This window comes from Trichosurus vulpecula, chromosome 5 (genome assembly GCF_011100635.1).
Source record: "Trichosurus vulpecula isolate mTriVul1 chromosome 5, mTriVul1.pri, whole genome shotgun sequence".
In the NCBI taxonomy this organism is placed as follows: domain Eukaryota; kingdom Metazoa; phylum Chordata; class Mammalia; order Diprotodontia; family Phalangeridae; genus Trichosurus; species Trichosurus vulpecula.
The window spans coordinates 70,232,092-70,376,270 of record NC_050577.1 but is presented as its reverse complement, the minus strand read 5'-3'; the positions used below and the strand labels follow the sequence as shown (position 1 = coordinate 70,376,270).

Sequence of the window (144,179 nt, the reverse complement as noted above, 5' to 3'; positions counted from 1 at the left end):
GTAGTATAATGTAAAAATATTTTTCCTTACCTCTATGAAGAAAAATGCTAGTTTCCAGAGCAACCTTTATATTTATTGTATTTGTGTCAAGCACAGTAACATTAGAGATTATGCTAATACAGTGTACTTTTGACTTTGTTTTTCATATGAGGTTTTAAAAGTATGACTGCACTGACTGTCATGTGTTTTTTATCTATAGGTCTGATGATTACACGGCATAATACTTCCTGAGCATTCTTTATATGTGACCCAGGCAGCTTCAAGGATTTTTATATGTAGTTAAAAAGGTAATGTGTCATTTATAGAAATACTTTCATGCTTTAAACATTCAGGTGAAGGCAGTGTTACTTTTATGTTCCTATTTTTCTGGGAGGATTTAATGTCATGTCATGGATATGTCAGAATTAGTCTATTAGTCTCATATTGTTGAGCTAAAAATTTGAGATTTGTTTTTGTTGGGCATGCTCCTTGAAACTATACATATGGCTAGTCTGTATACTATGTATATCTTAGCATCACCTGAAGTAGTTTAATTGATTATAACATGCATGGAGTCAGTTCCACAATGTAAGAGTTATGAGTATATGAGTATTTCATGGGTGAGACTTTAACAAAATCTGTTTTATCTTTCTGTAGTTAAATTTCTATCCTCAGAATATTGGAGTATGTTTTTCAGAATGAAACAAAGAGATACTAGTTTATGAAGTATTTACTGAAGAAATGTAGATGAGAGATATTTTCAAGTTACGTCCTAGAAATAATAGGTTGTTTTTTGATTTTCTGAATTTGCTGTTGAAATAAATTCTGGGGAGGTGCCATACTTATAATAACTATGCCTGACCCTAGAGAAGATTTGGGAAAATCTTCCACTCTCCTTTCTTTGAAGAAGTGGGGGACTATGGTTGTAATACCATAAGCTGTCAGACTTGGTTGTTTTGTTAGATAGTTTCATTGAGCTGCTTTTTTCCCACTCTTGTAATCCTTGTTAAAAGAGAGAAGTGACTGTGGATTGTGGAGGAGGGGAGTAATATGTTCAGAAACAAGAGTGTTATGAAAAGAACAAATACACACATTTTTCAAAACAAATTCAGAGGGCAGTTTTTAAGCACTTTAGCAGGCCATAATAGATAAATTGAGATTTGAATAATTTTCTACATAGGATGAAATTTTAAGTTTAACAGCACAACCTGTATTTGTGTATGAGATCACCTTATGACAGTTTTTCTAAGAGTTAAGAAGTTGGTATGTATCCTTAACCCACATTTCCTTCCTTAATAAGTACCTTTTTTTTGACACCTTTTGTCTTTTATGTGGGTGTTACCCAGTGGTGAAGCTATATTTATGTATCCTCTAAAGCACTTTTAGGTGATAAGTAGCCTTTACAGGAATATGAATATTTTTACTGTATTTTGTTACAGGCCCAAATGTCTTTCTTACTGTCATAAAGAATTTCAAAAAGCTAATTTATTAAGTATGAGTAATTTTTTATTCTTAAAATGTGTATATATTTATACTGTTGGTGCTAAGCAGAGATAGGAATTTTCCATAGAAAAGCGTGATTCTCTGGTGCCAGAGTCATTGGCATGTAGATTATATTATAGATAGGGTCATTGATTAGAGCTGGAAGGTACTTCAGAGGTTATCCAGACCAACTTCCTCATTTTACGGATGAGGACAGGTTAAGTAGCTTGCTCAGTCACAAAAGTAAGTCAGTCGAAGAGAGTTTTCCACCGTGTCCTCATTCCAGATGGAACACCCCTCCATGACTGAGCCTCCATTGCTACCTAGTGCCTTGCTTCTCTGTGTTCCACTGACTGCAACCCATTTCTTAGGTCAGAAGAAAACTTCATCCTTTCATGGACTCAAAACCCACCTTTCAATGGATTTTAGTGTCTTAGTCATACATGTGATCCTGAAAATCAAAGAAGTCCAAGAGCCTCTCAGTGAGGCTACTTACTCCACAATTACAGATTTAAACCATTTCCTACCCTCTCATCCTGTGCAGTTCTTGTCTGACTTTCCTTAATTGTACTGTCATGATCAAAGAACTAAGTACAGATTCAATTTTGAATCAACAAATACTTAAATACATTTTGCTAGCCTCTGGGGATAAAAAGACAAAATGAAATCTCTCTCTGCCTTCAAGTAGCTTGTGATACATTGTATCCACAGGAAAGGAAATACAAGGTCATTTCAGGAGGAAAAGAGCACTAATGCCCAGGAGTATTGTATTAGCAAAGGCTGCTCCTGGAACCCGACTCCTGCTCTGAGTCTCAAAAGACACTGAGAATGTTAAAAGTCCTGAAATAATTAGACTGAGCCATGGAGTTGGAGGACTGTCACTTCCCTTTATTATTGTGCTGAACTTTTATTAGTGCCAAGTAAATTTTACTGACTCAGATTATAGACCCCATCCTCCTTCCTTGGTGTTTGATACTACCCGTCACCATCTTAGAACTCTTCTGGGTAGGAGCCCCAGTCAGTGGTATTTCTTTGCTGTATGGCTGACTAACTCTAGGATGTCCAAAGAGATGATGAGGTTGAAGCAAGCATTGCCAGAGCTAGCTCAGCATGTGGGAGGCTCTGAAAGGAAGTGTGGGAGAGAAGAGTAGGCTGCCCACCATACTGAAGGTCTACAGAGCCGTGGTGCTGACCTCATTGTCTATGACTGTGAAACCTGGACAGTTTACCAGCACCATTCCAGAAAACTGAACCACTTCCATTTGAATTATCTTCGGAAGAGTCTGAAGACCTGGCAAGATAAGGTACCAAACAATTGATATCTCTCTTAAGCTATAACTACCAAGCATTCAGACTCTGCTGCAGAGAGTGCAACTCCAATGGGCTGGCCATATAGCCTGGATGCTAAACATACATTTAACTGAAAGACTAATTTTACAAAGAACCCACACAAGGATACTCTCCAGATCTCCCTGAAGAACTTTAGTGTTGATTGTGAGACGCGGGTGATGCTGGCATAGGACCGTCCAGCCTGGTGTGCCCACGTCAAAGAAGGTGCTGTACTCGGCAGCATGAAGAAGGCGTGAGATGCTCCAGTCTAGAGACATCTCCATCCCAAATGTTCAGACAGACTATTTGTGCCTGACCTGTGGTAGAGCCTTCTGAGCTTGTATTGGGCTGCTCAGCCACAGTTGGACATACTCTACCTTGACCTCAACATTGTGACACCATTGGTCTTCTTGGAGTACAAAGGACAGCAGCTTCTCTCCCTAATCCCTGTGATTGAGTCACCAAGTGCCTAGTCAGAGAACTCCTTCTGTTACTTCCTAATTACATTTCTGTCCACTTTCACATCTCCCTCCTGTCAAGGCCTCTTTGTGCTCCACCTTCCATTTCCATTATGCCTTTTGATACATAGTAGACAAATTGAGGTTTATAAAATTTTCTGCATAGGATGAAATGTTAACTGTAAAACTGTAAAACCTGATGCTGTACTTGTATATGAAATCAGCTTATGATTACAAGAACAAGACAGCCTACATTTCCACGTTTCTTGTTAACTGCCTTTAGTTTAGACCTCTTCCTCTCATCCTGCTGTCTTCTTCTTATGGAAATATGGTTCCTTCTTCACCCCATAGATAGTTGTTCTTGACTAGATTCTCATTACTGGATAAAACTTCTCTTATGCCCCCAAAAGCACTAGTCCAGGAAAAGTGATAGTCATACTCCTCATCACCATTTCCAGACCCTCCCACTTCTATTACTGGTCATCAATCTTTCTTTCTTTGAGGTTCTCTCTATTCATCTGTATCACCTGAGCCACCTTTTTTGTGTTTGTATACTGGCTCCTAGGTCATTCTCTCCTTTCTCAAGAATCTAGTACCTGGATTATCCTTATCACTCTCTCCCCCAATTCCCTTATATTAAGGGACTGCAGCATACGTGGTGATATCCCCTTAAGCACCCTGGCTTCTCATTTTATCACTCTCAAATCCCATCTTCTTTACTTTGACTACCTCAGGCACATACTGGAATGGTCATCAGTTGCCCTTGCCATCACCTATTAGTCTGTGATCCAAAACTCTGAAATTATTTTTTATTATAATCGTTTCTCCTTCTCTCTCCCCCTTTGCTTTATTCTTTCAAAGCCTATATTTTTTTAACTTCGCTATGGACTCCAGTCACGACAGAGCTTCTCATTTCCCAGGTCAACAGACTAGCTGCTCTGTCCTCATGTTCCTTCATTTACAATCTTGACACTAGACTTAACCAGTTGATTATATGTTGCCCTCTACCCTTAAATATTTTGCCACATTATCCACTCCTGGCCAAACTCCGTTTGCCTTTTCTGTTTCTACTGGTGAATCCTGATGGAAGAAGACACATAATCATGCTGACTGGGTACATTGCAGATTTGTTACCTAATCACAACTAGGCTCTCACTGATTCACACTACTTCTTTTTATTCTTTCCTAATCGATAATGGTATTTCCTAAAGTGACTATTCCAAACCCTTTCCTTATCATGATTGAAATAAGGGTAAATTGAGACACAGCATTCAAAGAATCATCACCTTATTAATAAAGCATGAATTTATTAATAAAAAGGGTGAATGATGACCTGAGACGTTGAATGAGGGCTGACTAGGTCTTTTACAACAATTAGCAAGATGACAGCAAAATCTCAGATTGGCTATTGATGACATGGTTGGAATTGAGATTACATCATTTGGTCTTCTCCTTGTGAAACTCCCTTAACCATTGCCAAGACATGATTGTCAGGTCACAGGACAAAGATCTTCAGGGGATGGGAGTTGCTACAATAGTTTCTCTGGAAAGTAGGTGATGCGTGGGGTTACAAAGGTAAAGGTAATTATAAGACAAAAGCTTGACCTTAGGCAATGTAGGTGATGGGTGGTGGGTGAACTTTACAAGGGGAAGGAACTATGAAAGAGAATATTAAATCTAGCTTAACCATTAAAATAACATTAAAATAAATTTTAAATTTTACACCCTCTTTCTTCAAACCTTCCTTATACTCCTCCCTTTTGGCAGGGGACCTTGGGACTCTTATTGTGCTGGAAAAATTGAGGTCATATGTCCTGAATTTGATCTTCTCCCTAATTTTGTGCTTCAAAACTTGTCTGCATGATGCTTTCATTTTCCCCTCTCAGTTTCTGATGAAGAGTTAGGCACTTGCTTAGGCCAGTCTCTCTTGTGTCCTTGATCCCATCTCATGAGCTTAGCTATTTGATTGTTTACCCTTCCCCATCTTCAGTTTTTCCTTATTTACTAGCTTCTTTCATGCTGCTTGCACACGTGCCTTTTCTTCCCCTTTGTCTCTGCAGTCTCCTCAAGTTAACATCCTGTTCCAATCCATCATTGTAGAAAGGATCCTTGTTTAGGTATTGGCTAAACTAGATAGCTTCTCAGGTCACTTCCAACTTTGATTCTATAATTCACCTCCCTTGTATGCCCAACTCCTGGAAAGAAGCCATCTGTATTCATTGCCTTTACTTCCTTAGGTACTATTCATTTCTCAACCCCTTCCAGTCTGAGTCTTCCCAATTCTGGAGCTCCTTCAAGGCTTTGTCTTGGAAGGAGGTGGTCTTCTAACTTTCTCCCTCGTTTCTTGTTCATTTATTAATTCCTGTGGTTTCATTTATGTCCAGCTCTAATCTTTTTCCTTGTTCCAGGTCCCAACCTCCTTCACATATCAATTTAGGTATTTCCTCAGCATCTCATATTCAGCATGTCCAAAACACAGAACTTGTCTCTCCTAACCTGGCCCCCTCCTAAATTTTGATACTTCTGTTGAAAGCATCACCAGCCTTCCAAGTGTGTAAGCTTAGAGTTATCCCTGACAATATCCTTTCCCTCACTCTCACATCCAATTAGTTGCCAAGTCCTGTTGATTCTATCTCCACAATATTTCTCACATCTTTCCCCTTTTTTGATAACTGACTTCAAATATTATATCTATACATAATATGCATGTATACATATATACACATATTTTATATGTATGTGTGTATCATTATATAGAGCAGTGGCTAGAGCACTGGGCTTGGAGTCAGGAAGATGGAGTTCAAATCTGGCCTCAAACACTCAATAGTCGTATGACTGCTGAAGTTACTTAAACTCTGTTTCTTAATTTCCTCAACTGTAAAATGGGAGTAATTATAGCACCTGCCTTTCAGGATTGTCGTGGGGATCAAATGAGATAACATTTGTAGGGCACTTAGCACAATGTCTGCCGCATAGTAAGTGTTGTAGAAATGCTTATTTATCCTCTTCGCCCACCCCCGTTTATTGTAGGACAAGCTCCTTATCCCATCTCTTGCACACAAATGTTTATTGAATTTAATTGTTGATTTTACAGAGGACATTTCAGCTCAAAACCAGCACTGACATATAACTTAGAAGACCCAGGCCTTTTATGTAGAGCTACTTTTATTGGGGTATGGGGTCCAAGGCCATCTCCAACAGTTTTGGAAACCAAAGTAAATCATATTCTGCTCTTCCTTGGCTGCCATTTTATACAGGTGAATCAAGTTAAAGTGATTGTCATAGGTATTTGACTACATAGCTATTACTGAGAATTAGTAGGATGAGAGACTCATGACTAGAATATTATTTCAAAAGGGTATAGTTGACTTAAAAGAAATAGTAGTGGTGGTGGAATGGAGAGTAGATTTTATGTTGAGAAGATATACTCAATATGAGGGAATCTAGGCAGTAGAAGAAGTACAGCAGAAAGCATTTGGATGAAGATTGGCTGCTGAAATAGAAGCACTTGTGTTGTTGGAGTATACTGTAGACCACCTGGAGAGAAAGAGGAAATAGATGAGTTTGCAAATAGCTTGGCCAAGACACAAGATACAGTAATGATAGAAATGACTTCAATTATGCAGACATCGTATTTCAGTGCCAAAGCACTAGCTTCTAGAGAAATTTCCCTCCTTTACAGTGTTAAACAAATGGTAGGGCTTTTCATGAGTATGCTTTTAGTCCATGTCTTGTTGCATGTTTGATATTTAAAAAAAAATTCTTGGTATTTCATAATCAGTTTATCTTTTGATGATATCATATGTTTCAGTTAAAATCAATGAACAAACCTATTTCCTACACTCAGAGGTTCTTGCTGTATCTTGTTCCTTATTCCATAGGTCTCAGAACTGGAGTTGCCCCAGAGCCTCTCTAGTATAGTCTCCTTACTTCACAACTGAGAAAACACAGGCCTAGAGAGGTGATGTCACATGCCCAAGTAAGATTATCTTTGAAGAAAAGGTGGTCAAGTAATCCTTGTTTGTAGGGATCCATTCCTTACGAAGGACCTGGACAAGGCCTCTGTTTCTGGAACTCTGCAGGGTAGTAGTCCTAATCTAGAAACACCTGTAGATGGACTGATTTAGCTTCACTTTCTCTTTATGTAAATGTAGAGACACTTTCCCTTATGCAAATGTAGAAAGTTGTCAGGTAGGTTATTGAGACCTCAGAGTATCTACACTACCTCCTTTTTGGGGGCCAAGGCTAAGGGAATTAGACTGCATTTTCCCATAGAAACATTATAAATGGTGTTTAGGTATGGAGGCAGCTTGGTACAGTGGAAAGAACACTGACTTGGGGGGTCAGAGAACCTGGTTCAACTTCTTTCTCAAGTGCTTACTGCCTCTGTGACTTTGGGCAAGTCACTTAACCCTTGTGGCCCTTGGCTTTCTCAGCTCTAAGGTAAGTTAGGTTGGACTCAGTGGTCTCTGAGCTCTAAATCTTATCCTCTGCTTTGAACTAGCAGCATTAATACTGTAGTTGAAGTACATTATGAGTTAAATAGACTTTTGATATGGGAATTCATTTTTTATAATATTATTTTTTTGGAAAAACATTTTAAGTCCTAAACATTGACTTAAAGAAACAGCCTCTTTGTAAGTTAGGGAATAAGCATAGTATTAATGTTTATTCTTATCCGTGCTAAAGTCATTCTTTTGTGATTGCTTTTAAGGTCCTCATTGTTGATCTTTTTCTTGTATCTTTTAAAAATTTATGGTAATAAACATTTTAAATGAATTGTTTTTATTTTCAAAGTGCTTTCTTTTCAAATGTAAGCATTTCTTCTGTAAACCATAGCTCAGTGCAGTGTAATAAATTATGAGACTTCAAAATGGTTGTAAATAGAAAGTGAGAGATTGTGTTAATTTCACTGCTTAAATCAAAATGGAATGCAAAAGGTAAATAGCAAAAGGAATTAGAATCCTAGCTTCAAATAGTTTTGATAATATGGTCATTAGTAATTTTAACAATCATAAAGCTGTAGAATTTTTAGAACTGGGAAGAACCTTAGAGATCTAATCTAACTTACTCATTTTACACTTTGAAAACCTGCATTTATATAAGCACAATAAATTACTTTTGTCTGCCTTTACAGTTTTTTTGTACTTTTATTATCTGTAATCCCTCCAAACCTTTAGTAAATCTGATTAGATCAAATGATATAGTGTATGTAAAACATCTTACAAACTTTAAAGCACTAAATAAATGTTAGCTATTATTTTTTTCTTTCCTTAAGAAAATGATATATTAAGTCATGGAATTGGGCTGGAACCTTAATAGCTTAAATGTGATATACATCTGACTATAATGAAGGAGAAAAAGAAGGGGGATAAGAGACTCCTGAGTCCATTTTTTGCTTTACCTGCCACCAAATGAGTATGCCATAGTTTCTAATGGAGTTAGAATTTTAAGAATGAATTTAGATAGATGGCTTTTTAGAAGTAGTGGTGTAGAAGACAGTAGAAGTCCCTTTAGTGGCAGCTAAATTAGGTTAACATGAATTTTCCTATACTGTTTAGAAAATGTGGAAATATATCATCCACATTATGGTCTTTTAATGAGAGATCTCTTTGTTTTGTGAGAGATATTTTGGACTCCAGACTTTTCTGATAAATCACTAAGGGTAGTTATTCACAGGTATTCACCTCAATCGTGTGATTCTTTCTCCTGCCAATAGTACTTTTAAGTCCTTTAATTTAGACAGGTTAGTGTTATAAAGTCATCTTTTCTGAGATGGTTAATTGTAGGTTCAACATTTTAGGCATTAACTTGCTTTTTTGAGTAACTGCCCCTCCAACAAAAATATTTATGGTCCTGTTGTTCAGACTAAAGGCACATGAGTTGGCAATCAGCATATAATCACAAATTCCTGGCCTTTTTGTTATGTATTTAAATAGGTCCTTATTTTGAGTTTGAAGTTCTAATTTTTAAAACTACATTCATTTTATTAATCCCCTCCTTTTTTCCTTCCTATTTTGTTAATGTATGTCCTCAGGAATGTAGTTTTTCCTCTGAGGACTTCTTTAGCTGAGTCCCATAAATTTTGGTAAGCTGTTTTATTGTCATTCTCTTTCATATAATTACTGTTTGTTTCTTTATCTTTTGATTCACTCATTATTCAAGATGTCATTATTGTTAAGTCTCCATGTAGATTTATCTTTTGCTTTTGCTGCCTTATTAATTGCTCTTTTTATTACATTATCAGTTGTAAGGAATGTGTTTACTATTTTTGCTGTAGAACCTTTTTTGGGAGTGGAAGGGAGAGGAAAGGTACTATATGGTGCTGAGGCATATGTACATTTTTTAATGTTCTATTCATAATTCTTTCAGCTCTAATTTTCTAATAGTGCATTTCAATATTTCCTTTTTGTTCAGCTTTTGGTTAGTCTTGTCTTGTTCTGAGAGAAAAAAGACTCTCCTTCTTAATTATTTCTCCATTATCTACATGTGCTTCCACCTTCCATATATTTTTATAAAAATCTAAGTTGATAAAGCCCAGAATTCAAAAAATAGCTTGGGTGCTGCTTCCTATATGAGGCCTTTCATGATCCATCTAGACACTAGCACTCTGCCTTTCTTGAAGTTACTTTGAATTTACTTCTGTACTTGTTATAATTGTTCTTCTCCACCCTCAAATGATTATGATATCATGATAGAAATCTGCAATAAAGAGAAACTGAGGTAAAAAGAGTTCTGAGCACATTCAATTTATGAGCAAAGCTAGCAGTTGCCAATAAATTGGATCAATGCTCCTTAATAGCTAAAGACATCATGGCAGAATACAGAACATTCTTGTAGTCTAAAAAGAAGAACTAATCAAAACAAATATTCATAAGATTGATACATATTTTTGATATTAATGCATATTTGTAGGATTTACAGGAATAGGAAAATATAATAGGAATAGGGAAGTAAGTTGATTTGTAACATTAGGATTGTAGGTGTTCCCAACTCCATGTAACTTACATTAGATCAAAGCTTGGCTTTCTTATTGACTTAAGTGTCTATGATTAATGAAGCAACTCATTAACATACTATGAGAACATCATGGAATTTTTTCTAACTTTTCAAAAGCTAGTCTGGTTACAGAATAGGAAACTTAGTCTATTATGAATTTATAAGCAAAGATCAGTTTGTCTACAAAATAGGAAGCCAGGGTGGATTAGGAAGATTTGCCTTGGGGCATGTACATAGTGACAAAAGTAGGGCTTGACCCAAAAGGGAGTTTAAGCAGGACTCTATCTCATGCACAGTAAATCAGTTACAACCTAAATCTTATCAAAACTAACTAGATGAATTAAGCCTTATCATACAATAAATGTATGGATAATGAAATTATAGTTGATAATAAGTTCCTGGAAGAGCTGTGTCCCCAGCCCCTCTGCACATAGTGCCTTGTACTTAGTGCATGTTTACCATATATCTAAAAAATTGAATTCATGTATTTCCAAGCTGAAAATTTGTATGAAGGTGGAAAGAGCTTAGTTGTAATCATCTGTGTGTTGTCTAAGAAACAGCCTGGCCAAGTTCCAGGGAGACTCGCCACCTAGTTGGCTGCAGAGTGATGACAATTCTCAAAGATAAGTCAAAGATATGTTGTACTTTATGTGGGTCGAGGGAGTACTCTTCTCAATAAAATGTATAAGCCCTCCAAGTGTTGGAGTAAAATTAAATTAACTGTTAAACACCAAACTTTAAGTGTCATTCCCACTTCAGCATGGCATTTAAGGCCTCCTGTGATCTGTTTTCAGTCTACCTTTCCAACATTACCCATGTTACTTCTCTACACACGCTCTTCATTCCAGCTAAACCACATTAGTGATTCTTCCCCAGTGTTGTCTCGGTGCTGCCTTCTGCCTGTGTTCCTTTGTGTAGCCCTAGCTTCTAGCCTGAAACACACTCTTTTCTCTGACTGTGGAAATCCTTCTTTTCTAGTGTCAGCTCTGTTATCATCTCTTCTGTTCAGTTCACAAGCATTTATTAAGCACTTTGGGTATATGGGGAACTATGCTCCTCACTGAGGATAAAAAGATAAAAGTAACACAGTTCCTGCCTTTAGTCACTCAGCAAGCAGTTATTAAGTGCTCTTGGCTCAAAGAGAAGAGCAAGATGGTTTCTACATAGACCTCAAGGAACTTCTGTCTTATTGGGACTATATAGATAAGCATGGTAGACTGTAGATAAGGCTAATGAAAATTGGGTAAAGTGCCTGAGCAGTGTTTAGGAAATCTGGAAGAGCTTCATGGAGGAAGCATGTGTGATCTTTGCAGAACTTTTTTTTTTATTTTTAAGGTATATATATTTTTTTATTATTTTTTATTTTTTTATTTAAATTTATTTATTTAACATATTTGGTTTTCAGCATTGATTTTCACAACAGTTTGAATTACAAATTTTCTCCCCATTTCTACCCTCCCCCCACTCCAAGATGGCTTATATTCTGGTTGCCCTGTTCCCCAGTCAGCCCTCCCCTCTATCACCCCTCTCCCCTCTCATCCCCTTTTCCCTTCCTTTCTTGTAGGGCAAGATAAATTTCTACGCCCCATTGCCTGTGTATCTTATTTTTTAGTTGCATACAAAAACTTTTTTTGTTTTTGAACATATGATTTTAAAACTTTGAGTTCCAAATTCTCTTCCCTCTTCCCTTCCCACCCACCCTCCCTAAGAAGCCAAGCAATTCAACCTAGGCCACACATGTATTATTATGTATAACCCTTCCACAATACTCATGTTGTGAAAGGCTAACTACATTTTGCTCCTTCCCAACCCATTCCGCTTTATTGAATTTTCTCCCTTGACCCTGTCCCCTTTCCAAAGTGTTTGTTTTGATTACCTCCACCCCCATCTGCCCTCCCCTCCATCATCCCCCGGCCTTTTATTTTTTTTTTTATCTTCCTCCCTCTTCTTTCCTGTGGGGTAAGATACCCACCTGAGTATGTATGGTATTCCCCCTCAGGCCAAATCTGATGAGAGCAAGGTTCACTCATTCCCCCCTCACCTGCCCTCTCCCCTCCTCCCATAGAACTGCTTCCTCTTGCCACCTTTATGAGAGATAATCCACCCCATTCTATCTCTCCCTATCTCCCTCTCTCAGTATGTTACTCTCTCATCCCTTAATTTCATTTTATTTCTTTTAGATATCTTCCCTTCATCTTCAACTCACCCTGTGTCTGCTCTCTCTCTTTTACATATATATATATAAAAACACACATATATATATACACATACATACACATACATACATATACACATAGATATATACATACATACACATTCACTTATATATATACATAAACATATATATATATATATATATATATATATATATGCATATTCCCTTCTGCTACCCTAATACTGAGGTCTCATGAATCATACACATCATCTTTCCATCTAGGAATGTAAACAAAACAGTTCAACTTTAGTAAGTCCCTTGCAATTTCCGTTTCTTGATTACCTTTTCATGCTTCTCTTGATTCTTGTGTTTGAAAGTCAAATTTTCTATTCAGTTCTGGTCTTTTCACTGAGAAAGCTTGAAAGTCCTCTATTTTATTGAAAATCCATATTTTGCCTTGGAACATGATACTCAGTTTTGCTGGGTAGGTGATTCTAGGTTTTAATCCTAGCTCCATTGACCTCCGGAATATCGCATTCCAAGCCCTTCGATCTCTTAATGTAGAAGCTGCCAGATCTTGGGTTATTCTGATTGGGTTTCCACAATACTCAAATTGTTTCTTTCTGGCTGCTTGCAGTATTTTCTCCTTGATCTGGGAGCTCTAGAATTTGGCAACAATATTCCTAGGAGATTTCTTTTTGGGATCTATTTGAGGAGGTGATCGTTGGATTCTTTCAATTTCTATTTTGCCTTGTGGCTCTAGAATATCAGGGCAGTTCTCCTTGATAATTTCTTGAAAGATGGTATCTAGGCTCTTTTTTGATCATGGCTTTCAGGTAGTCCAATAATTTTTAAATTATCTCTCCTGGATCTATTTTCCAGGTCAGTGGTTTTTCCAAGGAGATATTTCACATTGTCTTCCATTTTTTCATTCCTTTGGTTCTGTTTTATAATATCCTGATTTCTCATAAAGTCACTAGCTTCCACTTGCTCCAATCTAATTTTTAAAGTAGTATTTTCTTCAGTGGTCTTTTGGACCTCCTTTTGCATTTGGCTAATTCTGCCTTTCAAGGCATTCTTCTCCTCATTGGCTTTTTGGAGCTCTTTTGCCATTTGAGTTAGTCTGTTTTTTAAGGTGTTGTTTTCTTCAGTGTATTTTTCAGTATTTTTTTGGTTCTCCTTTAGCAAGTCATTGACTTGTTTTTCATGGTTTTCTCGCATCCTTCTCATTTCTCTTCCCAATTTTTCCTCTGCTTCTCTAACTTGCTTTTCCAAATCCTTTTTGAGTTCTATGGCCTGGGACCAGTTCATGTTTTTCTTGGAGGCTTTTGTTGTAGGCTCTATGACTTTGTTGTCTTCTTTAGGCTGTATGTTTTGGTCTTCTTTGCCACCAAAGAAAGAATCCAAAGTCTGAGACTGAATCTGGGCACGTTTTCGCTGCCTGGCCATATTCCCAACCAACTAACTTGACCCTTGAGTTTTTCAGTGGGGTATGACTGCTTGTAGACTACGAGTTCTATGTTCCACGTTTGGGGGGGAGGTGCCAGCTCTGTCAGACCCGCACTACTCCTTCCCCAAGAACCCCCAGTCCAGACTGGGCTTAGATCTTCAGCAGGCTGTTGCACTCCTGCTCTGATCCGCCACTTAATTCCTCCCACCAGGTGGGCCTGGAGCCGGAAGTAACAACAGCTGTAGCTGCCTCACCTCCGCTGCCCCCAGGGCTGGAAGCCGAACTGCGAACTCCTTCCACTCCTGCAGCTTTTCCCACTAACCTTCTCCGCAGTCTTGGTGTTTGTGGGTCGAGGGGTCTGGTAACTGCCGCAGCTCACATATTCAGGGCGCTAGGGCCCCCTCCGCCCGGCTTCTGGTCTGGATGGTCCACGCTGCTCAGGCTGGGCTCTGCTCTACTCCGTTCCCAGCTCCCAGCTCCGTGTGGAATAAACTTCACCCAGAGACCATCCAGGCTGTCCTGGGCTGGAGCCCTGCTTCCCTCTGCTGTTCTGTGGATTCTGCCATTCTAGAATTGGTTCAGAGCCATTTTTATAAGTTTTTGGAGGGACTCGGGTAGGGAGCTCACTCTAGTCCGTGCTTACCAGCTGCCATCTTGGCTCCGCCCCGTCTTTGCAGAACTTTGAAGAAGATTGTGGTTCAGGATTAGGATGTGCTCCTTCCCCTCCGTGCCTCACCCTCCCGCCCCAGCTTATTGTAATGTTTGATGCATTATAAGTTGAGTTGATTGTTTCTTTTGTAATGATTTTAGAAATAGTCATATTTTACTTCATATTTTAAGTTTTCATAAGGGATTAATAAATTGTTATATTTTACTCATCTAACATAATTTAAATGGACACTAGCAAGAAACGTGAGTTAAAATCAGTGCCTTGCAATAGCATATTTGATGCTTTTTATCCACTTTAGTAATTTCATTGAAAAAATTGCAGTAATCTATAGTTTGTAGTCATTTGTACTCTTTCATCCCTCTTTTTCTTGAATGTGAGTTGCACTAGCTTGAAAATTTTTCTGTCAGTGAATTCTTTTAAAAGGCAAAATTTTTTGATTTGGAAACTAATGGTGAATTTTCTTAGCATGTAATTTAAAGCATTTACACAGCAGGGCTGTAGGGTTATACTCTGAAGCTTAAAATATTTGATCTATTTAACATTGCATGGGGAAGGTTTGATAATGACAGATAACTTAATAAAATAGAAATGTTCCAGTGTAGATGCAAAATATACCAGTTAAGGTTTGAATTTATTCACTTATTTCTGCCGGAACCAATGAGCAAGAATTATTCGACTGATTGTAGTTAGCCTTGTGACATTAGTCTTTATGGTATACTTATTTTGTTGCATAGTATTTACTATATCTTCAATTTTTAAGTAATCATGAATTTGAAAAATCATAACTTTAAAGATAACATTGTTTACTATGTGCTTAGGAGAAAAAGAATTCTGTCTGCTGCCTACTGCCTTATTCTCATTTTTGTAGACTACTTTGCTTACTCATTTACCCTTCTAGGTTCCTTTTATTCAATATTTGTAAAATAATGGTAATAGACTAGGCTGAATGCCAAGTTCTCTTCTAATTCCAAAATTCTGTGCTTCTGTGATTATGGTGCCATGTCATCTCAAATGCTGTTTTCAGAGCCAGGTGTGGTACATGTCTCTAATCCTTGATATTGAGGAGTCTAAGGCTGTTAGCACTGGGTATGATGACATCTTTCTTTCCCTATTCATATGTATAATTTTATTCTGTTCACCTAAAATTTTTTTTTGTATGTTTAGAATTTATCCAACACCAAAAAAAGAACATTTCCATATGCAAAGTAGAACAAAAAGGAGGATTATATGTGAAATCATATAACTATTACTTGTGGCTTCTTTTAAAAAATTATATAACATGCAACTTTCAAAACTATTCTTCTTATTTGTGTTTTTTCTAAGCCTTCTGTTCTTTTCTGTGAATTTTTAAAATAAGCTTCAATGACCCTCTTGTGTTTCTTTTCATTTGGGATGGGGGTAACTTTATGTAGTATTTAGCTTTATGTAGTGATTAAAGATCTTCCCTGCCCATTCAATAGGGCCTTTACTTACACCCTTTACTTACTAGGTGTGAGGCCCCAAGCCCACACCCTTTTGCTATTTAGATCTGGAGAGTTGTGAAACCCTCAGGACCCTAAGGAGAGGTGCTAAGACCAGAGCCAGTTCTTTGTGCACTGAGTTCTAGCCCATCAGATGTCCATGAATTCAGCCAATCAGAGACTGAATTCTAGCCAGTCAGATGTGGCTAGGACTGTATATAGAGAGAGCCCAGATCTGAGAGCAGTAGAATTGAGACACAGACTTCAAGAAGACGAAAGAGACTGCAGAGTGGAGACTGCAGACAAGAGAGTTGCGGAGATCAAAGAGCTGAGAATCTACAGCATCAAGACGCTGGAGAACTGAGAATCCAGGAGACTGCAAGGACTCTGAGAACTGTGACGGCTTTCAGAACTTTGGAGAGGAGCAGGCAAGTAGACAGGATTCGTGAGTGATTGATTACAGGAAGGCACTAGCAGGGGGGAAGGTTATAGGTTGACTTGGTTCCTTGCTATAACACTGTTTTATAATTTCCTTGTTGCTATTGGGCTTACTGGTTTTGGAATATAATTACTGCTATATCAAATTGGGGTTATTGGTCTTGGGACTGGATCCTAAAGAAGTGTTATACTTCCTTTGCCTCTACCTAGAGAGTTTTTCATACTTTGTGATTCTGAACCATACAGGCATGTTCTTGGTCATCCTTGAAGTCATGAATCTTGCCTTAGTGATACACTTTATTGCTTGCTTTGCCTTTCAAAACTCCTTCCCCAAATTAAAAAAAAAAAAGAAAAGCACTATTCTCGTAACAAGCATAGTCAAGCAAAACTGATCCGCATACTTTCCATGTACAGGAATGTTTGTCTCGTTCTGCAGGTCTTTCTTCGTCATTGGTCTTCCAAATTGCTGGTTGGTCATTGCATCTGTCAGAGTTCTTAAGTCATTCCATGTTGATTTTTTTCTTTGTAGTGTTGTTAGAATTTAAATTGTTCTCCTGGTTCTGCTCACTACATCAGTTTTTACAAGTTGTTTCCTTGACTTGTAGCCCATAGCCTACATTTTGTTGATGCAACTGTGGGTTTTGATGATGTTCTTTTGAAATAAGCAAGGAGTATTATTTGGCAGAACTGCAGAAATGGAGACTAGTAAGGCAGAGCCTTAGGAATAGATCTCATATTTGGGGACAGGAGGGAAAAGAAGAGAAAACAAAAGAACCTGAATACTAAAAGGGTACCTGAGGAATCAAGTGAGCAGGACTGCAGTTGGCATCCAGGAGGATAGAATGAGATGATGAATCAAGAGTTAACATACCCAGGTTCTAGTAGCAATTTATGCTGCAAGTTAACCTTGCACAGGTTAGGTGATGTCTCGATTTCAGTTTTCGTATTTGGAAAATGAGGAGTTTGACCTAGAATGTCATGATTCTGAGAGAGTGATTACTATAAGCCTTAGAAAAAGCAGACTTGTAGTTGACTTTGATTTGAGTGAGGGAGGGCCATACAAGGTCAGCAGCCTTACTTTCTCCTCCAGAGAACATCTGGGTGTGGTCTGATATTCACCAAGAGGACTGGAGATGGCCCAGGATGCCTTGGAAGACCCTGGCCCTTTCAGGCTAAGGTCTTTTCAGGTACTCACTTTGAGTGAGGTAATGCCCATTCAGTGAATAGGCCTCTTTAAGAATTTAATCCAGGGATGGCCCCTTTAATCAAAATTTAGAGGAAAAAAAAATCAAACTGGGAGGGGAAGACCCTGAGTGTTCCTGGCCTAAAGAGAAACAGTTACTATTTAGCATTTACATTCACTCTGTGCCAGGAGGGCAGGGACCTATCCTCCAATCTATGAGCTCCAGAGTGAATTAGGTTTAAGGATTGGTTTTGAGAAAGAAATCTAGCCAGTAAACCCGGAAGTTAAGGAGGCAGCCTTTACCCATCAAAATGTACGTTCCTTTGGGCAGAGCACTGAGAGGGAGAGGGGAGAGGGAGAGGGAGAGTCCTCTTTCAGAATGAAGGACAAACACAACCTGTGAGTAGCCTTCCCTTTCCCCCTCACTTGAATCAAAGTCAACTATAAGTCATGTCATCATTTCCCTGATATCATGGTCCTCTTTGAGAATGAAAGGCAAACACAACAGAAGAAAAAGCAGAAGAAAACAAGGATTCTCAGTAAGTGATGGCTCTAGATCTATTATAGACCAAGGATAGCAAGGCTAATGGAATTTAACAGACCAGAGGCTCCCCCAAGGAAGAAATTTAATGAAGAAGAGTTATTACCTAAGGTTCCCTACTAGACTATAACATGAGGTCAGGAACCATGTCTGAGCTGATCTTTGGATCTCTCTTAAGTCCTAATAAGTCTGGTTCCTTTAGGACTGGAGCTCTGCCTTGTTCTCCACAATATTTCTAGGAATAAAGCCCTGCTCTTCACCACAGTCCCTACAATAGGATCTGTCATATCTGCTCCTAGAGCTCCAGGCTTGCTTGGAGGTCGGCCTACTGCCCACCACTAGGCACCCTTAAGTTCTTGTGCTTCTCCTACCTACTTGGATGCCTCCATGCTGCTTTTGTGGAAACTTTTTGGACCGAAGTCCTATCCTTAGTGGGTCCATCTAGTCTCTGGGTCCAGGCTATCTTCAGCCTGGACTGTCACTTGAACTCTGATACCAACAAAGTCAGGATCCCTTAACTGGCATATATAAATTTGGGTGGGAAATAGGATATTGGTATTTACATTCATAACTTTTATCAAGGGTGAATTAGCACTATGTCACATCAGCAACTGTGTCAGGAATGAAAAAGTGGAAGACAATGTGAAATATCTCATTGGAAAAACCACTGGCCTGGAAAATAGATCCAGGGGAGATAATTTAAAAATTATTGGACTACCTGAAAGCCATGTTCAAAAAAAGAGCCTAGATATCATCTTTCAAGAAATTATCAAGTAGAACTGGCCTGATATTCTAGAGCCAGAGGGTAAAATAGAAATTGAAAGAATCCACTGATCGCCTCCTGAAAAAGATCCCAAAAAGAAAACTCCTAGGAATATTGTTGCCAAATTCCAGAGCTCTCAGGTCAAGGAGAAAATACTGTAAGCAGCCAGAAAGAAACAACTTGAGTATTGTGGAAACACAATTAGGATAACACAAGATCTAGCAGCTTCTACATTAAGGGATTGAAGGGCTTGGAATATGATATTCTGGAGGTCAATGGAGCTAGGATTAAAACCAAGAATCACCTACTCAGCGAAACTAAATATCATGCTCCAAGGACTTTCAAACTTTCTCAGTGAAAAGACCAGAGCTGAATAGAAAATTTGACTTTCAAACACAAGAATCAAGAGAAGCATTAAAAGATAAACAAGAAAGAGAAATCATAAGGGACTTACTAAAGTTGAACTGTTTTGTTTACATTCCTACTTGGAAAGATGATGTGTATAATTCATGAGACCTCAGTATTAGTGTAGCTGAAGGGAATATACATATATATGTATATATGTGTGTGTGTATATATATATATATACATATATACACACACATATATAGTGTGTGTGTATACACACACACACACACACACACATATATATATAGAGCGAGAGCGAGAGAGAGAGAGAGAGGGCACAGGGTGAGTTGAATATGAAGGGATGATATCTAAAAAAATAAAATCAAATTAAGGGATGAGAAGAATATATTGAGAGAGGGAGAAAGGGAGAGATAGAATGGGGTAAATTATCTTGCATAAAAGTGGCAAGAAAAAGCAGTTCTGTAGGAAGGGAAGAGGGGGGAGGTGAGGGGGAATGAGTGAATCTTGCTCTCATCAGATTTGACCTGAGGAGGGAATAACATACATACTTAACTGGATATCTTACCCCACAGGAAAGTAGGGCGAAGGGGATAAAAAAAGGGGATGATAGAAGGGAGGGCAGGTAGTAGGAGGAGGTAATCAAAAGCAAACACTTTTGAAAAGGGACAGGGTCAAGGGAGAAAATCGAATAAAGGGAGATAGGATAGGAAGGAGCAAAATATAGTTAGTCTTTCACAACATGAGTGTTGTGGAAGGGTTTTACATAATGATACACATGTGGCCTATGTTGAATTGCTTGCCTTCTTAGGGAGGGTGAGTGGGGGGAGAATTTGGAACTCAATGTTTTAAAAGCAGATGTTCAAAAAAAAAGTTTTTGCATGCAACTAGGAAATAAGATATACAGGCAATGGGGCATAGAAATCTATCTTGCCTTACAAGAAAGTAAGGGAAAAGGGGATGGGGGGGAGTGGGGTGACAGAAGGGAGGGCCGACTGGGGAATGGGGCAATCAGAAATATATACCATCTTGGAGTGGGGGGGATGGTAAAAATGGGGAGAAAATTTGTAATTCAAACTCTTGTGAAAATCAATGCTGAAAACTAAAAATATTAAAGAAATAAATAAAGAGTGAAAAAAAATAAAAAAGTTTGGTCCTTAGTTTCCTTCAGCTAGGCTAAAAGATATGGCTAGAAATCATGGTTCCACAGAAAAATTCAGGAATATCGCTTTTTGAGTAAATGAAAAAAAAAAACATTTATTAAGCTCTTGATATGTACCAGGCACTGTGCTAAATGCTGAGGATTCAAATACAAAAGAGGATCAGTTTCTACTCACTAGGAAATAGGCATGAGATAACCTAGTGGAGCGATGCCTAGGGAAAGGTGTTTTATCTTGCAGTTAATTGTTCTTTAAAGGTTTGGTAGAGTTCATTTGTGAATTCATTTGGGCCTGGGAAATTTTTCCTTGGAGAATTCAATGATGGCTTGTTCGATTTCTTTTTCTAAGATAAGGTTATTCAAGAATTCTCTATTCTGTTAATCTGGGCAGTTTACATTTTTGTAAATATTTTTTATTTCACTTAGGTGGTTAGATTTATTGTCATACAGTTGGGCAAAATAGCTCCTAATAATTGCTTTAATTTCCTCTTCATTGGTGGTGAGTTCACACTTTTCATTTTTGATACTAGTAATTGGCTTTTTTCTTAATTTTTTAAAATCAGATTAACCAGTGGTTTATTTTATTGGTTTTTGAAAATAAAATCAGCTCCTAGTTTTATTTATTAGTTCATTGGCTTTCTTCCTTCCAATTTTATTAATGTCTCCTTTGATTTTCAGAATTTCCAATTTGGTGTTTAATTAGCGATTTTTAATTTGTTCTTTTTCTAGTTTTTTTTTTGTTTTGTTTTGTTTTTAGTGGCATGCCCAGTTCATTGATCTGCTTTTTCTTTTATTGATGTCAGCATTTAGAGATATAAATTTTCCTCTAAGTACTGCTTTGGCTGCATCCCATAAATTTTGGTTTCTATGATTTGTTCTTTGACCCACTCATTCTTTAGTATTAGATCATTTAGTTTCCAATTAATTTTTAATCTATGTTTCCATGGCCTTTTATTGAACATAATTTTTATTGCATTATGATCTGAAAAGGAGGCATTTAATATTGCTGCTTTTCTACATGTGGTTGTGAGGTTTTTTCCCCTCTAATACATGGTCAGTTTTTGTGCAGTTGCCATATACCACTGAGAAAAATATGTATTTCTTTTTATTCCCATTCTGTTTTCTCCCAAAGTTTGTCATATCTAACTTTCCTCAAATTCTAATTCTATTCTTATCTTTAACTTCCTTCTTGTTTATTTTTTGGTTAGATTTATCTAGTTCTGTAAGGGGAAAGTTGAGTTACCTCACTAGTGTGGTTTTACTGTCTATTTCCTCCTATAGCTCATTTAACTTTTCCTTTAAGAATTTGGATGCTATACCATTTGGTGCATGTATGTTACTTCACTGTCTGGTACCTTTTAGCAAAATGTAGTTTCCCTGCTTATCTCTCTTAATTAGATCTAGTTTTGCTTTTGCTTTGTCCAAAGTCATAATTGCTACTCCTGCTCTTTTTACTTCAGCTGAAGCTTAATAGATTCTTCTTCAGCTTTTTTACCTTTACTCTATGTGTGTGTGTGTGTGTGTGTGTATGTGTGTGTTTGTCTGTCTGTCTGTCTGTCTCTCTCTGCTTCAAGTGTGTTTGTTGTAAACAACATACTTTAGGATTATACTCAGTTTTGCTGGGTAGGTAATCCTAGTTCCTTTGCCATCTATAATATCTTATTCTAAGCCCTCCGATCCTTTCATGTAGAAGCTGCTACATTTTGGGTTATCCTGACTGTGGCTCCATGATATTTGAATTGTTTCTTTGTGGCTGCTTGCAATATTTGCTGACCTGGTAAGTCTGGAATTTGATTATCATATTCCTAGGAGTTTTCATTTTGGGATTCCTTTCATTGTAGTCTTTCAGTTTGTATTTTAGCCTTTGGTTCTAGGATATCAGGAATATCGAGTTTTCCTTGATAATTTCTTGAACTATGATGTTTGGACTTCTTTTTTGATCATGGTTTTCAGGTAGTTCCATAATTCTTAAATTATCTCTCCTTGATCTGTTTTCTGAGTCAGTTGTTTTTCCAGTGAAATATTTCATATATTCTTTCATTCTTTTGATTTGGTTTTTATTGTTTCTTGGTGTCTCATGGAATCATTAGCTTTTGCTTGCTTGTACTTCCTTTTCCATATGACCAATTCTACTTGTAGAGGAGTTCTCTTCTGTGAATTTTTGTGCCACTTTTAACATTTGGCCTATTCTTTTTTTTTAAGGTGTTATTTTCTTCAGTATTTTTTTGTGCCTCCCTTACCAAGCTGTGACTCTTTGTTGCATCATTTTCATTTCTTTTCTCCATTTTTCCTTTGCCTCTCATTTGATTTTTAAAATCTTTTTTTGAGCTCTTCCAGGGCCTGAGACCAATTCACATTTTTCTTTGAAGAGTTGCATGTAGCTGCTTTGATCTCAGTGTCTTCTTCTGAGTTTATGTTTTGATCTTTCCTGTCACAATGGTAACTTTCTACAGTCAAGTTCTTTTTTTTTTTTATGCTTGCTCACTTCCCCATCCTTTTTCTTTACTTTTAACTTTGTGTTAAAGTTGGGCTCTGCTCCTGGGGATGGGGGTGTACATAGTCCCAAGCTAGCTCTGAGGTTCTTCAAGTTTCAATTCCTCCAAAGTGGTATGATACAAGGAGAGGTGTGGTTAATGTTCTCCTGACCTGTGCCCTGGTCAGTGAGTGACCATAGGCACTCTTTCTCACCTTGAAACTGTGACCAGCATCTCTACTCCCACTAGTCCTCCTCCTTGCCCTGGGACTACAGCGCAGAACCATGCAACTGCAGTGTTATAGAGTCCTGCCTCCAGTGTTAACAAAGGGTCCCCTGCAATCTCCTCTTACCAGTTTTCTGATCCCCTTAGTGCGTGTGGCCCTAGAGCACCAGAAATCTCTGCTGCTGCTGCTGCTGCTGATAATTCCACTGTTGATTCAGTGGCTTCCAAGGTCTGCTGCTGGTTTGCTGGGGCAGGGCCTGTTTTGGCAAAGCCTTCACTGGACTGTGCTCTACTCTCACCTAGTGAGACAGACCTTTCCTTCTGACCTTCTAAGTCATTTTGGGCTGGAAAATTGTTTCATCTTGTCTTTTTTTTTTTTTTTTTGGCTCAGCCACTCTGGAATTCCTTCTGTGGCATTGTTTTAATGTTTAGAGGGGAATTTGGGAGAGCTCAGGTGAATCACTGTGATTACTCTGCCATCTTGGCTCCACCCTCCATGAATTGGTTTTAAAAAAAAATGAGAACTGTATTCCATTATAATTGGCATACTTGTAATCTTATATATTTTATCTTATACGTTTAAAAAACAATATTCCAAGGAGGAGTCTGTAGGTTTCTTCACTGGGCTGTTGAAGGAGGGTGAGGGGTCTGCTATACAAAAAAAGGGAAGAACCAAACAAACTTCTATCCAAAATAGGTAAAATTAGGGGCAGCTAGGTGGCGCAGTCAGTAGAGCACCGGCCCTGAAGTCAGGAGGACCTGAGCTCAAATCCGGCCTCAGACACTTGACACAGGTACTAGCTGTGTGACCTTGGGCAAGTCACTTAACCCCAATTGCCCTGCCCCCCCCCAAAAAAAGCAAAAACAAAATGGGTAAAATTAAAAAAAAAACAAACAACAACTTAACTGTCACCTAATGGATGAAGGTTCAGTTATATTGAAAATTCATGTATGTGGAATACTTCCTCATATATTGCCAGTATACCAAATAGTATTTTGTCTTTAAGAAATATCCTTTTGCTTCCTAAATAGTAGATATATTGTAATTTTTAAGATGAAAATTGCATATTTTACTTTGCTTTTATCAGCTAGAGAGCATGGCTTAGCAATCTTAGGGTCAAATTATATTTTGGAGCTGCTGAAAATTTCCAGCCTTTGAAGACAGTTAAATTGATATATGGGTTTTGGCCATAAGTGAGAATCAAAAATCAGGCAATACTGAGAAAAGAAGTTTAGCCTACCATATGATCTGTTTCTTTTCTTGAAACTAGGAAGTTTTGATCAAGTAAAAATCCACCTTATTTTATACCATCAAACCAATGTTTCCAGGTGCCTGTATGCCCTATATGGCTTGTTTACTAGCCTGTTGAATTTATGTCAAAAATACAAGTTGATGATAACCTCAGTTGACAGATTGTTAGTGAGGTTTAAGATCTTCCTAACATGAAAATGAATGAGTGTTGCATTTTATATTATTTATTTTAATGGGTGTCTTATTCCTCCTTTTTCTTTCCAGGTTAGCATTACCCTAGTGCCTAGATTTGAAATCTGAGCTCAGATAAAACAGCGTTGTACTTTCCTTGTAAATCCCTAGACCACTCCTTGTACTTGTCTCACATTGGATCATTGTGAAGATGCCTAAACCTGTCTGGGATCGATTTGACAAAAGGGGTTGAACTTGGAGTTCAGATGGGATAAGATGCCTCTTCTGTCTTCTATGAGGCACATCCTGATCTCTCCCTCCTGTGGAATCTTAAAGAATTTATTTTATATGTCACTAACTTGATCCTTAACATAATCCTACATTTTTTTCATACATTTTTCATGCATTTGATTTTTGTTTTTCCCTTTGGTATCTTCTAAGCTGGTCTCCTCATTTTAGTGTATAGACTGTTCTCCATTTCTCAATATCACCCTCTGTGCCAAGTGGCCCTCAGTAAATACTTTGATTCTCAAAGAAAGACTCCCTCTAGGCTAGGCCTAGAGATTAAGTAGTTTAATTAAGAAGAATAGTGACCTCAGGTAGAAGGAACTGCAAAGGGAAAAAGAGAATGGTAACAGGAAGTATCTGAGAGAGACTTTAATAGTTTTAAACTAGTGGAATTTTAAGTGGTACTCATAAGTTACTTTAGTTAAGTGACACTAGACACTCTAGTCAAGGTTAGACTGAGTTGAACTGGTTGCCTGATCAGGACAGCAGGAGACCAAGATAATTAATCAGTAAACATTTATTAAGCATCTACTATTTTCCAGGCACTGTGCTAAGTGCTGGGGCTTCAAAAAGAGGCAAAAGACAGTCCTGCCCTCAAGGAGCTTGTGGTCTATCGAGGGAGACAAGAATTAAACAAATATGTACAAAGCAATCCATATGTAAGATATGTAGGATAAATAGGAAATAACCCACAGAAGGAAGGCACCAGAATTAAAGATAAGAGACATACCACTAAAAAAGAAGGGAAAGTAGATAAAGGTTATGGACCGAAGGGCAGTAATTGCAGGATAAATTTATTCCCTTCTGATCTTTTGTGGTGACTGTGGAAAGTTAACCATGACGGAGGATCTAGCTAACTGAGCATGTATTCCATTTAGAGTATGCCAAATCAAACTGATTAATTATATATAACATATATATTATATATATAATATATACATATATGTGTATATATGTATAAAATATATATACATATACATATGTGTGTGTGTGTGTGTGTGTGTGTATAATTATATATAACATTCAACCCAGTTGTCTCCAAGAACTGGAGAATGAACTATTTTAATCCCTCTTTTGTTTACATAGTTGATCAAAATGGTGGTATTATATGGGCCTATCCACATATATGGACTTTGTATAGATGTCAGTAATCTATTTGTAAGTATGTAGAGTGGACCTCTGGGATCATGTTTAAATACTTCAGTGGAGCTGTGATCTCATCCATTCATTCCTTCATTTCAGATCATAACCCCTCCACCCATCCTCCTGTGTACTCACTGTTTGTTCTTCCATAGAGTCTTCACGGAGGATGTATCTAAAATTGAACATCTGAACTGCCAGTGTCTTATTCCTTGCTCTCATTTAAATCCTTGATAATATTTCCTAAGCCATTTTCGTGTATGGATCATTATAGGAAATATCCTATAGCTTACTTGTGTTCATATATCTTTCCATTGCCCTTCTGATCATCTGCAGCTTTGATCATTCAGAGACAGTGATGTTCCAAAATATGTAACCATAAAGGGTGCCAAGAGAACCTTTGTATTAAAAAGATGGATTTTATGCTAGTGAGAGGCTTGAGGTCACTAAATACACATTGTGTATTTTCCAAAATGAAATCTCAAATGCCTTCTCAGTGAAAGCCATGATTACTTAAGAGATTGGTCTAAAAAATCCATCCAGGAAAAAAAAAAGTAATGAATGAAAAATGCCTATTCATTTGGATGGCTAGTCTGTTGAATTAGCACATTACTACATATATCTGAGATGCACATTGCAGGTAGGCAGTGAGTTGGGCTCATAATTGAACAGAGTAGGCTGTGTTATATGTTTCAAATTGTTGATTACAAAATATTGAGAATGTCTGAAGATTTTTTTTTTGGTCTTTATATGGCTGATTTTAAAGTTACTTTCATTCAGTAGTGTGCCATTTTATCTGGCAATATCCCCTTTACTAGTTAAGCTCATTAAGTTACTTCTAAGGGAATGAAGAATTGCAAATAACTCTGTTGACCAGTAGAGCTAAGTCATCTCATGTCAGTGCCCTACAAATAACTCTTAGGATTAAAAATTGGAGATGCCCCAAGGACCCTTGTGTACATTAGGCTGTCAGATTGATGTACATACACATTTACCTCAGATGCATGAAAACCTCATATGGGAAATATCTGATTTACTAACTAAGCAAGGGACATTTACTAGCTGTGTGACCCTGGTCAAGTCACTTAACCCTGTTTGCCTCAGTTTGCTCATTTATAAAATGAGCTGGAGAAGGAAACGGCGAACCACTCCAGGGTCTTTGCCAAGAAAACTCCAAATGGGGTCATGAAGAGTCGGACATGACTGAAACAACTGAACAATAACAATAAAGGATGAAGATATAGATCACAAAAGTTATATGAAACAATTCACTGACAATGCTAAGATTTCTGTAAATAGCAAGTTTCCTTGGTGCATAAAAGGCATCATTCGGCAGTTCAAAGAAACCTGTATCTGAAGTCAGATCTTGGATGGGAATCCTGGCTTGGCCCACCCAAAGTGCTTTAGGCATTTACTGCACTCCCTTTAAATATGAACAGTGTGTGTATATATAAACATATCTATCCATCCATCCACCTACCTATCTATCTATCTATCTATCTATACATATATGTATATATATCTATATATCTATATTTATATATATGTATCTGGAAAGGAAAAGGAACTAGGTCCCTGCCCTTGACCTTACCTTTGTCAGGGAAGATAAGACATATATATAAAAAAGAATAATCCTAACTTGATATACAAGCAATTCAGTAGTTCAATTTTCTAAACATTTGTTAAGAGCCTGCTGTATACCAGACACTCTGCTAAGCACTGTGGATACAAATAAAGACATTTCTTACTCAAGCAGTTTACAATCTTTTGGGAAAGACAACACAAAAGGAAGTGGGAAAGCAAGAGGCATGGGAGAACACCAGGGGATACCTAATGTGAAGGCACCATCTCTGGAGTTCAAAAGAAGTAGAACTGTGAATAGAAAATGGACAGTTAGTTGGAAACTCCAGCTTTCCAGCACTCTATAAAGAGAAACTTTGGGGGGAATTTTAGCCCTCCAATCAGGAGAGAGAATCCTAAGGGAAGTGGGAAGCTGTTGATGAGATTTCAGGTGATCAGTTTCTCTTAGATGGGGAATCAAACCAAGCAGAACTACAGATGGAAAGTGGAGAGTTGAGCATCTGTGTTAGTGTGGTACAGACTTTAAAAAGATGTTTTCTTCTTTTACTTATGTGCTGATGGATTATAAATTTAAAACCAGAAGGGACCTGACAAACTGTCTTGATCTCGTATGATAGGTGAAGAAACCGAGGATTGGCAGGACAAGGTCATGTGACCAAGGTCACCTAGACAGTAAATTGCAGAGCCAAAATTCAAACTTGGTCCCTCTGCCTCCAAACCAGTACTCTTTTCCAGTGTAACACACTTCCTAACTCAATAGGCTGCCCATCCAATCTCATGTCCTAGAAGAGTTGATAGATGTTCTCCTTCCACTTGGTTTTTCTTACGTACATTTTTAGGCCTATCTCTTTTGGGTCTTGTTGAAGAGAGATTCTGGGGCTTGATGAAATCAGCACCATGTCATCTACAAACAGGAACATCTGGAGGACTTTACCTTTCCTTGGGAACCTTTCTTTCATTTGAACTCTCCACAGAATGACATCTGTGACAATGGCAGGTGCTTCTGACAAGCACATATTTATGCTTCTTTTCGTCTTGAGAGTCAGAAAAGCACAGAACAAAGTTGTATCTGTGGCTGCTTTTATCAAGGAGCCTTATATGATTTTGCCATATGCACAGAAGAAACCTTGTTGAAGAGCTTGATTCTTTTTTCATATTGAATCTAATATTTTTTTTAATAATCTGTGATTTATATCACAGAATTCAGTGGGATTTTGTATTCATTAAAAACCTTTTGGTCACTTGTTTGATCGTAAATGAAGATCAGATCTACTGTGGAAAATTATTTGTTAAAACCTGTTTTTCCATCCTTTTTTATATATTTTTTTAAATTAAGATTTTTATTTTTAGTTTACAACACTCAGTTCCCCATGATTTTGAGTTCCAGATTTTCTTCCCCGCTGCCCCTCCTCCCTAAGACAGCATGGCATCCGATATATCTTCTACATATAACTTCACATTAAATTTATTTACACAGTAGTCAAGTTGTAAAGAAGAATTATGACCAATGGAATGAATCATGGGAAAGAAGAAACAAAACCAAAAAAACAAAAACATAAGAGAAAAAAAAACAAAAGAGAAAAAAGGAGAGCAAATAGTTTGCCTCAATCTGCATTCAGACTCCATAGTTCTCTCTGTAGATAGCTCTCTCCATCATGAGTCCTTTGGAGTTGTCTTTGAACCTTGTATTGCTGAGAAGAGCCAAGTATATCAAGGCTAGTCCTCACAGAATCAATATATCTGTGGTTGTGTATAAGGTTCTCCTGGTTCTGCTCCACTCACTCAGCATTATATCATGTAGGTTTTTCCAGGTTATTATGAAGTCTGTATCTTCCCCATTTCTTATAGCACAATAGTATTCCTTTACATTCATATACCACAACTTGTTCAGCCATTCCCCAGTTGATGGGCATCCCCTTGATTTCCAGTTCTTTGCTACTATAAAAAGAGCCACTATAAATATTTTTGTACATACAAGTCCCTTTCCACCTGGTGTGATCTTTTGGGGATACAGCTGTAGAAGTGGTATTGCTGGGTCAAAGGGTATGGACATTTTTATACCCTTTGGGCATAGTTCCAAATTGCTCTCCAGAATGGCTGGATCAGTTCACAACTCCACCAGCAATGTAACAGTGTTCCAATTTTTCCACGTCCTCTCCAGCATTTATCATTTTCCTGTTTTGTCATGAGTTACCCGATCTGACAGGAGGGATGTAGTACCTAAGAGTTGTTTTGATTTGCATTTCTCTAATCAATAGTGATTTAGAGCATTTTGTCATATGCCTATAGGTATCTTTAATTTCTTCCTCTGAAAACTGCCTGTTCATATCCTTTGACCATTTCTCAATTGAGGAATGACTTGTATTCCTATAAATTTGGCTCAGTTCCCTGTATATTTTAGATGTGAGGCCTTTGTCAGAGACACTGGTTGTAAAGATTTTCTCCCAATTTTCTGCTTCCCTCCTAATCTTTGTTGCATTGGCTTTGTTTATACAAAAACTTTTCAATTTAACATAATCAAAATTATCCATGTTGCATTTTATAATGCTCTTTATCTCTTGTTGTGTCATGAATTCTTTCCTTTCCCATAAATGTGATAGGTAAACTATTCCTTGCTCTCCCAAACTGCTTATAGTATCAGCCTTTATTCCTAAATCATGAGCCCATTTTGACTTTATTTTGGTATATGGTGTAAGATATTGGTCTATGCCCAGTTTCTGCCCTACCATTTTTCAATTTTCCCAGCAGTTTTTTGTGAAATGGTGAATTCTTTGCCCAGAAGTTGGATTCTTTGGGTTGATCAAAGAGTAGATTTTTGGAGTCATTGACTACTACGTCATGTGTACCTATCCTATTCCACTGATCCACCACACTGTTTCTTAGCCAGTACCAAGTAGCTTTGATGACTGCTGTTTTATAGTACAGTTTAATATCTGGTATGGCTAGGCCACCTTCCATAGCATTTCTTTCCATTAATTTCCTGGATATTCTAGACCTCTTGTTCTTCCAAATGAATTTTGTTATTATTTTATCTAGCTCTGTAAAATAATTTTTGGTAGTTCGATTAGTATGGCGCTAAGTAAGTAAATTAATTTAGGTAAAATTGTCATTTTTATTATATTAGCTCAGCCTAACCATGAGCAACTGATGTTTTCCCATTTATTTATACCTGACTTTATTTGTGTGAAAAGTGTTTCATAATTATGTTCATATAGGCCCTGGATTTGTCTTGGCAGGTAGACTCCCAAATATTTCATAGTGTCTACAGTAACTTTAAATGGAATTTCTCTTTCTATCTCTTGCTGTTGGGCTTTGTTAGTAATGTATAGGAATTCTGAGGATTTATGTGGGTTTATTTTATATCCTGCAACTTTGCTAAAGTTGTTTATTATGTCAAGTAGTTTTTTACTCGATACTCTAGGACTCTAAGTGAATCATCATATCATCTGCAAAAAGTGATAATTTCATTTCTTCTTTGCCTATTCTAATTCCTTCAATTTCTTTTTCTTCTCTTATTGCTACAGCTAACACTTTTAGTACCAAATTGAATAATAGGGGTGATAATGGACATCCTTGTTTCACCTCTGATCTTATTGGGAATGCATCTAGTTTATTCCCATTACGAATAATGCTTGTTGATGGTTTTAGGTAGATGCTATTTATAATTTTAAGGAAGGCTCCATTTATTCCTATGCTTTCTCGTGTTTTTAATAGGAATGGGTGTTGTATTTTGTCAAAGGCTTTTTCTGCATCTATTGAGATAATCATATGGTTTCTGCTAGTTTTGTTGTTGATATGATGAATTATGCTGATAATTTTCCTAATATTGAACCAGCCTTGCATTTCTGGAATAAATCCTACTTGGTCATTGTGTATTATTCTTGTGATAAATTGCTGCAATCATTTTGCTAATATTTTATTTAAATTTTTTGCGTCAATATTCATTAGAGAAATTTGTCTATAATTTTCTTTCTCTGCTTTGACTCTTCCTGGTTTAGGTATAAATACCATATTTGTGTCATAAAAATAATGTGGTAGGACTCCTTCACCTATTTTCCCAAATAGTCTATAAAGTATAGCAATTAATTGTTCTTTAAGTGTTTGATAGAATTCACATGTAAAACCATCTGGCCCTGGAGATTTTTTCCTAGGGAGTTCATTTATGGCTTGCTCAATGTCTTTTTCTGAGAAGGGGTTATTTAGGTATTTTACTTCCTTTTCTTTTAACCTGGGCAATTTATATTTTTGTAAATGTTCATCCATTTCCCTAAGGTTGTCAGATTTATGGACATACAATTGGGCAAAATAATTCCTAATTATTGTTTTAATTTCATCTTCATTGGAGATGAATTCATCCTTTTCATTTTTGATACTGTTAATTTGCTTTTCTTTTTTTATATCATATTGACCAAAGGTTTATCAATTTTATTGGATTTTTCATAAAACCAGCTCTTAATTTTATTTATTAATTTAATAATTTTCTTGATTTCAATTTTATTAATCTCTCCTTTGATTTTCAGCATTTCTAATTTGGTATTTAATTGGAGATTTTCAATTTGTTCTTTTTCTAGCTTTTTCAGTTGCATGCCTAATTCATTGATCTCCTTTTTCTCTATTTTATTCATGTAAGCATTTAGAGATATAAAACTTCCCTTAAGAACTGCTTTTGCTGTGTCCCATAAGTTTTGGTATGTTGTCTCATTATTGTCATTCTCTTGAATGAAATTATTTGTTTCTCTGATTTGTTCTTTGGCCCACTCATTCTTCAGAATTAGATCATTTAGTTTCCAATTAATTTTTAGTTTATTTTTCCATGGTTCTTTATTACAAATAAGTTTTATTGCACCATGATCTGAAAAAGATGCTTTGACTACTTCTGTGAGATTTTTATGACCTAGTACATGGTCAGTTTTTGAGTATGTGCCATGTACCGCTGAGAAAAGTATATTCCTTTTTATCCCCATTCAGTTTTCTCCAGAGGTCTATCATATCTGCCTTTTCTAAAATTCTGTTCACTTCCTTAACTTCTTTCTTGTTTATTTTGAGGTTAGATTTATCATGTTCAGAGAGGGGGAGGTCGAGGTCCCCTACTATAGTTTTGCTGTCTATTTCTTCCTGTAACTCCCTTAACTTCTCCTCTATGACTTTGCATGCTTTACTACTTGGTGCATATATGTTAAATAATGATATTCCTTCATTGTTTATGGTGCCCTTTAGCAGGATATAGTGTCCTTCCTTATCTTTTTTACTTAGATCTATCCTTGCTTTTGCTTTGTCTGAGATTAGGATTGCTAATCCTGCTTTTTTTTTTTACTTTGGCTGAAGCACAATATGTTGTCCTCCAGCCTTTTACCTTTACCCTGTGTGTATCCCCCTGTTTCAGATGTGTTTCTTATAAATAGCATATTATAGGATTATGTTTTTAATCCAGTCTGCTGTCCGCGTTTTATGGGAGAGTTCATCCCATTCACAATCACGGTTATGATTACTACCTGTGTCTTTTTCTCCATCCTATTCTTGCCCCCCCGTTTATGCTTTTATTTCTCCCTTCTACTCCTCAACAGAGTTTTGCTTTTGACCGCTGCCTCCCTCAGTTTACCCTCCCTCTAGATTCCCCTCCCTTATCTTACCTTTTTCCCCTTGCTACTTCTTCCCTCCCTTCTGTCCACCCCCCTCCCTTTTCTTTCCCCTTTCCCCTCCTACTGCCTGTAGGACAAGTTTGATTTCTATACTTATCAGGGTATCTTGAACCAAATCCAATGGGAGTAAAGCTCAAATACTGCTTTTCTCCCTCCCTTCTTTCCTTCTCCTATAATATGTTTTTGTGCCTCATCATGTGATGTAATTTACCCTTTTCTACTACCTCCTTACCTCTTCTTCCAGAACCATCCCTTTATATCTCTTAATTATATTTTTTATCATTATATCAGTTATTTTATAGTGACACCCACAGTGTATGTATATCCCTTTCAACTGTCATAATAACTGTGCTATTCTCAAGATTGACATATGTATATGTATACATATATATGTATGTGTGTGTGTGTGTGTATATATATGTGTGTATATATATCTATCCATCTATCTATCTATATCTATCTATATCTATATATCTATATCTATATATATATATATATAAAACAAAATAATCCTGTATAAGGATGTAACTAATTTGCCTTATTGATTAAGAAGGCTTTTTTTTTCTGTTTACCTTTTTATGTCTCTCTTTCCAAGCAGATATTTCATGTTTTCTTCTATTTTTTCATTCTTTAGATTTTGTTTGACTGATTCTTGATGTCTCATAGAGTCATTAGCTTCTACTTGCCCAATTGTAATTTTTAATGTATTGTTTTCTTCCTTTAGCTTCTCCATCTCCTTTTCCATTTGGTTGATTTTACTTTTCAATGAGACATTTTCTCCATTTATATTCTGATTCTCCTTAACCACTTCGCTGATTTTACTTTTTAAAGATTTGTTTTCATCAGTGAATTTTTTTTCCATTTTTTCTTTTACTTCCCCAATTTGGTTTTTAAAATCCTTCTTGAGTTCTTCCAGGAATGCTTTTTGGTCTGGAGACCAGTTTACTTTACATTTTGAGGTTTTAGATGTAGGTATAGTGTCCATGCTCTGTCCTCTTCTGAATTGGTATTTTGATCTTCCCTGTCTCCATATCCTTCTTATATGTTCTGGGAGGATACAAGTTGATATTTATTGATGTCCACCTTGATCAGTTTTTTTTAAAGAAGTAATACTCTTCACTTTTTCAGTTTTATTCCCTCTTCTCAGATTTTTTTTACACTGCCAATGATTATGAAAATAAATTACTATAGAAACACTGGCAGATGTGTTCCAGTTTTTATTTATTTGTTCTTCTCCTTCCAGTTTCATCTATAAGTGTTTTTTGGATGATCTGTCTTAGTGAAGTGTCATGTCAAGCTTTTAGTTGTCATTTTCTCTTCCACTAAGTAAAATTTCATTTCTATGAAACTCTTGACTGAGCAGTTTTTTTTGGAATCTTGTAAGAGATTAGATCAAGATATTTTCTGATAGGAGATGAAAAATGTTTAGACTTATTAGAGATACTTACATTATATACTGCCTGGTTATCCTTTCTATAGATTATACATACATACCTTCCTGTTTTTCTTTCTTCTGCCCAGTTCCAGGCCATTTTCTTGTCCACAGCAGAAAAGAATATGGGGGGAAAATAAGTAGGTAAATTTCTTTTTTATTTTCAAAATTTTTTTTTCAGAAATTGCATGTAAAGACAATTTTTAGCATTCATTTTTTAAAATTGAGTTCCAAATTTTCTTCCTCCCTTGCTCACCTCCCCCCTTCCTGAGGTGGTAAGCATTTTGATATAGGTTATACATGTGCAATCATGGAAAACATATTTCCGTATTAGTCATGTGAAAGAAGACACGGACGAAAAGAAAAAAACACACCAAAAAGTGACAAATAATGTGCTTCTATCTGCATTCAGACTCTATCAGTTCTTTCTCAGGCTGTGAATAGCATTTTTCATCATGTGTCCTTTGGAATTGTCTTGGATCATTGTTTTGCTGAGAATAGCTAAGCCATTCACAGTTGATCAGTTACTGTGTTACAATGTTCTCTTGGTTCTGCTCACTTTACTTCCCATCAATTTGTGTTAGTCTTCCCAGGTTTTTCTGAAATCATCCTGCTTGTCATTTCTTATGGCACAGTAGTATTCCATTACAGTTATATACTGTAACTTGTTCAGCCATTTTCCAGTGGGTAGGCATCCCTTCAATTTCCAATTTTTTGTACTACAAAAAGCTGCTATGAATATTTTTCTAGAAATAGGTCCTCCCCCCATCTTTTTAAAAATCTTTGGAATACAGACCTAGTATTGGTATGGCTGGATCAAGCCCTTTGGTCATAGTTCCAAATTGCTCTCCAGAATGGTTGGATCACAGCTCTACCAATAGTGCATTAATGTCTCAATTTTTTCACATCCCCTCCAGCATTTATCATTAATCCTTTTTTGATAGGTGTGAGGTGGTACTTCAGAGTCATTTTAATGTGCTTTTTCTCTAATCAATATTTAGAGCATTTTTTCATGTGACTATAGATAGCTTTGATTTCTTCATCAGATAACTGGCCTGTTGATATCCTTTGACCATTTATCAATTGGGAAATGACTTGTATTCTTATAAATTTGGCTCAGTTCTCTATAAATTTGAGAAATGAGGCCTTTATCAGAGGCACTTACTATAAAGATTGTTTCCCAGGTTTCTGCTTTCCTCCTAATCTTGGTTGCATTGGTTTTGCTTGTGCAAAACTTTTTAAATTTAATATAATCAAAATTATCCATTTTGCATTTCATAATGTTCTCTATCTCTTGTTTGGTATAAACTCTTCCCTTCCAAAGTTCTGACAGGTAAACTATTTCTTGCTCTCTTATTTTGCTTGTGGTATTACCCTCTATGTAAATCATGTACCCATTTTGACCTTATCACTTGGTATATTGTTTAAAATGTTGGTCATATCTATTTTTTGATTAGTTGTGGATTTGTTTTTTCACCTTGAATAAAAGTTGTCTTGTTTCTTTTAGACCAAAAGAGAAAAATCATAGTTTGTAGGATATGAAATTGTAAAGATCTCTTTTGTCAAATGTGAGCTTTGCTTTAATACCTGAGGATTTTTAAGCTTGTGAATCAACAAAAAAGTTACTGAACTACTAGTTTTTGTATAAAGTTGGGTTATAGTCTGCATTGCATATAGTCTGCATATAGTTTATGCATTACAAACACTGAAATTTTACAATGGAATATTTGAAATAATGTCACTTGATTTTATAATGCTGATCATAGTGGACTATCCTAAAACATGATCTTTCATCTGGTCTACTTATTTATTGCGACTAATTTCTATGTTGTACCACAATTCCATTCTAAACACATGAACAATTATTATCTTTTAATTTGGCAATGGCACAATGTAGAAGGACACCTGAATTCTCAGGCAAATGAAATACCCAGTTACTTTTATTTAATTACTTATAAAAGTTACTTACTTTTCTAGCAAGCCACATGAAGTAGTTTAAAAAGTACTGGTGTTGAAAAAGAACTAAAGTACTAAGTACTTCAGTTCTAAGTACTTTAGTACTAAGTACTTTAGTTCTAAGTACTTTGGTACTTAGGAGTACTAGTACTTTAGTAATTAGTACTAAGTAATTTAGTACTAAGTTCTTGAAAAAGAACTAAGTACTACTAGATGTGACATCGTAGATAGTTACAACCTCAGTGAGCTTTAATTTCTTTATCTGTGAAATGGAGATAATAATATTTGTACTAGCTACTTTGCAGAGTGTGAGGAAAGAGCTTTTTATTAAAGCACTTAAAAATGAGAGATGTAATTATTACTTACAAAATTCTTTTTTTCTAAGGTATCTTTGACAGCTGCTATAGCTGCTTAAAATCCTTAGAAGGTCTTTACATGGGTTGTGGGAAGTCTCTGGGCACCTGGTCTTCTGGGTGGGGTGTGTGTGTCACTACCACTCCTTCCCTCCCTCCCCTATTATCAGTGAATACAGGGGTGCCTGAGACCTGAGGCACCCTCCTGCACACTTGTGATAGGTAAGACTTTCTCAGGTATATACATAAATACAGTGGAAACAGACACAGGGGGAAAGCTTCTCAGGTAACTTGATTTTCTAGAATTGTACAGCTTTCAAGCTCTGACCTGGCTCTCTTGCTCTCCCTCATGTCAATTTAGTTCTGTAGCTGTGGTACAAAGGCAAGTTTAGGAATACCAGTCCAGAAGCTTGGGCTCTCCATGCTTTTTATGCTTCCTACAGGCACCATTACTTTGGGAGAGGGATTGATGCCTTCCTTCTCACTAATGACTGCTGTCTTCTTGCTCCCACAGCTCAACTTTCTTGAGTCTTGTATTATGCTCTTTGAAAGGAAGAAGATTGACGTAAGGATTGTGAACTAGGAAGAATGGCCAAGCCTGGCTTAGAGTAAGTGTGACCTACTTTCTGTAAAGTCCACATAATTTAGACTTTATGTGCATGAAATTCCATTCCAATCATTTTCCTTCTTTTACATTAAATATCAATGCCAGCAACTCATTACTGAGATTTGATATAACAAACCATCATGCCTGGGTGAGGGCAAGGAAAGATTGGTAAGAATATCACTGTCGGTTTCATACCTCTATGGAGTTATAACCACCAATAGATTAAGGAAGAATGCTGTTGTCTAGCCCAGAGGCTCTGTGGTCACTGCTTTGCTGTGTTCCGGTGGTCAGGCTTCTGATCACCAGGCCAGGTGGATGACAATATGGTGTCGTTGCTTAGCTATTAGGAACAAAAGGGTATATTGGCCATTAAGAAGCTCTAAAACTTTGGGGGGTAAAGTTTTGATGTGTGGTAATAAGGGTAATGGACAGTTCAGGAGTTCTTATAGTCCCCCCAGATCTGTTAACTTTTAGGCTCTGTAGGACAGCTGTAGGAGCATCCTGGAGGGACTCTGGGTAAGGGGAAAACTGTTTGAAAGATATCATCCACTGGCACTTTTAATCTTTTTGGCATGTGGAAATCCCGGGAAGAGACTGTACCAGATGACCTTTCTGGATTTTATTGTTGGAGTGGGATGTGGAGCTGTCTTGTCAGGCGAGCCCAGGAGAGCAACATGGTGCTTATTAGCAGACACTCATTTTTGAATTTAGAAAAAAGTACTGTTTCTTTTTTATGTGACAAAATGATATACCTATTTTTGGCTTCAAGGTCCTTTACTGGTTATTACCAGTTGCTTACTCTTCAGTTACTTGTATCTATACTTTGTTATTTGTTGATATTTTCTTAAATTTTGAGTTTCATATTTTTCTTTGCTATTTTAAGTAATCTTTTCCCTCTCCTTCCCCCCCACCTGTATCAGGAGGGCCGAGTTTATAATCTCAAAGAGGATCATAAACATGTCTGAAAGGTTCGGAATCGCCGGATAGAAGAAACTCTCAAAGTAGAAGGCAGAAGAATCAAAACATTTATTTAGGCTCAACAGTAACCAACCCATGAACCAGAAGCCCCATTTTGATATGTTGGTCATAATCTTCCAGGCCCAATAGGTACGCCTTGAAAGAGTAACCAGGAGGCTACAGAGAAACATGATTGCGTAAAGCAAAATCATGTTTCCCCCTTGATGGTAATAAGATTACCCACTGGACTGAAGTCTTTGTTCAGCTTCCTCCCGTAGATCAGCTCTGCTGCTGGCAGCTCCTGCCTCAGCTGTGTCTGTTTCTGAAACTGACGTAACTGTCGTAACTGCCTCTGTAACTGCCTCTGGCTCCAACTGTCGCTGTAACTGTCGCTGTAATGGCCTGAAGTCTTTGTTCAGCTTTCTCCCGTAGGTTAGCTCTGCTACTGGCAGCTCCTGCTTCAGCTGTGTCTGTCGCTGTGGCTGTAACTGACGTAACTGTCGTAACTGCCTCTGTAACTGTCGTTGTAACTGTCGCTGGCTCCAACCGGAAAAGGAAGAGAGGAAGAATCTTCAAGCTGTCCTCTCCCCTCTTATAGGGTTTCTGACATCATCAAGCTCCGCCCAAATGACCAGGGCCGATTGGTTCCTGAGTTGGCTCCTCCCCCTAGGGTAGACCAGGTTCTGGAGCTAACACCTCCCCTCAGCCAGCCCCATGACTCCCCACACAGGAAGCCGTCTGCCTCCCGGCATGCTCCCCGGGCCTCCTGCCCCGGAAGAGCAAGCCACAGTGTCCAGAGACTCAATGAGGCAAGCTGAGCCATTCAAAGAAAACAAAAGCCATTATGGCTACATTCCACCCCTTGTTATAGGATACATAATCTAATCAGCCATGTATCCTAGAACATACATTGTGATTCAATTACAAAGGAAACTAAAACATATCATTCATTATAAAGCAAAACATATCATTTGGTGACATTCCTAAACATTGGTTTAACGATTCAAATGCGATCCACCCCTAGGTCCCAGCAAAATAATCTCTTCAATCAATCATCCCCAAAATAATTATTAATAATTCAAATGTCCACCCCTAAATCCTTGTATCCATTACATAGGATCAATAATATCATAACAATAAAACAACACAGCAAGGATAACACAAAATAAGTAAACAGAACACTATCATCATTTCCACCCCCCTTGAACGATTGGGGCTCAAAATCTTGGGGTGAGGGGTGAAGGTCTCATTTTCCATAGCTTCTTCATGCTGAAATTGGATGTAGAGATGGCCCTGCCCCCAAAAAGTCCCATTCCAGAGGTCATTTCTTTAACAAGCTGGCAGGAATTCCAAGAATGCTACATGCTTAGGCAGTCACCGGAAAGTGCAGGGTGCTTAAGCCTGAAGGAAACAAAACTAGCAACAAGGTTAGCCAAAACAAAGGACAAAAAGAATAGACAAGTATGGACTATAATTCTTCAAATAAAATCATCTCAAGTTTGGTTGAGATTTCAGTTATGCAAAGATCCAACATCAGAGCCAAACTCAGGTGGGAAATGTTTCTTTTCAAAAGGAACATAATGAGGAAGCCAAGAGGATCCCACCCTAGATATAGACTAAGATTGTCCTCCCAGCCTTTCCCCAAATGTACAAGTTTTCATCCGTTGATCACACAAGGTCACCTTCACTCTGAGTGGCTTGTGGGCTTGCAGGAGCAGTTCTTATTTCCCTATTTCTCGTGTTATCAAGTCCTCTATACATTCTGTATAATTCATTGGTTGGAATTCCATCTATCATTTCAAAACCTACCCCTGCTCTCAATAAAGTAGTAAACATTTCTTTCCTTGTTACTCTCCTTTGGCGCCAAGTTTGCTGGTTATACACTCTTCTCTCTCGAGGAGATCTATCCCTTCCCCAGTCACCTAAGTCATATAACTGTAAAATCTTATTTATCACTGTTGTAAGACGGCTCCCTACTTCTCCAAGTAATAAATTCAAAATTAGTTGTTTATAAGCAGGGGGAGCTGTCCTAATTATTAAATTCCTATGAGACAGTCCCATTGGATCATTGTAATATTTGTCTGCAGTTCCTGTCATAATGGCAGTCTTCATTACCTCCTCCTTTAGTCTCATGATACAATCTCTAAGTGAATACCAGGGTCTGTGCTCAGTGGGCCACATAGAATCAGTATCATATCTCTTATTGCATCCCACAGCGGCTAATGCCAACAGAGTAGTCCTGCTATCACCATCTCCTTGCTGATGATGTTCCCTAAAAGCTTGTTGAACTAGAGGATCATGGCTGATACCTATGAATCTCATGCAGTCTGTCCCATCTACTGATATTCCACCGGCCCCTTGATCACTGAGTCTTACCATCCAAGATATCAATGGTTCTCCTATTCTTTGGCTGAATCTACTCAAAATATCTGTGACCTCTTGCGGTGAGAAATCTTCCTGAATTTCCCTTGTAACTGAATCTTCACCTCGGGTTTCTGTCTTCCTCCTTTGTATGGGTCGAGCCCTTGTCTGATCATTTAACCATCTCCTATTCTCTGTGTGAGGCACATCCTGAACCCCAGTAGTGTTTTGTGCCTCAGCCGGCTCTTTCTGGGCTGGGTTGAAATGCACTCTGGGCTTTTTTGGTCTCCTGTTGCTCTTAGCCACATTAATAGAAAAGTTCTCATTTGAGTCAGTTTGGTCTTCTGCTATCTGAGATTTCCCTTCTTCCTGTGGGGTAGGAGTGCCCCCATGTCTTTCACTTAATCTCAATCTTTCGTATACTAGCCGGTAGGCTGATAACACTATCCAGCTTTGCCTAGATAGTGATGCCCCTGACTGAATCCCAACTTCTCGTAAACACTTTTCTAAATCCCTAGGATCTCCTCTCCGTAGCCTTGGTTCCCAGTTTTCACAGGGTCCAGCTTTTTTAGCCAATTCTTTTGCTAGGGAGGAATAAAATGGATCCTCCCATCCTGGGATATTCATTTCCTCCTCTGGAATTGTTCTGCTTCTAAATAGAGATCTTATACCTAGCGATCCTGTTCGTGACGCCAAATGTATCAGGAGGGCCGAGTTTATAATCTCAAAGAGGATCATAAACATGTCTGAAAGGTTCGGAATCGCCGGATAGAAGAAACTCTCAAAGTAGAAGGCAGAAGAATCAAAACATTTATTTAGGCTCAACAGTAACCAACCCATGAACCAGAAGCCCCATTTTGATATGTTGGTCATAATCTTCCAGGCCCAATAGGTACGCCTTGAAAGAGTAACCAGGAGGCTACAGAGAAACATGATTGCGTAAAGCAAAATCATGTTTCCCCCTTGATGGTAATAAGATTACCCACTGGACTGAAGTCTTTGTTCAGCTTCCTCCCGTAGATCAGCTCTGCTGCTGGCAGCTCCTGCCTCAGCTGTGTCTGTTTCTGAAACTGACGTAACTGTCGTAACTGCCTCTGTAACTGCCTCTGGCTCCAACTGTCGCTGTAACTGTCGCTGTAATGGCCTGAAGTCTTTGTTCAGCTTTCTCCCGTAGGTTAGCTCTGCTACTGGCAGCTCCTGCTTCAGCTGTGTCTGTCGCTGTGGCTGTAACTGACGTAACTGTCGTAACTGCCTCTGTAACTGTCGTTGTAACTGTCGCTGGCTCCAACCGGAAAAGGAAGAGAGGAAGAATCTTCAAGCTGTCCTCTCCCCTCTTATAGGGTTTCTGACATCATCAAGCTCCGCCCAAATGACCAGGGCCGATTGGTTCCTGAGTTGGCTCCTCCCCCTAGGGTAGACCAGGTTCTGGAGCTAACACCTCCCCTCAGCCAGCCCCATGACTCCCCACACAGGAAGCCGTCTGCCTCCCGGCATGCTCCCCGGGCCTCCTGCCCCGGAAGAGCAAGCCACAGTGTCCAGAGACTCAATGAGGCAAGCTGAGCCATTCAAAGAAAACAAAAGCCATTATGGCTACACCACCCCAACTTGATGTGTATTACCTTACAGATTTTAAATTCTCTCAGTTGCTTTATTCACTAGAAGATGGTTATATCAAAATTCTTAGGTTCTATAATACTGGGCCCAAATTTTTCTGCCATCCATTTTAAAAATCAACATCTGTTTTTATCTTTTACCCCATTAGTTCCAGAAATGATTCTGGTACTCTGTAGTTATGTTCTAGGTTTTTGCCATCTTTAGAAATACATTGATACTAGTACATTTAGTCTACCATAGAACTCCTATCAGAATTAACATCTTTAAATGATTTTTTATCATTTAGGATTTGTTTGAAATGTTGCTAATTATTAATGGATTAATGGCAGCTTGTAAGGAGGACTTTAGTGGAGTTTACCCCTGGGCTGTTTAACTTTTTGCCAGTAACTTGATGCCAAACTTTTAGATGACAGTAAGCTAAAGAGAGACTGCTAACACACATTGGATAACAGAGTCAAACTTAAAAAAAAAAATCTCACTGGGTTTGAATGATGGAACAAACCAGATGAGATGCAGTTTAATTGGGGGAAAAATGTGAGGTTATACTCTCAGTTTCAAAAACCCAGCTTCACAAGTATAGGGTGTAGATGATGTGGCCAGATGACCAAAGATCTGGAGGTTTTAATGGCCTGCAAACTCCACTTGAGTCATGTGTGATAGAGCAGGTAATTTCCCTCCCACCCTCTTCCCACCTCCACTATTGATAGGATAATGTCCAGAACAAAGGAGGATGGACCCTGTAATTGTTCCCTTATACTTCATTAGGAGCACTGTGTTCAGTTCTGGGCACCACTTTTAAGAAGGACATGGATAAGCTGGAGCATGTACAGAAGAGTAGTAAAAGGACTTGGAGACCATGCCACCTGGCTATCATTGGAAAGAACTGGGAATGTTTGACCTGAACCACAGAAGGCTCAGGGCTGATATGATAGCTCTTTTCAAGTATTTGAAGGGCCTTACTGTAGAAGAGGGATTCTTGGGCGTCTTCTGCTTCGCTTCAGACAATAGAACTAGGAGGAATGTAGGGAAGTTGCAGGTAGGTAATGTTAGCGTATGTATATCATGCTACGGAGAAACTGCCAGCATTAGAGATGTCCAGAGGTGGAATGGACTCGTTGGGGAGCATTGAGTTTTCCTGCTCTCAGAAGTCCTTAAGCAAAAGGCTGCAAGACCAGTTGTAGAAGAAGTACAAGAGATTCTTAGTCAAGTTCCAGTTGGACTCTATTGCCTTGGACAAACCTTTCCAGCTCTTGGCATCTGTGTTTCTGATATACCAGCTCCAAGTATCCTTACTTTCCTTTCTTGATCTGATCTTTTTTTTTTTTGGTCAAGGTAAGGGCAGTCTGTATTTTGAAATTTATCCTTGGTAGCTACTAATTATTTTGTCTGAGGTTAATCAGTTTTTAAAGTGACATAACGAGTTCTCAATGCTTTCTGAAAACTGGTGGGTTTTTTTAAAATCACTTTTATCTTCATTTCTCAGCCCTTCCTACCTCTGCCTTCTTGTGTATGTGTATGTATGTGAAATTAATTTCTTATACAATTGTCTTTTGATAGATGCTGAGAAATTTTCTCTTTTCCCTAATGACAGGTCTCATAGTAGCAGCTTGCTTGATGGAAATCCCTCCCAGGGGTCCATGAGGAAGAATACGATCTGTACTCCACTTCTTCCTCCAAATTGACACTTAGAAGCCTTGTAACTTGATCCCGCTGCACTTAGGCTGCTCAAATTCCCTTTAGCTTCTGAGGATTGATTTTTTTTTTCCCACAAGAACAGAAAGCAGCTGAACTTATTATTTTTTTTTAACAAAGTTCAGCTTTTTGATTCCTAATATAGAAGGTGATTTTATATGGAGTAGATAAAGGGAGGAGTGTACATTTCTAGTTAGATAACATAGAATTTATTGTGGAAGGAATGTTTTCCCTAAAGACTGAATAGGAACAAGATGTTTGACCACCATCTAGGGTGGAGATTTATTTATTTGGTCAGTTTCAGATGAACCATGTTCTGTACCTCTGATGAGTATGCCAGCATCTGTTCTTTGTCCCTTGTGTGTAATTGGACAATTCTCTCCAGATTTCATGTGTTCTTGGCTCTTGGGGTAATTCAGTTATACAGGGTCTACATGGCAACAAGAGAGACCAAAGGCTCTTTTCTTGAAGCATGACTTTAACACATCATTATGAATTTATAGGCTTTTAATATATATACACACCCCACTTTTTTCCATTCCCTCTTTTCTTGCAGTTGATTTGCGTAGTCACATAGTTTGGCAGCAGCAGGGCTCCATTTTTCATAGGATTTTTTGGCCTGAAAGGGTTACTGTTCACATTTCCTGTGTAATTCCCTCTGATCTTGCTGGCTGTAATTACTTTCTTGATGTTAAACATTCCCAGGCTCCTATAACCTTCTAGCCTGCTTGCAGTGGCCAAGTTTGTCCCAGGTGATCATGTGGGCGAACCTCCTGTTTTTAAGGATAGAAATCTCTCCCTCTTCCTGTGTAAGATAGACTAAAAGCTGATTCCTATGCATTGCAGCCCCAGAAGAAATCTCTTAAAGGGAAAAAATACATAAGTTAACAGGTTTCTAAAGTCAGATTTAGCAGCCACACTGTTGTTAAATCAGCTCCACAGATTTTAGAATTGCTGAATCCCAGTTGAATGAATTCCTGGTTGAATGAATCCCAGTGATAAATTAAAGATTATCTTTTTTCCTTTTATAAATATGTTTGAACAAATGGAGTATGAATCTAAAATGTCTTTCGACTGTAGGATATCAATTGCAATTGGCAAATCATTTTAAGCTGCTTTATGAAATTGTTTATCTAAAATTCCAAGTTTTCTAATTCATTTATATTCTCTGCAGAAGGAAGATTTTTTTAAAAAAAAATTTCTGCGTTTTTCTCTTGGGGAAAGTACAATGTAATTTCATTTCACTAATTAAACATTTTGCTAAATATTTTAAGAAGCAAAACCAAATTAGAAATAAACATATTCTTTTTCTTAGATTTTTGAAGTCAATTTCATGCTATTGAGATGAACAAGAATTGTTAAGTTGTCAGGATGGAAGATTTTTTTTTTTGAATGAATGAAAAAGCATTTAAGTGCTTACTATTTACCAAGCACCATGCTAAGTGCTGGGGATACAAATATGAAAAACAAAGCTAATGCCTGGTCTCAAGGAGTTTATATTCTTTTTTTTAATCTCCCCCAAATTATTTATTTTTAGCATTCTTTTTAAATTTTGAGTTCCAAATTCTCTTCCCCCCTCTCACCCCTCCCCTACCCACTGGGAAGGTAGGCAATATGGTATCAGTTATACATGTGAAATCATGCAAAACATATTTCCATATTAGCCATATTGAAAAAAAAGCAAGAAAAATAAAGTGAGAAAGTTGCATGCCAGTTTGCAGTCAGTTCATCAGTTCTCTCTCTGGAGGTAGATAGCATTTTTTTCATCATGAAACCTTTGAAATTGTCTCGGATTGTTGTCTTGATCAGAGTAGTCACATTACTTTGCACGGTGATTTCCCGGTTCATCCCACTTCACTTTGAATCAGTTCATATAGGTCTTGCCATGTTTTTTTCTGAAAGCACCGATGTCATTTCCCACAGCACAGGTAGTACTCCCTCACAATCATATGCCCCAACTCATTCGGCCTTTCCCCGATTGAAGAGCATCCTGTTGATTTCCAGCTGTTTGCTACTGCGACAAAAATAGCTGCTATAAATATTTTTGTCCAAACAGGTCCTCTTCCTTTTTTTTTAAACTTTCTTTGGGATACGGACCTAGTAATGGTATTGCTGAGTCAGAAAATATGCACAATTTTATAGCCCTTTGGGCCTTGTTCCAAATTGTTTTCCAGAATGGGTGGACCAGTTCACTACTCTACCAGCAGTTCATTTTTTTATCTATTTTTTCCCTTATGCCCTCCAGCATTTGTCATTTCTGAAAGCTGTGAGGTGGTACTTCAGAGTTGTTTTAATTTGCATTTCTCTGATTAATAGTGATTTAGAGCATTGTTTCATATGATAGCTTTGATTTCTTCTTTGGAAAACTGCCTGTTTTTATCCTTTGACCGTTTATCAATTGGGGAATGGCTCTTATTTTTATAAATTTGACTCAGTTCTTTAATTAGTATGTATTTGAGAAATGAGACCTTTTTCATAGAAAATTGGTATGAGGTTTTTTTTCATTGTCTATGGTACTGTTTAGCAAAATTTGGTTTTCCCTGATTATCCCTTTTAATTAGATATATTTGGTTTTTGCTTTGTCTGAGATCACGATTGCTACCTCTTATTTATTTCAGCTGAAGCATAATAGATTCTGCTCCAGCCTTTTGTTTTCGCTCTGTGTGTGTCTTTCTGTTTCAGGTGTGTCTCTTGTAAACAATATGTTGTTAGGTTCTGGTTTCTAATCCATTCTGCTACCTGCTTCCATTTTATGGGTTAGCTCATTCCATTCACATCCACTGTTTTCCCTCCATCCAATTTTCTCTGTTTCTTCTTTCTTTCTAACCACTGCCTCCCTTAATCTGTTCTCCCTTTTACATTCCCACTCCCCCCTTTTTTCTTCCCCTCCTACTTTCCTGTTGGGTGAGTTACATTTCTACACACAATAAGTTTTTTGAATAAATTTCAGTGAGACTGAGGTTCAAGCATTGCCCCCTATCCCCTACCCCTTCCTTATATGCCTCTTTTATGTGAAAAAAAAAATTTCCCCTTCTTACCTGTCCCTTCCCTCTTCTCCTAGTACATTCTTCTTTCTTCCCCCTTTATTTTTGGAGATCATTCCAACATAATTGACTCACATTCATGCCCTGTGTCTATGTAAATTCCTTTCAACTTCCATAATAATTATAAAGTTCTTAGGAGTTACATATATCATCTTCCCATATAGAATGCAAACAGTTTAACTTTATTGAGACCCTTATGATTGATTGCTCTTTCATGTTTACTTTTTTATGCTTCTCTTGAATCTTCTGTTTGAATATCATATTTTCTATTCAGCTCTGGTCTTTTCATCAGGAATTCTAGCTTCTTTGCCCTCCAGGATATTGTATGCCAAGCCCCTGATCCTTTGATGTTCAATGAAGTGTTCAGTGGATTCCTTCAATTTCTATTTTACCTTCTAGATCTATAATATCAATGCAGTTTTCCTTGATAATTTCTTGAAATATAATGTATAGGCTCTTTCTTTGATCATGACTTTTAAGAAGACTAATAATTCTTAAATTATCTTTCCTGGATCTGTTTTTCAGGTCACTTGTTTTTCCAAATGACATATATCACATTTCCTTCTATTTTTTTTCCTTCTTTTGACTTTGTTTTCTTGATTTCTCATGGAGTCATTAGCTTCCACTTACTAATTTTAGAGGAATTATTTTCTTCAATGAGGTTTTAAACCTTTCCATTTAGCCAATTCTGCTTTTTTAAGAAGTTACTTTCTTCAGTATTTTTTTGTGCCTCTTTTACCAAGCTGTTAATTCTCTCTCTTTTTTTCCTTGCATCACTCTCATTTCTTTCCCCAATTTTCCCCTACCACTCATCTCTTTTTTTAACTTCTCTAAGAATTATTGTTGGGTTTGGGTCCAATTAGCATTTTTTCTTTGAAGTTTTGTTTGTAGCTGTTTTCACACTGTTGTGGTTTGAATTTTATGTCTTGGTCTTCCCTGTCATCATAGTAGCTTTTTATGGTTAAGTTCTTTTTTTATTGTTTGCTAATGTTTTCCAACCTATTTCTTGACTTGGAATTTCATGTTAAAATTGGGCTCTGTTCATCTTGGGGAGGCACTGTCCTAAATTTCAGGGTTTTTTTTTTTGTGCTGCTGTTTTTAGAGCTAGTTCTGCAGGTGTGCAAGTTTTTGGTGCTTCCAAGGTGGTGTGATCCGGGGACAGGTATGGTCACCGCTCTCCTGGTCTGAGTTCTGGTCTTTACCCAGGAAGTGCCCCTACTTCTGCAGTGGCAATCACTAGTGTTTGTCTTGGCCTTGGAACTGTGACCAGGGCCCTCTGCTCCCTCGTGACCAACTCCTCATGCTCCTCTCTTTCCTGGAACTGTGACTCAGAACTGTGTATGGGCCATAGAGTTGGCAATTAGTGCCAGCTTTCTGAGTAGTTGTCCAATCCCCTCACCTGCTGTTGCTGCTTTGGCCATTCTTCCTGCCACCATGTTGTAGGCTCTGGACAGGCCTCTATCCCAGTGACATAGACTTCTGCTGATCTCCTAAGTTTTCTTAGGCTGGAAAGATGTCTTACTCAGATCTTTTGTTGCCTCTGCCACTCCTAAATGATTTGAGGGACTATTTTAAAATTGTTTGGAGGGAAATGGTGAGAGAGTTTAGGTGGTTTGCCTCTACTTGGCCATTTTGGCTCAGCCCCGATGTGGAAGAGTCTTTAGAGCATCCAGTCTCACCCTAATGCAAGAAGAGATTTCATCTTCAGCTGTCCCAAGCAAGTGGTCATTGAGTATCTGCTAATAGACCTCTGATGTCATGAGACCCACCTCTCCCAAAGATAGCCCATTTTGTTTGACTACAGTATTAATTTTTACATTGTTCTTACTTAATGAAGTGAAAATCTGCTTCCTTACAACTTTTACCTGCTGCTACTAGTTCTGTCCTCTGGAGCTAGGCAGAATAAACTCAATTCCTCTTCCATATGATGGTTCCTCAAATTATTTGAAGATATTGATTATATTCCTTTTATGCCTTCTCATTTTCAAACTAATATTTTTTTTAATGTAGGACTGTTTCATTTTTGTCTTTGCATCTCTAGATCCTAGCATATACCTTGCACATAATAGATGCTTAATAAGTATTTATTGACTTCATTGAATTGTTCATCAACATGATTTGGACCTATACAATCACTCATCATACATTAAGGAAATCACTGAAGGTACTAAACAGTATGTTTTTGTTTAGTCCCAGGTCTGTTACCTAAAAATGTTACATTTATTAAAAGATAGTTTTAATGATAGTATAATTTTACATATGCTTGGGAGGAAAGAGATAGCTGAATTTCCAGATTCATTTTATTTTAATTTCCTGTAGACAAGTAGCATAGTACCTAGTTTGATTGAAAGTAGAAAATACTACCAAATTATTTTTGTAGGCCATTGGTTTGGGGCGGTGTGTGTAGATAGGTACATTGAAAAGTCTTACAGTGAGCTGTGTTGAGTCTTGGGCAGGTCTTTTGATTGGAGGTGGCCTGGTCGCAGGGTTCTGCCATGTGCACGCACAAACAGATATTTAGTCACTTTTGGTTCCTTGAATGAAAACCAGTAACCTAAACATCTTCCAAAAGGAACAAAAATTTGTATGTCAAAAGAATATCCAGTATGGTCTGTCAGCTTTCCCTTTTGAGGCACCAAGGCTTAAAGTCAAATCAGACAATCAGCAAGCATTTAGGAAACACCTGCCATGTGCCGGGCACTGTGCTAGCTGTAGGGATGCAAAGGCAAAAGGGAAAGAGGCCTGCCTCAAGGAACTGGCATTCTATCAAGAGAGACAACATGTACATGTCTGCGTGTAGAGAAAATAGATTCACAGGTTTTCTTTTTTTGTGGGAGGGGGGTATTAGCAACTGAGGTAGTATATTTGACGTTTGTTAACATCAAACAGATAGCTCATTTGGTTGAGTGCATGTTAGGTATGAATTAATATGAAGTGGTAGATCATGAACTTTTTTTTTTCAGGGAGAAAGGGGATAAGCTATATATCTGAGAGAATTTAAACAATAGCATAAGGCAATATGTGCCTAAGTGCATCAGAAGAAGTAGGGGCAATTTAGCACCTCAGAGGAGAGGAGAGATTTTGGGGCTTAGGGGTAAGAGTAGTGAGAGAAAGTTTCACGGACAAGGGTCTAAAAATAATTAGAATTTTGGACAAACAATACTGAAGAGGGTAGGTTAATATAATACTTGGATTGTTGTAGGTTCTCATTTATTTCCTGTTCCTTACAGTGCTGATGGAATGTTCCAGTGAAGGGCTTCCAGGTGGGTACTTTGCTTCACTGAGGCCTTTTTCTTTCCTTCAGCAGAACATTACAAATCAATTCCCCCTTTGATACAGAGTGTCTTTTTTACTACCAAAAGGATTATTTTGATAAAATTGATGAGATTTTTTGCCTGAGAGGAATTTGACAAAGGCTAGACAAAGTTAGTGGTATGACTTCAACTTGCTAGTGCCAAGCCAGTCCAATCTCAGAAGCAGAAACTACTTTTCAAAGGTCATTGCTGAGCCTTAGCCAGCAATGTGAAGTAATGTGTTTCAGAAGCATGCTTTATGCTTTGCCAGGATATAAGTGGCTTTAATCACTATAGAGAAAGTGACTAACTTCCTAACTGATTGGATAATAGGTTTTCTTAAAGTTCACATATATGACATTATCATTACCACATGCAAATCTTTTATTCATGCCTTTCTTTTATACATATAAATAAAAAAAGAACAAGGGGTGCATCAAATGGAGATGATACATCTGTTAGCCTTTGTTGTAAAAAAACCAAATACTGTCTATTTTATCATTACTTTTTAGTCCCAGTTCTTTTGCCTCTTAAGTTTTTTTGAGGGGTGAGGGGGTGGGGAAGGTGAAAGGGCTTCCAAAAACCCAACTATGCAGTGAACACTAAAAGTAGTGATGCTGGAACTTTCTCCCATTGCCGTGGTGAATCAAGAGTAGGCTATATATTCAAGCTCAGGCACCCTATGAAGAAGGGATGTATTTATTAACCCCATTCAATTCTGGTGGAGGACATGGCTTTAAAAAAGATTTTAAACACAAGTAGTAAATAGCATGTGTGTATGTCAACACATTAAAAATGTGCTCAATAGTAAAATGCGCTGAAAGCATATTCTTCATAGTGGTCATATAGGATATAAAGCATCTCTCAGAAGCAACTACATGTAGCACAATGTGCCTTATTTAAAGGGATCAGTTTTAAAATGAGCTGTTCAATACAATTGACCTTCAATTTGAATCTTGAGTGTCCACTTCTAAGACAAGGAAAGCAGTTATTTCAACTTGAATCTCTAGATTTCCTTCAAAGGATCCTGATTTTCTTATTTATGATCCTGTCCTTAATTCAACATGAGAAGAGGGAATAAGGTCTCAAGTACCTTTTTAAAAAGAAGCACTTGACAACATCTGAATGATCATTCTGATGATGAATATTCTCTGCTTTTAAAAGCCCTTCATAATCTGGTCCCAGTCTACCTTTCCACCCTCATTAGATATTACTCCTTCTCCCACCAAACTGGCCTTCTCTTTGTTCTTTACACATAACATCTCCCTTCTTTGTACCTTTGCTCAGTGCCTGGAATGCAGTCATTCAATAAACATTTATTAAGCACCTACTATGTGTCAAGCACTGTGCTGAGCGCTGGGGATACAAAGAGACAAAAAAGACAGTTCCTGCCCTTAAGGAGCTTATCTAACAGGAAAGAAAACATGCAAACAAATATATACAATGTAAACTATGTACAGGTTAAATAAGAAATAAAAGAAGGAAAGCCCTGAGATGAAGAGGGGTTTGAGAAGTCTTCCTGTAGAAGATAGATTTTAATTGGTACTTAAAGGAAGCCAGGGAGGTCAGTAGTCGGAATGGAGGAAGGAGAATATTCCAGGCATGGGACACAGCCAGAGAGAATGCCTGGAACTAAGACATGGAGTGTCTTGTTCATGGAACAGTCAGAAGGCCAGTGTTACTGAATCAAAGAGTATTTGGTGGGGAGTAAGGTAGAAGAAGACTGGAAAAGGAGGAGAGGCCTTGGTTATGAAGGGATTTGAATGCCAAACAGAACATTTTGTATTTACTCCTAGAGGTAATAGGAGCCATTGGAATTTTGAGTAGGGTGGTGACTTGACCGGACCTAAGCTTTAGGAAAATCACTTTAGTGGTTGAATGAGGCTGGATTAGAATGGGGAGACTTGAAGCAGGTAGATCCACCAACGGGCTAATTGCTGTAAGCCAGCTGTGAGCTCAGGGTGATCAGGGCCTGCACCAGAAGGGTGGCAGTGTTAGAGGAGAGAAAGGGGCACATTTGAGAGATATTGCAAAGATGAAATTGACAGACCTTGGCAAGAGCTTGGACATGGTGGCTGAGATATAGTGAGGAATCCAGGATGATTCCTAACTTGTGAGCCTGAGGGACTGGGAGGATGGTGTTGTCCTCTGTGGTAATAGGGAAGGTAGGGAGAGGGGAGGTTTTTGGGGGGAAGATAATGAGTTCTGCTTTGGATATATTGAGTTTAAGATGTCTACTGAAAATCCATTTCAATATGTCTGAAATGCAGTTGGAAATGGGAGATTGGAGGTCAGTAGAGGGATTGATGCAGGAAAGGTAGATTTGAGGATCATTAGAATAATGATGGTAATTAAATCCATGGAAGCTGAGATCACCAAGTGAAGTTAAGTATAGTGGGAGAAGAGAAGAGGGCATAGGACAGAACCCTGAATGATACCTATGATTAGAGAGAGTGATCTGGGAGAAGATCCAACAAAGGAGACAGAGAAAGAGCAGTCAGATAGGTAGGAGGAAAACCAGGAGAGAGTGGTGTCTCAAAAAACCTAGAGAGACTAGGGTATTGATCAGAGAATGGTCAGCAATGTCTAAGGGTAGAGAGGTAAAGGAGAATGAGGACTGAGAAAAGGTCATTGTGTTTGGCAACCAAGATCGTTGGTAACTGGAGAGAGTAGTTTTGCTTCTTAGAGTCCCTCTCTTCAGCTGCAATTCAAACATTACTTTCATGAAGTCTTTCTTGATAACTCCCTCCCAAACTACCTTGTATATATTTGTATTTATTCACTTTATATTTATTCTGCATATATATGTACTTATTTCCCCCATTAAAGTATAAACTCCTTATGTGTGTTTCATTTTTTGTGCCAAGCACTGTGTTAGGTGCCGGGAATATAAGTACATTGTAGGTGCTTAATGAATACTTGTCAATTCATGGATCTGTATAATTTGGCTTGGTAGTATAACATTTCACATTATAAAGGAAATTATGGAAATAAATTTTTAATTTATATTACATCTAAAAACAATATGCTTAATGGGAAAAATGGCTTAATTACAATAATTTAACACAAAGTTCTTGTGTTTGGATAATTTTGTATTATGGTTTTCTCATAATTTAACAGGGAAGTAGATTAATGTGCCTGTTCTCTTACAAAGGTCCAGATTCTTTTTACAAATGGACATACAGATTTATACAACAAAATTAGCCTAAATGTACCCAAAATAATAAGAGCAGTGATTTACTAAGACCAGAGTATATTACTCAATTTTCAAAGACCAAGAAAAGGCAGATTTCTTAAGCTTATTCTTCTAAATATATGCTTCAATCTACAGGCAGATATAGTAGTCTCACCTGAAGCTTTCAGTGAGGCCTTACACCTAGTTGCTGTTAGGGAGCTCTTGGCAGGTATTTCTTTTGAAAGCCCTTTTCGGGGTAGTGCAGGCTTTCTTGAGGTGAGCTGGCATGATCAAAGATCGATCAGCATCCACCTATGACTCATTACTCTTGTTGGTGATGGATTCTTTTCCACCATGACTCAAAATGGGAACATTTTAATCACTTGGAAAACAAGCAGCTTTCTTTAAGGGTTTTAGGTTGCCTGAGTTTAGAGAACAGTTTGACTTTCAGCTACTTTGAGCCTGGTGAAACAATTGCAAAGTTGTGGAGAATTAGTGCCATCAACAATGTTTAGCTCAGTGCTAAACATTTTTGCTCATGCTAATGGATTTCTACTCCTCTGTAAATATTTGAAATGTTGATAGGTTGGGAAGGTTAGCTTAGCCAAACATATATTCTTTTTTCTCTTTGCATCCCAGAAACATAGGCTTATTAAAAATACCCATAACTTTTTTTCAGATATTCCCAATTTGATTGGGAATATTTTCATTTTTCTTACAATGGATTCTGTGCATCTGTTTACAAGTGGTTTTCAGAAAATTGACATATCATCTTTGATTAAACTTTGAAATTTTTATTGCATAATTAGTGGTCTACATGGGGAGTCCTGTGCAAAGATTCCTCTAGTGTTATTCCAGTAGCAAATCTGTTCTGTGGACTACTCTGCATTGTCCTGTGGACTAGAATGTAAGGAAAGGTCTGTCCCAGTTTTTAGTAATCTGGTGTAACTCTGAATATGGCTTGAGTCAATTTCCTTGCTCCTTGGAAACCAGCATAGCCACATTGTTATCTTAACCTTGCCAATGGGTTAGAACAATTTACCTTGAGAACCTAGGAAGACCAGAGAATTCTACAATTACTACATCTCCAAACCTACTGAGCCAGGAAATAACTGACATTTATATAGAATTTTAAAGTTTGCAAAGCTCTTTATGTTCTTGTCTCATTTTTTCATCATTTTACAGTTAAGGAGGTTCTATGACTTTCTCATGGTAACCTAATACAAAGTATTGGTCTAAATCTAATTTTTGTCAGATAGTTTTCAATCTTTCACAGTTGTTTTACTCAAATAGGATGTTTTTTCCTAAGTAAGTTGTATTTTCTGCTTTATTGAACACTGGATAATTGATTCAATTTCAATTCAGTAAACATTTATTAAGCACCTACTATGTGCCAGGCATTGTGCCAAGCATTGGGGGATACAAATAAGAAAAAGAAAGATAGCCCTTGCCCTCGAGGAGCTTACAATCCATTGGGGGTAATTCAACACACAAAAGAAAGCTGGGGAGGGGAGGGTGTCATGTGGCAAAAAGGAAAGATAGGGGTGGTATGTAACTGGCTTGGGGATATCTTGTTCTGGGGAGTAAAAACCAGGCAGTGCTCCAGATGCAAAGAGGAGTGAGCTGGCAAGTTCAGGTTCTGCCCTCTATAAAGGAAGGCTTTGGTGGTGTTGAGTGTTTCATCCTTCAATCAGAGGGGAAAGGGGGCTGAGGGAAGTGGGAAAGAGTTTGAGTATCTAAGACTGAGTTAAGCAGCTTGGGGCTGGAGTGGTCAGCTTATCCTGGGGCAGGTACTTTGCTCTGTGGAGCTAAACCCTACACCCTTTACTTACTAGGTGCTAAGCCCCAGGCCTACACTCTTTACTTACTAAGTACTAAGTCCCAGGCCTACACCCTTTTGCTCTTGGGAGTGAAGGTTTTGGGGCCCTAAAAAGACTATATATACCCAGAAGGTAGCCATTAAGGTTAGAATGCAGAATTCGGAATTCAGCCCAAGGAGAGGGAGCAAGGACTGCAAGTGGACAGAGCAGCAGAGAGAATGCAAGGTGGAAAGTGGAAACCAGAAAGCTTCACAGACCAGAGAACTGAGCGGGGAAGAGAACTCAGGCAAGCAGACAGTTGGGATTCATGAGTGTTTGTTACTGTTGTACAGAAATGCTCTTGATTTTTGAAATTCCAGGGGCAGATCTAGCTTTGTAAGGAAACATTTACAAATAATTTGAACTATCCACATGTACAGTGGGCTCCCTGAGCAATTATTGGTTGACCCTCTCGGTCTTCAAACAAAGTCTTTACTGGTTCTCAGGCATTACTGTAAAAGGGATTCTTATTCAGATATAAGTTAGACTAAATGGCCTCTGAGGCTTCTTTTAACCATGAGAGTCTGGTTCTAGGCAAAGTACCTTTTTAAAAATATTACTTTTGACTCTAGTACCCAGTGAATTTATGTGTTAGGCTGTAATAAATTTTAGCTCTTAAAAATAATTCCATGAAAACTGTAAAGTCCTTTAAAGTAGAAACTGTACAATGTATATATTTACTTGGCTTTGTGTAGTGTCTGACTCATTTTTAGATAATCATTAAATATTATATAATGGAGGCAGCATGTTGTAGTGGAAAGATCATTGGACCTGGGGAGAGGAGAGACCTTTGTGAAGATGGATAAGCCTCAGTTTCCTTATCTGCAAAGTGGGGCTAAGAATACCAATGAAACCTACCTCACGGGGTGATTGTGAAGACCAAATGAGAAAATGTGTATATTTTGTAAACCTTAAGGCACTATATGCATGACAGATGCTGTTATTCTTATTAAAATTAAAGGGTTGGACTAGGTGATTACTAAGTCTCTTTTCAGCTATAAAATTCCACAATTTTCCAAATATAAAAACACGTACCAACTCACTTGGGTCAGATATAAGGGAAGTAAGTACTGCAAGGTTGATTAATGCTGAAGAGTACCACTCAGCTGCTCGGTTAGAAACACTGCATCACCCACTGATTCCTTCCATTAGTTCCTCATTCTTTCTATCATTTGAGACTATGCAATTTAAGTAATTTTTGCTCTTTGAGAATTGTTGGAAGTGTAACGACCCCAGACTGTTTACCTAAGTATTCTGTAATGATCCATGTTGTTGTTGCTGTTAGTCCTTCATTCTCAAAGAGGACCATTGACATGATGATGTTGGGGTCAGGATACAGTATGTTTGACTGTGGCTGATCAGTTCAGTATGAGCTCAGAAGGCTCTACCACAGGTTGGGCACAAGTAGTGTGTTTGAACTCTGAGATGGAGATGTCTCTAGATTTGTGCTTCTCGTGTTTCCTTTGTGCTTCCACAGTTCTGCTTTGATCATGGAGCATAGTGCCTTCTTTGAGGTTCTATGCCAGTGTCTCCCATGTCTCACAATCAATCCTAAAGTTCTTCAGAGAAACCTTGAGAGTATCCTTATGCTGCTTCTTCTGACCTTTGTGTGAATGCTTGCCTTATGCAAGTTCTCTGTACGATAGTCTTTTAGATAAATGTGTATTTGGCATTCCGGCTACATAGCCAGCCCATCAGAGTTGCACTCTGCAGTAGAATTTGAATGCTTAGCAATTCAACTAGAGAAAAGGACTACAGAGTCTGGTATCTTATCTTGCCAGGTGATCTTCAGAATCTTCCAAAGACAATTCAAATGACCACAGTTCAGTTTTCTGGCATGGTGCCTAGTGTACTGCCTAGGTTTCATAGGCAGATAACAGTGAGTTCAGCACCATGGCTCTTTAGGCCTTCAGTTCATTAGGCACTCCCAACTTTGTCCTCTGTGTAGACATCCCTGGGGATGCACTCTCACAGCAGCACTAGCATTTAATAGACTATGTCATTTTAAGGAGAAGAGACAGGAAGGATGTGAGAGTGGTGAAGGTGATGTTTGGCTCAGAGTGCTGGGCTGATCATAGACTTATCCTTTCCAAGCTAAACATTTGTATTCAACAAAAGCTGAGGCCCAAGTTAAGACTGTCAGGAGACTCAGTGTGAACAGATTAGAGAGCTTCTCCTTGTGTGAACAGTTTATTGCCAACCTCGAGGGAAAGCTGAATCAGTATACAGTAATAGTGGAGCAGAAAAGAAGTGGGCATCTTTCAGAGACTTGATGAATAACATGTATATTTGCTCATCAGGGCCAGGACACTTGCAAACATCAAGATTGGTCTGATGAAAATGATGGGGAAATTTAGAAGCTGCTAAACAAAAAAAAAACAAAATGAGAACTCCACAGAGTTTGCCAGCAGGATAGTTCATCTGTCTCTAAAAAGACAGCATTTAACTGTCAAAAGTAAAGCATAAGTGAAACTTAGAGAGATGCAGGATTCCTGGCTCAATAAGAAGGCAGATGACATTGAGTTTTATGCTGATAAGAACAATCCAAAGCACTTCTAAAATGCCCTCAAGACTATATTTATGGTGCATCTCAACCACTGAGTGCTGATGGAGTCACATTGATTAGCGATAAGGCCAGGATCCTGGAGGGATGGGCTGAACACTTCCATAGTGTTCCCAACAGACCATTATTGACCAATTTTGAAGCCATTGACCCTATCTCCAATTGAAGTAATAATACATATAAACGACATAAATTACTACTAATTTATCTTGTGTATATGAAGATGAAGTTATTGACTTCCTATCCCTTTGAGTTTTTCCAGTAGTGGTTATGGAGTCAAACTGATTCTCTAAATGATCAAATTAGAAAGGGAAGACTTCCTATTTAAACATCTCTGGATAGAATGTTGTACTTGGAGTCAGGAAGATCTAAATTTGAATCCTTCCTTAGACACTTACTAGCTATGTGACCCTGGATAAGTCAGTTAACCTCTCTGAATCTTGTTCTCATCTGTGAAACAGAGATAGTGACAGCACCAAGCTCACAAGGTTGTTGGGACATTCAAATGTGATGCTGTGTGAAAGCATTTTGTAAACCTTATGCTACTAAATAGATGTTCATTATTACTATTATTTTTTTCAGGTAAGGGTGCTCCAAGGAATCCGGCCCATGAGGTGTTGAGTGCACTGGATTTAGGAATCTGGAGGCTTGGGTACGAGCTGCAGCACAGCCACCAGCCCACTCATTGACACAGGTAAGTTGATTTACCTCTCGGAACCTTACCTGCATGCCTCATTTGTCAACTTACTCGCAGGATTGTTGTGAGATAAATGAGATGATTTATATGTCACTTAAAAATATGCAGAATCAAGCTCTTTTATTCAATGCACATTTGTTAAATATTTGCTATATTAAGTTTTATGTTTGAGTGACTATATGAATGTCAAGGATCTGTGATTTTTGAGGCTAGGATCATGGGAACTCCTACTCAAACAAATGCCATTTGGTCTCTAACTTTGTGGGTAAAACTTAGGACATTTTAAAATCAGAGCTTAAGTAGTTTGCCATGTAGATCACATGGTTAATAAGTATCAGAGACAGTATTTCAACTGAGGCTTCTTGTCTTTACTGGTCACTGTTGCACTGAGGTTAATATTTTTGGGGAAAATTAAATCTATTTTCCTTTAGTGGTGTATATAGTAAGGTAGGAATTCATGGTGTCCTGGATTAAGTACTAGAAGAGATCTTAGAGACCTTCTAGGAGAGCCTCTCATTTCACAGCTAAGGAAGCTGAGGGCCAGAGATGTTAAATGACCTAGTTCTAAAAATTCTGGTTTCTGAAATCTGGTTTGGACTTAGTTGCTGTCCTAAGATTTTTGTAACCAAAAGGAATTTTTTTGAAACTTTACCATTACTGAAGTGAGAAAAGAACGAGTACATATTGAATTAGAAACAAGTGTGTCTTTGAATTTAGTAATTTATTGCAATGCTTTTTTTTCAGTGGTCTTTTCGCTTCTATTTCTGGTCAGAGTAAGAGCCAATACCATTGGGTCCTTTAAACTGGTTAGTTAGGATTTTTGGCTTATATGAATTTTGGTAAATTGCTATATCATTATTACAAGTGTGTCTATGTGAAAAAAAAAATTCTCTTCAGAAGAGCCCTGAAAACATACAATATTAGGACTATTCTTCCGGATGGTAGAATGTCTTGGTAAACACCAAAATTCTTTATGTAAAAATTGAGCTTTCTTATTCCATAGAAATAGACCATTTTTGACAAGCAGAAAGTCCTAACCTTGACATGATTTTTTTTTAACATTGGGCTGTCATATTTTGGAATTAATTTAAGGGAACTTCGCATTAGAACTAGAAAGCTGTTCAGTCAGTTTAGCTCTTATGATACAGTCTTATGGATGTAGGCACCAGGAAACCTGGTTATTTCTCACCTGGAAATTGTTTAGTTCTACAGCATGGGTAGAAGAACATTCTACATTAGCCAGAAACTGGGTAAAAAACATATAATTATAGGAAGGATTCTCATTTCTGTATCACTTTAAAGGTAACACTGATAGAATAATCCCTGATTTCTAAAGGAGCCCACCGGTTTAGAGAAATGAAATGATTTCCCCAAGGCTCCACAGCCAGTGTCACAGATGGGATTTGAACACAGGTTTCCAGCACTTCTTCAGCTGCGTTCTGCTCCCTCTCCTGAAGCTAGCAGGAGGGGCCTTGGCTCCAGTCCAGGGGCTGAAGGTGCTGGGACTGTTTTAGTTGCAACCTGGTGTGTAGGGATCCTGAAAATGGTCATTAATGCCATCTCTTACTAAAACACAAAGAGGTTTGAGTAGATAAATTAATCCTTATGGGCCCTTGAGCTACAAACAAATAAATATCTTTAGGATTCCTGCTCCGTAAGGGCAGCTGGCAAAAGAAAGCTGTAGGAGACGGGAGGCAATTCAACAATGGGATTGAAATAAATGGTGAACAGCTGTAGCCAGGCAGGAGACACGGAGCCTGGAGATTAAAATGCGGAATGTGGGAGTCCATGTCTTCCAGTGAACTTGAGGCTCTGCAGAATGAATTATTAAGGATGAGAAGAAGGTGGGAAATAAGGACGTTCGTGGAGATTTCCCCAGGGATTAGATGTTTGCTAAACGGATGGCTGTCAACCCAGGAAAATCACCTCAGTGATTGAGCAGGTTCCAAATGCATACCTGGCCAAGGAATTGTTTCAAAGAAAGCAACTAAATGCTTGGGGGGAGGTCACTTGCTATCACATGGGACAAACGTTAATAAGGCATGATATAATCATTGCCATGCAAAAATAAAGCCCAGTCTAAAGACAGTGAAAGCACTAATAGGAAGTGAAAGAACTGGGTGAACAAAGGCAAATTGTGAATATAAGAAAGAGAATTTTAGGGGTGAAGGAACATAGTACACTCAGCAGCTTCCCCAAAGCTGGTTCATCTTTTAGCATATTTGGAGTAATTGTCTGTTACTGTTAAAATAATCATCTAAATCTATGGTTTGTTTTTGGTCTAAATGTATGATTTCATTGACATAAAGAATCAGATGAGGAAACTCCCTCTTCCAGTGCAGATCAGCAAGTGCCTGCACTTCAGTCTTGAGGACTGGGGTACTAAGAAGTGAAGAGACATGCCCAGGGTCACACAGCCACCAGGTGTCAGAAGCTTGAACTTAGGCCCTCTGAACTTCCAGGCTGACTTTTTGTCTGTCTGCTGTGTCATAGTCCTTTCTGTGTAGTTATGCTTCTGCTGAGCTGGAGGCCAGACCTGTGACAACCTCAGCTGCCTGGAATGTAGCTGCAAAGCTACAAGTTTGGAGGGAAGGATTTTGAGGGATGAGGAAAATTGCTGTTACAAACTCCATGCATTTATTCCCTAGTGACATGAAGCCACTCTCAGGTGAGAGTCCAGTGGCTTAAAATTTTATGTAAAATTAGGCTGATGATGGGCCCTTAGTATAGGGGCAGACAGCTTTCCACATCTCAATAGTCCCTGAAGTCATCACTTTATTACAGCATAGTAAAATTGTTACTATTCATGGTGATGCCCCTGGATCATCAAGACAAAGTTAAATTATGTTCAGTGTACTCTGTTTAATAAGGCATGGCCTAATGCAGTACATTTTAGAGAGAACTCCCTCAAGAAAGTCTAAAATAAAATGGTATGTCAGTTAATCTGGAAATAGCACTTCTTTGTAATATGTTGTACTTGATAAGACCTGGCAAATGAAACATTTCTACAGTTATATTGGGTGTAAGAACATACAAATCATCTCCCTGTGGGTTTTTTTTTTTTCTTCTAACCATCAGTCAATTTGTTTCCCTCAAATCCCTGCCTTTCCTAGCTTCTCAGTTATTGTTGGTGATGGTGGTGGAGATTAGCCATCTCACTCTCTTGAAGTAAAGTTTAACTCCTGTGTCCCTTATTCACTCTCTCTGTTCCATTGCCCCTCTTTCTTTTGTATTCCTTTGACCATAGCTTCCAGGTTGATAACCCTTGCATTCAGCTTTCTCCCAGCTCCAGTGTAGCTTAACCACAATGCTAAAAATAAATCCTAGAGAAGGAAGGGGAGGCAAGAACTTAGAATTTCTTGATATCGAAGTGCCAGTTGAAAGTCAAACAAAGAAGTGAGAGGGATGTGTGTGTGTGTGTGTGTGTGTGTGTGTATGTATGTATGTATTTGGTGGTTGTGGCCATGGTGAACATGAACTACACTTTTAATTGGGCTTAACAAGGGAAGTATAAGAAAGATTATAGTAATAGAAAGTAATCAGGGAGTGAGGCTAGAGCTTGGAAGGGGAGGATCTGAATCCAAAAGTGAATTAGGTTAGTAAGGAATTGTTTCAAAGAAAGCAACTAAATGAAACTGATCACAAAAATTTAAGGGAAAAAAAAGGATGGAGGGAAGATTTGGGTCCATGCTGGAAGGGGATATGTTGGAGGAAGGGAGGACAATGGATTCAGATTCTTATATTTAAAATAAGCTGCATTTATCCGCTGCCCACTTATTTTCTTTAAAAAAAATGCAAACTATCCTATAAAAATATTATCTGATTTGATAGAATGGGAAAGAACCTCTTAAGTTATAACTTTGAATGCTAATTAACTAAATTTGGAGTAGAATTTGTTGTGCATCAACTGATTATAAAAAAGCTGGAGTGCTCATGATTTCAGAAAATGTAACAGTGAAAGACTGACAGGGAAGCTACATTTTGCTTAAAAGCATCATAGACAGTGTTATGTTGTATTGAAAGTTTGGAAGACATATTGTAGGTAAACGAAGTGATCATGCTCTAATGTTTGCTTTCTCTACCATTTAGTAGCAAATGCTTGCTATATGGGCACTTTTGTGGTAAGTCAGTATAACCACACCAGAAAAATGAGACAGCCTGTGTGCAACACTTACATATCACAAGCCAAGTTTATTGGAAAGATATTTTGGGGTATAATTTGACATCAGATACTTATGAGCTGTGTGACCCTGGGCAAGTCACTTAACCCCATTGCCTCTAAAACAAACAAACAAAAAAAGAGTGATATCCATAATTTAGAAGGATTTTTCCATTGATCATGGTTGTATGTGTAATTTTTTTTTTTTAGGGAAAAATGGGTAAAAAGAGACTTCTTGTGATACTTATTCATTTACTATCTCCAGTACTTTTCATGACCTTATTTAACAGTCCATTTCCTAAAAGTTAAGCAAAATGAGGGTTTAAGACTAGTCTAAACTGAAATGCAAAGGTGAGGGCTTATATTAGGAGGCATGGATTGAGCTGGTACTTGTGCAAGATTGTTAAGTGAGGAAGGTGGAAAGAGATTTTATCTGTATCCTTCCAAATTAGATAAGTGCCTGGTCTTTGTGACTTTGGATATATGCTTCCTGAGGCCTCTGTGCTTTCCAGCAACATTCCAAACTTCAAGCCATATTAAATAATCAATTAACATTTCAGGTCTTTATTCAATATTGAAACAGCTATTTCTGGTATTGGTGTGCTCACCTCTTTGAGGTAGATCAACAAGCAGATAAAAGGACCAGTTGACTAGAAATATTAAGTATATATACATGTAATGATAGTAACATGTAAGTACTAAAAAAGAAAAACTTACTGAACTACGAAAATTTAGAAAGTGAGAATAAGAGAATAGTTGTGATTTCAGTGTGCTTCTTTTAGACTTGGATAAATCTAACAAAGATTAGCAAGAAATAAATTATGGATCCAAACAAAATGTTAGAAAAGTGAATAATGAAAAACCTTTAAATGAATGATCATTGAATGGAAATCTTATATATTTACTTTTCAGAATCATAGACCTTTAAAAAAAAACCGGATCCCTTGTTAGGGTGTAATGAATTAATAAATAAATGCAAAAAGCAAGAACTATTACAGACTATAACACAGTAAAAAAATAATATATATATATGTGTGTATATATATATATATATATATATATATATGTATGTATATATGTATAACCAGTAAGTAAAATAAAAACAGAAGTTGTGTATCCTGGTCACTAAAGTAAAATACATTTTCAGGGTTTCATTTAAATTGACCTAAGGTTCATATATATTAATTTGGGATAACCCGTTTTTGATGATACCTTGTATTGTGGTTTATGAGAAATCAGCTGTATTAAAATTTCTGTTGGGCATTATTTCTTCTGTTGCTCTAAAATAAAAACACTTTAGAAGATTTGCCTTCTCTAAGAAAGTTTCCCAGACTAGCTCTACCCAACTTCAGACATTATATTCACCCCTGAATATCTCAGTAAAGCTATAATTAATTATGTCTCCAGCTTGAGGTTTAGCAGTCATAAGATGAGAGACATAAATTAGGGTTTTACTAAGAATCATAAAATAATTCTTCAGTCATTTCTTGTGTTGATACTTCAGAGATCTGTGATGGAAACACCTTTGACTGGTACAGATCACAGTCCTTCCTTTTTATTCTCTTGCTGTGTCATTTTTGACTATGTCCCACCTTCTGTGTATTACAGAATCTACCAACACCCTGGAGGCCTTCCTGTTATCCTTCATCCTTTAAAAGAAAAAAGTTCATCTCTCCCTTTTGATTTTTACGCTGCAATCATTTTTTCAATATTCCACTCACTCCACAGAAACTTCATAGTGACATAGAAAAACAAACAAAACCAAGCAAACACATGCCCACACCTCTTGGTGTATGTAACGTGCCAACAGCCATATTCAGGAACCAGTACTGGTCATTGAATTGGATTTGAGCTCAAGCTGCCTTTTAGTGTCTTTCTCATTTGGATTATTGAAGTCATTGTACATATTGTTGTTCTCCTTTGTTCCCTCTGTATCCATTCATATATGTCTTCTCAGGTTTCTCTGAATTCCTTATGTTTATAGCATTCTTCTTAATATTTTATTACATTCTTGTACCACAGTTTGTTTAGCCATTTTCCAATCAATAGGCATCCATTCATTTTCCAGTTTTTTTGCTATGGCAAAAAGTGCTGTGATGACTATTTTGGTTATATAAGGGACCTGTTTTTCTGACTTTGATTTCCTTGAAGTAAATTCCCTCTACTGACATTACCACCTCCTTTACTACTAATCCATTTCACTTCCATGTCCTTGATAATAGCTTTTATGTTACTCCTTATGTGTAAGCTATTACTAGTAATATGCTGTATCTTATACCTGTAATGCATTACTCAGTTCCCCTTTGTGCCATTCACAATCTGATAATCCAAGTACTATTGATGTTTTTAAAAAGTCTCCTTCCTACATTTAAAATCTAACTCAGCATACAAGAATTCCACTTGTATGCAACTTCTCAGTAAGATATCCGTTATTATAAAGTGAGACATACCATTATGTTTTATACAATCTCGTGGTTTGTTTTTCTTCCTGTGAGGTTGGATATGGTCACTTATTGCTACTTAACATCCTATTGTCATAGAGATAGACCAGGAAGAGTCCTTAGGAGTTGCAATATCCAGCCCCTTTATTTTATAGATGAGGAAGCTGAGGCCCACAGATGTTAAGTGACTGACACAGTAAGTAGACAAGCTTGGAAGGTAGTAAGGTAATACCTGAAAGAGTTACTTCCTTTACAGCATCTCCATAACATCTAATGCAGAATTTACACATTTGGTGTCATTGAGTTTCTTTGTATCTTCTGTTGTTTCTATTTCTGCCCTCTGAGGCCAAGCAAAATAAGGTATTCTCCTTTTCTGTGATTCTCCTTTAAATGTTTAGAGTTCAAAAAGTCTTCCTTCCAGGCTAAACATCTTCTGTTTCTTTAGCAGGTCAAATATCAAGTCCCTTTAGAAACTCAGTTCTGGATACTCTCCTTTAAGGAATGTCTTCCTTAAAACATGGCACTTAGACCTGGACACAAGAGAAGGAATCCACTGCCATACCCACCACAAATGGATCACATGAAATTATCAGGGAATGTTATATGGAGGAATATGTACTATATCAGCCAGGAACTAGGACCCCTGAATTCTGAGTAAGTAGTAGCACAGATTCATGAGAGCTCCCCAACCTAGAGCTTCTTGGGTGTGGTTTGACACCAGTAACAATTCAGCTGTAGGTTTTTAAACAGTAAGCAATCCTAGCACGAATCTGTCAATTCTGAGTTTTAAGGAATAGCCCCAAATGAATCCAGCCCCGTAAGTATTAAGGCTTGGCCAGTAATTACAGAAGAAACAAAGATTCCAACAAAATGTTTGTGTAAATACAGGAGAATGCTGGGTAGGGTGAATCATACACAAACAATCCCAAGCTATGAAACAGTAACATTTTGTCTCAAATGTATCTTATAACCCTGCACAGCCTTGACTTGATTCCCTGGACCACAACAGCTTCTCCTAAAGCAGCTGAAAGTCACTTGATCTTCAGTCCTTTTTGTTCTTGTTGGTAGCTTTGGTGGCTGACTGCTGGGACCAGCAGGGTTTGGGCCTTATCTCTTTGCCTGTCAGGGACTCTTGAACAAAGGTTTCTTGCCGTCTTTGTTGCTTTTCTCTCATGGGCAGGCTAGCTTGCTCAACGCCATTAAATAGCGCTTAGCAACTTCCTGCCAAATGCCCAATGAAAACAGAAGCAGGCTACAGCTGGTGTGGAGTTATCTAGCTGAATGTAATTAGCAGCTACTTCAAATCTCTTTTTCTTTATTAACTCCCAATAATCAGTGTTTATGAGCCTCCTGCATTTTTCCAGAAGATACATTTTTGTCCCACTTGTACTTTTAAAAAATCTAGATCACCTCCCCCTGTTAATATTGGGTGGTAGGTTCCTATTTTTCTTTGAGATCATTTCCTATAGCTACCTAAGAAAGTTGCATGATAAGTACTCTATCTCTTTACTGCTTTTAGAAAACTGGTTTCCTGTCACCTAGTTTACTATGCCTAAAGAAAAATATAAAGAAGATCAAGAAGTGGATGAATGCCAGAACTTCTCCAGTGCCACCTTGCTAACATTACTTTTCAGAATATTGCTTCTTCTACTAAAAAACAGACTGAAGACTCTATTAGGGATTCCCTTAAATTAAAGGTGGTGTCACTTTAGAGGATTCATATGTTATTGTTGAGCTTGGTGAGGAAGAAGAAAGGTCTCTGATCATCACTTAACTGGGTTGGGTTTTACTCCTACTTTGCCTTGAAATAGCACCATGACCTTGGTGAAGAAATTTAACTTTGTAAAGCTCAGTTTATTCGTTTACCAAATGTAAATTCAGACCAAATTGTTTCTAGTACTCCTGCCTCTAACATTGTTTGAGTTACTCCTTGTTCTGACTCACTGTGTGCACAAGAGCAAGAAACGTCTATTAAGGCCTTGCCAGCCGTGGTGCTGTCTGTACGTGCAGAGAAGCCGAAAGCAGGCCCTCGTCTCGGGGATACTTAATTGCCACTTACTGGTCACCCCAAAGTTAGAGGGAGCCTTGCACCTAACTCTCATTTTCTTTTCATTCTCCAAACCTATAACTTCAATAAAAATATCGTATGACTTAAGATCAGGTGATAAACTTAATAGTAGCACACTCTTGTTCATCTCTGGGTAAAATATAAATATACAATAAATATAAAATATATCAAAAATAAAATATAAATATCCATTGTATATTTTAAAACAATCTTGTTAGATTATACATATATCCTTGCTTAGGACTTTTTTCTTCCATTTTACCTCTTCACCCTGTTCTCTAAACTGAGATGGACGGAGAAAGATATGCTCTACCATGTGATCTCTTTAGCTTTTAAACTTCACTAGATCAGTAGTTCAATGTGGCCTACACTTTGGGTATTATTTTTATCTGGCCTGTCTCCCAGACACATACCATCAATCTGAGGTGTCTTTGGTACTTCCTTTTTCATAATTTGCCTTCTATTTCAGGCCATTTATGCCACCTAACACTGACAGATCATTGTTGAAATGAACACCCAGCCTATGCCAGACATCTTGTCTCCAAAGTAGATCCCTAGAGGTATGTGATCAACCAATCAGAGGGTAGGAATATAGTTTACATCCAACCCTCTCCATAAAAGCCAGTTGTGGGCCTTGTCTCCAGAACAAACATGCCACCCTCTTCATCCGTTATTGCCCCAACTCTCCCACCTTACCTTCTCCTCAATGATCCCCTGAAGATATGCAAGCTGTGAACTTCTCCCCTTACACATCCTACATTGAGGGTAGTTATAATCCAGCCCCAACCCAGATTTCCCTCTCCATTCCCACCTCTATTGCCCTAACATGAAATGTTGATGAATTAAATTCATCTTTACATTCACATAATGACTTCCCCCTACACCATTGCCTTTACTTACTATGGCATAACCACTTAGCTTATAATTGTAGCATATCTTAGTTATGTTTACAAAGTTTATCTCTGATGTAGCCTCTCAAATCTTTTCAGGACCTATCAGTTCCTTGAATTTCCCAGTTTTCTAGCTTGATAGCAATTGCTTACCTTCATTTGTATTCCCCAAAACATGCAGTCTGCCGAGACCCCAACTAAGCCATCTTTGGGACTTTCTTTCTTTCAATTAAGTTTATTTATTTTTTGTTTTCAACATTTACTTCCATAAGTTTTAAATTTTCTCCCTCTCCCTTCCCTCCCCCTCCCCAAGACGGCATGCAGTCCAGTATAGGCTCTACATATACATTCCTATTAAACATGTTTCATATTAGTCATGTTGTATAGAAGAATTAGAATGAATGGGAGTAACTATGAGAAAGAAAAACATAAAACAAGACGAAACAAAAAAAGAAAATAATCTGCTTCAATCTCTCCATTCAGACCCCATATTTCTTTTTCCGGATGTGGATAGCATTGTCCATCATGAGTCTTTTGGAATTGTTTTAGGTTCTTGCATTGCTGAGAAGAGCTAAGTCTATCAAAGTCGGTCATCGCATGCACATTGTGGTTGTTACTGTGTACAGTGTTCTTCTGGTTCTGCTCACTTCACTCAGCATCAGTTCATACCTTTCCAGGTTTTTCTGAAGTCTGCCTGTTCATCATTTCTTATAGCACAATGGTATTCCATTACTTCATATGCCACAACTTATTCAGCCATTCCCCAATTGATGGGATCCCCTCAATTTCCAATTCTTTGCCACCACAAAAAGAGCTGCTATAAATATTTTGTACATGTTAGTCCTTTTCCCATTTTTATGATGTCTTTGGGATACAGCCCTAGAAGTGATATTGCTGGGTCAAAGAGTGGAACTTTCTTTTTGATGCTTCTTCCTCTTTCATGTCTTATATTTCACATCAGACCATTTGCATGATCTGTCACTGGAGGATCCATTGTCAAGCTAGGGCACACCTTGCCAAGCCACAGAGATCATTAGAATAACCCAACAGCAACCTGGTGTTCTGACCTGCTGCTGGTCAGGATGACTTCTTGAGGTATTATCTGGATCTGTTATTTTGTGAATTGGAATCAGCATTATGATTCAAAACCTGTGATTATCATTACTATATCATCAACTTCATGGCGGCTGCCACCTTTAATTTACTATGGTCAAATGTATCTGTGATCAGAATAGCCAGGGTAAGCCACTAGACAGAACTCCCTGCTAACTTCATTGTAAATGTCGTAAAAGACATTTAGTTACAATGGAATTTCACCTCAGTATTTTCAAATCCATGAATATTTTTCATTAAGTTAGGTTGCCATAAAATGTAGATTGAACTTTGTAGCTCTAACATAGCCCTAGATCTTTGGTTTAAAATTCAGAGGGCATGCTCTCCACCTTTTCCTCACCATCAGTATTCTTTTTGGATGTGCAATAATAGATTCATGGTGCAGGTATCCAGCCGGCTGACAGGCTGGCTGCTCACAAGAGGTACTTAAAATATACACAATTGCAGTTCCAGAGCCTTATTGCTTCATTTATCACAGGAAGGGCCAAGCATTCTGCAATATTTTGTAAGAGAAACCATAGCACTTACCTGAATTCTCCTCAGGATGATCTAAGATATTAGGCCAATTTCGTTGTAGGTGTTGAAGTTAGGGTGCCAAATGGTGTTTCATAGGTAGATTGATTTTCCATTCTAAATTCTATAGAGGTTCAGAGCGTGATCTTACTCTTCTGTATCTCCCCTCAGCTCCACTTTAAAGCCATGAAGGATAAAATCTAAGTTGAAAAAATGTCAGGTGATTTATGATATTTCATTTACTCTATAAAGAATTGTGGCTTCTCCAGTAAGCCTGTTAGAATGATAGGGTTAAAGTTCTCAAAGGTGTAAAGCACCAGCTGCATAAACAGATAGAGGAGCTTTGTCCTATACATTCTACATTAAATACTCTCTTTTATGGCACCAAAGAAAGAATTTTCCCTTTAGAGTTTTATGTATACCCGATCTCAAACTTTTAAGTACATATTTAGATCTACTTTGAATTTTTATTTCTGGGCCTATGTTGATATAAATAGATACTGGCACAATATCAATGTTAAAAGATCTTAAAGATACCGTGTTAACATGAACCTATTAATTAGAAATACAGATAAACTCAAGATCCTTTTAGCCATTCAGATAGGATCAGTCTGTCTTATCACATGCTAAGTCTAGATGAATAGCCAGCTGTATCCTGAAAACATATTTTCAGTGGAAAAATGTCACTCTGTTTCCTAATAATAGCTCATTCTGCTAACAACTGGCAGAGTTGGGGTAGAGGCCAATAACTGATAAATGCAAGGCAGCTATTTGGTTTGTTTCCAAAATACTGCTACAGTATTTGTTTATTTAATTCTTGCCCTCCATAGTTGTGGCCTATTATTACCCAAGGACCTCCTATTCTTGCACATGTAGCCATGTTTATTTAACTAAATATATTTAGCTATTAATAAAGGAATGAGAATTGGGCTGTGATGCTCATAAGCTCTGGCAGATTCAAATATTTTCTACCCTTTTTGTTCTGTCAGCCTTCTGTTGTGTGTAGTCCACATAAAATATAATGATCTGTACCTACAAATTGAGTTTTTTTTCCTAAATCATATGAAATAGGAAATCCTTTGGTAGTCCTTTTTAACCTTGTAAAGCAATATAAGAAGGTTAAAACATTTGCAGAAGTATTTGCTTGTGTTAAATGTCAGTAGCATATTTTTGCTAAGAATTTTAGAGAGGGCAGGGAGGGGGCAGTGGAGAGGAGAGAGAGGAAATAAAGTTTAGACTGTAAATTCTTTTTTTATCTGACCACTAAGGTCATTTAAATATAGTTTCTCCCATTGTAAAATGAGGGAATTGGCCCCTGATAGGATAGCTCTAAAACTATGATCCAGTGTGAAAACTTTATGGTAGGTTATAGGCAGTTCTGCTGTGAAAAGTTCGAAATGTTTTTTTTTTTTTTTTGGTGTGGCTTTAGATGTTTTCATTTTTAAAAGTAATATTTTATTCCTCCCCAATTACATGTAAAAAGAATTTTTAACTTTCATTTTATAAAGTTTTGAGTTCCAAACTCCCTCTCTCCCTCCCCCACCCTGCCCTTCCTGAGAGAGTAAGTAATCTGATAAAGGTTATACATGTGCAGTCATGTGAAACATATTGAAAATATATTTCTTAAGAATCCTAGCTTTAAAAGCATAGATCTCCCTGGTTACACTCAGTAAACACCTCTTTCAGAAAGCATTGGTAGACATATAATCATTCTTTCTGTTTTATTTATTTATTTAGTTTTTTTGCTTTCTGGGTAACTTTTCTCTTTATTTTTTTTCCCAACCCCTCCTCCCCACCCCTTTCAAACTTTTCTTTCTATTGAGGACACCACCGCCTCCTAGTCACCTAGGCTCTCAAAACCTTTGTGCCATGTTTGATTCCTCACTCTTTCACATCTCTCATATCCTATTAGTTGACAAATCTTATAGATTTTTCTCTTCTTAATATCTGTTGTGATGTACCCCCTTCTCTCTACACTGCCACCACACTGGTTTAGGCTCTCACCATCTCACATCTAGACTATTGCAATGTCCTGGGGGTGCTTCTTCCTGACTCAACTCTTCCCCCCACTACAGTCCATCATCCACTCAGCTGTCAAATTAATCTTCCTAAAGTACAAGTCTAACCATGTCACCTTCTCATTAAGTAGACTCCAGTGGCTCAAATCTATAACCTCTAGGATCAAATAGAAAATTCTCTGTTTAGCATTCAAAGCCTTTCATAACCTGCCTCCCTCCTACCTTTCCTATCTTGTAACTTTGCCCTATATACTCTGGGCACCAGTGGCCTGGGTCTCCTTAGTGTTGCTCACATATATCCCAATTGGAAGGATATTCACTGGTTGTCCTCCATGCCCAGAATTCTCTCCCTCTGTATCTCCATCTCCTGGCTCCCCTGGTTTTCTTCAGGTCCCAACTGAAATCCAACTTTCTATTAGGAGCCTTACCTGATTTCCCTTAATTCTAGTACCTTCCCTCTGTTCGCTACCTCCAATTTATCCTTTTTTGCGTGTTTGTGTGTAGCTATATGAATATTGTCTCCACCATTAGACTGTGAACTCCTTGAGAATAGGCGACTGTCTTTTTTCATTTCTTTGAATCCTCAGCGCTTGACACAGTGAGGGGAACATATTAGGTGGTTAATAAATGCTTGCTGACTTGATTTTTTTCCTCTAATGATAATGAGCTCTTTGCGGTAAGGATCCATCCTGTTTATTTCTTTTGTATCCTACCTAGTGCCTAAAACAATAGGGAGTACGTATTAGACCATCAGAAATACTTGTGAGTGAATGATGAAGTAGAGATTTGATTTTAAAGTTTGCATTTGGAAGATAAGGGTATTTTGCCTTTACCCTCAGATCTTTGTTAAAACTACATTTTATTCGGAAACCTTAATCAATGAAGATGCAGTGATATCATATAGAATCTCCTGCCCTTTAAAAAAAATGGCTAAATTCTTTTTCCCTTTTCTGATTAAAGTGTTCATGAGTGACATATTGAGATCATAGTTACATTATAAAAAGATGAATTTTTTGTTTCATTCATGTTTTATGTCTCATTAATGTTGAACATTGCTTTTATTTTTAAAATATGACACTGGAATTTTTAGGGTATTTTTTCCCTTGTGATTGTCTGGTGATACTTGCATCATTTTCAAAAAATTTGTTCATTTAAGGAGAGGTGATATTTTCCCCCTTGCTTGTTTGCTTACTGAAACTATCTTTATTAGACCTGGTATTCACCTGACTTTTAATTTTTTAAGCAGATATTTTTATAGACCATGTTTATATTTCCATTAATTTTGATGTACAGACCATGATTTATGTGTTTTCTTTCTAGGGTTACTGTCTTCTTTCAGACCCATTTGGAACTGACAATGGTGTCAAATTTCTTAGTATAAAGCATGATACCAGTAATTGTTATGTAAAAGTTAATGTATTGGGTACCAGTTTTAAAGCAGTGATTAAAAATGTTTTTGTGCCCCAAAATTCTCATTTGAGGCAGAATGAGACTGTATAGATGTTTTGTGTACCTTTTGTGTATGTTGAAATAACTTATAAGATCCATATATGTTATGGGCAGTTTATCAACTGACATTAATTGAACAACTGGCTGGTGCAAAACGTTGGAAGGTTATCTTAGAAATCATTGACTCATAAAATCAAATACTGAGGACTCCAGAGGATCTTAAAGATGAGGTCACTGATTTAGTTCATTCCCTTCATTTTATAGATGAGGAAAGGGAGGTCCAGAGAGGTTAAAGTGATTTTTTTAAAAATAAGGCCACAAAGGTAGCAAATGGCAGGGCCCAGGTATAAACTTAGTGGATCTTCTCATTTCAAATCCAAAGCTCCATCTACTGACCCAAGCCCCTTGTTTTTTCACACGAGAAAGATGGTGATACCAAACTCATGTAGAAACAGATCCCTGTGGCAGCATTTTGACTTAGAAAAACACAAATTAAGATTACCTATGCCATTTTTTTTGTTGTTTATTTTGTTAAGCATTTCCCAGTCACCGTTTGATGTGGTTGCAGCCTCCCTGGGGAGTGGGCCCAGAGCGTGTCACCTCTGGTGTAGAGCCCACACCGTGCATGGTGATAGAAGAGCTTTGGCTGAAGGCTTGCTTTGCCATATGCTCCCTGGCGATCCTGGAAAATTCTTTTAGGATAATGGAATTCAGAGCTTTAGAGGGGGTTTTAACCTTTGTTTTTGGCACAGACCTCTCTGACAGGAGGTTGGCGAAGCCTGTGGATGGACTTTCTCAGAATATGTTTTTAAATGTTTAAAATAAAATCCATAGATTACGGGACTAAATAAAATATATTGAATATTTTGGATATTAAATATATTGAAATAGTTATCAACTCTTTTCAAAAAAAGAGTTCCTGGACCTCAGGTTAAGAAGCCCTGATCTAGGCCAAACTCCTCCTTTTTAAGTGAGGTAAGCAGCTTGCCAGAGGTCACATAGATAAGTAGTGGAGTCGGGATTTATACATAGACCCTGTTATTTCTGTGCTCTTTTGTCCGTGCTGTGCTTCAGTTCCCTCATCTGTAAAATGGGGATAGTAACACTTGCGTCCCCTACTTTGGAGGGCTGCTATGATAATCAAATGTGTAGTATGTGCTCGGCACTGTACAAATGTAAGCTCCTACTTATTATTATTTGCTTGAGGTCACAGAATTAGCTGGGGGCCTGCCAGCTCTCTAACTCAGCAGTGCAGGTAGTTGTTAAAACACTTGTGAGTGTCCAGACCTTCTCGTCCCCAGCATTGAAATAATACAGCCACATAGATGACTGAACTTGAAGTTAGAGGATCAGCTCTACACAGCGGTTTTGTTTTTTCCTGGTGAGGGTCCTAGCAGCTGCTGGTTTCCATGGCTGCACTGGCCACAGCTGAGGTCTTAGTACTTTTGCTTAGGCTTCCCTTCTTCATCACCTTTTCAGGCCATAAGGACTTTGCTCAGTGGATAAGGAGGGGCCCCAGAATGCATCCTTTTAACAACATTACCATTGCCCCTCTGACCAGCTTGAAAATGATGCAGTCCTATGATGAAAAGGAAAACACTCATGCTCCTTTGCAACTGAGTGAAATTTGATATAAGGGCAGCTGTTCAGGGTGAAGATGAAGAGAGATGAGAGGGAGTGAGGATTAGGAAAAGAAATGAAGGTGGAAGCTAGAGAAACTTATTTTTGCCATTTAAGTTTTCAAGTGTTGTTTGTGGGATATGGTTATTTTCTGAAGTATGAAGTTTTCAGCACCCTCAGGGAGCCAAATTCTCAGTTCAAGTTTAGATGCTCTGAATTCTGATCTGTGAGGGGGTCTGGACGGGGGGATGGGGCTCCTCTCTTTCTTATAGGAATTGGAGAGTCACTTAACCACTCTGTCTCTGAATTGGATACATCCAAATTTTAGTAACAGCTCCTGGGTGTGGTGTGATGATTTTGATGTGCAAAATAAAATAGCTAACCGTTCTTGTTATTCGTATAAGCTCACAAAGCCTGACAGCTAGTATTTAAGTCCCATCGTGTGTCCTCTCAGTCCTATTACTTTTTTTTACCCAGTGAAATGTTCCTTTGCTACAGCTTGTGGATCTTGCAGTAGGGAAATGTCAATGTCTACACAATAATATTGAGTGATTAGATTTTTTTTGTACTTTAAAAACTCAACCAAAAAAAAATGTGGAACTGCAGATTTTACCTAAAAGGCACATTTTCTCAATGTAGCCATGAAATTCATGCAAAAATAATTTTGAAAGTATTTAGTTAGAAAAATATTTTGCATGGCACCATAATAAAGTGATAATTTCTGGGTCTGGTTCATAATATATATTTGTTATTTATTGCATTGGATTCCATTTGCCAAATTATATTTTATAAATGAATTTACTTAATCCTAAAATTTATTTCTGTAACATGAGAGGGTATAATCTTTTTTTTTCCAGAAAATTCTTGAACAAACTAAATTTCAGTATTAGCTGTTTGAAATAACATTTATTTTCATTCTACACTTATTACATTTTTTATTTGCAGAGTTTTACAATTATTCATTAGTTAATCCTCCCATGACCTCTATGAGGTAGATTTGTAGTCTGAAAGGTAGAGTCAGCTGCATTCACACTAAAGAGATGGACACAGTGCAACTTGTTCATTAGGGCAGATTTAAATAGGATGAAATGCTTAGTGGATCCTCTGTCTACCACTGGTGGTAGTGAGCTGGGCTTTGTACCCATTCCGAGTCTCCTCTGGAGCCCAGTCCAGGACAACTGCTCCTGAGGAGAAGGTTGAAGGAAATAACTTTGCTTATTTACAGATTTGCAGAACAAAGGTAGGCAGAGATGACTGTTGAGGATATTGAACTTGATTGCTTTTAAATCCAGACTTGGAGTATGTCTGTGGGGGCTACTGAATCAAGTCTGTTCATTCAGACAGTTGGGATGGGTAACAGCCACTTGTTGAATTTCATTACTTGATTCCCCTTCTCCCCGAAAGTCACCCTCCTTCTGAATTGAATGAATCAACCAGCGAGCTCCCTTGGTACTATTTAGAGCAGCCTTTACTTTCAGTGCTATGCTTTGGTCATATTTGTTGGCAGATGAGATTCCTGAGCCACTGTCAGTGACTTTTGAAAGATTGTGAAGAACAGGTAGGTAGCACAGGCCTGGAGAAAGGACAAAATGTTCCACTTTAAAAAGAAAAAAAAGGAAGAAGGTGGAGTCTTGTGAAGCCACTGAGCTTGACTTTGGTGTCTGGCAGAATTCTAGACTGTATTATTAAAAGAATGATTAGCGAGCATTTAGAAGAAGGAAATGGTGATAACAAAGAATAGCATGGGATCATCAGGAACAGCTTATTGTAGACTGACATAATTTCCTTTTTTGACAGGGTTTCTACAAAGGTAGATCATGGGAATGCTAGAGATATTTGTTACTTAGAATTTAGCAAAGCCTTTCTTGATGTCCTTGAGCAAAAGATGGAAAACTGTGGTCTTGGTTTTTGTTCTTGTCGATGTTCAGTCATTTTTTTCAATTGTGTGCTCTCCAAGCTTTTTTGATGAAATATCTGTATCAGAAAAAATCTTTAACATACAACATTTTTGTAAATTATATACGTACTGCTACAATTATAAAGTATACTATAAAACACAAAAATGGACATTAAAAAGACAAGCTAAAGGTTAAATGATATTTTCTTAATATTACAGAAAACTTTTTGCCCACTATAAACAGCAGTAATATTTTTTAGTGAAAGCAATGTGATTGAATATGCTTCATTATTTTTGAAAATCTGGGTTGGAGCATTTTGAGATACAGCAATTTGAAGGTCTGATTCTCAATTAAGTTTATTTCAATACTTAGTTTTAATGGTTGTCATAACTGAAAAGATGCATAAAACAAAACGGAAGAATTGTATCATTGGTTCTGCTTACTAAATCATGATGAGCCTTTTTAATCCCACCCACTAATTATAGAATGATTTTGGTTGAAATTTGGCTAGTAAATTTCTGTCTTCCCTGATGTCAATTAGTTGTTTTTACAAAGGAAGGTATTGTACTTTTATGATTTTAATAAATGGGTTCAAAATCCACTGAAACACTTCGGGATTTTTAAACAGCTTAGAAAATTCTGCATCCAAGTTTAGGTCTTCAGATATGAGAGTTTTTACAGCTGACATATTGTTTCTGACAACCCAAAAAGAAGGATAATGTCCAGGAAAAGAGGGTGGTCAGCAATGTCTAATGCAGCGAAAAAGTCAAGAAGCATGAGGATTGGAACAGCGCCATTATAGTCGGTGGTGAGTGAGGAGGTTAGGGTAACAAGGAAAGTGAAAACCTGGGAAACTAAAGGGACAAAGATGCTCACAATAGAAATAGGGGAGATGGCAGGAGATTGGGAGTTGTATAGCTGACCAGCTGTGGGAGGGAGCAGAGAGGGGGAGAATTCCTTGTTAACGGTAAAACCCCTGAATTTTCCAGGGGAGGGTGAGCGACAAACTATTTCTTCATCATCTTCTAATTAGATCTTGGAGCCCCAACCTTCGAACCTGCTGGTTTACAGTACAGCGAGATGGATTCAGAACCAACAAAAGCCTTCTCAACCTTCTCAGCCTAAGACAACTAAGAAGATTGGTAGGAAAGGTCCGTCTCACTGGGGTGAGAGTGAAGTGCAGCCTGGAACGGGAGCTCTCAGCCCACAGATGGTAAGGGGGTTGGGCAACCAGAAGGACGTTACAAGCACTGGGATTACCCTGAGATTACAGGCACAGGAGAGCACTGGGAGCGGGAATCTGTTGCATTGCCCATACACAGTTTTGGGCTACAGTCCTGGGGTGAGGAGGAGGACCAACAGGAGCACGGACCCTGGTCACAGTTCCAGGGTGGAGAGGAATGCTTGTGGTCACTCACAAACCAGAGCATAGGCCAGGAGAGCATTGACCACACATATCCTTAGATCATGCCATCTTAGAAGAACTGAAAACTTATAGACCCCCCAGAACTAGCTCTGAAAACAGCAGCATGGAAAACCTGAAGCTTGGGACAGTGCCCAACTTTAAAATAAAGTTAAAAGTTAAGAAATGGGCTGGGGAAGTGAGTAAACAACAAAAAGAACCTAACTGTAGTAAGTCACTATGGTGACAGGGAAGAGCAAAACACAAATGCTGAAGACAACAATGTCAAAATAGCTACATGTGAAGCCTTAAAGAAAAATGGGAATTGGTCTCAGACTCAAAAAAAGAATTCCTGGAAGTACTCAGAAGGGATTTTGAAGATCAAATAATAAAGATAGAGGAAAAATTGGCAACAGTGTGAGATAACAGCCAAGAAACTAATGTGGTATTAGATTGCATTGAGAGGCCTACTGCCTAGGACTAAGGAAATAGGAGTACTATGATATTCTGCCGTGTTGAGATCATGTCTAGAGTTCTATGTTTAGTTCTGGGTGCCGTGTTTTAAGGACATTGATAAGTGAAGAGCATCCTGAGAAGGATGAAAGTGAAGAACCCTTGATAATAGGTGACATAGGCATTATTTGAAGGAACTGAGACTGCTCAACCTTTGTGAGAAAAGATTTAGGGCAGATATAATGGCTGCTTCAAGCATTTGAAAGAGGGGAAACATAACGGTTGCCTTAGGAATTTGAAAGATTTTCAAGTGGTGGAGGAATTAGATTGTTCGGCTGTCCCCTCACAGTCAGTACTAGGAACAATGGTTAGAAATTATTAAGAAAAGCATATTTAGGCTTGACAAAAGGAGAAGCTTTCCAACAGTCAGAAATACCCAAAAGTAGGACTGTTGTGTATTCCCCCCAGAGGAGTTCTTGAAGCAAGGACTGGATTGGAGGACCATTGTCAGGCATCTAGTAGAGAAGATTATTGTTCATGCGGTAGTCAGACTTGATTACCCCTCAGCTTCCTAACAGCCCTAAGATTCCCTGATTCTGACATGGGAAAGAAAGAGGATACATTTACCTAATTATCATTGTGCTATAAAAATGTGCTTTTGACTTTGGTAAAGATGCTGTGTTTTTCCCACAGTTAGGCTTGAAAATAATATTCATATTTTTAAGAAGAATAGTTAAGATGATCTTTTAAAATTCTGCCTACGAAGGTGCTTTGGCTTAAAACTATATAGCATTCTGTTTGACTAGTATATTCTTGTTGTTTGTTCTTTGTTTTTGAAGAGGACCGTGACATGGCATCAGGAAGGTGATGCCATGACTTATAAGCTAATTGGATTTAAGTGAGAGAGAGGGCAATCTGGGCCCAGTGGCAAGATATAGATCAGGAGGACTGGAAATGGCCCTGGATGCAGTGGGATAACCAAGACTTTAAATCACCTTTATGTCACAAAATAATGTATAATAGAAGGTCTGCAGTTTAAAGTCATCCTGATGTTTTCTTTGCAAATTAAATTATAAGCATCAAGTAATATAGAGGCATTTATTTTGTACCAATCAAGTGTAAAGGTCTTTTTCATAAAGGTGTTCACATAGTAAGTGCCTGGCACATAATACTTAATAGATACCCTTTATTAATATCTATCTATCTGTTGGTTGTCTATCTGTCTATCTATCTATCTATCCATCTTAAGTAGAGGCAGAGACAATATGATCTCAAGCAAGTTTGATATCAAAAATACTTATCAGTGCATAACAAGTTGTAAAGCAGAATTTCATTCTTAGAGCCCCTTTTGCTCCAATCTGCATACTCTGATGCCTTTTGTAGAATGTGCATGATTCCTACTGTAATGGGGATCATCTGTTTTTCATCACAGGTTACCTTACTATGAAAAAAAATAATGAGAATGGATATATGGTTGATGTGTTCTCCTTAACTCCAAAATGGCTTTGTAGCAAGTAATCTGGATTCAGAGACTACCTGACATGAATTCAGCATCACTATTTGTTATTTTCTCACCCAGCCAAGACCTGAAACTGTTACAGCATTCTTGACTTGTGTTCTGTTTAATTGGGATACCGAGTAAAAATTCCTACTCTAAATTGGTATTCTCAGTTATTTCTGAGGGACTATTGATTGGGTGTTGGCTTTACATTTAGGCTGATGACAATAAAGAACCCGTTTATTTAATTACATCAGATTTGAGCACTTTAGAACTAGAAAGGCCCTATTTTAGAATTATTCTTGGAAAATAAAACCACTCATTTGGACTTGTGACTTGATTGAATTAAGGGAGAAATATCTTGCATATTGTTAGTGTTTTATGGTTTGTCTTTCACAGACTAGGCAAATGGCATACATTTATAAAAGCCATTGATTTCTAGAGTTTATTAAAAATAAGAATTCTAAGCCTGAGGGAACTTAAAAGAGAAGAGGTTGACAAATCACTTAAATGAACATCAACAGATACCATCTCTTATGAGAAAGTGTATTACTTCAATTCGATGTCTTTGTAGCCCGAAAATATTTTGTTTTGTTTTAGAAGTGTCACTTCTACATTGGTAAGCTGTACATTTAAACTTAGTTTTCATTGACATATAAATACTTTTGAAACTGGAATGCAAGTTAGTGAATGGACTCAATTCTGCTCTAGTAGATGATCCATGTAGCCACACCAAGGACCTACATGTGCATCATGGAATATTAAGAACGGGATTTTTCTCAAGAATTGTCACAACGTAAGAAATAGACAACTTTGAAAATGCAAAGAACAATAGGCAGAATAGTACATGTTGACTACAACCATGTGTTTTTAAAATGCTAAAAACTATGAAAACTTTCACTGACTTAACTAAAAGAGTTTTAGTCTGTGAAAGATTTTGTAGTTTTAAAAAATAATTATTTTTTTAAAAATAAGCTATAAAATTTTACGTTGGCTACTTTCATTTTTTAAAAATAACAGCTACAAAAGTAAACATAAATTTAGGAGACATGGCATTATTTAATTGTTTTAATTTGAATTTTAAGATTTTTTTTTTAGGAAGCACAATCTTCCTAAACCAAGAGTCTTTTTCACAACTATGTTGGACTGTTAAGGCCAAGTCCCTGCTGATTCATGGTGGGGCTTCTTTTGGAGGGAGTGCCATGCTATAATTATAATTGTATAGACTGTCTGCTCCTCACTGAAGAAATATGAAATTTGAAAAATGATTCCATCCTTGAAAGTTCTCATAGTCTCCTCAGTTTTAGCAATCTGATTTCTGAATCTATGACCAAGATCCCAAGGAATGTTTTTTGCTAAATAGGCCTTTTAGGGTGCTTCCATTTGCTTAGGATGATTCTAAACAATAAGTTTCTAAAGCAGTCAGTTGATAAGCTAAACTTTCAATCACGATGTGCTCAATGTTATAACAATTATACTCCTATTTAATATACTAGTGAGAAGCTGCTGATGGTATTATTTCACGCACACTTTGGGGGTATGCAGTAATGCCACATTTGTGAAAGATTCAAAATGCTATAGGGTTTTGCTGTTTGTACTAATGGAAGATATATTTTAGTATGTCATACCTGAAAGGTTTTTTGATTTAATTTTTTTGTTACATTTTAAATTCTGAACTGTCTCCCTCCCTCTCTCCTCTCACCCCACACTAGACAAGGCCACCATTTGACACACATTTATAAATATGTGTAAAGCCATACTATGCATACTTCTGTTTGTCAGTTCTTTCTCTGGAAGTGGATAGCACCTTCCTTCATAGGTCCTTTATAGTTGATTTGAGTATTTATAATACCCAGAATAACTTGGTCGTTCACAATTATTCTTAGGACACTATTGTTGTTACTGTATACAACTTTCTCTTGGTTCTACTGATTTCACTTTTCATTATTTCATGCAAGTCTTTTCATATTTTTCTAAAATCAGCCACCTCATCATTTCTTACAGCACTATGGTAGTATTTCATCACAGTCGTATACCATAGCTTGTTTAGCCATTCCCCAATTGATGGGCATCTCATCAATTTCTAGTTTCTCGCCACCACAAAGAGAGCTGCTATAAATATTTTGAAACATTTAAGTTCCTTTTTCTTTTTCCACTTAATCACCTTGGGAAACAGACCTAATAGTGGTATTGCTGGGTCAGAGGGCATGATCAGTTTTTGTAACTCTTTGGGCATGATTCCAAATTGCTCTCTAAAGTGATTGGATACCAGTTAGTTTAAAGCAAATAGCATTTTCCTCCTCAATTCTGCTTTTTAAAAATGGTATCATGGGAATTTTTTTGAGGGTGAATACATAGTCATTACTTGGGGTTCAGGTTAGCGCTGGAAAATTTCTCACCTAAGTCTGAGAACACCTGTTGTTTTGTGATACTTAAGCCTGCATGAAGAGTATTCTGGACCCGTTTTTTACAATCTGCCCTTAAGCTATGAGACCTGTTTTTGTTACCTATTTGAATTTATTGTGAATGTGAAAACATCAGTTGGAGAACGGGGAGGGAGGGATTTTGACCCTTAATATAAAAATGCCTTTTCACTAATGCATATACCCTATTCTCATTGATTGATATTACTTGGTGGTGAGACATTGGCATCAAAATATCTATTCGAAGTGTACTACAAAATTTTTTTTGTTGATTATAATGGCCAACTTGAAATTAAAATGGGGGGGGAGCCAACTGAAGTTGAAGAGAGATCAATTAATAGTTCTTTAATTGGAACCTGAGAAATAAAGAAATTTGTATTTTTTAGTAGAAAGTGAGTTCAAGCTAGAGAGGTCTTTAAAAAAAATCTTTGTTTATTTGGTTAGTTAGAAATTGTTACCCTTCCTTTTTTAGGATATATATAAATATATATATATATATATACACACACACACACACGTATATACATACATGTGTGTATATACATATATACATGCACATGTATTATGCTCATATAATACCTATGTGCATGTATACACACATGTATGTGGGCATGTGCATATATATACACACACGTGTGTGTGTATACTCACTAAAGTCTTCTTATGAAAGTCTTAAAAGTCTACATTTCTGAAAGAGAAATGCTGCCTTGTGCTTTCAGGTGTCATCCAGGAAGCAAAGACCAATTAATTCAGTGCTTACTATCCCAACAAAAAAAAGCAAGAAAAAGAAATAAAAAATTAATTCCAACATTATTGATTTTATAATATCAGTATCTCAGATTATATACTAAAATGGAAAAATGGGTTTTCCTTAAGACTTTCCATTGATGTTTTAACTTCAGGTTTTATGCTAGATGATTATTAGGATGGTATAAAGTTAAAAAAGAAATGTTTAATATCTGTAAGGATTTTTAGATCCCCCAAATCCAAATGCAGTGTGGGAAATCCTATACTGACCTTGGCTTTCTCCCATACCTATGAACAGTTCAGCTTCAACTCGATTCTTCTGCATCTTCATTCTTTAACTAGGACCTCTTTCTTATCCTCTTGTTTCTAAGGGATTATCTGTGTATGACTAATACTCATGCTAGAATCTTAGCTTTCTGAGGACTGGGACCCTCACTTACCTAAGCTTTGTATCCCTCCGCTGGCTATTGTAGACCTGGTATTGTAGAATTAGCACAGCCTGTTCCAGTAGGCCCTTAAAAATGTCTGTTCTTTCAAAAACTTGGTCTTACACAGGTTCACTTCTCATAGAGCATAATCCCATAAGGCCACAGCCTTGTGCTGGATCATTTCAAGAGAGCTGACTAGGGCAGACTTCTCTGATTTGATATTAGAAATCCACTCAGGGAAGTCCTAGTGATCCCTTAGGCTGCCCTGGAACAGGCTCAAACTCTTGCCCTGGGGTCTGAACCTACTTCAGCCTCGCAGAGGGTCCTCTGGTACAGAATTTCTCAAAGATAGAAAGACAGGACAACATTAATTGGGGTACTTTTCCCTAGCCCTGGACACTCTGAGATACTCATGTTAACATATCTTTGTAAATAAACTGGTGTTCCCACATCACCTCCTGCTTCTCTGATGTGCCCACTTGAAAGGTTGACTAGGATTAGGGGAAACCAAGGGAGACAACCAGTTCATCTTCTTCGAGATTGCCTTAGTCTGGGGTCTGAGGGAGCACTGCTGAGTGAATGAGAAGCCTTTCTTTGTCCTTCAGAACTCCGCAGCCTAAGGCAATGCTGTTTAGGGGGTAGAACAGGACTTGTCAGCTCTTTTTAGTAATGTTAGTGGGTCCTGTTCACTGTATCTCCCTGACATATTAGGGCACCATCATCCTATTTTTGGCAGTGTGCTGTGAGAAAACCAAAAGTGATTGTGTGTGCACACTGCCTTCTTCTGTATCCTTTTCTCCAGTGCTTCACACACAGCTGGGCAGAGGAAAGCACTTACAGGTATGTTCATCGACCCACTGCCAGCAGGTAATCTTGGATGAGTTAAAAATCTCAAATTGGAATTGAAGGAGCTAGGAATATTCTTCATCTTAAACATTAAAATCTCAATAAATGAAAATTTTATTTAGACTGGAGTAGTTGAATTGGCAAAATCTTAATTTTGTGAATGAACTGGTATAAAAAGACAGAGCATCAAAGTCATTTATATTTGCACTTGGGTTCAAGTATTACCCCGATGCATCCTAGCTTTTTAAGTGTGGCAAATTGTTGTAGACCAGCAGTACACTAAACACTATCTCTCATTTTTTTTCTTTGAAGTACATGTATAAAAGCCAATTTTTTAATGGTTTTGCATGTTAAATAGGTTGGCATATGTCTTTGTGAAGTGGGTTTTTTCAGGTGATAATTCTACTTTTTATGGACACCATATAATTCAAACATCACTTTTTCCTGTTCTTTCCTGCCCTCCTTTTTTTCTCTCTCCTTTTCTGTTCTCTGTTTTTCTTTCTTCCTCACCTCATTGCTTTCCATCAGTCTCTCCTTCCCCATTGACACCTGTAAGAAAAATAATGAAGCCAGACTAAATGCATGTGCACCCTTACATCTTGCTCTTCAGTTTTCAGTGCACTAGAATGTGTGCGTGTGTGTGTGTGTGTGTGTGCACACAGATATAAAGGTTCCTTATGTGCCAGGTCAGTGAGCTTTATCTGCAGCCCTCTGTCATCCGGGCCAGGTGTTGCTGAGTAGGGAGGAAATTCTGCCAGCAGGAAATCATTCAGCCATTTTAGCATCCAAACACCGAAAGCAGTTTGAATCTTGAAAAGTTGAATCCGAGAAAGAAACCAAGGAAATGCTTTTTATTTTTCTTAAGAGTCAATAAACAATCTAAATAATCATTCCTTTCTATAGAATCAAGCAGGAGAGAAATTTATCCCAGTTTATGAATTAGTTGATGCTTAACTTGAGAAAACAAGTCAGGTTTTCCTAAAAAGGGGAAGCTCTTAGCCATAGCAGCTACTGAAGTTTCTCAGCTTCACCCACTCACTTCTTAACCAAAGCTGTGTAGCCAGTATAGCAGCAAATGCAAAATGCTTCCTCATGTGCTTATTATTATGTTCAATTTTCCAGTTAAGCTTTAGATGAGTGAAAATTTAGGTTTAGGAGTGACTACTTTTGTTCTAGTAGCCGTCTGATGAATTGTTTTTCTCTGTATTCGAAGGTGCAGTCATCTTGAGTGGCTTTGTTCATTAACAAAAGGTACCAAAATAAATTCAGCTAGGGTCATGGTGTTTAATTTAACAGTATTACGATAATAAGAACCATAATTAGTTTCAGATTTGCCTTCTTTCCCAGAGGACATGATTTTTAGTTTTTGATGGCTACTTAAGGCATGAGAATGACAGCAAAATTAATGTCATAACCTTTACAGCCTGTTTATGGTTTTCTATGTTGTACCCTAAAGGATTTTGTGGGATAATGTAACATCTAAAATAAACCACTTAGTATGGACAAGTAGAAATTAGGTTAATTGGGTTCACTTAATCCTCAGCTGGTAGAGCCTTGATCAAGACACCCATTTCATACTTGGAAAAAGAGTCACCATTTTTCCTTTATGAAATTATCTTTTATATGGTGCATGTACTTCTACCATGTCCTACTTTCATGCCTCATTATCATGTGGAAGTGACCCTGGTCTTAAAATCTATGCCAGCAGAGTTCAAGTTTTCGTAGGTACTAGCAGGCTAGATAAAACATAGAGCGTGGGCCCCTTGTCTGTCATCTCATGACCAGCAAAAGCTCATCACCAGAAAGTTAATAACTTGGTGAAAAATTTGGTGAAGAAGCTTATTAAAGTCGGTCTACTGAGGTCTGCGGGGGCAATGATCTGCATTGGTACCCACATCACTAAATCCATAGACCCTTTACATTTGATCTGGTCCTTTAGAATGACCATCTTTTAAAGACTAACTCATGATGGAATTTAGAATTTCTCCATGTTATTATTTTATCTAGTTTGTCTTTTTCAATGAGGAAGTCAGTTTGGCATATAATCTTCATAATACACAGTGTGACACCCAATAATAGATTGTGTTGTATGATATTGATTCAAACTTCCTTTTCCTGGTTCACCTCCAGTGTGGCCCCTTGTGGCTAAGCTCCTGATGATTACTTTTCCTGTTTCATTTCTAGACTGTCTGTGGTCATTTTCTTGAATCATTGTTGTTCCAGAAGCCCTTGAAATTTGGATCCTGAGCTTTCTCCTCATGTCATGGTGTTGTGAGGCCATGTCAGATGCAGGGTCATAATTTCAATTAGAAGGCAAGAAAGAATTTTAATTAAATGAGAGCATCAAAAGCTTTTGGTTAGTTAATTTTTAGAAATTATGTCTACTACAGTTTCTTCAGTATAGGGATATTCCTTCTGAGGAAGCTCCATCAGATTAGAAACTGCTGCTGTGACAGTGAGAGGGTAAATGACTCACCAGGGCCACACACACACACACAACCACCATGGCCGCTCTGGTGCTTAGAATGTGGCAGAATACTAGATGTCACTAAGACAAGGCAGCAGCCATAGCTCACAGATGCAGAACCAGAAAGGCCTTCAAAGGCAGGCTAGGCCAGCTGCCACCTTCTACAGATGAATAAACTGACCCATGGAGGTTAAGTGACTTGTCCCCAAGTCACACAAGTAGTAAGTACTACAGGCAGGATACTGTGTAGGACTATTGTTTGTGTCCATTATCCACCATTTTATAGGAACCCACAGTGTTAGACAAAAAACTAAAGAAATATATAGTAAATAGGTGTGTGTTAACTAAACTGCTCCAGGAAAGATTACCAGTTTTATTTGAGTTGAGGTTGTTTTAGGGACTTTTAAGGGAATGAGGAGAATGTAAAAAGCATGGAAGAATTTAGTCCCGAAGAAAAGGAGAGACAGTAATTTTAAATCTAATTTTATATCTAAAATCATAAATTATTATCTTCAAACAGAAATGTTTAGTTTGGTATATAGGAAGTGAGGGGAATCGAAGAGAACAGTGCCCTGACTCATGGGAAATATTGGTGGCGACATTTTTGAATAGATTGAAATAGGAGAGTGATTGGAGATAGACAAAGAACCCGTTAAGCACTGAGAGTTAAAGTGATTGGCAGGTGGTGAGAAAACCAAAACTGTTGTAACATCCGGCAGCAGCTGGAGATACAAAGGAGGAAGAGAGTACAGAGTCCAAAGCGGCATTAAGATCATGGTCTCCCAGTGGTCCAGGGTACCTTAGTACAGGAGGTGGTGCACACAGAGGGAATAAGGAAGTGTAGGAGAAATAGGATAAGCCACCATTAGTAAAAATACATCACTTCTAATGATACCAGCCAGACTTGATTGAACTGAAACAAATGCAGAACTCTGCCATGACTAGTGTCATGTTTCAGGACTTGAGTGCATTTATGATGTCTGCCCCATGCTTCCTTCAACCAGCTTTCTGCAATTCTTTTCCATGTCTTTCCATGCATTTTCCCTAGAAGATCTAACCAGTGTGCTGGCGGCCTTCCTCTGGTTGTTTTCCAGTTTGGGAATGACAGAGCAACTTGAGTCAGGCTGTCTGTCTGGTTAGCCCTCATCCTGGTTACACGAATGTCCCCAAATTTTTTGGTCATATATTTCCTTGATATCTTTGATATTACTTTGTATTATGTGGGGGAGGGGGGGAAGACTTTTGCATACTCTGCAAAAGCTATTGAATTATTATCAGTAGGCTTTAAAGGGGTAAGTTAATCATACTTACTCGATCCTCACAGTATTATTTTATGGTTGCCTAAAATTGAATTTATTGACAACAGTAGAATGATATATTGGAAAGTTTGGTACTGATTGACTCAAAGTTTCTATTCTTTGGCTTGTAAGAATTGAAACAAATGACTTATTTAAAATCAAAAAAGGATTGTGAAGGTAATGTGTCAATGCCACACATATTCCACAGTAGATTATGTAGTAGATCGAGTCAGACAGACTCATGTTTGAATCCTGCTTCACTTTCAGTGTGACCCTGCACAAGTAACTTAACCTTTCTGCCTCAGTTTCCTCATCTGTAAAATGAAGATAATAATAGCACTTCTGGGTGGTTGTGAGGCTCAAATGAGATCATATATATAAAATGTTTTGCAAACCTTAAAGTGCTATATAAATGTCCTCCTCCTCATCTATTGTTTGTGGTCCCTTTCAACTCTGTAGTTCTTTGTGCTCTCGAGGTCAGAGAATGGGCCCAAAGTCTCCTAGAATAATGGAGACTGAAGAAGGTCACTAGCTAGCGAGTCCATTACCCAGGAAGCTAACCCAGCTACTACTTGTTTGCAAACGTTTTATCTTTGTATATCATATACAGACAAAGCAGTAGTCCTAGAGGAGTCCTTTGGAGATATGCCTAAACATGTTGCTCTTTATGGAATCAACTGAAATAAAATTAGGCCTTTTAGCCAAAAAACACCATTTTAAAGCTTTTTGCTTTATGAATAATGCTGAAAATCATACTATTTAGAAACAGTTCTCCAGGCTCCCCTTGGTCCTGCTTAAGTGCACCACTGCTGATACGTGTACAAAGAACACAGCATGAAGCAGCTTAAGTCCTTGAACTACATTTTTTAAAGCTATAAAATCCATGATTCTAATCTCTTACTAAGAAGATGGATCTTATTCCTTACCTAAGATGGTATAGACTCAATTCTTGACAAATCAATCAGCAAATTTCAGGGGTATTTGCCTATCCTTAGAAGTCCTCCAATAATCCCTTCCGCTCACTCTTAACTTAATAAAATGTTGCCCTAGTGCAAGCTGAAAAGTTCCAGCAAATCTCTTTAACCACAGTGATACCTGACAGGGAATATAATCTACAAAATCAACAGGACACAAACAGTGAACATTGTGAACAATATTAAAATGAATAAGATAGCTGTACAAAGTAGATAAGATTAAGTTGCAACTATAAATCAAAGCATGAAAATAATCCTTTTGACTATGAAAACAAAAATTCCGTGCCTTGATTTCAGAATGAGAAGCAGGGTGGCATAGTAGGTAGAGGGCACCTGAGAGTCAGGTGGGCCTGGATTCAAGTCTTATCCCTGACCCATCTGAAGCAAGTCATTTAATTTTTGAATGTCCCAGGCAGCTCTCTAAGACTTTGCCAGTCCTTCCCCTGCCCCTAAATATTCAGAATTCTTCCCTTATCAGCCTGTTTTCTATTGGCTTTACCTGGGCTTAGCTGCAGCACCTTTGTCTTACTACATTCTTCATGTAACACTTCTGTGTTCTACAAATCTGTGGGTGCATGAAAAAAAGCCAGTTCCAATCAGAAAAAAAAAAAAATTTTAATTTCCTAGAGCATTCAGTGGTTTCTTTTGCTTATTTTCTACCCTAAATCATTATAATTAGTCCCTATGGTAAAATATATATGCAGTGAACATGAAGTATTGCTTTAGGTAAAAAATCATCGTTAAAAGACTAGCCAAAAATGTTCTTCTTTCTTCACAGCCCATATCTTCATCATCATGGTAATTATTTTAGTGCCTCAGAAGATCTGTAAATTTATCTGTGGAATGCTGGCTCCACTGCTGCAGATACAGTCAGTTAATCAATCTGTAAACATTGGTTAAGCATGTCCTCTGTGCCAGGGGCTGGGGATGCCAGACAAAAGGGAGACAAACCCTTCTCATCCTTAGGGAACTTACATTCTCTCCATTCCTTGCCTGACCATGTTCATGAATTGTAAGCAAAGCAGCCTCCCCCCTATTGCTCCCCTTCTAGTGATGATCCTCTATTACGTTAGAGCTTCATATGATACAGACAGCCTGTGCTTTTTAGCTTGGTATCGGAAGTTCTAGGCCTTGTATTCCTGTGGCAAAGATAATTATAAAAATAGCTGACATTTTTATTTCATTTTAAGGTGTGTGAAGTGTTTTATAAGTGTTGTCTCCTTTGAGCATTCCAGCAACTGTGTGAGGAAACTGAACCAAAGTCATAGAGCTCGTAAGTGCCCAAAGAAGGACATGAGCCCTCTTCCTGAAATGTCCTGGTTGCTTCTAGGCCCACCATGAACTATCAGGGTTGCACTTTAGTAGAGGGTCATAGAAATCATTGTAATTATTTTTAAATTTTCTAAATTTGGTGAATCTGTTTTAAACTTAAAACAGGGAGCTTTTTTGGTCAAGCATAGTACAGTGATGCCTTATGGGAATTGAAATGGCCATGTGATGGATGTAGTACTATGGCTGCTGTCCCATTCTCTCCCATCTTCCTCAGCTTGTTCCACTATCATCTCTTTCCTCCCAGTGTTTAATTTCTCCCTATCTAGTGGATCTTTGCCTGCCGTCTACAAAAAAAAAATGCTAAAGGGTTAAAAAAACCCTACCTAGAATCTTCCATCCATGCTAGCTATTGTCCTGCACCTTTCCTTCCTTCTTCAGCCCAGCACCCTGAGAAGCTGTCTGTATTTATTGCCTCTACTTCCTCTCCTGTCACTGAATTCTAAACTCTCTTCAGTATAGCTTCCAACCTCATCAATCAACTGAAAATGCTCCCTCCAAAGTTACCCATGATTCTTTAGTTGCCAAATCTAATGGCCTTTTCACAATCCTTGTCCCTTTTTCACTTTCCTGCAGTGTTTGACATTGCCTATTACCCTCTCCTTACGTATGTGTGTCTGTTTATATACATGTTATCTTCTTGAGGACAGGGACAGTTTAACCTTTGTACTTATAGCCCCAGCACCTAGTACAATGCCTAGCACATAGTAGGCACTTAATAAGTATTTGTTGGTCAATTGATTGATGTCCAGAGTTATTGCCAAAAGATTGATAGATTGGGTTTTATTGAAATTCTGTGTGCTCTGTACTAAGATAGCCACTATAGTATATATAGTATAAGATATAGTCCTTGCCTTCAAGTGATTTGCCATCTAGTTACAGATGAGACTTAAGATACGTGAAACAGGGGGGTGGAGCCAAGATGGCAGCTGGAAAGCAGGGACTTGCATGAGCTCCCCCGCCCCAGGTCCCTCCAAAAACCTGTAAAAAAAATGTCTCTGAACGAATTCTAGAACTGCAGAACACACAAAATAGCAGAGGGAAGCAGGGCTCCAGGCCAGGACAGCCTGGATGATCACTGGGTAAGGTCTATTGTACACAGAACTGGGAGCAGAGCCCAGCATGGGCAGCACCTGGACCAACCAGAACTGGAGCCTGGCAGAACAGGCCCTAGTGCCCTGAATCAGTGAGTTGTGGCAGTTACCAGACTTCTCAACCCACAAACACCAAGACAACAGAAAGGGTTAGTGGGAAAAGCTGCAGGGAGTGAAAGGAGTTCACCGACACAGGGGCAGCAGAAGTGGTGCAGCTCTGAGGACAGAACTACAGCTGCAGTGGCTTCTGGCCCCAGGTCCACTTGGTGGGAGGGATTAAGTGGCAGATCAGAGCAGGAGTGCAGAGCCTGCTTAAGACCTGAGTCAGGTCCAGGTTTGTGGCTCCTGGAGGAGGAGGAGCACTGCTGTGGCAGAGCTGGTTGTATAGAAATAGCTCTGAAAACAACAACACATCCCCTCAAACTTGGAACAAAGTACTCTCTACTCTACAAGCAGTCATACCCCAACGAAAAACTCAAGGGTCAAATAGTTGGCTGGGAACATGGCCAGGCAGCGAAAATGGACTCAGATTCAGACTCAGACTTTGGAATCTTTCTTTGGTGACAAAGAAGACCAAAACATACAGCCAGAAGAAGTCAACAAAGTCAAAGGGCCTACATCAAAAGCCTCCAAGAAAAACATGAACTGGTCTCAGGCCATGGAAGAGCTCAAAAAGGATTTGGAAAAGCAAGTTAGAGAAGCAGAGGAAAAATTGGGAAGAGAAATGAGAGTGATGTGAGAAAACCATGAAAAACAAGTCAATGAATTGCTAAAGGAGACCCCAAAAAAATTCTGAAGAAAACAACATCTTAAAAAATAGACTAACTCAAATGGCAAAAGAGCTCCAATAAGCCAATGAGGAGAAGAATGCCTTGAAAGGCAGAATTAGCCAAATGGAAAAGGAGGTCCAAAAGACCACTGAAGAAAATACTACCTTAAAAATGAGATTGGAGCAAGTGGAAGCTAGTGACTTTATGAGAAATCAAGATATTATAAAACAGAACCAAAGGAATGAAAAAGTGGAAGACAGAGCGAAATATCTCATTGGAAAAACCACTGACCTGGAAAATAGATCCAGGAGAGATAATTTAAAAATTATTGGACTACCTGAAAGCCATGATCAAAAAAAGAGCCTAGATATCATCTTTCAAGAAATTATCAAGGAGAATTGGCCTGATATTCTAGAGCCAGAGGGTAAAATAGAAATTGAAAGAATCCACTGATTGCCTCCTGAAAAAGATCCCAAAAAGAAAAGGAATATTGTTACCAAATTCCAGAGCTCCCAGATCAAGGAGAAAATACTGCAAGCAGCCAGAAAGAAACAATTTGAGGATTGTGGAAACACAATTAGGATAATACAAGATCTAGGAGCTTCTACATTAATGGATCGAAGGGCTTGGAATATGATATTCCAGAGGTCAAAGGAGCTAGGATTAAAACCAAAAATCACTTTCCCAGCAGAACTGAGTATCATGCTCCAAGGCAAAATATGGATTTTCAATAAAATAGAGAATTTTCAAGCTTTGTCAGTGAAAAGACCAGAGCTGAATAGAAAATTTGACTTTCAAACACAAGAATCAAGAGAAGCATGAAAAGGTAAACAAGAAAGAGAAATCACAAGGGACTTACTAAAGTTGAACTGTTTTGTTTACATTCCTACTTGGAAAGATGATGTGTGTAATTCATGAGACCTCAGTGTTAGGGTAGTTGAAGGGAATATACATACATACATACATATATACATATATATGTATATAGACAGAGGGCACAGGGTTAGTTGAATATGAAGGGATGATATCTAAAAAAATTAAGGGATGAGAGAGGAATATATTGAGAGAGGGAGAAAGGGAGAGATAGAATGGGGTAAATTATCTCGCACAAAAGTGGCAAGAAAAAGCAGTTCTGTAGGATGGGAAGAGGGGGCAGGAGAGGAGGAATGAGTGAATCTTGCTTTCATCAGATTTGACCTGAGGAGGGAATAACATACATACTCAATTGCGTATCTTACCCCATAGGAGAGAAGGAAGAAGGAGATAAAAAAGTGGGGGACAATAGGAGGGAGGGCAGTTAGGGGGAGGAGGTAATCAAAACCAAACACTTTTGAAAAGGGACAGGGTCAAGGGAGAAAATTCCATAAAGGCGGATAGGTTAGGAAGGAGCAAAATATAGTTAGTGGAAGGGTTTTACATGATGATACACATGTGGCCTATGTTGAATTGCTTGCATTCTTAGGGAGGTTGGGTGGGGAGGGAAGAGGGGAGAGAATTTGGAACTCAAAGTTTTAAAAACAGATGTACAAAAAAAAAGTTTTTGTATGCAACTAGGAAATAAGATACACAGGCAATGGAGTGTAGAAATTTATCTTGCCTTACAGGAAAGTAAGGGAAAAGGAGATGGGAGGGGAGTGGGGTGACAGAAGGGAGGGCTGACTGGGGAACGAGGCAACCAGAATATATGCCATCTTGGAGTGGGTGGGAGGGTAGAAATGGGGAGAAAATTTGTAATTCAAACTCTTGTGAAAATCAATGCTAAAAACTAAATATATCAAATAAATTAAGTAAATAAATAAGAAGAAAAAAGATATATAAAACAATTAGAAAGCAAGAAAAACAGCATATGATTAAGTACTTTATAGAATATCTATTCAATTGAAAATTCCACACTGATCAAGATAATTGACTCTGCCATATTTTTTATTTTCCTAAGATTACTTATTTAAGAACTGTGCATAATAATACTTTATTTTCCCAGAGGTCATGTATATTGGAACCTCAACTATCTAGAACAGAGCTGAGAGTCAGGAAACATGCAAATATGGAATGAGAAGCCAAAATAAGGTCACAGAATTTGTTTGCTAAAAACTCATGTACTTTGTTCATTAAATAGCACCTCTGCTCATGTTAATCCTCTCTTTAAATCTTACTATATCTTCTGTTTTGCCTGCTAAGTTAAAGTCAGACTGTTTAGCATTCTACTATCTGATACCTTCCTGTCTTTCCAACCTTAACTCCTACTATTCTTCTCCACAAAGCCTATGTTGTGGTTAAACTGACTAACTTCCCATTCCTTATTTTTCATGCCTCCGTTCTGTTGGGAATGAAATTGATAAAGACTGAGGCAGTTAAATCCAAGCATTTCAATTTGTTAGCAAGGCTAGCAGTTGCATAACAAATCAGTCTAAGGCCCTTCAGGTATAAGGACCCCATTTGGCAATTAAAAAAGCATTCTTATAGTCAATAATCAGGGACCATTCAACTTGCACTGTCTAGAGTAATATGGGCATGCCTTCCGGTTGGTCAGTTTGACAGATTTTGTGGCTATTTCCAGAACATCCTAGAATATTCTGTGGTTGTTACAAAAACATACCTCAAGTTGTATGGAACATTTTGTGGTCAGCCCCCATTATTCCAATTTCTCAGAATTGTCTCTCAACATTTTAATTTCCCCATAATTATATGATTTACAACAAAGCAAGGCCTAGCTTACAAAATGGAAAGAACCAAAGTGGAGTTAGTTTTGGATTCCGTAATTCTCTTCCTTGATCCTTGGGAAATTTATTCCCCATGAATTGCTTATCCAATATCAATTGCTAACATTTCATTGTATATTCAAAATCAGTATTTTGAACCATCATCAGATTATTAGGAATTGATTTTGAGCATATTTTGGTATAACAAGCAATATAACATCTAACACTAAGTCAAAAGACAATTATTCATTCCCAAGATTAACTGGGGAAAGAGAAATACCTGGTGGTAGTATTAAAATAAAGGCAACAGACATATCTCCTCTCGATGATGTAGAAGGGTTTCACTTTTATAGGAGGGTGGCCAAACAGAATTTTTAAAAAGGTGAAATTTCCCCCTCTTGGTCTGCTTTGCAGACAAAATAAAGCAAAGGAAAGTAAATCAGGCTACTTTAAGTTGTTTCAGAGCATAATTTACCAATAAAGGTTTTAAGTTCTTTGTTTACATGCTCAACCTGATTTGAACTCTTTACACATCACCAAGGTAACTAAGAAAACTCAGCAAACATAAATACCATGAAACAGAAACCTAAAGTAAAACAATAACAATCATTAAAAATAACAACATCTATTTGTAACCCACACTCAATGTCCATTTAATCAGTACGTTTCATCTTGAGTCCCAGATATCCTATGCAGTCCCTGGAAACATCTTGCCTTGGAAATTCTGGAATATATCTCATTCTTAGGTCAGCTTTGAAGGGGTTCTTCCTAGAAAATTTGCTTGAATCTTTGCAAGTATCTTAGAACCAGAGAAGCTGATCTTCATATGGTTCTAAATCACCCACAGAAACTCACAGGCAACTCTTGCTAAAATCTTCCAGTAACAAGGCTTAATACAATTTAGTACAACTTTCTAAATTTGTTTTTCCAATAATTTATTCATGTGGTAAAAGCCAGTCCAGAACTTATAGTTCTAATCCTGTTAATAACAGAGCTATAAGAAATTCACTGTAATTATTAATGTGATTTTATATGTAAAATCTTTAACCCAATTTTGGGAACTTGCTACTAAAACATTCAAGCCCTGTATATCCTATTAGAAATATTTGGACGTCAGTTTTAAAAAAGTCTGAACCTACTGCCTGTCTTATCTAAATTTTCTAAATTATTTCCTGCAATTTCAGGTGCAGGAAACCCTCAATCTTGCATTTCTACCTAGCGACCATCCAGGCTGTCCTGGCTTAGAGCCCTGCTTCCCTCTGCCATTTCGTGGGTTCTGCAGTTCTAGAATTTGTTCAGAGACATTTTTATAGGTGTTTGGAGGTTCCTGGGGGAGAGCCTTAGGTACGTCCCTGCTTTCTAGTAGCCATCTTGGCTCCGCCTATACATGTTTTTAGATGACCTAACCTATCTTAAAAAGCAGACCTAGCTTTAGGTTTTATCCCAATATAGACAATTTGTGAAGAATCCATTTTCAAGTTCCTGTGTTGATTCTTTCCAATTTATCTTGTGTATAACTTAGTGTATAACTTATATACATAGTATCTAGTTGTCTCCTTCATTAGATTATAAACCCCTTGAGAACAAGAACTGTCTTTCATCTTTCTCTGAAGATCCATTGTTTAGCACAGTGTCTTATGCATAGTAGGTGCTTAACAAATGCTTATTGACTGACTGAGGTCCTGGCTTGGAGATTTTTCAGATTATTATCAGTATTGATCTGAGTTTGACTGTATTTAGAGAGAAGACAGACCTAGGAAACATTTATCAAAACATATTTTAATTTTTGTTAATAATTAGTGTCAAACTGTGTGACTCAATTATTTTGAATTTCCTTTCTGAATTTATTATCTCAAACACACATCATTCTAGAGACACTTACTGGCAGTTAATTCATATGCACTCATTATTAGTTCAATATTCTAAATTTGAAAGAGTCTTCAGAAAGGGCCATTTTTATGTAAGGCTCAATGCCAATGGAATTTCTAAAAGCTAAAGTGAGATTGAAAGAAGTACATTATCTTCTGCTGACACCATATCTTTGAGTAAATGTCACACATTTTAAAGATCTGCTGACGCTTCTAGAAAACTTCAGTTAAGAGGTAATTCTAGCTCAGAATTATATTTTCTTCATTTTAAAAATTTCAAGTATAATTTTTTTATACAGTCACTATTAGTCCTAATAACAAGTATTGGTAGAAATGTCACAAAAACCTATGAAAGAGAAAAAAAAACACTACTTCATTTGCCTGCATAACCAACAGGTTGGTATGTGTTTGTCAGATAACAAGCTTACTCCTTTAAACACCCAAACTTTAAAAATGTTAACTATTCCCTTCTAAGTTCTAATATCTTTCTAATTTAACTACTTCCAGATAGCTAAATATCATCTCATGAGTGTTAATGACTATATTGTGCTATAATTCAGTGATATGTTTGGAACCCACTGAGGTATGTACACTATATCAGTCCAGATTGCTATGTTTGGAGGAGATCTTCTGTCTGCTTTTTATAATTCTTGTCTTAGCTCTAAGGGTCAGGCTGTCAGCACAATGGGCTCTGACAGCCTCATTCTCTAATTTGATAGTTCTAATGGACTGAAAAATTTCATACCTAAGCATATTAAAATTATATGTCAAACAGCTACATTTAGGCCATGAATTAATTCAACCCAACAATTATTAAGAACCTAATAGGCGCATACCACTCAGCACAGGTGGGTGGCATAGTAGATAGAGTACTGGGCTTTAAGTCAGGAAGATCTGAGTTCAAATACAGCTTCAGACACTTAGCCGTGTTGACCATGGATAAATCGTTTAACCTCTGTCTGCCTCAGTTTCTCCATCTATAAAATGGGAATGATAATAGCACCTACTTTCAGGTGAGAATTGTGAGATTGTGAGAATCAAATGGGATCATGTTTGTAAAGTGCTCACCAGAGTGCCTGGCATGTAACGGGCACTACAAAAATATGAGTAGTTATTATTATTGTTGTTATGTAGGCATCATGGGAAATGAGTTTGGATAAGATAGTTATTGCTATCCTTGGAAATTATAGCATAAGAAGATAGGAGAGCCATAATACAAAATAGCACCTAACAAATGTAAGCACAAATAATTTTGTGGTTCAAGGTGGGAAGAAGAAGATTATTACTGATTAGCTAGGACCAAGGAAGGCTTCCTAGAAGTGGAATTTGAATTGGGCTATAAAGGACAAGTTGGGGCAGGGGGCGGGGCAGGGGGGAAGGTGACACTGGAATGGGAAACACTGGGAACTATGGAATCCAAAACTAACTCCATTTTGTGATTGTCTTCCATTTTGTGAGCTAGGCCTTGCTTTGTTGTAAATCAAATAATTATGGGGAAATTAAGATGTTGAGACAATTCTGAGAAATTGGGGTAATGGGGGCTAACCACAAAATGTTCCATACAACTTGAGGTATGTTTTTGTAACAACCATAGCATATTCCAAGATGTTCTGTAAATAACCACAAATTTTATCAAATTCTGACCCATCAGAAGAGAGCACTCCCATGTTACTCCAGATTGTGTAAGGTGATTGACTCCTCATTACTGACAATAAGAATGCTTTGTTAACTGCCAAATGGGGCCTTTGTGTCTATTGGAGACCTTGGACCTGATTTGTTATGCAACTGCTAGCCTTGCTGATAAACTGATATGCTTGGATTTAACTGCCTCGGTCTTTACCAATTTCATTCCCAACAGCTTGGTGAGCCAGCCAGGAGGTCAAGAGAAGGACCCAAGCCTTGAAGGCAGCCTCTTGGAAGAACTCACTAGAGCACACTGAAGGAGTTCTCTGTAGAGGACTGACCCAGAAGTTGAGACCCAACCCCCCTTCAACCTCAATCTCAATTCTTCTGAGCTAAGGAAAGCCTCTCACATTGTTGTGGGCTTCCACATTGGTGGGGGAGTCCCTTAAGGGAACAAAGCCCCTTATGAGGAAAATGGCATATAGTTCCTTGTATAGGTGGGAGAATCCATTCTTTCTATAGGTAAGGAAGTACAAGTAGAGAAAGTATGAGCCTAGTAGTAGGGCACCAAAAGGAGCCCCTTTAAAGTAATTTCTCATGTACCGGAATCAGGAAAGGCTCTCACTTCAACCAGGTATGACTAAAAAAGCACACTAGTAAATTATATGGATTTTGGTCTAACACTGCAAGGAATTGAACTAATAAATTACTCTTGCCTAAATTTGGCTCTTTTGATTATGATATATTAAAGACATTGAGGCTGGCTGTTGAAAAACCCCACCCCTACCCAATGAACTACTGGATTGCTGAGATGCCCTGTCTAAAGGGACATGCTCTCTGCTCCTTGAAGGGCCCACTCCTATTTGTCAAATGAAGTTTTGAGATTGCCTTTAGAAAATTGGGTGCACTGACTTTTTGATTAAACTTTAAGGAAAAATTTTGCTGGCAAGTATATCTATGTATCTGTGGCCTGATCAGCCAAAGGATATGTTTCTAAGGACCTTTCGATGGCTTTAAAAAGGAAAATCTCTCCCTCTGTCTTTCAAACTCTGGCCAAGTTGGAAAGGCAGACAAGAGACTCAGATAAGGAGAAAGGGAATGGTTTTTCCCAGTCGTAGAAATTTATGAACTAGAGATTAAAATACATGACTGAAATGTGAATTCTCTATTATAAATTTCCAAATTGAAGTTTTAATTTTTTTTAAGAAAGGGGGAACTGAAGCTAGTTTGAAAAGTAGTATCAGTGAGCTTTGAAAAGTAAACAAAAGCCAAGATTGGTGGCAGGAAAGCAGGGACTTGTTTAAGCTGTCCCCCAAATCCCTCCAAACACCTGTAAAAATGGCTCTGAACAAATTCTAGAGTTGCAGAACCCACAAAATAGCAGAGGGAAGCAGGTCTCCAGTCCAGGATGGCCTGGATGATCACTGGGAAGGGTCTATCACATGGTACTGGAAGTGGAGTGCAGCCCAGTGTGGGCCCCGCCAGGACAGGAGTCAACCACAGCAGGCCTTAGGGCCATGAATCATTGAGCTGTGGCACTTAGAGAGTGGTCCAGCCACCAGCTCTGGGGGTGGCGGAGGTGGTGCACAGTGGAGCCCCAGAGTCAGCTGCTTCCAGAGTCCCTGGCTCACACAGTGGGAGGAATCAAATGGCAGACCAGAGCAGGAGTGGTCTCAGGCCATGGAAGAGCTCAAAAAGGATTTGGTAAAGCAAATTAGAGGAGTGGAGGAAAACTTGGGAAGAGAAATGAGAGTGATGCAAGAAAACCATGAAAAACAAGTCAATGACTTGCTAAAGGAGACCCCAAAAAATACTGAGGAAAATAACACCTTAAAAAATAGACTAACTCAAATGGCAAAAGAGCTCCAATAAGCCAATGAGGAGAAGAATGCCTTGAAAGGCAGAATTAGCCAAATGGAAAAGGAGGTCCAAAAGACCACTGAAGAAAATATTACCTTAAAAATGAGATTGGAGCAAGTGGAAGCTAGTGACTTTATGGGAAACCAAGATATTATAAAACAGAACCAAAGGAATGAAAAAAATGGAAAACAATGTGAAATATCTCATTGGGAAAACCACTGACCTGGAAAATAGATCCAGGAGAGATAATTTAAAAATTATTGGACTACCTGAAAACCAAATCAAAAAAAGAGCCTAGATATTATCTTTCAATAAATTATCAAGGAGAACTGCCCTGATATTCTAGAGCCAGAGGGTAAAATAGAAATTGAAAGAATCCACCCATTGCCTTCTGAAAAAGATTCCAAAAAGACGACTCCTAGGAACATTGTTGCCAAATTCCAGAGCTCCCAGATCAAGGAGAAAATACTGCAAGTAGCCAGAAAGAAACAATTTGAGGACTGTGGAAACACAATTAGGATAATACAAGATCTAGTAGCTTCTACATTAAGGGATTGAAGGGCTTGGAATGCGGAGGTCAAAGGAGCTAGAATTAAAACCAAGAATCACCTACCCAACAAAACTGAGTATCATGCTCCAAGGCAAAATGTGGACTTTCAATAAAATAGAAGACTTTCAAGCTTTCTCAGTGAAAAGACCAGAGCTGAATAGAAAATTTGACTTTCAAACACAAGAATCAAGAGAAGCATGAAAAGGTAAACAAGAAAGAGAAATCATAAGGTACTTACTAAAGTTGAACTGTTTTGTTTACATTCCTACATGGAAAGATGATGTGTGTAATTCATGAGACCTTTCTCAGTATTAGGGTAGCTGAAGGGAATATACATATATAGACAGAGGGCACAGGGTGACTTGAATATAAAGGGATGATATCTAAAAAATAAAATCATATTAAAGGATGAGAGAGGAATATATTGAGAGAGGGAGAAAGGGAGAGATAGAATGGGGTACATTATCTCGCATAAAAGTGACAAGAAAAAGCAGTTCTGTGGGAAGGGAAGAGGGGGCAGGTGAGGGGGAATGAGTGAGTCTTGCTCTCACCAGATTTGACCTGATAAAGGAATAACATACACACTCAATTGGGTATCTTACCCCACAGGAAAGAAGGAGGAAGGAGATAAAGAAAGGGGGGACGATAGAAGGTAGGGCAGATAGGGGGAGGAGGTAATCAAAAGCAAACACTTTTAAAAAGGGACAGGGTCAAGGGAGAAAATTGAACAAAGGGGGATAGGATAGGAAGGAGCAAAATATAGTTAGTCTTTCACAATATGAGTATTTTGGAAGGGTTTTACATGATGATACACATGTGGCCTATGTTGAATTTCTTGCCTTCTTAGGGAGGGAAGAGGGGAGAGAATTTGGAGCTCAAAGTTTTAAAAGCAGATGTTAAAAAAAAAAAAGTTTTGCATGCAACTAGGAAATAAGATATACAGACAATGGGGCATAGAATCTATCTTGCCCTACAAGAAAGTAAGGGAAAAGGGGATGGGGGGGAATGGGGTGACAGAAGAGAGGGCTGACTGGGGAACGGGGCAATCAGAATATGTGCCATCTTGAAGTGGAGGGGAGGGTAGAAATGGGGAGAAAATTTGTAATTCAAACTCTTGTGAAAAATCAATGCTGCAAACTAAAAATATTAAATAAATTTAAAAAAACATGTATACAGGTTAGATTATTCAGATGAAAGGAAATTAAAAACAAAAAAATGAAAATGAGAAAATCAGCTTGGACTCTCAAGTGTCATCTTGGTTATTAGGTATGTGATAACAAATTGTAGAGAGGCCGATTTGGGCTTGATGGAAGGAAAAACTTCCTGGCACTGAGAGTGACCAAAAAAGTGGTGGACTCCCTCTCACAAGAGATCTTTTAAACAAAGGCTGAGTGTTTACATGTTGAAAGAAGAGATTCTTGAACAGGGGCAGATTGGAAGAAATAGCCTCTGAGGGTCTTTCTTAAGATTTCTTGGGTCATTGATGGTTATCTACTAGGGTCTAAAGTATCCTTAGTAATATTTTCTGAGGAGAACGTCAGAGACTTAGTTTGCAAATTTTTAAAGTACTCTCTACGTATCAGCTATTTAAACTAGGTATATGAATGGACCTGGTGTGACCATTTTGCTAACTGGTTGCTCATTAGTCCTGCTTTCACATAGTTATTGCCATTCAAAATTTCTGACCAGTTGCTTTTGTTGGCATAAAGTATTGAAGGAATCCTCACAAGTTCCTGTTGGGTAATTAGGATCTAAAGCCATAGCAGCTTTACAGAAACCTGTTTAGCATCTACTCTTTGTTGGCTGTTAGGGAACGAACAGTATTCAGTGCATGTACACAATGCTAATTAATTGGTTTTGGCATGTTGATCTTTACCCAAAATGAGGGTTTGAAATCAACTTACAAATACTGGTTTGCTTCTTAAATAATTCTCTAGAATGAAGGCAAAAATTGCAACAAGCTATTTTTTTTTTAAATTTCTTTATTTTTAGTTTACCACACACGGTTCTACATAGTTTTGAGTTCCAGTTTTTCTCCCCTCCCTCCCCCCTCCCTCCCCAAGACGGCATGAAGTCCCATATAACTGTCATGTATAACTTCGCATTGAATTAATTTATGCTCTAGTCAGGTTATGGAGAAGAATTTTGACTAATGGAATGAATCATGAGAAAGAAGAAACAGAACCAAAAAAAAAAACAAACCCAAAAACAAAAACAAAAGAGAAGCAGAAAAGGCGAGCATGTAGTGTGCCTCAGTCTGTATTCAAACTTCGCAGTTCTTTCTCTGAATGAAGATAGCATTCTCCATCGTGAGTCCCCTGGAGTTGTCCTTGCCCTTTATGTTGCTGAGAAGAGCGCAGTATGTCAGGGTTGGTCCTCACGGAATCCACATATCTGTGGCTGTGCACAACGTTCTCCTGGCTCTGCTCCGCTCACTCAGCATTATGTTGTGTAGGTTTTTCCAGGTTGTTATGTAGTCTGCATCATCCCCATTTCTTATGGCACAATAGTATTCCATCACCTTCATATACCACAGCTTGTTCAGCCATTCCCCAATTGATGGGCATCCCTTTGCTTTCCAATTCTTGGCTACCACAAAGAGAGCTGCTATCAATATTCTTGTACATATGGGTCCTTTTCCCGCTTGCGTGATTTCTTTGGGATACAACCCTAGAAGTGGTATTACTGGGTCAAAGGGTATGAACATTTCTGTAGCCCTTTGGGCATAGTTCCACACCGCCCTCCAAAATGGCTGGATCAGCTCACAACTCCACCAGCAATGCAACAATGTTCCAATTTCCCCACATCCTTTCCAGCATTTATCATTCTCCTGATTTGTTATTTTAGCCAATCTGACAGGAGAGATGTGGTATCTAAGAGTTGTTTTGATTTGCATTTCTCTAATCAGCAGCGATCCAGAGCATTTTTCCATATGCCTGTAGATATCTTTAATTTCTTCCTCTGAAAACTGCCTGTTCATATCCTTTGACCATTTCTCAATTGGGGAATGGCTTGCAACAAGCTATTTTAAAATGTAATGGATAACATCTTTCTTGATAAAATTATTGAAAAAATAAAAATTAATTAATTAAAATATATAAAAATTTATAAATTTATAAAAATTAATTCAATGGGCAGGCTGATTTCCAAGTTTGAATATACTTATCCATTGCCTTTAACGCGCAGATATTTTCAGGAATGAAATTTCCTCTAAGTAGAAAAGTGCACTCCTCCAACATGACTAAATATGCATTTCATACATGGCATATGCTGAAGATCATGGTTTACATAAATATATTTTGTGAGAGTCAGTAATTGGATTTTCCATTTAATTATTAATAAGCATTTATTTAGTACCTATTGCAGAGACTATGCTAGGCTCTGGGGCTACAAAGACAGCAGTCTACAGTGAAACGGTTTTTGTCCCCAAAGAATTTACATTTTGTTAGTGGAGATAACATTTAGTACTTGTGTTGTGTGTGTGTTTAAGCATATACATAGGTGTGTGCAAGGTGTCCCAAAAGTCTTTGTGCAGTTTTAAGCTATTAATTGTTTGAATCAAAGCAAAATGAATGTTTAAATGTATAAACAGTGACCAAACAAAGGTGTGCTTCAGAATGGAAAGTTCATCTGCCTAACACAGTGGTCAACCACAAGTCCAGGCAACTGATGATGAACATAATACCCACCTCCTGACAGAGAAGTGAGGATCTTAGCCTGCAGATGAACATATGTATTTTTTGGACATGGCCAATACAGGAATTTGTTTTGATTTGACTATGAATATTTGTTATGAAGGTTTTCTTTTTCAATGAGAAGAGGGGAGAGGTTGGAGGTAGAGAATAGATTTCTGTTAATTGAAAAGAGCAAAACAATTTAAATGGCATGTTCATTTATTTGTATCTTAAATTGAAGTATCTTCAAATAGTTCCCATCTTACCTACAACCCTCTCAGTTCTGGATAGCTGATTTTACTTAATAACAATTGAAGATCAAGTGCAATATGGCATTTGATATCTAGAGAATTTGTAAGGCATGGTGTCTTGCTTATTTATTGGTTGCTTAAGGATACAACATTGTTTAGTCCTTTCATTTTAGTGCCTGAGGTACACTACATGCCAAGAAGACTTAGTAGTTTCAGAATTGGAAGGGGTCTTTGAGGTCATCTAGTCCAAACTGCTACTTCAAACAGAAATCCCACCACATCACTTCTTCACTGGAGGGTGTTTGTAGCCAGAGAAAAGTTTATATCCTAGCACTGTCTCCAACTACCTACCTGTGTGACCCTTCTCACAAATATTTTTTTAAAAATAGGTATCTTTTGTTTTTCACATCATCAGAACCCTTCCCAGTGAGCCATCCCATATAACAAATAATATTTTAAAGGGAGTATAGGAAAAAGAAAAAAATTAGCAAACCAATAAGTGCTTTGAAAAAAATCTAAAATATATGCAGTATTTCCCATGTACATCTCATCTCTGCAAAGGATTGGGATGAGAGTGTCTTCTCATTTGTCTTCTTTGAAGCCATGCTGGTTCAGTGTAATTTTGCAACATTCATTTTTGGCTCATGTGTCTATTTTCCTGCAACCCCTCCATCATTGACTTCCTATTTTGGGACTACTATGCCAGTTTGCTGGGTATGAGGTGAAACCTTAGGTTGGTTTTGACTTGTATTCCTTTTCTTGTTAGTGATCTGGAACATTCTTTGGTAAAGTTTTTACTAGTTTTTCAATTCTTCTTTTGAGAACTATTTGTTCATATTCTTAGTGCCTTCTTAAACTAAGGATCACATTCAGGGACATTTTTTTTCAGGATTTAGCCTTGGTCTTCCTAGGCCATACCTGCTTATGGTACGTGTGTTTTAAAAAGTAAATTTTTGACAGTATTGTTACAAATTATCAATTTTTTTATTGGAAGAAAAGCATATAGAAATACTGCACCTATTTCTGTGACTGTGTCAATATGTTTCAAAATATATGCTAGATAGTGAAAAATTCTATCAGATTCTATTCCATAGGTATATATTGCTCTGTCTCCAAACTTAGAATTTCTGTGGAACTTTGACTATAATGCTTTATAGATAGAGTCAGCGGTAGGATTCCAGTAGAAACAAGATGCTTTCGGTTTATATTCTCAATAGATACTCAGTGAGAAGCATTGTCTTAATATGCAGAGAACTGATTAAGAGATACCCAAGTACATCTTTTATTTCGTGTTCTCACTTTTTAAATCCTCTAATCAAAATTTTTTATGTCGTGACATTTTTCTGAATGGCAATGGGCTGGTAACATACTTTTTTGACTTGGATGGATGGATGGATAAACCTATAAAGCATTTATTAAATGGTTACTGTATGCTAGACTCTGTTTCAACCACTAGGGATACAAATATGAGCAAGTGAGACAGTCCTTGCTGTCGAGGTTCTTAGATTTTAATAGGAGAAGAGAACACAAAGGGGAGCTGGCCTATGGATGGGTGACAGCTAGCATATAGATGGAAGTGCGGTGGAGGCCTGAAACCTAGGCAAAGTAAGGCCTGCATTGGCCTGTTAGAGCCCAGGGTGATTCTAGGGAGACAGTCAGCTTTTAGGGAGAAAAGAGATGGAGATCCCCTGGCCTAGAGATTGCTGGGAAGAAGATAGACTCATGTAAATAGTAGAAGATATCCAAGTGGGAATTGATTTGAAGCCATTATGAAATGAAATTATGATATCAACCAAATCTTTTGTGATTAGTGCCTACAGCAGAAAGAAGAAAAGTACTAGGAATAATAAGCTTCAGTTAAGTTTGCAGAAAGTGATTTTTCTTTTATTTCTTAAAGAGTTTTATCCCACCTCATATTTAGGGACATTAGCAGGGTAGCATAAAGAAGTCGGACTGGCTTCTGTCTTTGCAGTCCCTGTCCTAGGAATAAATGAAAGATTTCTATTTCCAGCACCATCAAGCTGTCACTTTCCCCAAGCAACCAATTCACTCAATTTTCATTTTTAATCAACTATGTTTAAATATGGTATATTAACCAAAATTAAATGTAAGCATGTAAGAGTGATTTATAAAGCACACTGTATTAGCTCTTGCTGTAATTGATGGCATGAACAGTCTGCCTTCTTTCATTTTTCTTCCTTTTTGATAGATTTTCTTACTAATGCACTTTGCAGCAATCCAAGTGAGGCAAATCAGGTTATAATTATCTGGAACTTTTGTATGGTGCTCAGGAACAAAGGGCTGCCTACATGCTGACAAAGGATTGTATTTCTTAAGATGTCGGCATGTTGACTTTGCTTGGATGATGCCTGTAAAACACTCAGAGAGAAGCAGCTATTTAATGCATCATCCTTTTGTGTGTGGTAAATTTATAAAATAAATTATGTTTTCCATCAAAGTCAGAAAACAGAACATTCTGGTGAAAAAGACATCCCATTCAATAAACTGTTGCTGTATATGCCATATGTTAAGGTATATACTGTCTTCTTATTCAATTCTAGCTCCCATTCATTGTTTAATTGGAGTGTTTGTCCAAGATTTATTTGCTGATGAGTGAACACTTAGGTTGCCTATCCAGCTGAATGTTGTAGCCTAAATAATAGGCGGTCCTCATCTACTTAATTTTTCCTATGTTAATAGTTAGGCCAAACCTTTGTAGATAGTTATGGGTCTCATTAGAAGGCCCTGCAATATTCTGGGCTGGATGTAGTCGGTAAAATGACACCCACAGAAAAGAGTTCTGGAGGACTCTGGGGAATCCCTTCCTAGTGTGTATCTATACTGATGACCATCTACAGCAAGTAGACATTGCCCTGTTTTGTCTCACTTGGTTTTAATAATCAGAGTGCCACTGAACAAGGTTTTCTTTATTATATCTTTTAAGAAATCTTATATAATTTTGACATAGGTTGCCTTTGGGAAATTTCATAATCCTTTTAATGATTTCAAGCTTTTCCCTGAAACAAAGGCCCACCTTTTAACAACACTATTCTTCTGGTGTTGATGTATGTCTACAAGTCATGAAACTCTCCAGTCTATGAAGAAGTTGAGGACCATCCAAATGGAGTGGAGGGGCACATGGTGGATGTGAGTGGGCTGGGACACATTACAGATAAGGAATTATGCAGGAGACATGGTGTAAAGAATACCTTCAAAAACAGATGTGCATGTACAACCTATATCCAATTGCTTGCCTTCTCAATGGGGTTAGAGAGTGGGGAGGGAGGAAAGGAGAGAATTTGGAACTCAAAAGTTTTGATAATGAATGTTTAAATTGTTTTTACATGTAACTGGGGAAAAATAAAATACTAAATAGATTTTTTTTAAAAAGTTGTGCATCACCATGACCAGAAAAAAGCATGTGATAGGTTACACAGCCATTAAAAATATTTTTACTGATGGACTTTGTTGTTATATCATATTAGTTTATACATATATACCCTTGTTATCTTGTCATCCAGTAAGCCTTCCCTAATAACAAAGATTAAAATAGAAAGAAAAAATTAGTAGTATCCCTGCAATATTAAGAAAACTCAAGAAAGGCCCATGGTAAATTGGGCAGATTCCCAGTGGTGAATTTAATACAGGAATTTAATAACACAAGGTGGTTAGTATGAGTGAATTGCATTCTACATCCTTGGAAAAAATGAGATCACAGATGCACTGGGGCTTTTGCGTCCCAGCTTGGGTATGTCAACTCTGACATTCTTTTCTTCAGCTGATAGAGATCATTTTTAGTGGCAAAATAAGCTTTTAATCTAGTCCTTGAAATGCTGTTATTGTTCAAGAAGGAGCATAAAGGAGAGATCACCAGAAGTCTGGTCACATAGCAGGACTGAAGGATAACTAATAGACTGCCCATTGTAATATTAATGGGATAGGAAGATCTTTCCGCCCATTAATAGGCCTGTGTGACCTGCTTTGAGCTCCCACCCCGCTCATGGCTGTGATGCAGCCTGAGTTACATGGAGCCCATGGCGGGAGGAGCTTGCCCAATGGAACAAAGAGCAGGAGGTGAGAGGGAGGCAGAGCTGACAAAGAAGCGAGTTCGAGAGGGCAGAGGGAGGAATTTTCCTGGGGGAGCTTGTTTGTGGGGAGGCCTAACATAAAGATGCTTGACATCTTGGCTCCCTGGATCCGTGATGTATACAGATGTTTTTGTCACCTTGGTAAATTTTGCTTTCTAGAGTCTGGATAAATATTTTGGTTTTGTCTTGGAGGAGGAGAGTTTATTATATTCTGTGATTCTACCCTGGAAATAGGCCTGCATGTTCATAGCAGCTGCTGTGGGTATCACATTGGTGTTACAGCCATGTGCTTCATTCATATCCAGGCTATTCTAACACATCAAGGGCATTTAAAATGTACCTGTGGTAAGGATTTCCAGGATAATGTGGACAAGAGTCACACAGGCTGGATGAGCCAGAATGAATCATGCTTCTCTTCATTGGAGAGAGCACCCCCATAATTGAGATCACAGAGCCATATAAGAACCAAACTATTCTTAGTATTGTAACACTGAGAAAGAAAACTTAGATTACAGGATGCATTTTTTTTAACTTGCTTAGTTTGAATGTCTGGGTAAGGAGGTAAGTTAACAGAAAAACCCCTGTAGAGACTGTAGCAGTTAGCATATCTTGACCAATTTAAATGCTATTTTGTAATGATGAAGAAATCGAAAGCATAAACATTCCTTATGCTTTATCCAATCAGATATTAACAGGGGTCCCATTAAGGTGATGGCCAATATTATCATTTGGTCATAAGCTGTGTGGTATTCATGCTAGTCGCTATGGTTTTCAAGTTTAAAAGGGAACTGCAAATTGTATTCAGCACTCCCTCTCACTCTGCGGGACATGGAGTAAGGGACAGTGAAGCAACATTGCCAGCAGGCTGTGAGTCCCTGGGGAGACCCACAGCAGCAGCTGCTTGTGTGGTCACAGCAGAAGGTGGGGAGGTGGCATTGGCACCAGGCCTACAGCTCTTACCCCTCCTCCCTCTCCCCGCCCCCCCCAATCTAGAGAGAATTCTATGTCTCCTAGAGTCAGTTTGCTTACCTAGGAAATTCTTATGGAGCTGAGAGAAAGAATAACTGCGAATTTCCAAGTTCATGTTAGTTACTGCAGGGTCTAGTCCCAAAGAAACTTTACAATAGAATAGACTTTCTAGAATTTTCACCCTTAGAACAGGAGATAATACTCTACAAACACCATGGCTTACCCAGGGGCCTAATGCAGTGGGAACCACATGCTTAGCAGCAAGAGGAGTCTTGTGTAGAGAAACATCAACCCTTACCATTTACTCAAACCTCCCACTATGATAATGAGAAGGAGGTGAGGAAATGTATTACATAATTCCTCCACTTCTAAAGGAAGGTATTGAACATAACTTTTTTATGACTGTTGTCATTATTATACTGTTATTTAGTAGTGTTGTCATCAGGAGTTGTTGGGTTGTGTAAGATTTTCTCCCCTTACAATAAGTCATACTAGACAACAATATTTTTCAGTTCACATATTTTTACATGTCACCTTCCATTTTCAGCTATTACAGCGTTGTTATTGTATACGCTTGTAGCAGCTCACTTTCCCTTTCCTCCCAACCCCTCCATTCTAATTTGCTTTGTCAGAAATACCAGTTAGCCATGTTGTCATTTTTGTATGTTAAGTGAGCATCAGTACATTGTCAGTGAAGGCACCTTCCATAGAGGAAAGTGCATGGGCTTTGTAACAGCTATGTTGGCCTTTTACATTTATTTCTGGATTAAGAGCTACATTCCAATGACAGAAGTTGCTGAAAATTTGACCCCCCCCAAATAAGTGAGTTGTTACACCAATCTTATGCTGAAAATATAGATTGTGTATACATTAGATAGATAAATCATTAATGTTTCAGAAGATATCAACATTATTATTGGTGTGCAAAAGTGCCAGTTTATCAGGAAGTCAGCTTAATTAAAACATTGGGTATCAGAGATACCCTGTATTAAGATGAAAGAGAAGAAAAGTTACCTAGTTATACATTGAGAACTAAGTGGACTGCTCAATATACTGTTGATTTATGATTCTCCATCTACTTATTAAAAGTTTATGATTCCTGAAAATTTTGTTTTGTAAATACAGATGAAAATAAACATTGCACTAGAACCTATTTATAGTATATTAAAATTATTTTCTAATGTTTGTAATGGTATTTGTTGTTTTTTTTTTTTTTAAGGCAAGCCAAGGACATCACAATGGAGAATTCTTTATTGGTACCTCCAAAAGATCAAGGTAAGGTAAGACATGTGAGGAACAATGGTCATTATAAATCATTAAATTATATATATTATATCATATTATATACTGTACATATAATATACTATATTATTATAAAAACCTCAAATTTATTAATTTAATTTCTCAGTTACTATACAACCACCCACTCAGCATGGTGCCTTGTACAGAGAATATCTGAACTGAATTGAATTTTTAAAAATAACTTTTTAAAAATTTTTTGTTATTCTAAACATGATAAACACCAACAAACGTGGATATTTCCATATATAAAGAGGAACAGAACAAAAAGATTGTATATAAAACCAGAAATTTCTATTACATAGTTTTGTTCTTAAAAATATGTAATAAATTCAACACATCAATTTCAAAACTGTCCTGCTTGTCTCTATCTCCCTCTGAACTTCCTTTTCTTCTGTGCTTTAAAAAATATCTTCAATTACTACACTCTTTCCTATTTCCCTCTTTTTTGGTGGTACTATCACTAATAGTTTCTCTCTCCCTTCTAGATATCCCCCAAATTAAAACAATATGAAACAAAATCCTCCCCTGTAACAAATCAGCATAATCAAACTGAAAATATGTCAGTCTGTACCTTGAGTCCATCACTTCTCTATCATTGGCCATCTAAAATAAGCTTTGGTCATTGCATTGATTGGGTTCTTAAATCTTTCCGGGTTGTTTTTCTTTATCATTTTGTAGTCATGGTATAAACTGCTTTCCTGGTTCTACTCACTTCACTCTACATCAGTTTATATCAGTTTCCCCAGATTTTTCTGAATCATTTCATTATTTTTTTTGAGGGGGGAAGGCAGGGCAATTGGGGTTAAGTGACTTGCCCAAGGTCACACAGCTAGTAAGTGTGTCAAGTATCTGGAACCGAATTTGAACTTAGGTCATCCTAACTGCAGGGCCGGTGCTCTACTCACTGTGCCACCTAGCTGCCCCATCATTTCATTATTTCTTATGGCACAGTAATATTTTGTTACAATTGATGGGGAACCTCCATAGTTTCCAGTTCTTTGCCATGTCACAAAGTACTGCTCTTATAAATATCTTTGTGCATATGGGTCTGTGTCTTCTTGAATCTTTTTGGGGTAGGGAGTAGAGCAGGTATAGGTGGAAGCACACTTTGTAGAATAAAGCAGAAAATCCTTTATACTCATTATGGCACAAAGGTGTAATAGAATAGTTGTTGGCCTGGGATTCGGGAGACCTGGATTCTAGTCCTATTTTGGCCACTAACTATGGGGAAGTGACTTCACTGAGTCATTTTTATGAGTTTGTTTATAAAATGAGGAAATTGAACCAGTGCTTAGGAGAGGAAAATAATTACATAGTCTTGCTAATAATTTTAATTCTATATGAGTCCCTTGAACAGAGGATTAAGGGAGTGAATAGCTAGTTTGGAATATAGAGAATGAGATTTGAATTTCTGGACCATGGTTTAAAAGAGAGGTGTCAAACACAGGGAAATCTAAGTGCAGCTGAACCAAGTTAAAATGTAAATGGGAAATGTTTAACCAAAGAAATAAAAATATAACACAACATATGGAATGTTAATTTGTAATTTGTTTTGTAAGTCAATATGCTACCTGCAGGGATTTGTTTCTATTTGAGTTTAACATCACCAGTTTAAAATATAGGAATGAAGCGCTCTTAACTAGGGATAAAGTATATATAATGAAGGCTGATGGAATGTGTGTTTGCACAAAATTTGCAACATCATTGCCAAGTCTAATAGTACAAAGTAGCAGATGAAACATGGGAAGAAGAATATCAATAGAGACAATCAAAATACATGGAAGACAACTTAGAAGAAAAGAGTCAGTAATAAAATACATAGCCTCCGATGTCTAATCATAAATATATATATATATATATATATATATATATATATATTACATAGATAGATAGAGAGAGAGATAGATAGTACTCAAAATAAAGTATACTGCGTGTTCTGATGTGAGGAGACAAGTTTGACTTCATAGAGGTCGCTTAGACTTGATTGGATGGGACTTAAGCCTAGAATATAACTATTCTCATTCAAAAGAAATCAATAGATAGATAAAAATAACAGTGGACTAGTATTATATATTAAGGAGATATACTTACATGTGAAAACTTAGTGATCCAAGGCAGGGAGCATGATGAGGAGTCAACAGAGGGGTAAACAGAGGTGGCTCATGTTCTGTGAGGATGCTAGGGACTGCTTCTACTGAGGGAGAATTAGATGAAGAGTTTGGGTAAGAGAGCACTAACCTGCATGGAGGCATAACATAGAAGTAGGAGGGGATTTAAGTTATCCAGACATCTGCTAACACTTTCAGGCTGCCCAATGCCAAGCTGAAAATTCTTGACTTGATTTATTGATTAGTGCATTTTTCAAAAGGTAGAGTAAGTGACAAAGGGAACTAGCTGTTCTTTTCAGTCTGGTTCAGATCAACAAAGAGCAAATTGGTCAGTGAAATAGAAATCACAGGAACCTTGGGATAAAGTTGTTATTCCATTTTAGAATTTGTGATAGAGGGGGAGAAAGCCAGGGATACTCTGGCCCCCTAGATTTAGGAGAACAGATTACAAAGGTTTCAGGACAGGTAGGATCCCATGGCCTAAAATTCAGAGAGAAATGTCCAGAGGAAGAAAAGATACTGATGTAGATACACAAAGGACTTTATCAACCAGCTTAAATTTTTAAAGAACAAGTATAGGAGATGGAAGCAAGGGCAGATCATGAAAACAAAAGAGTGGTGTGGCACTGTAAGAGTAGTGTCAAAAATACTAAAGTTTAGGATGTAGTAAGGCCAGCACTGAATACTAAGGACAATAACATTTTTATTTTCAGCTATGTTGAGGGCAATAAGAAGAACAAGGAGGGAGTAGGAAGGATAGATTAGGAAGGAATAATGGAATGAAAAGACTGGACTGGAAAGGATCAAATTAAATCGAATTAAAGACAGTTGAAACCCAAGATAAATACAAAGATTGTAAGAGAGCACCTACCTACTGTTTCAACAATACGGCTAGCAGCTTCTGTGGGGGTGTAAGATCCACCCACAGCCAGCACCCAGAAAGCTGCCAACAGCACAAGTTCTTTTGATCTGCTTAACTAAGGAAATCAAGGTGAAGAGGTTGACAAGCTTACTTTAACTCAGCATACAAATATCATTCCCTTAGTTCAGGGGAAAAAGCCAACACACTGAACTTCAGAGCAAATTACAAACAAATTACAAACATTAACAGACAGACCAAATACAGATTCATAGTTACCAACATCTAGGTTCAGCCTGGGAGCTCAGAACAAGGGCTGGCCCAGAGTCACACATGCCACCACTGCTGTGAGTAAGAGAGCTCCAAAGAACAGCCAGCCAGCCCCTGGTTTTTATATCTTTTTCAGCGTCAGGGGTGAGTCACACATGCGACTCACCCACGTGACCTAGAATCGTCACAGACAGGCGGACTTAAACCCATGTGGTCTAAAAGCCTCTGCTCTCCCAGACATGTAAACTAGGCCCTCCCTGGAGTTAGCCCCACCTTGCGCCCTACCTCAGTTGCCAATCCACACCCACTAAAGTTTTACACCTAAAATAGGGGTTTGGGCCTGGGGCTTAGCACCTAGTAAGGCTCAATGAATTACTCAAATGGAACAAAAGCCAAACTATTCAAGGGCACTTGTTGAACTAAGTGCTAAGGAGCCCATTTTGCCTACCAACACACTCCACCCCTTGTGCTAGGATACATAATCTAATCAGTCATGTTTCCTAGAATGTGTACATTGTGATCCAATTACGAAGGAAACTAAAACATATCATTCACAATAAAGCAAAACATATCATGTGGATTGGCAACTAAGGTGGGGCCCAAGGTGGAGCTAACTCCAGGGAGGGCCTAGTTTACATGCCTGGGAGAGCAGAGGCTTTTAGACCACGTGGGTTTAAGTCCGCCTCTCTGTGACAATTCTAGGTCACGTGGGTGAGTCGCATGTGTGACTCACCCCTGATGCTGAAAAAGATATAAAAACTGGGGGTTGGCTGTTTGTTCTTTGGAGCTGTCTTACTCACAGCAGTGGTGGCATGTGTGACTCTGGGCCAGCCCTTGCTCTGAGCTCCCGGGCTGAACCTAGATGTTGGTAACTATGAGTCTGTATTGGGTCTGTCTGTTGATGTTTGTAATTTGTTTGTATTTTGTTCTGAAGTTCAGGGTGCTGGATTTTTCCCCTGAACTAAGTGAATGCTGTCTGTATGCTGGATTAAAGTAAACTTGTCAACCCCTTCACCTTGCCTTCCTTAGTTAAGCAGATCAAAAGAACCTGTACTGTTGGCAGCTTTCTGGTGCTGGCTGTGGGTGGATCTTACACCCCCACAGAAGCTGCTAGCTGGATTGCTGAAACAGCTACCCTTGTTGATACTGTCACCAGTCCCAAATGAAGTATATCCCAGGGGATGAAAGACTTGGCAAGTATAATTGGGCAATAGCTAATAGCCAAGTGATCCTAAAAGTTCATGAAGAAAAGGAAGGGGTGCCAAAGTTCATGGAAAAGGTCAAATGTTACCCCGATTTTCAAAGAGAAGTGGAGAGAGTAGAGTCTGCAAATGAAAACTGGTAAACATGACTTTTAAATCTGACCAAATTCCAGAACATAATACTAAAGGGATGATTTATGTACAGGTTTAGAAAGACTTTCTAGTCCTATAGTCCGATCCCTTTATTTTAGAGAAGAAGTAGGGGACACCCAAAGGCCTAAGGCCAGGATTACATAGCAGAGTCAAAATTTGAGCCCAAATTCTCCTCTGACTCAAAATATGTCATTTCCACTTTATAACAGTAATCACCAAGAACCACCATCAAATGCAGATCATATCATATAAGGTGACCTGGAACAGGGAAATATCCTAAGCAGAGTATCCCCAGATTCCAGCCAAGCATTTGACAAAGCCTGTCATACTATACCTGGGGACTGGGTAGAGAGATGTTGGCCAAATGATAGTATGGTTAGGTGGATTTGGAGCTCACTGAAAGTTGAAAATTACTAATGGCCAACATCTTCTAGAAAGGAGTGCCTAGTGGATAGCTCCAGAGGTCTGTTCTTGGCCCTGTCCCTCTGTTTCCAAATTCTGTATTTATCCTGTATTTAGTTGCTTTGTAAGTACTTATTTGCATGTTCTCTCTCCCATTGGATTGTGAGCACCTTGAGGTCAGGGACTGTCTTTTGCTTCTTTTTGCATCTCCAGTGCTTAGCACAGTGTCTGACACATAATAGATGCTTAATAAATGTTTATTGATTTTTTGCTATTAGGTAGGATGAAAATCCTTTGAGATAAGAACATTGTGATAATGATTGACAATGCTATTTAATTAATAAAATTAAGCTCTAAGTTTAAAGCTGCACTAAGACTTTGGGGATGCCCTGTATATAAAAAGTTTCAGCTAAAGGTGTATTAGACCTTAAGATTTGGCTTAAGTGTCATGTCATTAATAAAACCATACCTGTTTCTGATGGTGGGCCATTTGATGGTGCCAAGGGCTTTGGCGGTGAGAACTTTATTTTCTGGGTCTTCAGTAGCCATGGCTGCTAAGGAGGAAGGGACTGCAGCACTGGCAGAAGTAGCTGCAGATCCTATCTCCATAGAGAAATATAATCTTTAATGTTTTCAAAGCACTTTGCCCATGACACGTGTGGGAGGTAGGTAGTGATTATTACTATAAAAAATGAGGATTCTGTAACTCTATGATATTAACTAACCTGCCACAGTCCCAGAACTAAGATGTGTCTGAGGTGGAATTTGAACCAAGGTTTCCTGACTTCAGCGCTCTCTTGACTAGCTAATATGAAAATAGGTTTGCTAAATTTTACTGACTGGGCCTGGTATGATCCTTCGAATTCACCAGCCATCTACCCAGCTCTTCTTTTGACTCTTAGATCATTGTCTCCTGAGCATACTTGGCGTAGGATGAAAATCCTTTGTGATAATGATCTACCATACGAGACTGAACAATTTCTTAGGACTACAGAGTGAGAAACTGTACTGGGAATGGTTTCAGCCAGTTGCACAATTGAAAGAGGCTCTTAGAGACAACCACAGAGGTAAACAGCAGAGGCGAGTACCCTGGCTGTAGTGTCTCCTCTATCCTTACTGCCTGTGTTACCTTGGGCAAGTTACCTTACTTCCTTGTGCCTCTGTTTCCTCATCTATAAACTGAGGGGGTGAGACCAGATTTTTAGAGATCCCTTTCAGCTTTGAATCTGTGCTCCTGTGATCCAAAGTTTCTTTATTTGTCAAGTGGTACTCAGTTCATGTGTTGCATAATAGTGAAATTACTGATGTTTTGTAGAGATTTGGGGAGATTATCTTCATGTTAGTACTCAGTGATAAACATTTTTAACATTGTTCTTCTATCATTGGCATTGAATAGTTCTGTTTTGGGTTGTTGGGGTTTTTTGTTTTATTTTTTGTGGGGAAGGAAGATGGGGGGGACTATTCTTTAAAAATCACAATTTATTCTTCCATATATTTTCGTATGAAGTTCACATGAAAATCTTGATCTTTATGGACTAATAAATGCCATTCTTGGATTTTGATCCCATTAGATGCCGTTGAATCCCATTATATGAAAAGCAAGATTTTCATATGAGCTCCCAGGATAAATTTACCATTTTTATGTGGGTTCTCCTTAATGCCTTCATGTTGGAAATGGAAATTTTCCAGTATTGTAACTTTGATGAAATGCTATTGCGTGTTGTTGGCTTGTTGTAGTACTGACAGAATGCCAAATGAAAAATATGCACCCTTAAAAAAAAGTTGCTCCCAAAGTTAAAATGACAAGAATGAGTAGAGGCCTATAATTTGTCAGGAAAAATTTACATCTTAAGTCAATTCTGGTTTTTTTATTGAAAACATAGAAGAAATGAAAACATTCCTGATGATCAGTTAAGGTTATGGGTGTTTTAATTGTTTGAACCACCCTAATTTTTGCAACTTTTAGAAATTATACTACCCAGACGTGGAAGCTGAGTATATGTATCAATGTCAGTGGAGCCATTTGGCAACAGAAACTTCAATTAACCATGTAAATATATTTCATAGCATCACATCTCCCTTTGTCAGAACCCCCTGCTGCCTTTATATCATTAACATAAGTGCAGGTGCAAATATCATTTATGTACTTTGATAGAAAGCAGTTGGAGACATTTCACTGTGGGACACAACACTTTCAGATTGTGTACATCTGTTCAAATAATGTATCCAACCCCAGTGACATGAATGCAAGGATAAAAACATCTGCCCCTGAGACCATTTGCCATACAACAGATGCTTACATCTTTATTTATGCAGATGGTTTGTGTGATGAGTTGAGCAGTGATGAAAGCAGAAAGGTTTGACAACGATATTTAAAATATTGCTCTGTCCAAAAATGTAACTTAGTTGCCTTTTTTGTTTGTTTGTAGAAGTCTAATACCAGTAGGAACAGAAATCCATAAATCTACTTGTGTTTTTAGTACAGCAAAACATATTGTTCTTGGCTTTAAATAAATTGGCATCAAAGTCCTAAACACTTACGCAAACGTCTTAAAACAAATTCTAGTGTATTATGTGACAGCTTACAAAGAGCTTGCAGGTGATATGGAAATATATTTCACAATCAATTTTGAATGCATTTAAGTCATGCTTAAAACAATGCTCAAGAATTTGGATTAATTTGGAAGTGTTTTATGTTTTATTACGACGAGACTTTGAAATATTGGACAAAATAGGAATGGCATTTGTTTGAACATAACTGGGGTGAAATGATGCTATAAGTATGAATTCAGCTTGAGTTTCTAAAAAGTGATATTTCATCATAACTTTCTGAAGGACTGAACATTTGTGAGATTTATCAGACTTTTCATGATTTAATATGTATTCTTGCACTTACCTACTGGTGATGTTATAGCTTGGCTGATAAGAAATTTGTTGTTATAATTTAGCATTTTTATTAATACTTTAGATGTTCAGAGCTCTGTCTGTTAATTGATGATCATTAAGAACTCTGAAATGGCATGTTTTTAAACTGACACAGAGCAACTCAAGTTTATGTACTTTATTTCCTATTCTCATTCACAGAGAGAGGTTTTGGTGTAGATAATAGAATTTAGGATATTAGAACAGGAAAGAATCTTAATTGGCTCCACTCCTTGTATAGAGGAAATGTGCTCAGCGAAATATGTTGGTGACTTGCCCAAGATCATGCAGCTCTTTTAGTCAGAGATCTATCTGCTTCTGGGGAAGACGAGAAGTTGATAGATATGTATTGCCATTTTTACATATTTATAAATATGAAAAGTGCTAGGAAACATGAGTTATTCAAAACTGAGAATGTTGAATTCTGTCATGAGTGAGTGTCTGTGTGTGTCTGTGTTTTTCCCTGTGATCACTTTGGTATCTTTTACTGGTTTTTCACAAATATTTTCAGCATTTTATTCTTTATTTTAGTGAAATTCTTCCAAACTTTATCCACTAACCAAAGTTCTCATTACTCGTGCACTATTATATGATTTGCCTACTTCTCATGATTAACTTGAGGTTATTGCTTGGGCCAGAGTAGGCTAAAATAGTTCCTGCATACCCCACCTCTCGCCCATCTCACTCATCATGTTCTAAAAAGCCATAAGCGGTCATTGTCAAGACTATATTCAAAGTATTATTTCACCAATGAAGGTTCTTCATAAGAACAAGGATTTTGAGCCCATAAAACTTAAACACAGAGCTCATTCATAGTGACACTGCAAGTGATATATTATTCAGCATTGTTTAAGATTATTATCAACCACAGAGTTGTTCAAGAATATGTTCTTTAACATTTAAAATCTCTCAGGAAGATATAGATGAAGATGAAGATGAAGAATGAATCAGAAAATCAGCCAGGGTCCTTAAGGATCTAAGCTTCCAGTGGAAAGTTATTCTCATTTTCTGTTTGAGATTGTGTGTGCCATAAAGCAGGTATCTTTATCTTTCTTTGTTCACTGACAATGAAACACTCTGTTTTTCTTGAGTGTCTGTGTTCTACTGTATTATTTGTGTTAAGTACAGTTGCAGTAGGGCTTATAGAAGGCTCCCCATGATTCACCATTTGACGTGAATGGCAATTAGGGAATGCCTCACACCACAAAGAACTGCTGAGGGATGAACTCTGGTGGCTACTATATGGATCTGAGCAAATCCCGTCCAGAGTGTGTGGTCACTCAGGCTGCAAATGCTAGTTCACAGAAATCCCAGCTCATTCAGAAGGCCTGTGGAAAAACCAAAGTGATACCTGCTGGCTTGTCTTTTCTGATGAATCTGCCCAAGAGAGGAGGGAGGACGGAACCCTATAAATGGTTCCTACCTGCCAAGAGATTGCAGAGTGAATTCTTACACATTGTGGAATGTTCCTCTCTGCCGGATTTTACAGCAGTCATCAGGAGAATGAGGGACTTGAAGGAAAAGTTAACAGGGCAGAGCTCAAAGGTAGAGGACCCCGAAATGTTCCCTGCAGCTTTGAGGCCGTGTACTCATGTTGTTGTTTGTTCTAGCTTTAATGGTTCCAGAAAGGAAGCCTGTTTTCAATTGTGTGAAGTCAATTTAGGCAATTTTTACAAAAACTGCTGTCTCGGAGCAAATGCACACCGTGGTCAGTACTGGGTACTTAGCTTTGCTTTCTCTTTGTCATTTCCTTTGTTACCTCAGCATTGGTAGAGTTTTTCTGAGTATTGCTGGACATGTGGGACTTTCTTTGAGGAAACTTAGATACAGTGAAGCACATTTACAAAGCAAGTGGCTTAGAGGTTGATTATTTCCATATTTCTATATTTACAGAGCATGGAAATGCCTTATTTTACAAAAGTATCCGTAGTTTACCCTAGTAAGTTTGTCCATATGGACCATTAACAATAGCTGAGAAGCCTGCCTAAGGAAGTTTTGAAGGTTAAAATGTCAAATAGTTGCCAATTGATGGGAAATTCGAAGAGAAACTTAAAATTTCCTCAAAATTCTGTCAATATTAAAAAATTCGATTTTTTTAAAGTTAATTTTCCTCACAGCTTTTCACAACCATCATCTGTGTGAAGTTAAACATACCTGTATTTGAAATAGCTATTCATCAGTAAGAATATATTCCAGATATTAGACTCCAGGTTGTCTGTTCTGTTTTTTAAATTTTCTGATCTGTACTAGATTGCATTTAGACCCCATGGCAGAATTTTAGCTATGGCAGGAACTTCCACTTTTTTGGTGTGTTTTTTAAGTTTGGGTATATTTCTGTTGACTGTGCTATAACATTGAAATCCAAGCATTTCTGTTATTACCCGTCCCCTGTTTCTTGTCTTGGGAGCTTTGCACAGCCACCTGAAGCACTTCTGCAGGTGGTGCTTTTGAGCATTCAGATCCTACTGAGAAAGAACAGAGCCAACAAGCCCTGCTGCCCCGGCAGACGCCAGAAACTTGTGCTGGAATGAGAGCATCTATAGGCATTTATTATGGATATGATGACTTGATAAAACCAAATAGCCAGTTATCATCGACAGAGATTGATGCGATGTTGACTCTCAGCTAAGTCTTCTCAGTTCGTCCATTCGATTGGAGTTCTGAACGTGATTATGTACGACCGATAGAGGTAAGGTTAGAGTGGATTCATTTTTTTAAAAATTCAGTCTTGGTGCATTTGCTCCTAGTGCTCTGTCAGTAGGTGACTGGGATGTTGTCAGAGATAGTGCGATGGGATGAGAGGAGCATTGGAACTGGGACCCAGGAAGCTGGTTTTGAATCCTGTCCCTGTCACTTATGACCTGAGTGACTTTGGGCAAATCATCTAATGTCTCTTGCCACTAAAACCTCAGTTTTCTCATTAGCGAAATGAAAAAGTTGGCCTAGATGGCCTCTGGCTCTATCTCTATGATCCATATGGTTCTTACTGAAGCACAGAGTCTTCCTTTTCAGTGGGTGTCATAAGAATATCACACAGTGCATTGAATGTGCTATAGTTTACATTTGTTAAAGAGGTAAATTGCTTTCTTTAAACTCATGGCATTTAGAGCTACAAAGAACCTTATAGATTGCCTAGCCTAGCACCTTCATTTTACAGATGAAGGGACTGAGCCTATAGAGGTGAAGTAACTTACCTATGATCACCCAGCTGATGAGCCAGAATTTGACTCCAGGTCCTCTGATTCTATCTCAGTGCTCTTTCTATTAAACTCTGCTGCTTAATTATAAACCACTTGGTTGCAGATAATTTTGAACAAGAGCAACTGAAATAAAGAAAAAATTTCACCAGAAACTAGGAATTTTAAAACGCAGTAACTTTAAAAATAGGGAGCTGGGGGCGGAGAGGTTGGGCAGAGTGAGGGAGGTGGCACAGGAAACAAGAAACTTCAAATTATTCAATGTACTTTAAAATACAGTAAAATAATAATGGTTTATAGTTCTCAACCTTTTTATTTGAGTCATTATTTGTAGGGCCCCAAAAGACCAATTAGATTATTTGAATTTAAGAAACTACATTTTATTGGATTAGTCCTTTTTTCGCCTTACTATTAATATCTTATGTAATTGCGTCTGAAAGCCTTCTATAAAGGATGCTGGAGCCCTTTTTGATAATAAATGTAGCTATCTAATTTGTTTAATTTTGTGGGTTATTTGATGATTCATTGCCCAGCATTTTCCCCCCATACTTTGACCTATTTTAAGTCTCTCCCTTAATTATTTTCTTAGAAATTCACTAGAGACTTCCTACAATGCCAGTTGGAGGGTCCATGCTGCACCAAGTGTTGCTATTCTTTAGCTTCCTGTAACTACCAGCACTCTCTGGATTGAACTAGTCCCAGGAAGTCTTAAGGCTGCCTTATTGGAAAGGTGCCAGTTGGTAACGGAGCACTGCTCTAGCCCAAATTCTCCTCCCTCCAACCCTTCAGGATATTATGAGATATCGCCAGTGCCCTACTGCCCCACCCTTGAGGTCTGGTCTCCACAGTCTCCTTCCAGGCTCTGAGCAAGGGAATTTGCACAGCCTCCTGAACCTTGGTTGTGCTATTCTTTCCCTTAGGTAGAATAAGCAACTGTTTTCATGAGGGATCAGCAAGCTACAGTTGCCTCAAAATATCTTCCTTGTTTGCCAGCCATTTGCCAGCCTTTCTTTCCTACTTGGCCTGAAATTCCCATAATTAACATCACTCCTCTGCTTTAACTCTCCAAAGCAAGAAGGCCACTGTTTAAACTGCACAGAGATTATTTTCTTAGTAATATGGATCAGTGAGGGGCAGCAAGACATGGTGGCTCAAGAGCTGATCTGGGAGGTTGAAAGACCAGAGATCAGGTCTCCCATTTCTGATGATTGTTAGCAGTGTTACCATGGGCAAGCCATTTCAATTCTCAGTGCCCCAAACAGAAAATTAGCACCAGTTTTTTAGGGGCTCTCACTTGACTCAATATCTCTACTATTATTCAAGACGGTATTTATTTTACTATTAATTTCTGGCAGCCTGTCAGGTCTGTAGATAGATGTGTGAAGTGTCTGAGCAACTCTGTCCTACCTACATTGGTTAGTCTTTATTGAGGGGAGATGTAATTGTCCAGAACACAAGGGGAAGGCCCATTTGTAGCTCTTTGTGCCCTGCTCCTGCTGGGAATGGAAAGGGGATGAGTGATAACTGTCTTGTTTGCAGAGACAGCGGTCCTGTCATGAAGGAGAATGCAAGGTAGAAAGGGATGAAGAGATTCCAAAAAGACTTGGGGGCTACCCCTGTGAGGGCTAAGAAATGACATATAGGTTCTTAGTTAAAAGAGACCAAAGAAAGCTCGGGTCTGTCTGTCATCAGCTGTTTCACAGGACCCTGTGCTTGGTCATCTTTCAGGTTATTGTTGGCTGGCAGGCTGAGGTGGTGTTCCCTGAGCAGCCCCCACACGGATTGGTGGGCTTTACAACAGGGTCGACTTAGGCTCCCTTGGAAGAGAAGACACTTCTGTTAGCTTGGACTTTTCTGGCTTTTAATTGTAGTCAGTTTTAATCAGAGTCCATCTTGGGAAATAGTTTGAATCTGAGTTAGAATTTATTAAGAAACAGGTGAGTAAGAGGGAAAATAGGAATGGCAGTAAACAACTGGGAATACTTTATTTTAGTTCTACAAAATTTAAATGAACAAAATGTTAGCCTTTGGCTCCCAAGTAAAGTTAGCTCAGTGGTTCCTTCATTTCTTGTGTGGGGAACTGTCTCAAAGGCTGAGGCAGGTGTATTCTTGCCTCCTTTCAGCTCTGTCTTTAGACTCAGCCACAGCCTCTAGCATAACAGCCAGAGGTTCTGGGCCTGGGCCCAAACAAACGAAGAGCTAGGAGGGGAGTCTATCTGCCCAGACAAACCCAGGGACTATATGAACATAATTAGGAAACAGTTTTCACGTGAATAAAGTCGGATCTAAATAAATGGAAAAATATCAGTTGCTCATGGTTAGGCCAAGTTAATATAATAAAAATGACAACTTTACCTAAATTAATTTACTTATTCAGTGCCATACCAATCGAACTACCAAAAAATTATTTTACAGAGCTGGATAAAATAATAACAAAATTCATCTGGAAGAACAAGAGGTCTAGAATATCTAGGGAATTAATGAAAAGAAATGCTAGGGAAGGTGGCCTAGCCATACCAGATATTAAACTGTACTATAAAGCAGCAGTCATCAAAACTACCTGTTACTGGCTAAGAAACAGTTGTGGATCAGTGGAATAGGATAGGTACACAAGATGCAGTAGTCAGTGACTATAGCAATCTACTCTTTGATAAACCCAAAGAATCCAGCTTCTGGGCTAAGAATTCACTATTTCACAAAAACTGCTGGGAAAATTGAAAAATGGTAGGGCAGGAACTGGGTATAGACCAATATCTTACACCATATACCAAAATAAAGTCAAAATGGGTTCATGATTTAGGAATAAAGGCTGATACCATAAGCAGTTTGGGAGAGCAAGGAATAGTTTACCTATCAGATTTATGGAAAAGAAAAGAATTTATTACACAACAAGAGATAGAGAGCATTACAAAATGCAAAATGGATAATTTTGATTATGTTAAATTGAAATGTTTTTATATTAAAAAAGCTAATGCAACAAAGATTAGGAGGGAAGCAGAAAATTGGGAGAAAATCTTTACATCCAATGTCTCTGATAAAGGCCTCATCTCTAAAATATACAGGGAACTGAGCCAAATATGTAGGAATACAAGTCATTCCCCAATTGAGAAATGGTCAAAGGATATGAACAGGAAGTTTTCAGAGGAAGAAGGCATATGAAAAAATTCTCAAAATCACTACTGATTAGAGAAATGCAAATCAAAACAACTCTTAGGTACCGCATCTCTCCTGTCAGATTGGCTAAAATGGCAAAACAGGAAAATGATAAATGCTGGAGAGCATGTGGGAAAATTGGAACATTGTTACATTGCTAGTGGAGTTGTAGACGGATCCAGCCATTCTGGAGAGCAATTTGGAACTATGCCCAAAGGGCTATAAAAATGTTCACACCCTTTGATCCAGCAATACCACTTCTAGGGTTGTATCCCAAAGAGATCACACAAGTGGGGAAAGGACCCATGTGTACAAAAATATTCGTAGTGGCTCTTTTTGTAGTAGCAAAGAATTGGAAATCAAGGGGATGCCCATCAATTGGGGAATGGCTGAACAAGTTGTAGTATGTGAAGGTAATGGAATATTATTGTGCTATAAGAAATGGGGATGATACAGACTTCATAACAACCTGGAAAAAAATGTGCACGATAATTATGCTGAATGAGCAGAGCAGAACCAGGAGAACATTAGACACAACCACAGATATATGGATTCTGTGATGACTAACCCTGATAGACTTTGCTCTTCTCAGCAACACAAGGTACAAAGACAACTCCAAAGGACTCGTGATGGAGAATGCTGTCTACATCCAGGGAAAGAACTATGACATATGAATGCAGATTGAGGCATAATTTATGCTCACCTTTTTTTTCCTTTTTTCTCTCTTTTGTTTTGGTTTTTGGTTTTGTTTTTTTTTTGGGGGGGGGGTTCTGTTTCTTCTTTCTCATGACTCATTCCATTGGTCATAATTCTTCTTCACAACTCAACTAGTGTGTAAATAAGTTCAATGCAAAGTTATATGTAGAAGATATATTGGATTTGATGCCGTCTTGGGGAGGGAGGAGGGCCAGGGGGGGTGCAGAAAATCTGGAACTCAAAATTAGGTAGAACTGAGTGTTGTAAACTAAAAATTAAAAAAAAATTTAAAAAAAGAGCTAGGAGGGGGCAGCTTGGCCCAGCAGGCCCCTCCTTGGTGCAAGCTCCCTGGACTCCTCACAGAATTACTAAGCAAGGCTTATACATATGGTTTTGTAGATAGTGGGCACTTGCTAAATACTTGTTGAATTCTTTTGTCTTTCAATGGCTCATACAGTTTTCATGCACAATGGACAGAGGCCTGGCCCCACCCGCAGGAAGACCTGAATTTGAATCCTGTCTCAGACACTTCCTAGCTGTGTGATCCTGGGCAAGTCACATAACCTTTCTGTGCCTCAGTTTCCCTATATGTAAAATGGGGTTAGTAATAACACCTACTTCATGGAGTTATGGTGATGCTCAATGAGATAACATATGTTATCTTTGATCTTTAAAGTGCTATATAAATGTCAACTATTATTATTCGTGTGTTAGCAAACAATTTTGTTCTACCACCACCCCCCCCCACTCCACCTTCTTCTGCCTCTGATCAGAAAAGAGGCAGATCTACAAATACTTTCTAATAAAAATATGTCCTATATTCTGTGAACAGAACTAAAGTAGTCAAAAAAAAAATGTCAGGAGCCAGGGCAATTTTCAAATCATGTTTATATAATCAACCAAATGACTTATTGATTTTACAGGAACTATAGCTCTTTATGTTGAAAGGGAAAGGAACTCAGTAAAAATATTTCACCTCACTTGTCTTCATTTTCCTCAGCTGTAAAATGAGGATGGTGAACTGGATCATAGGGTCAATACTTTAGCACTGGAAGGGACCTCAAAGGTCATATAGTCCAGCCTGTCCTTTTGGTTGGGAAGTGATGTGACCTCTCCGGAGGTCACCCAGGTATTCTTTAATTGCAGTCCACAGCTGGGTAATTGCTTTCTTTGTTTTTTTGTTTTCTGTTTTCCCTCTAAATTTCAGAAGTGATTTTTCATTTTAGAATTGGAAAGGGGTTTACAACTTATAATTTTACATCATTTTTCAGTGTTTCTGTATTTTGGCTGGGAAGGAAAGAACACTTTGCTTGAAATACTCTTCTCAAAGCCACCCATCATGATGCTTAGTGGTCAGATTTTTTTAGATTACTGAGAACTTTTTGACAGTTAAAAAAAATTTCAATTTAGAAATTACAATGTTGCATTTGATTTCATTGTTAAATTTAATAGAGTTATTTTTATGTCAAATTTCATGTTTTTCCTTATTAAAGGTAAGTTGAGAGTCAGATATTATGTCAGTTTTCAGGCTCTCGAGAAAAGATGGTACTTTTTAAGTCTCTTGTTACAATTTACAGTTCTGTTTTAAAAAAAGAAACAAAAAATCATTTATAGTTGTCCATTGTGAGGGTGAGGGACATGGTGCCCCAGGATCTGGAAAATCCATGTAAACTTTTTTTGGTCCTTTTGTACCAGAGGAGAAGTTTGAATTATTATGGTATTAAAAATAAACTATATTGATGTTATACAATACTCTCTCTCTCTGTGTACATATATACATATATGTATATATATATATATGTATATATATATATATATTATTCATTTCTGAGTTTCTAAACTTTTACTGTGTTGTCTGCTGGCCTTCACATGTCATCTGCGGCTTCTGCAAAACTCCCCTCAAATCCCCATTTAGTATCTTATCCCAACCTGTGATATATCGAAACTGTGATGGGGAAAGTCACAATGTGGAAGGATTAACTGTACTAAGCACATACTCTGTGCTAAGTACAGGGAATACAGAAATACAAGTGAAGGAAGTGCCTGTCCCCAAGGAGCTTATGTTCTAACTGGGAAGACTTGTAGAGTGTGGCTGGGCAGGGAGTGGTGGCTCTTCTGGTTCTGAAATAATGAGAATGAGGAGTGAAGCCATAAAGGAGTGGTCAGACCTACTGTTCCCAGGATCAGGGACAGAATTGATTTGATTATTGTTTCAGAATTGGAAGGGAAGATGGAGAAAGGCTGGTATGTGCCTGAGGTAGCGTGGCAGCTCTGTGCTAAGAGTTGTATTATAATAGATGAAGCTGACAGCTCTTCAAAAGAAAAATAAGAGCTTATGGAATTTCTAAGAGCTTTGGATCAAGTAGATTAAAAATCCATTATAAATCCACTGCCAAAAACTTTGAATTCCCACAGCTTGGTGAGACAAGCATGGCATCTAAGTGGCACCTTTAGTTAGGTGTTTAAAGGCCTTTTCTATTCCCTGGATAGCCGCCTCTTCTTCTGGAATAACTGAGATCTGGGCCTATTCTAACAGAATGGGAAATTGTAGTGACCTCCGTTATTTGATCTATGATCAACCAAAAGGAGGGTGAAATGTGTTGGCAAAGGAAGCTGTCAGGGCCACAGGTAGGCATTTTCCCAGTACTTAAATTCATTCTTTTCATCAGTTAAGACCAGTAACTTGGGAGCCTGAGTTTTTAAGAGCACAAATGTCCTACTTGATATGTAAGCTCAAATTTTTCTCTACTACCAGTGGCCAATCTTTGCACTACTTCCCAATGCATTAAGACCTTTACCAGACACTGGGCAGGTGGGGAAAACAGAGAGCCCTGGGTGCACGTGTTCAAGCACACACACACACCCCAATGGGGCATCCCTTTTTCTAGATCACTAAAGTGGAGGTCAAGTGTCCTCCTTTCAGCCACTCTATTCTGTAACTGTGTTATGCCCAGAACTAGAAAAAGATAAGTAGCATAGCACCTTATAGAGCAGTGGAAAGGGTGCTAAATTTGGAGTTACAGGCCCTGAGTTCTGCCACTTCCTACCTGTGTGACCTTGGACAAATCATTTAATCCTCTAAAAAATGAGGGCGAGGTGGAATAGATAACCAGACTTTTTTGCCTTCCCATACCTGTTCCCACATCCTATAGCCATATGCAAGGCCAATTATCAAATGATTGCCAGTTGTTTAATAAGCCCTGGTTATAACCTAATGATCTAAAAAATGCCAGCTTCAAGACCCAAGTCCATGACATTACTCCAAGGGGTAACCAACCAATCTTAGGGTGAGAAGATGGTTGGATCTTATCCTCCCCAGGAAAGACAATTTCAGGGCTTATTTACAATACAACTACACAGCCCTTTCAACCGTTCTCTTATAACACTCTCCCACTCTTCCTCTTTCCGTATCTGGCCTCTTATGGCTGTACAAACCTCAAACCTATCTTGTTCTGTACAGGGCATCAATCCTTTAAGGCATACTTAAACCTGGGCATACACAGCAGCTTTACAGGTACAATTGAGGACCCACTCCAAACAATGTGTCCACCCCTTGCTCTCCTCTACCCCTCAGTGGGGATGTGCTGGTGAGAGAGAGCTCTGTCCTCACTTCCCAATTTCATTTTTGGTGGTGCAGAGGAAGCCACAGAAGATGGGCAGACCAAGCTGGATTGCAGTTTGTACAGCAGATGTCATTACATTGTCTTTGAACACAAGCCCATCCTTCTGAATTTCCCTGTTTTTGATGAAGAGACCACTATCTTTATATTCTCATATTCACAACCTCCTTCTTTTCCTTGACTCTGTATTCAACTGAAACTGCTGTTTTATAATTGTCACGGATCTCTTAATTGCCAAATCCAATGGCTTTTTCTCAGTCATTCTCCTTGACCACCACAGCATTTGACACTACTGACTGTCTTCTTCCAGATACATCCTCTCTTCTTTCTAGGTTTCTGAAAATGATATGTGTCACCTATAAAAAACTCATATATACATATGTACATATATGTATATATATGTATGTATATATACACATACACTTTTAAAACTTGGAAATGATTTTATAAACTGTTTAAAATCTAAATGAAGAGCTTCAGTGGGTTTTGAACCAATTTGTTAAAAATAGAAAAATACATCTCAATAGTTTGTAAGAGCAACTAATAATTATAATAATAGCTAGCCACTCGTATAGTGTTTTAAGGTTAACAAAGCACTTTTTTTGAGTATTCTCATTTGACCCACACAACAAGCAGGTGATATTTTCCTTATTTTACAGACAAAGAAACAGAGGCCAAGGGAGGCCTCGGAGTCACCCAGCTATTAAGTGAGTATCCGAGTAAAGTTTCAAATGTAAGATTCCTCGACTCCACATCCAAGACCTCTCCACTGCCCCACAAGCTGCCCTCATTTATCACTAGTTCAATTTCAACAAAAACCTTTTCACAATGGGTAGATGAGTCTACATGTCTCTGTGAGTTGTCTTTTAAAATCGAGTAAAACGAACTTAGAGTCAGACTTCCAAAGTGCTGTATCACAAAGTGTCCAAACAATATTTTCAAAAATAATGAATCCTGTTCAATTATATTCCTTAGTATTAATAATGTTTTAATTAAGGGAAAATGTTTCATGTCATCAATACATAAAATGTATTCAAAATACTTCATTTTTTACTTTCTGTTTTTATGTGTTTTATAATGTACATAATAAGAAAGAATATGATTTCTGAGCCCCAGCTAGGTAGTTTAGTGGCCAGCATATTGGGCTTGGAGTCAGGAAGACACACATTTGATCCAGTTTCAGACACTTACTAGTTGTGAGTCCTTGGGCAAGTTACTGAGCCTCAGTTTCTACGTATGTAAATGGAGGTGATACTTTCCCCCGAGGTTATTATGAGGATCGAATAAGATGATCTTTGTAAGGGGTTTTGGATACCTTAAAGTGCTATGTAAATATTTGTTAATAAGTAAATGTCAAGATAGTCAGTGTATATGTTTATATTTTTTACTAATGACGTGCAGTCAGAAAATTTTAGAAAAAACTACACAGGTTCTTTTGTTTAAATATTAACTGATAAAATGAATTTGTAAGCACTTTTGTTTATAGTAGTGTTGTTTTCCCCATTCCCTCCTCTCCTTTCCTTCTTTAAAATGAAGCTATTAACATAACAGAAGTTTGGAGCATGACATCTGTTTAGTTCAGGCTGATCTCTGAGATCCATCATCTTGTTTTCATAAGGCATCTGCCAAGATAGTCTCATGACCAGGAACATGTTGAATGCTCATTTGGAAGGCCTGTACCTTAATGATCACTCCATGAGGTAAACTCTTGGCTAGAAACTTAAGACCTGATTTTATCCCAAACCCAGATAATTGCCAAATAATCTTTCTGAAGAAAATATAAATTAAGGAAGAACTAGTTGTTAAAGAACAAAAAGTGGAAACCCTGGGGGAAGTGATAGAATAAAACAGAATAGAAAAGTTGGGCATCATCGAATATACTCTCTGGATTTGAGGAGAGGAGACTTCAAAGCATTCAGAGAGACGATAGGTAAGAGCCCTTGGACTGTGGTACATTCTCAAACAAGGTTAATTCCTGTGCTCGAGGAGCTTAACATTCTCGTAGGAGATGTAACATGTGCACATAGAAGCATATACAAAATGAATCCCACTGGAAAGACTGAGTACAATCTTATAAAAAGGAAGTAGAGAAAGAACTCGATTAGGCCCTCCAAATTTAATCAGCTTTATACTTTAATGCTTAATGTCTTGAATGCAAATGTGCGCATAGGAGAAAATGGTGAAAATATTTTGGCAACTATGATTCAGGAGTAAGAAAAATGAGAGGCCACAAGCTTGGTGACCATACAGTAGCCTCACGTGTATAGATCATATTTTCTTTAAGAAGAGAGTGGAAAGGTATTCAGTGTGGCAAATGCTGAAACAGTATCATAAAAAATGAAATTGTTTATATTCTAGTAGAGGGGAAAGTAGCTGATTTCTAATATAGGATGTCTTTTTAAATAACAGCCCTCCATAGTCAGAGCATTGACTTGTTCAAACAAAGATCCAAATCAATACCAAATTTGGAGAAAGTATAAAAATAAGATATGGCAAGCAATTGAAGTAATTCCAAACTGATACATTTAAATTATCTGTTGATCCTGAAAAATGGGAAATAGGCAAAAGTACATGTGGACAAAGATGCTTACATTTTTCTAAATAGTTTAACCGATGCAAATTGTTTACTATCATAAGGAAAGTAAAAGAGCCTAGGAAAACCACTTCACGGAGCAAATACTTGATCTCTTTTCTGGGCTGTGAGATTTGGTAGGCAAAGGCAAGTCTAATTTAGAATATAAACTCATTTGTGAAATCTTATGGAAAAAGATGTGGAATATTATAAGCAGTATCACTTCATAAAATAGTGAGAAACGGGAAATAAAAACAAGTTTAAAGAATGTTTGGTAAAGATTCCCAGTTAAGCCACATCTTCCTTGGAGCAATTAAGAATGAAACTGGAAGGACAATAAACTGCCACCTCACCCCCAAATGGAAGGGATCTGTAAAATTTTTGTGACAAAACTTATTTCTTCATCAATGACAATGGAACCATCGCTGAAAACTTTGTATCATGAGGAAGTAGAAATTTCACTAAAGATGGAGAGAGCAACTGGACAAGACCAAGTAGAGGATGCAAAACAGGGCATTGAGGCACTGATTCCTCTGCTGTCTGAAAAGGGGAAGAGACCAAACTTTTTGGAGGAACATAGACCTTATTATTGATAAGAGTAAGTAAGAAAATGTTGATAGGGACAGCTAGGTGGCGCAGTGAGTAGAGCACCAATCCTGGAGTCAGGAGGACCTGAGTTCAAATTTGGCCTCAGACACTTGACACTCTAGCTGTGTGACCTTGGGCAAGTCACTTAACCCCAATTGCCTGGCCAAAAAAAAAATTTAAAAAAAAAAGAAAATGTTGATAACTAATGACCTGTATGTCTAATTTCCTTCCTCCACAAATTCTTTATGAGAATAACTTACACAAATATGGAGGGAGGATACCCTTGATGAAAGCACCAATGGAGAATAGGCAGGCATTTGACTAAAATGTACAGAGAGTATAAGCTCCTGCTGTGCTTATTGTTTACTATAGAAAGACATTTGATTAGGAATAGCAAAATGCTATCTTAAAATGCTCTCCTCCAATAGATTGTTTCCTATAAAAATCATATAGATTCCTTGAAAGTTGTAACAACAGCTAAAATTGTATTTATTCTTCTGGTTATTACTGATCAAAACATAAAACGGAGATATATCCTCACCAATGACATTTGCCACTGTGATGGAGGATATTCAATTCATAATCTGATGGGAAGAGAGATTCTCTATAAATATTGACTTTCTCCAGATATTCCTATTTGTGGATGACATTGCATTGATAGCATCCAATTCCAGAATGCTGTTGACTCCTAAATGCAATTCACAGTCACTCAAAACTTTAGCCTAACTATTTATACAGGAAAAACCCAGTTAATGAAGTATGCCTATTGTCCAATCTATGATCAGGCATTGGAGCCAGTCCATCAATATTTGTTTCTTAGATGCTACAGGTGGGTGGTAAAGTGGGTTCCCAATTGAATGGCAAGAGGATAGCCAACTACATTTATTTGGGGAAACTGTGCAGTGCTTTTAACAATCCCAAACTTGGTACTAACGCAAAGCACAGCTAGTTAATATCAGTATTGTTCCAGCAGTGCTGTATGGTTATAAGTCATGGAATATCCATTTCCAAAGAGAATTGAGGTCACCTAATAGGTAGTAGCCCCAAGTAGGCTACAATACATTACAAATGAAAAATTATGTGGGAAAAGTGCTGAAGGGAGCACTGCTAAAAAGCATTAGTGTCAACCTCAAATAGAAATGGATCCCTGCAGGCTGCGTAATGACTTAGAACTACAAATTAACTTTATCTATATTGTATTATATTTTTATTTTTTTTAAACAGAAGTACCTGACCCGAAGTCAGGAAGACTCATCTTCCTGAGTGCAAATTAGGCCTCAGATACTTAGTAGGCTGTGTGACCCTGGGCAAGTCCCTTAGCCCTGTTTATCTCAGTTTCCTCATCTTTAAAATGAACTGGAGATGCAAATGGCAAACTACTCCAGTATCTTTGCCAAGAAAACCCCAAAAGGAGTCATAAAGAGTCAGACACAACTGAAAAATGACTAAACAACAACAAACATTTATTTCCATTGACATTTTAATTTGTGGGGATTGCTTAAGAAATGGATGACCAGAAGAGAAAAGATGAACTGATAACATAGTGAGAGAAAAAGATAACCAGTAGAGAATCTGTGTGCTCATTTGGAAGCCATACAATATCAAGAAAACTAGAAGAAAAATCTCAGCATCCTAGGTGAACCTCTTGTGGAGAATTCATAGGTGTTATCCACAGGCAAGCACAAATGGATTGGCCACACTATTGTAACAGGGCCATTGGAGTAACACTGTTTCTCTGCCAACATAGACAACCTTTGGATTGAAAAAATTAGAAAAGAGGTGTCTAATGGGGAGTTGAAAGCCAAATAAAAAAAGCATACAGCTTCTCTTGATGAATTCAAGTCACCAAGTCTAGAGTGAGCATATTGCAAGGCACTGTGTGAACCTTTAATTTATGAATCTCAATGATGACAAAGAATGAGAGAGGTGCCACAGGATTCTTGTCAAAGGGCAAATGTTGTTCCAGTTTTCAGTAAAAAGTAAAAGAAAGGATGAGTCTGAAAAATACATACTGCAGTGATTTTGATTCTTGGAAAAATTCTAGAGCTTCTAGGATTATCCTATATAAAAGGAATGATTTTGAACTTCTAGGAAAGGAAATGACAAAGGCTTTGCATATTTTGTGTCAGACTGGCCTCCTTTCCTGTTTTGGTAGAGATATTGCACTAGTAGAACAAGGGACTCCTATAGATATAATTTCGCTAGATTTCAGCAAAGTATTTGACAAAGACTTTCATGCTGTTTTTGTGGACAAGTTGGGAGAATATATACACCAGAAAATAGTACAGTCAGATGTTTTTGGGATGGTCAGTAATGGCTCGGAAGGAAGTTTCTAGTGAAGGGCCCAAATGAAACTAATCGGCCCTGTGCAGCTCAGTATTGTCGGTTTGTTTTTTAAGTTGAACAGAAAGGCAGGGATGGCATTAGTATGCCATTTCTGCCTTTATGTAATTTATAAGGCTAGGAGCGATAGTTGGAATACTGGATTAAGGAGTAAGGATCCCATAATATCTTAGACTGCAATGTTGGACTAATTGTAACATGAAATTTAATAGGGGGTTAATGTAAAGTCTTATACTTGGGTTAAAAAAATTAACTGCGGAAGGAAGAGGTGTAGATAGGTAGCAATTGATCTGAAAAAGGCCTGTGGGTTTTAGTAGACTGCTGGCTCAGTATGAGCCAACACTGTAAGTTTATGTAATCTTAGGTTGCGTTCAGAGAAACGGTGTAAAGCAGAAAGGAGGCAAGTGCCCAGCTGTGCGTGGCCTTGATAAGGAGACATCTGGAATACAAGGTTCCATTCTGTGTACCACATTGGGGAATAAAACCTAGGAAGATGAAGGGCCTTGAGAAGATATGTTGTGAAGATTTGCCAAAAGAACTATGGGTGTTTGGACTGGAAAAGAAAAGGCTTAGGGGGTGACCATGATGGCCATCTTCAGATGTATGAAGAACTTTCACAGGGAAGAGGAGTTGAATTTATTTGCTCTGCTTTGCTCTTGGGGTAGCAATGAATGGAAGCTTTAGCCCTAAGTAAACAACTTCCTAACAAATAAAACTTTTCATAATTTAAATAGGGCTGTCCCAGGAGGTTTTTCTAGAAACGCCTTTCTGTAGGGTTTTCAAGCAAAGACTAGATGACCATTGTCAGGTACATGGTAGAAGAAAACCTTGTTAAGATTGGACAGATTGGGGGGACTTGCCCTTAGAGGGCTCTCTGAGATCTCTTTCAAGATTCTGGTGTCTTTTCTTTTTGGCAGTGTAGTTTTTCCCATGATACAATACAGAACGCTTCCATTTTCATGGTCTTATAACAGCAGTGTGCCTGAATTGTTTGTGGCAGTCACTATGAGGGGAAAGTCTGGAACTCTTAAAACAAGTAGAAGAATCAGAGCCTATTTCAGCTTTTCTAAGCACTCTGGTTGGTATACAGGTAATTTTATCTGGTTTACCCTTCTGAGATTATTCAGGTCACGAATCAACTTGGTCACAAATCATGGCCTTTTGTCCCTGGGAATCCCCCCAAAAGTGACCTAGCCATTTTTTAAAGTTATAAGCGCTTTCCCCTCTAAAATTCTGTTTTGTTTCAGATAGATGTTACATGCCATTTTCCCCTTGTATCCCAGATGTTGATTTCTGGAAATCCCAAATGGCATTTACTAAGGTGTACCATGAGATCAGTGTTACCTATTGCACCTAGCAACCTAAGATAGTTCAGGCAATCTAATATTCCAGCTAAATATAGCAACGTCATCTATATAGAGACTATGACAAATGTCCCTAGCCTACTTAACACTCCATTTATCAAGCTGTAGAAAGAAATAGGTGAATGCTTCAATCCAAAAAGACATTGAACTTGTATACTTTGTCCAGAGTCAGAAATGCAAACTGGAGTCCTTAGAATTGGACTCTTAGAAGACCATTTCCTTCATGTAGAGATTTTTGGCAGGAAACCGCTTCCCAATTCTGGTTTCCACCCAGGGGATAAATCCTGTCGTGGGTTCAGAACAAGTCTTTTTTCTCCTTTTTTTCTCTTCATGAGATTAGACTAAGGAAGGGACTTATTAGAATAACAATATCTCACATTATATAAGACTTCAGGGCTTATAAACCTGTTTCCTCAAGACCAGCCTGTAAAGTGGTTAGCAAAGTATGGTCTACAGTTTTACGTGTGAAGGAAATGAGGCTTAAAAACTAAGTGGTTTACCCCAGTTCAGGCTGATAGTAAGCAGGAAAGACACAATTCTGAACCAGGTCACCAGATTCCAAAGGCCAGTGTTTTTTCCTCTATATCAGGCTGCCTTTAAGTGGAATAAGAGTTGGTCACTAGGTGCTCCCCTACATCTTAAAGAACGTGATTATTTTAAGTTGTATGAACTAGAGAATGTTTTCTATCTTTGCATATTGTTTGGCATCTTGTAACATTTTTAAATGATGGTGGGGTTGAGGGGAGTCACATCAGCTACTAAAGGCTAGTGATTTTATTGCAAAAGCACACATTGACAGTTTGAAAGGTGTCAAGAGAAATTCACAAGTCACATAGAAACAAGGCTAGCTTTCAACCCAGAGTTCTTCTGCTGTGCAGACACATTGTGTTGCCACTATGCCGAATGGTGTGGCCCCAGTTGGAGCGAAGGATGACCATTCGCAGAGCGGCCAGCTGCTTTGTCCTGCTCTGCACTGGTGGTTATCCTATCTCTTGTGCCGTCACTTTACATTTTAATTTGTTTGATCTGTATAGGAAAGTGCAGCTCAGGGATGACAGGAGCACAGTAGGTAAAATGTGCTCTTTGTAGGTCATGAAGACTCTGTAAATGGTTTAGGCGAGGCCAGGGTTGGGGAACCTGCGACCTCGAGGTCGCAGGTGGCCCTCTAGGCCCTCTGGTGCGGCCCTTTGACTGAATCCAAACTTCGCAGAACTAATAAAAGGTTTGTTTTTAGGTTTTTTTTTGGGGGGGGTGCGGTAAAACTTGGACTCAATCAAAAGTCCGCACCTAAGGACCTAGAAGGTCATGTGTGGCCTTAAGGCCACAGGTTCCCCACCCCTGGGCTACGAAGTGGGTGCTTACACAGTCTGTCTTTGGAAAGCCAATTGTTTAAGGAAGGAAACAAACATTTGTTAACTTGCATTGCTTACCTCACTATGTGCCTTAACTCCCAGCCATGCACAGACTGGTTGGAGCATTGAAACCTCAACTCAGAGGAACACTGTTTGAGAAATGTGAAGTGAGGCTTTGACACTTCTTTGAATCTTTTTACCATCTCGTTTTAATTATATTTCTATTTGAGTTGCTTTTAATGTGCTTATTAGAACTGTCAACATTTGGATAAATATAATACAGTAACATTTTGTTTTTGCATTTTGTATTATCATTGCAGATGAACCTAAAATCTCTCCCTGGACAACACAGCCTGGCAAAAATGTACAGAATAAAATTCAGTTCAGGACTATTGCCCCCAAAATGACACCAAAAGGCCTAATGTCCCCAGTGCTGCCCTATCAGGCACCGTCACTCTCTGATCAAGTTCATCCCACGTCCTCAGCAAACTCTAGGCCTCTGGTAATGCCACCACAAAACTATGCCCTGATGCAAGTTGCTGGTCAGGAGGGAACCTTTTCTCTTGTTGCTTTGCCCCAAGTTACCCCAGCAGTGGCCACCCAACCCATCCAGAAGCTCAAAATGTCATTGCCCAAAAACCTTAAATTGCCTATTCCTCGGTACCAACCTACAAGAAATAAGAAGGTACCAGGAGTCGAAACTATTGCAAACTCCTCTGTGAGTGTGATTAGGAAGGTTCCAGTCAATACACAAACATGTCCCCAGCCACCACCTTCAGTAGCCAACCATTCTGAACTTCATGCTAACATTGATTCATCTGAGCATGTGATATTAATAGATCAGATGCCAACTGAAATCACAGTTACTGCTTTGCTTGATGAAAGCAACTGTGTAGAATCTGGACCTCCACTGATAAACAAACCTGAGGCAGGTGACACTGTTATTATTCCAAAACCATGGGCACCAGAAGAAACTTCAGCTGAACTGAGTAATTCAGTGAAAGTCAACCTAGACCCAAAGACAATAGACAGAAAGTCCTCTGCCATTGGTGGTGAGAAAATCGAAGAAAGAGTAGCTGATTCTGCAAAAGCCGTTACTGTTCTATCCCCAGCGATTTTTGGCAATGCAGTTCAGCTGATTCCTACAGCACCGAAAGGTAAACTTCCAATCTTACCTTACTCAAGAATGAAGACAATGTTTTGTAAAACTAAGCCAAATGCCAGCATTGTAAGCCCCACTTCTCCTTGGCACAGGTCTGACTGTGACAAAGTCTCATCATTTGCAAAAACCTTCAATGTGTCCACCAAAACATCAGACAAGCTCTTTGCTGTTTCACTCACACAAGTGTCCAAGCCAGCTGCCTGTGAAGATGCCTTTTGCCCAACCACAAAGGTGGAAGTTGACAACAAAAAGAAATTGAATGGTGGAACAGCAAAGAGAAGAGGAAGAAAACAAAAGATCCCAGATGAAATTTTGGCTTTTCAGACAAAGAAGAGAAAGTGTATCCTTGACACGTGTAGAGATGGTAAAGAAAGAGTAAAAATTGACCCCCAGGAACCCAGAGACAGAAAAACTGGGGCTGTGAAAAAGTATCGGAACATTATGCCCAAGCCTGTCATTGTAATGCAAGCAATGGCTCCACTTACTTCCCCTGCACCTCTTTTACAGACCAAATCTCCTGACTGCTTAGAACAAGACATTTTGTTAAATAATTCACTTACAAATAAGTATCTCAGCTCTAAGCAGAATGATAGTGCTTCCACTAAACCGGGCACTGTATGCAAGAATGGCTTTTCTGCCATAAAAAAGCCTTGGCACAGATGCCACATCTGCAACCACCACTTTCAGTTTAAACACCATCTTCAGGACCATATGAACACACATACAAACAGAAGGCCATACAGTTGCCGGATCTGTCGTAAAGCATATGTGCACTCTGGAAGTCTCAGCACCCATATGAAGCTTCATCACAGTGAGAGTCGTCTCAAGAAGCTCATGTCTTGTGAATTCTGTGCAAAGGTGTTTGGTCACATCAGGGTCTATTTTGGCCATCTTAAAGAAGTACATAGGGTTGTGATCAACACTGAACCTTCCACCAATGAATTGCCACAGGGCAAAGGGCCAAAGAATCGAGAAATAGCTATAAGAGGAGCAGAAGAATCAGGAGAGAGGTGAGTGTTTCTGGCAGTAGTACATGGGAAAGAAATTCAGCTTTTATTTGGGGGCTGGAGTAGGATTTAGCATTATTTATGTCCGTTTAGGGCTTCCCAAAACCTCTCTAAGGTTTCATAGCTATTTGGTGGTTTCTCCCCATATAAGATTTGATATTATTTTTCATTCTTGACTGGTGATGAGTTGTAATGGACCTAAATTCTTATAAGTCAAAAAAAGCTCCCATTTTGGGGCATTCTTCAAATATGAATGTGGTCATTGGCTATGAGAGTTGGAAGGGACTCATTTTACAGATAAAGAAAACGACTCTCAGAGGTTGAATGACTTGCCCAAGGTTACATAGTGCCTAGTGACAGAGCTGTGACTTAAACTGGATGTCTTTACTCCCAGGCCAACACTTATTCCTCTAGGATACCCTGTCCCTGGCTTGTATATTGTACCAGACTATAAGAACAGCATAAATCGCTCCCCTTAAAGGACAGATATTAAGAGAAGCATGACTTGACCAAGTGGACACTAATGACCTAAGAAGGTTGGCATACCCAACTAGAGGTGACCGACACCATTCTTGATACCAGAAGGATTTCTCTTTGACTAAACTCCCGTTCTCTGCTGTGTCCATGCTGCTTACCCTTCGTTCTTCCTCCTCATCAGCTCATGTGTTTGGGACATTTGCAGGGTGGGTGGCAGTGTTTGAGGAACCAGACTGCAAGTGTGCAGTTGGCTTTCCCAGTACCTCTCACACAGCCTCTGCTTTTTCCATTTTCAGAGAAAACAAATCAAGCCTCGAGGAGACCCTCTTTCCAGGACAGGCCAGTGAGATCAAATTGGACATCAAGTGTGGCCGCTGTCAGGTCACTGCTCAGTCTTTTTCTGAGATGAAGTTTCATTTATTCTATGTGCATGGAGAGGACATTCAAGGGAAACTGAAGGAAGGAATCTTTCCAGGAAGCAAAGGTGCCCAGGAAGAAGTGGTAAAGCGAGCCGCTCATTTCTGGAAACAGCACAGTGAGAGGAGAAGCCTGGTGAAGAGGGACGCTTTGGAGGAGGAGGTGTATGCATTTCCCATACAGCTCAAAAGGGAAATCTACCTTCTTCATCAGAAAAACCTGGACATATTAACAAAGAGCGAGGAAGCTTCATTGGCAGCCAGCGAACCAGGAAAGGCTCTGCCAAGTCCAGACTGTGCCACGCCATATAAGATTCAGGTCTGGTCTAACTTGGGCTTCAACTGTCTTCTTTGTAAGCAGACACTTGAAAGGAAAGAAGAACTTTTCCTTCATTGGGAACAGCAGCACAACTGTGAAGACCCTTCTGTACTTTGGGCTCTTTTAAGTGCATTATCTTCACAGGGAGTAATTGAACTTTCTAATGAGGTTGAAAAATGAAACACTGGGGGCAGGGGAGGCGGGGAACATGGCAGGGAATTTTTGCTCTGCCCTTTCCCCACAGAGTTATACTTGGGTTTCTTAATTACAAATTTGAGCCACACAAAAAACTTTTTTGTTTTTCATGAATAAAGGCAAAATTTATACAGTTTTGTTTTCTTATGACCTACTCAACAAATTCAGTTCAGAATTTTTAGATTTGTATGAGGATTTGCTGTAAAATGTCACTTTGACACCTTCTCAGAATTAGTAGACCAGATTGTGGTTACAAAAACCAAGAAGATTATAAGATCTGCTTAAAATATACTGTGCAATATGAACATGTACATATTGGTATCATTTTTGTGTAATAGCACACAAATGCCTTCTATTATATAGATTGACAAATCTGATAACTTCCTAGACTGAAAACTTAATTTCAGTCTCAAAAGTAGTACCAGGTTTTATGGTAATGAATGTTGATATGTATTAAGTCCTTGGCTCTATTTGAATATGCTTTAGGAGAATGTATTTAATAAGATTATCATTTGCTCTAATTTAAATTCCATGCATCCAGTTCGTCAATTTTTTTTTTCTTAATATTCCCTACCATCTAATTTCTTAAATGTTCGTTGCCTTGAAGAGTCTTTGCTGGCATGTCTTACAAGTACAGAGTACTCTCTTCAAAGTAATCAAAATTCTTTTAATACTCCAGTTAATAAAAAAAAGCCATTTTCTTGGTAAGAAGTTATTTTCAAGCAGGCAGAGCTAAAATATTTATGGCCTGAAAAGTAACATAGATTGTTCAAGCCAGAAACCTAGGTGTCTTGGTTACTTTCCCTTGTCTCTCGGGCTAGCTTCTTTTTTGAATGGTGGCTTGGAGGGATGTCACTGTATTATTAATTTAACAGGCCCAGGTTTTTTTCCCCCAAATTCATGAGTAAAACTCCTTTTTTTAATGTCTAGGAAATGGTCTAACAGAATTTGAAATGTTCATCTTTCAAGTTTCAGCCCATCCTGTATATAAAAATAACCTTATGGCTGTTATATGTTTGGGAGATAATGTTCAAAACAAAATCCTCTTCATTCTCTTCCCCACATCCCCTTTGCCAAAACTGCATCACCTCTTGACTCTTCTGTTTCTGTTAGTGACCCCAGCATTCTTCTGCTCACCCCAGCGCAAAACCTGAGTCATCATTGGTTGCTCCCTCTTCCTCTCTATCCATATAACTAAATCCTGTTGATTCTACCTCAAGACCACTTTTGTACTCATCCCTTCCTTTAAATTCCCACCGCTGCCATCCAGGTTTAGGCCCTCATTAATTTCCCTAAACAATTGTAGTAGCCTTTAACTGGTCTCCCTACATTTGGTCCTTCCCCTTTCACATATGGCCACCAAACTAATCTTCCTAAAGCAGAGTTCTGACCATAGCACTGCTGCTTACGACCCTTTGGTGGTTCCTTGCTATCTAACAAATAAAGTCCAACCTCTTAATTTAGGATATGAAACTTGGTTCAATCTGGCCTTAGCCTGTTTTTCCCACTCTTTCTCATTCTGTAGTCCCACACTTATATTCACCCATCTGGACCACCATTTTTCCAACATGGCCCAGAATTTGCCTCCACACCCTGATTTTGTTCATGCTGTTTCCTACAGTTGGAAATATCTTCCCTCGCTCTATATCTCCATCGGCTGGGTTTCTACCCATCCTCCAAGACCCAGGTCCTCAAGCTATCCTCCTGAAGTTTTCCATCGTCTCTCAAGCCAAATGGGCTCTTTCTTCTGAACTGTCATAGAAATTTTGTTTGCGCCTCTCTTGTAGGCATATCATGTCCTGCCATGTATTACAGGTAAGTGTGTACATGTCTCATCTTTCCTCTAAGACTGTAAGCTCATCAAGGGCAGGGGTCATGTCTTACTCAATTGTGTATTCCCCCATAGTGCCTAACAAGGTGCCTTGCACAAAGGCACTCAAATAAATGTGGAATGATGGAATGATTGAAATTACCTCTTTTGATCTGGAAATAATGTTTAGAATAGTATGGACCAACTTTATCCTGATAAAATCTCTGTAACTCAGCATGGATGCAAAGTGTATCATATTTATTTGTTCCCAAGGTGCCTGATGTTCTTCTGAGTTTTAATCCCTTAATTCCTCACGTTTGTAGTTTAGAGCAGGGCTTCTTAAACTTTTTCCACTGATTTAGAGAATGCTTTACTTACATTTTCTCATTTTATTCTCCTAACAAT

The 144,179-nt window shown here is 38.1% G+C and overlaps 1 protein-coding gene across 1 annotated transcript; it reads left to right on the top strand.

Annotated features, from left to right (window-relative positions):
- Positions 1-37,463: 37,463 nt before the first annotated feature.
- Positions 37,464-143,970, top strand: ZNF438 (zinc finger protein 438). Its single transcript, XM_036761589.1, has 5 exons — positions 37,464-37,551; positions 58,691-58,802; positions 111,505-111,560; positions 138,709-140,560; positions 141,331-143,970. The coding sequence occupies exons 3-5, from the start codon at positions 111,524-111,526 to the stop codon at positions 141,947-141,949; spliced, it is 2,508 nt and encodes an 835-aa protein (XP_036617484.1). The 5' UTR covers positions 37,464-37,551; positions 58,691-58,802; positions 111,505-111,523; the 3' UTR covers positions 141,950-143,970.
- Positions 143,971-144,179: the final 209 nt, after the last annotated feature.

Bases quoted from the DNA above. Each gene is read 5' to 3' on its own strand.
- ZNF438 (XM_036761589.1), top strand. From the start codon at position 111,524: ATGGAGAATTCTTTATTGGTACCTCCAAAAGATCAAG. The intron at 111,561-138,708 runs GTAAGGTAAGAC...TTATCATTGCAG, and splicing joins GGTACCTCCAAAAGATCAAG to ATGAACCTAAAATCTCTCCC. The intron at 140,561-141,330 runs GTGAGTGTTTCT...TTCCATTTTCAG, and splicing joins GCAGAAGAATCAGGAGAGAG to AGAAAACAAATCAAGCCTCG.